The sequence below is a fragment of the Medicago truncatula genome, chromosome 8 (assembly GCF_003473485.1).
Source record: "Medicago truncatula cultivar Jemalong A17 chromosome 8, MtrunA17r5.0-ANR, whole genome shotgun sequence".
Classification (NCBI taxonomy): Eukaryota; Viridiplantae; Streptophyta; class Magnoliopsida; order Fabales; family Fabaceae; genus Medicago; species Medicago truncatula.
In genome coordinates, this window is record NC_053049.1 from 8,505,052 (window position 1) to 8,641,656 (window position 136,605).

At 32.9% G+C, this 136,605-nt stretch overlaps 13 protein-coding genes, 1 long non-coding RNA gene and 1 pseudogene across 20 annotated transcripts in view; 10 read left to right on the forward strand and 5 right to left on the reverse strand.

Annotated features, from left to right (window-relative positions):
- Positions 1–2,468, reverse strand: part of LOC11446302 (protein STRUBBELIG-RECEPTOR FAMILY 6) — a 7,212-nt gene extending 4,744 nt beyond the window's left edge. Inside the window, exons 1-6 of the mRNA XM_003627433.3 lie at positions 2,098–2,468; positions 667–790; positions 508–579; positions 369–434; positions 210–281; positions 46–117 (exon numbers count right to left, since the gene is read on the reverse strand). Of these exons, the coding sequence (XP_003627481.1) occupies positions 46–117; positions 210–281; positions 369–434; positions 508–579; positions 667–790; positions 2,098–2,191 (500 nt within the window). The 5' untranslated portion in view covers positions 2,192–2,468. The remainder of the gene's footprint in view (positions 1–45; positions 118–209; positions 282–368; positions 435–507; positions 580–666; positions 791–2,097) is intronic.
- A 19,240-nt stretch (positions 2,469–21,708) lies between these two features.
- On the reverse strand, positions 21,709–28,033 carry LOC11439858 (uncharacterized protein C630.12). The gene is made up of 13 exons (XM_003627437.4): positions 27,781–28,033; positions 27,454–27,519; positions 26,788–26,966; positions 25,831–25,966; positions 25,058–25,154; positions 24,750–24,809; positions 24,564–24,664; positions 24,343–24,383; positions 24,193–24,250; positions 23,949–24,023; positions 23,713–23,876; positions 22,835–23,101; positions 21,709–22,230 (listed from the first exon to the last, which is right to left on the reverse strand). The coding sequence occupies exons 1-13, from the start codon at positions 27,898–27,900 to the stop codon at positions 21,981–21,983; spliced, it is 1,614 nt and encodes a 537-aa protein (XP_003627485.1). The 5' UTR covers positions 27,901–28,033; the 3' UTR covers positions 21,709–21,980.
- A 7,450-nt stretch (positions 28,034–35,483) lies between these two features.
- Positions 35,484–41,071, forward strand: LOC112417500 (uncharacterized). 2 transcript variants are annotated; one of them, XM_024773494.2, is made up of 6 exons: positions 35,484–35,714; positions 36,667–37,944; positions 38,015–38,141; positions 38,493–38,774; positions 38,853–38,954; positions 40,474–41,071. In XM_024773494.2, exons 2-6 carry the CDS (start codon positions 36,689–36,691, stop codon positions 40,891–40,893), a joined length of 2,187 nt encoding a protein of 728 aa, XP_024629262.1. In that variant the 5' UTR covers positions 35,484–35,714; positions 36,667–36,688; the 3' UTR covers positions 40,894–41,071. The 2 variants fall into 2 exon arrangements, with proteins under 2 accessions (XP_024629262.1, XP_024629261.1); XM_024773493.2 differs by having other exon boundaries at positions 36,678–37,944.
- An 810-nt stretch (positions 41,072–41,881) lies between these two features.
- Positions 41,882–44,930, forward strand: LOC112417220 (uncharacterized). Of its 2 annotated transcripts, XR_005643415.1 has the most exons (3): positions 41,882–42,163; positions 42,495–42,586; positions 43,263–44,930. It is a non-coding gene; the product is annotated as an uncharacterized lncRNA (long non-coding RNA). The 2 variants fall into 2 exon arrangements; XR_005643414.1 differs by having other exon boundaries at positions 42,495–44,930.
- A 2,234-nt stretch (positions 44,931–47,164) lies between these two features.
- LOC11439381 (ethylene-responsive transcription factor ERF118) lies at positions 47,165–49,713 on the forward strand. Its single transcript, XM_003627442.3, has 3 exons — positions 47,165–47,282; positions 47,693–47,932; positions 48,055–49,713. Exon 3 carries the CDS (start codon positions 48,291–48,293, stop codon positions 49,386–49,388), a length of 1,098 nt encoding a protein of 365 aa, XP_003627490.2. The 5' UTR covers positions 47,165–47,282; positions 47,693–47,932; positions 48,055–48,290; the 3' UTR covers positions 49,389–49,713.
- A 2,683-nt stretch (positions 49,714–52,396) lies between these two features.
- Positions 52,397–55,985, reverse strand: LOC112417301 (uncharacterized). The gene is made up of 3 exons (XM_039828994.1): positions 54,344–55,985; positions 53,487–54,203; positions 52,397–52,545 (listed from the first exon to the last, which is right to left on the reverse strand). The coding sequence occupies exons 1-3, from the start codon at positions 55,983–55,985 to the stop codon at positions 52,397–52,399; spliced, it is 2,508 nt and encodes an 835-aa protein (XP_039684928.1).
- A 1,153-nt stretch (positions 55,986–57,138) lies between these two features.
- LOC120577345 (uncharacterized) lies at positions 57,139–61,259 on the forward strand. Its single transcript, XM_039828537.1, has 5 exons — positions 57,139–57,736; positions 57,843–57,856; positions 59,958–60,034; positions 60,161–60,191; positions 60,327–61,259. Exons 1-5 carry the CDS (start codon positions 57,246–57,248, stop codon positions 61,157–61,159), a joined length of 1,446 nt encoding a protein of 481 aa, XP_039684471.1. The 5' UTR covers positions 57,139–57,245; the 3' UTR covers positions 61,160–61,259.
- Positions 61,260–63,475: 2,216 nt separating this feature from the next.
- On the forward strand, positions 63,476–65,693 carry LOC25500574 (ethylene-responsive transcription factor ERF118). Its single transcript, XM_013589046.3, has 2 exons — positions 63,476–63,877; positions 64,057–65,693. Exon 2 carries the CDS (start codon positions 64,280–64,282, stop codon positions 65,369–65,371), a length of 1,092 nt encoding a protein of 363 aa, XP_013444500.1. The 5' UTR covers positions 63,476–63,877; positions 64,057–64,279; the 3' UTR covers positions 65,372–65,693.
- A 1,853-nt stretch (positions 65,694–67,546) lies between these two features.
- Positions 67,547–69,883, forward strand: LOC112417302 (uncharacterized; annotated as a pseudogene).
- Positions 69,884–75,133: 5,250 nt separating this feature from the next.
- On the reverse strand, positions 75,134–78,974 carry LOC25500575 (tyrosine-sulfated glycopeptide receptor 1). The gene has a single exon (XM_013589047.3). The coding sequence runs from the start codon at positions 78,732–78,734 to the stop codon at positions 75,468–75,470; it is 3,267 nt and encodes a 1,088-aa protein (XP_013444501.1). The 5' UTR covers positions 78,735–78,974; the 3' UTR covers positions 75,134–75,467.
- Positions 78,975–89,952: 10,978 nt separating this feature from the next.
- On the forward strand, positions 89,953–90,837 carry LOC25500576 (peptidyl-prolyl cis-trans isomerase FKBP62). The gene is made up of 4 exons (XM_013589048.3): positions 89,953–90,052; positions 90,137–90,217; positions 90,426–90,608; positions 90,704–90,837. Exons 1-4 carry the CDS (start codon positions 89,953–89,955, stop codon positions 90,835–90,837), a joined length of 498 nt encoding a protein of 165 aa, XP_013444502.3.
- Positions 90,838–91,511: 674 nt separating this feature from the next.
- LOC25500577 (transcription factor 25) lies at positions 91,512–96,551 on the forward strand. The gene is made up of 4 exons (XM_013589049.3): positions 91,512–91,826; positions 92,826–93,379; positions 94,825–95,733; positions 96,019–96,551. Exons 1-4 carry the CDS (start codon positions 91,647–91,649, stop codon positions 96,290–96,292), a joined length of 1,917 nt encoding a protein of 638 aa, XP_013444503.1. The 5' UTR covers positions 91,512–91,646; the 3' UTR covers positions 96,293–96,551.
- Positions 96,552–98,871: 2,320 nt separating this feature from the next.
- On the forward strand, positions 98,872–101,917 carry LOC25500578 (uncharacterized protein C594.04c). Its single transcript, XM_013589050.3, has 3 exons — positions 98,872–99,165; positions 99,506–99,769; positions 101,247–101,917. Exons 1-3 carry the CDS (start codon positions 98,920–98,922, stop codon positions 101,724–101,726), a joined length of 990 nt encoding a protein of 329 aa, XP_013444504.1. The 5' UTR covers positions 98,872–98,919; the 3' UTR covers positions 101,727–101,917.
- A 1,866-nt stretch (positions 101,918–103,783) lies between these two features.
- On the forward strand, positions 103,784–113,689 carry LOC25500580 (probable inactive purple acid phosphatase 29). Of its 5 annotated transcripts, none has more exons than XM_039828841.1 (5): positions 103,784–104,195; positions 104,344–104,738; positions 104,822–105,287; positions 112,912–113,021; positions 113,272–113,689. In XM_039828841.1, the coding sequence occupies exons 1-4, from the start codon at positions 103,865–103,867 to the stop codon at positions 112,986–112,988; spliced, it is 1,269 nt and encodes a 422-aa protein (XP_039684775.1). In that variant the 5' UTR covers positions 103,784–103,864; the 3' UTR covers positions 112,989–113,021; positions 113,272–113,689. The 5 variants fall into 5 exon arrangements, with proteins under 5 accessions (XP_039684775.1, XP_013444505.1, XP_013444507.2 ...); XM_013589053.3 differs by lacking the exons at positions 103,784–104,195; positions 104,344–104,738; positions 104,822–105,287 and adding exons at positions 109,864–110,504; positions 110,924–111,318; positions 111,810–112,275 and having other exon boundaries at positions 112,906–113,021; positions 113,272–113,658; XM_013589054.3 differs by lacking the exons at positions 103,784–104,195; positions 104,344–104,738; positions 104,822–105,287 and adding exons at positions 109,864–110,504; positions 110,924–111,318; positions 111,810–112,275 and having other exon boundaries at positions 113,272–113,658.
- Positions 113,690–114,228: 539 nt separating this feature from the next.
- LOC25500581 (chlorophyll a-b binding protein 7, chloroplastic) lies at positions 114,229–117,053 on the reverse strand. The gene is made up of 4 exons (XM_013589055.3): positions 116,872–117,053; positions 116,277–116,497; positions 115,185–115,699; positions 114,229–114,495 (listed from the first exon to the last, which is right to left on the reverse strand). The coding sequence occupies exons 1-4, from the start codon at positions 116,922–116,924 to the stop codon at positions 114,478–114,480; spliced, it is 807 nt and encodes a 268-aa protein (XP_013444509.1). The 5' UTR covers positions 116,925–117,053; the 3' UTR covers positions 114,229–114,477.
- Positions 117,054–136,605: the final 19,552 nt, after the last annotated feature.

A 136,605-nucleotide genomic window follows, 5' to 3' on the forward strand; every position in this document is an offset into this window, starting at 1 on the left:
TCTATACTACTTTTACATGGTTGAAGTGTTAGGAGGAAATCTCACAATGTCGTAAGGGAAGTAAGCTTCTGAAAGTTCAGATTCAGTGCTTGTTGGAACTGATTGTGACCAAAGTTCCTACATTATCAAGAATAATTTTAAAAATGAATCCAGAAGCTTGTGAAAGGTTTATACAATGAGAAGTAAAAGTCAAGAAGAAAATTACACACAGGCTTATAAGAGAAGGAGTATCAGAAAAAGAGTAAGGTATCCCTCCATTGAAATTATTATTAGCAAGATTTCTGCAATAAAGTAACAAGAATTTTAGGAATTACAATATCAGAACAAAAATAACCACCAAAGTAACAATAAATGATATAGAAACATACAAGTGCTGCAAATTTGGAGGAAACTGATACGGTAAAGTGCCAGCGAGATTGTTGTTACTTAAATCTCTGCAAAAGTTGCAAGGTCTCAGTAATAGTTATAAAGCATAGAAAACTATGATCAATGACACCATTAACTTACAGGTTGGTCACAGATGACAAGGATTGTAGCTGGAACCCCAAAGTTCCAGTTAGTTGACGACCAGGTAACTTACTGACCAAGTAAATAAAAAAAATCATCAGATATCTCAGACATCAGAAACAAAATGAAGTCATATAAAGTGACAGAGAGTGAGTTTACATTTCTGTGATTCGGTTGCCTGAGCAAGTGATGCCTGTCCAAGACTGTCCACAAGGATCATTACCATTCCAATTTAGCTGGGACGGTGAGTTCATACTTTGAAACAGAGCCATTAAAGCAGACACTGCATTAAACATTCACAAAAAGATAGTAAGGAAACCATAAACATGTATAATGGAAATGTGTATCCTAATACGTAAACTTAAGATATATTGATTACTCTCAAATTGATTAAAGTTGAAACCATTTATGATAGCATTCACAGACATACTTTTAACCGTAAGGGAACAAATTGACCATTGATATTCTCAGTCTGGATTGAAAGTCGGAAGACCTAGATGGAGTCCAGCATACAAGTGCTGTTGTTTCAATCACATTGTGTATAATAACTCTAATCCCGTACCGAAAAATATTACAGGTCAAAATGCGCTATTTAAAGGACAGAAACAAAATTGACTAAAACAATGGAATTAAGCATAAATATAGTTACCACATTGCCAAGTTACTGTTAATGATATTAAAGCTTTCAACCAAGTCATTATACAAATTAATGCAGGCATGTATGAAGAATGGCACCAGAGTTAAGAGGACAAACTTTTCGAAAATCACATATAGGAAAAGAAAAATTGAAACGATCTTGCAATGACCAAGTCTTTTAATTAACTATTTTCTGCAGAGTTAAAATCAGCCTATATACCTCAACATTTTTAGAAGCTCCCTCATTTAGCATTACCCTTTTTTTAAAGGCACTTAAAAACTTATGAAGACTTTTTCATTTGAGAAGTTGTCATAAGCTAGAAACTATTGTCCAACCTGGGCCAAAAGGTTGTTAAAATTCATCAAGTTCAATTTTTGTTGCTATGCTACAACTTCTCATAAAATTTCTAACTTTTTTTCTTTAATGTATTAGCCGTCATAATACACGAAGGATGAATTAGAACATCAGACAGAAAACACAAAAATATTGAACAAAAGTCAATATCACTCTGAGAAGAAAATTTGGCACAATGGATTTATTGCAATTAAATGTGTCTAAAGTAAAGATACACGTAGATTCAAAATCCACAGAAATTAACAAGTAAGAATTGCAATAGTTTATCAACCTACTACCAGAACACAGAACATATAGCTCAAACACAAGTGAAAACTAACCATCACATTAATCCAACAAGACAAAAACCAATAAAAACAAAACAAAAATACTAAACTTTGTCCAAATCAAACTAATCTCCAGGCAGAACTTTCCACGGAACCTGTTAATTAAATAGTTAAAACCAAAAGAAACAACACAAACAAAACGAGAACAAGACAAAAAAAGAACAGTCTTTAACAACTAACACTATCAAATCACATAATGCAAAAAAGTGCAAGTAATGATAACAAGAGAAGACACTTCGAGAGTAAGATCAATCAAAGAGAGAAGAAACTTACCATCATTTGGATCTGTGTCGCCATTGATAACAAAAGTACAGCTGCTACTGATGATGAACATCAGCATCAGCATCAGCCATGGATCCACCGACATCTTTTTCTCACTGAAACAATATTTTCAGCAAAAAAAACTTCCAACCCAGAAAGCAAAATCAATATTCAATGAACCTCTTTTTGTCAAAATTTGATTTTTAAGAATATTATATAAATGGGTTTATTCATTCCATTTGTTTATATATATGTTGCCTCCATAAGAGTAAAGCTGGCAAGCACGATTTAGCTACAAGAATCCAACGACACGTATATGTTGATTTTTTCTTTTTTCTTTTTCTAACCTTATCTCACTGTCTAAATTCTGTGTGAATTAACGTTGTTGTCATGTTCTTTCCATGTTAATTTTTTTTTTTTTGCAAAATTTGAATTTTATGTTTGGTTTGGATTTTTTTTTTTTTTCTGTAAAAAAAAAAATCATGAAGCGCTTATCGGTTTTAAGCTGAATCACTATCAAATAAACTACTTAAATGAAATTTGGTTGAATTTGTCCTTCTACCACTATAGAAATCAATCTTCTAATGAACTATATGTGCCAATTTAGGTAGCTTTCAAAACTAAAATGGTAGTTATATATTTATGTTTATTTAATTATTAATTATTGTCTGTTATATGATATTTTAATGATTTTTTTTTTACAAGTATTTTAATGATTGTTGGAAAGTAAAATTATTGATTAATTAATAATTAATGTCCTGGTTTGTTTTATGGGCAAAACTTATCTAAAGCTTTGTTTGGTATTGCTCTCTATGACTATGCTAGTCATTTCTCATGATATTAATTATTACACAAATAAATTTATTTTGAAAAATATATACAATATAATATAATATAATGGCATGTGTATGATTCATTCATACCATCAATTTAAACAAATAAATAAGTTTATTTTCCATCAAAAGAAATAAAAACGTATAAGTTTCACTGACATTTTGGTCAAAATAAAAGTTTCTTTGACATTATTATTAGGCAGGTATGGTGAGGTATATCTTTCATTCCATTTTAAATTAATTGTTCGCTGAGAAACAACCCCGTAAGTCAATAGTTTGTATTAATAAAGTTCATAAAATATTATTTGTTTTTTGATAGACTTTTTTTGTGATAAAAATTCGTATATTGTGCTTTTTATTCTTATTATTTTGTTATTAATATTCACATGTATTGTTTTAAAAAAAATATATCACATGCATGCCATGCATTTGTTAATAAGCAAAGATAATATAGGTTGATTTTTATATATAGAAAGAACATAGGTTGATTTTTTAGCCAAAAGAAATCAATCGATATCTTCATCAACGCAATGGCCAATGGGACATTTATAGGAAAATTGAAAAACAAAGCAAAGCAATGTTAATTTCATTCTTTGAGCAAAAAGCAATGTTAATTTCTTACTTCAGCGTGATACTTAATTAAGGTTTTATTATAGTAGAAAGAAACATTTTAACCAACAATATCACTTTTTTTAAACAAGGCATTTGTTCCTTTTCTTGCAATACAATGATGAGTTGATAATTAATTTGAGTATTGGAATGAATGATTATGATGGAGACCATGATGTATAATATACTTAATGATATTGATATATATGGTGGTGAGTAATGACATATGAAGGAGGTGCAAGGTTTTAATATATAGTTGAAATAAAAAGGTCAGCATTGCGCGTAATGAGCTGGGTTCATGTCATCCAATCAACATCAACATCACGGATTTGTGATTAGGAGATTAGTTTCAATTTCATAAAGATCTTTCATTTACTTTTTTTCATCCTCAAACAAGATCATTTTCCAGCGAGTATAAAGAAAAACTAAAGTCTAACTTGGAGGGTTTTAGAGGGGATAGATGACTTTGATTTCATACGGATGGGTAGAAAGAAAACATGTATGCGTGGACTTTATTGATGTTTCATCATTTGTTGGATTAGAGGTCGGACTTTTATGGTAAGACAAACAATCTTAAAAGTTGCGTCAAACAAAATAGTCAAACATTAGAAAATGTGTTCTAACAATCGACATGTTTTTATGTCATCTGCATTTGACACTTTCAACTTTCTAACATCAGAGGTTGTTGACTTTCTACATAATAAAGTTCAAAGGGTCATGCTTAACAATGTCATGTTTTCTATTTTCATAAATGTTGTGTTTACGATGATTGATTTTATCATCCAAAAAGACGTAGCAGCACAACTTGTTGCATGTATGTCTTCTATTTATGTCTAATTAATCTTTGATATGTATAATTGATAAAAGTCCAATTATTAGAAGACACAAGAAAAGTAAGTTTTTCTTTCCCTTTCAAAACTCTCCATCCAAACATACTATAAGTTGGATTTTTTAGGCCCTCTCGTATACAAAAAGGAAGAGAGAGAGAGAGAAAAACTAAAGTATTTTATTTTAGGACTGAGCATTGGACATATATGGTCGATTTTGGTTCCAATTTGGCTTGATCATATAAAATCGAACAAACCTATTTTTTGATCAATCCATATGTCCATGGGCTTAATTGTGTTTTGTTTTCTTGGTTGTTTTGGAAGACAAATTGGTTGATAGAGATAGAAGAGGGATGAAGTTACTAAATTTTTTACTTGCTTGCATTCTTGGTAAAGATTATAATTCTATTTGGTAAATAAAGTGGAGTACATGCAAGTGAAGACAAGGGCTGCAATGAGAGCTCAAAATGAATAAAAGAAAAACAACTAGTAAAGTTGAAATGATGCTGAAAATAGAGGATTCCGATTGAGTGTGTTGCTGCCATATTTTTTTTAGTCTTTGTTTTGTATTTTTTATGAATCATTTTTCTAATTGAAGATTTCTATAAAAATGAAAGAGTGTTTTCAGATTTTATGATGAGATTAATAATATGAAAATTGAAGTCACAACTAAGCCAAAATATTACTAAATTGTGAATGTTTAAAGAGTATTTGTAGGTGAAATTTGTGAAGAATGAGTTGCATAAAGTGTAACAATTCATAATTGTGGTTCAAAAAACGTGTTAAAAGAACTTCACCAGCTGTTAAAGCTGGTAAAATCAATTGAAAAATGTGTTCCATGAGTTACTCTTGTTGAGCAAGTAACCGTCCAACATTTTGAGTTAGTTCGGATTATACAACCCAAAAATGTTGCAGATACTTTTGGATAATACAATCTGAAATGCTTCTATAATGTGTTAAAAACTCGTACTTTGTAGGGTGATGAATATTTCAGATTATACAATCCAAAACTTAGACTATTATACCATGGAGTCATATTCTACTTTCGTAAATCAAAGATAGGTTGTAAACTAATAATTAATTGCGTTAATTCCAACAAAGAAAGGAGAGGGGATTCATGGATTCCCTAATCTTCGTTATACTTTTCAATCACAACAACCTAATCTCGCATTGGGCAGAATAATTAAAATCCTGCAAACCACTTCATCTCTTTTAATTAAATTATTTTCATTAAATTCCACTATTAGCAAGTTGAACGACAATCTAGACGATAACTACTTTATTACTTATCAAAATTCGTCATTAACTACTCTACTCTAGTTTTTAACATTCGATTGGTTTTCTTATTTTCTTTTTGGTTTGATATCTGTAGGGTTTGAAGGCTTGAAAGCCTTATGAAATCCCTAGTATTTACCGCTGCTTCTACTATAAATCTCTACTTTTTACATCTATTTTTTCTCTCTATTTATTCTATTATTTAAAACAACCAATAGGTTTAATTACTTTTTTCTTTTATTGTAAAATTAGGGTTTCAAAGTTTTCACATCTAATTTTATACATTTTTTTTATTGTAAAACGATAGCTTGAAGGTTTAATATAAATTTTCACTTCAATTTTAGGGGTAATAATAATTAATTTATTTTTGTATTCTTTTATATTTTTGACAATCTATTTGAAATGTATGTTTGGTATGTTTCAATACATGTCCAACAAAATAGGAATACGGCATAATCAAGAGGGTGTCAATTGTAGGAAGTAGTGTTTCAGCTAACCAACCAACACATTTAGCTAGATTTGATGCTTTTGAGCATTTTTTAAATGAGAAACTCCAATAGATCATAAAAATGAGATTGAGAGGTATTTGGATGAAGACAACATGAATGGAGACAATAAGTTTAAACTAGTTGTCTGGTGGAAGAAGAAAAAAAATGCTCGAGCTTTCTGATAGTATCAAGAATGGCTAGGGATGTGTTTGTCACTCATGTTTCAAAACTCTACTGATGTTAGAGTTTTAGACACTCTTAGAAGTTGTTTAAATCCAGAAATTGCTCAGGCATTTTAATTAGTACTCAAAATTGGTTGATGTCTTCTTTCTTTGAATTTAAAGACTTGGACATTTAAAAGGAGTTTAAAACATTTGAAATTGTTACATGTATTAATCTTATGTTGAAATTAAATTGATATAAGATTAGAAATGTTCCTTCAAAAAAGAAAGATTAGAAATGTGACAAATGTTAAAAATGTTTATACATTGATAACATATATAAAATTTAATTTCAATATATGATTAATAAATGTAACAATTTTTTTATATGTTTCAAACTCCTCTTGAATCTTTAAATTCAAAGAAAGAATATATTAACCAATTATGAGTGCTAATTAATGCCTCAGTCTTTTCTGGATATATTAACCAATTATTTATGGATTTCAACAACTACTAAAAGTGTTTAGAACTCTACCACCATTGATAAAAACACTTTCAAATGTTATTGTTCAAATATAGGAGCAAACACATCTCATCTCTCATGGTAATACTACATAGTATTAGAAATCTTAAGAAAATTTGTTTCCACTAGACAAGCAAGTTAATCTTAGCATCTACATTCATGTTGTCTTCATCCAAATACCACTCAATCTCATTTTTGTAATTTTTTTGATTTTCTTTATTTCTTTCAAATAACTCTTAAAAGAATCAAATTTATGCAAATATTGTGTCTATTGCTCAACCAAACATTACTTCCTACAGAGGTTCCCTCGAGGATCATCTATTCCTATTTTATTGCCTACGAACTTAAGGGGGTGTATTAGATCATGATTCTAAGGGATTTTAAAAGATTTTTTTTATCATAAAAAAGTTTTGTGGTATTCAATCAAGATCACTCTTTTCAATTTAAAAAAAGTGTTGTGTTATTTAATCAAGATTCTTTGTTATTTAAAAAAAGTCTTATGGTATTCAATTAAGAGAGTGTGTTATGATCATTTTTTTCAATTAAGAGATCTCTCTCTCTCTCTCTCTCTCTCTCTCTCTCTCTCTCTCTCTCTCTCTCTCTCTCTCTCTCTCTCTCTCTCTCTCTCTCTCTCTCTCTCTCTCTCTCTCTCTCTCTCCCCCCCCCCCCCTAAAAAATAAATAAACGAGTCTTTATTGAGATTTTGTGAAAGAGAGTGTGTTATGATCATTTTTTTCAATTATTTCTTAAAATTCGTAAAATCTATTGAAATCCATAAAATCATTTCAAATCCTTTAAAATTAACACGGAAAACGAATTCATTATTATTAACCTTAAAATTGAAATGAAAAAATAAATCAAACGGGGCTATTGTTTTAGAGAATACAAAATATATAAAATTAATGTGAAAATTTTGAAACCCTAATTTTACAAAATGTTTAAATAAATGGGATGAAACATATAGATTGTTTTACTAAATAGAAAAAAAAATAGATGTTAAAACAATTTATAGTATAAGCCCCACTAAATACTAGATATTTTAATAAGCCCGCAAACCCTAGAGATTTCGAACCAAAAACAAAAATAAGAAAAAGAATAAAATGTTAAGAACCAGAGTAGAGTAGCGATGAGAGCAGGAGGCGACAAGAAGAATAGAAAGGAAAAAAGTGATTGCAAGGTTTGTAGTTTCAACATACGAGAAAAAAGTGAATAGTGAAGTGTTTCAAGAAAGAGTATAAGAAGATCAACAATGGAGATTTGCGTGATAGAATATGAGTGAGAGAGAGAGTTTAAAACGTCCGGTCAATGAAGTGATGGAGATTAGAGTGTTTGATGTTATCTAGGGTTTGTGAGCAATGCAGAGTAGAATTGTCATTTCAATTTGAGAACGGGTGAGAGGGCAACATTTGTGGGGAATAATGACAACCAATCTTAGGTTAAGAGTTAGGGTATCACTATTTGTCACGAACTAAAATTCGAGGTTTATTGGAAAGTAATGAAGCCGCCAATATCATAGTTTTTGTTTTTGGTAGTGGCTGGAGTTTGAACCCCAGACCTTGCATATTTTATACATTATTCCAACCGACTGAGCTAAGCTCACGAGGACCGCCAACATCATAGTTTATCAAAATAGGGGAATTATTGGAAAACACTTTTAAAAAAAAAGATGGTCCTTGAAACTAAATTTTAGGTTCATCGGTCAATTAAACGCTCGAAAGTATTAGCATCCCACGACATCCATTAAAAAATGGTCATCTCTAATTAATTGTGCAAATTTGTTTAACATTTACAATATTTATTTTCTCCCTATTTGTTAGATGTGAATTATAATTCACTTTTTACATGAAATTGTAGTGTATTTAAATGAGAAAAAATTGTGGTGTATTTTCAAATGAAATTGCAGTGTATTTAAATAAAGACAAAAATAAGATAGAAAATTCAAAGTTATGTAGCTCTTGTATAAAAAAAGGTCTGGCTGTTGGTTGATTTTAAAGAAAATGGTTTATGTCAAGATGATTTCGATAAAAAAATAACGATGACCTGATACAAGAAAAATATATTGAGTGAGAAAAATTGATCAGCAAGAATTTGTATGATTGATGATTTTGCTTGTTTTAAGAAATTGTTGTAAAATCAAGTTTTAGAACTAAAAGTTGGATAGCTTGTGTCCTAAAAACTTAAAAATTAAGATGTCACATGAAGGAATGGTAACAAAATGCATACCCGCGGGTACCTGTCCAAACCAAACTCAAATTGACGGTTTTCTCCGCTTTAACTTGGATTGGGTATAAGTTTGGGTTTTCTCCGATTTCAAAACACGGGTATGGAACGAGTAACGGGGATATAGATACCCACCCCGAACCCATACTCAAACTCGTCCCAAATGTAGAAAATCAATTTACAACTCCTTTTATATAAACAGAAATCCAAACCCTAAATCATTTCACTCAAATAGCCAGAGTCTCGGTCTTTCAAATGACACTCACTTATCATAATTCTCTCTTTTCTCCTTCCATATCTCACATTCTCAACCTCTCTTTTCTCAATCAACATAGCCATCCATCGTCATCATCTCTTTGTTGGATAATGCATTACAACATTACGCTCGGGGGCTGAAAAATACTTTTATTTTTATTAAAAAAAAACTATCCACTGCGGGGATGAGGATGGGCCGGGAATACTCGAACCCGTCGGAGATGAGGATAAAATTCGATTTTTCATTCCCGTTGAGTATGGATAGAGTAACATGTAAATATATCATAATAGGGTATTGAGGACGAAAAAGGTAAAACTCGTCCCACCCCGCCCATTTTCATGCCTTAGTCACATGTAATTAATCTTTTTATAATGATTTTCTTTTGATTAATAATTTTAAAGACTGCCTTTAGAACAATAAGTTATCACTACTTGTGTTGTGTCCAAAAAACTCAAGTATTATGAATATATGTCACATTCAATAAACCAATTTTGAAAATAAATAAATTGATTAAAGTTTTTGTCAAAAATAAATAAATAAATAGATTAAAAAAATATTTTGATTCAAAAACAAATTCACACACCATTGGATACAGTCTTATTTCACTAAAACTCGAAAATCAAACCTTGTTGTTATAAGAAAGAACAAAATCAAATTACCTAAACCCAAATTAACCTTCCTTTAGTATTATTTTATCGCGAATGTGAGTTAGAAGAAAGAAGATGAAGTTTTTTATGGCTGGCAATGGCTTCTTCAAGGTCACAGGTGGTTGGATTAGGCGGCACCGTTGGTTTAGGGGGCAATGAGAAAAGGTATGAAAGCACCAATGATGTTACGTTCTGGGTTTCTCTTCCAACTAGGATTAAGCTAGAAGACAAACGGGGATTAAAACTGCAGAAAGATAAAGGATAATAAAAATTGAACTTTTGATTTCATAAAATGATAAAGATAGTCGGCCCCCTTTATATACTAGGGTTGGCTGATGAAGACATAATGGGCTCTAAGCCACTAATGGATATAAAGTAATTGGGCCTAGCTAAGGCCTACTAAATTATTACAATGACTCCCTAATATTTGAAAACAAAGTCCTTAGACTATACAAGTTTCTTGGTGTCCCTTTTATTCTTCAAAGGTCCAATCTTGCTATCAGTAGTTTGTAGATGATGGTAAAAAAATGGAAGTGGTGGTGTGTTTACTTACTCTTTAGTCTTTAGTACATTGCTACTGATTTCCTTATTCTCTGTGTTTTTTTTTCTTTTCATGATCTCTTCCCTCTCTCTTGTTTGATTATGAAGTTTCAAATTTATAGACTTTTTTTATCAAGCCCTATGTCCATGGACTTAATTGTATTTTGTTTTTTTGGAAGACAATTTGGTTGATAGAGATAGAAGAGGGATGAAGTTACTAAATTTTTTACTTGCTTGCATTCTTGGTGAAGATTACAACTCTATTTGGTAAATAAAGAGGAGTACATGTACATGCAAGTGAAGACTGAGGATTACTGAGAGGTAAAGACAAAAGCTTCAGTGAGAATAAATTGATTAAACATATAAATCAACAATCATAGCTGGGATATTAGCTCCTCTTTTTTTTTTAGATAGACGAAATGGTAAAGCCGTTGTAAACTCACACACATAAGTGGAGGTATCGGAGTTCGAACTCCGGTTATGACATCCGACCTAACAATTTCGGCATTTTGCCAGTTGAGCTAGGACTTCTGGATGGATATTAGCTCCTCTTAATGTTTTCCACACTTTATAATTTATCAAAAAAAACAACTTTAATATTTTTTTTTTTTTGAGAAGCTAAAATAGAATATATTACTCAAAACAATGAATATTTCCTAGCACAAGGTGTACTAGAAACTTTAATATATTTAAATTAATTTAGAGACATATTTACAAATTTCAAATTTGTTTAGGGACATATTCATATAATATGAATGACATGTCAGTGTTGACTAACAATTGACTTAGTGGAGTTTAATAAAAACACGTAACTGATAAATAAAAAATAGTCCAAGAATCTAATTACATAGTTTTTTAGTTTAGGAACCTGTTTAATTTTTTTTAATAGTTTAGGGATCTAAAGATTAATTAAACCTTAGAAAGTATATTCTACAAAAATAAGTCGTAAAACTTTTGTAAAACTTTAATATTTACTTATTTGCAAGGTTCCACAGCCAAAAGGGTTACAAATTCAGTTCATGTTTTTCTTGGAATGATGACATGTTTTGCTCGTTTTGAAGTGGTAATTTATGGTCGATGGATAGTGCATACACTGCTTGGGTGAGTGTATAGATAGATAGAGTCTGGATGGTGATCACAAGGGTGTTGAAATTTTTATAAGGAAATTGCTGTTTATCGCGAGAGAAAATCCACCGAATATTTCACGACCGTTTATTTATTTATATGCATTTCTTAAACTGCACCCATGAATCTTATGTTTTCCGCTGATAAAGAAATTTAATTGGCTTAATGCATTTTGTCATTCTCTCAGGATAAAATATCTCGGGATGAATAGCATTGCCCTTTTTATAATTGTAAAACACTTCTTGCGGTGAAATGATTAGGAATGAATTAATTCGTGATTAAGGCCAGAGAAGCAAACGTAATGATGACTAACAAGAGTTTAGAAGGGTGCTCCTTCTTTTTTTGAGCACAACCAGTTGGTTAATGCTCATGCTTTTATAGATTAAATAGAGGTTTAAATATACATTTGGATCCTACAAATATAAACATTTTCTGTTTTTAGTCTATAAAAAAATTGTCTTATTTTAGTCCTTGTAAATATTATAAAAATTGGTTCCTGCAATACATTGTAATATTAATTTTCTTCCTTTATCTCACTCATATTGAAGGAACAAAATTAAATATTCTTCCTTTTTCTTTTTTGAAATCTTAGTATTCCACAACCTCTCGTCTTGTAATATCAAAATACACATATCAACAAGAAGTCTTTGCCTAATATGGTTTAAATTCATACCAAATGGACCAACTTGCATTGACAATTAAAAAATACAATTACAAGAATTGAAAAGAATACTCTAAAGAGAGATTAAGGGTAAAATAATAGGGGTGGAAATAATACTCAATGATATTATAAAATAACTTATAAATTGAGCAATTTTTAGTGCTAAAATGACTTATGTAATATAGAATCGAGAGTGTTTTATAAGTGCGTGCTAAAATGGCAGCTCTATGAACATTGCCGTAGAGGAGGTCGGAGTTCGAATTTCAAGTTCTCCTCTTCTCAGTATTTATAGTGTGTGAGTCTAACCATTAGGTATTTAAGAAAAAAATAGAATGGAGAGTGTATATTACTTTTTTTAGGTGGACTTAAGAGTTCTTTCAAAAAAAAAAAAAAAAAAAGTTGGACTTAGAGTAAGGGCTTGTGTATGTTTGGTCTGCCTCTGAATTTTGTCTTCTACAACACTAATTTTGGTCCATGCATTAAGCTACTTTTGAGTGATAAGAGGGTTTGAGGAGGACTTCATTGGTTTTTCAACTGTGCATTGGCAATGCATATGGATATGGTTGATATTTTGTTCGATGCTCTTTAGGCTCTGTGTTGCTTAGTTTTTACCGGAAGTTAGCTCATAATAATTTATCTTTTTACTCTTTTTTTTCGATATACTATTTTACCTGTTTTTATGAAAGGTTTCATGTTTGATTTTTGTAGAAGCAATCAAATTTTTTGTGTTACATATTGGGTGTGAACTCTGAAAATTGCTGAGCTTTACTGGCTAGTGAATTATAATATTCATGAGTTAAACAATGATCAAGTGCACATCCTTTGCATTAAGGGTGGTAAAATGGATGGATTACATGGATATGGATTTGGATCATAATGGATGGATAAAAAAAATCCATTAGTCCATTAAAATCCAACAATTTTTTTTAAAAAAAAAAAAAAAACCATCCAATCTATCCATTAGGTTTTATGTCCATCCAATCCATCCATTATTAAATTTAAATGGATGGATTATCCATCCAATCGGTTTAATAAAATGTATTATTTATTTTTAATTTTTTAGTTAATTAATTGGTTTGTTAATAAATTGGTGCAGAAAGTAATGACATTCATAATTCCTTTTTTAATTAAGTCTAATGCTTATTTTTGTATAAGTTTTTGTATAAGCCCAAAACATATTTTTTTAAAAGTCCAAAGGTGAAAATAAAATAAATAAATAAAAGGTGGTGGTGCACCGGCGTTGACTACCGGACACCACCGTTGACCGGCAGTCTTCGGCGACCTACACGGCGGAGGACGGCGGTGACATTCTCGGAAATCCAGATATCTCGGCGACTCACGGCGGGGCTCCGGCGAGATCACGGTGGTGGACGGTGGCTGCCCGACGGAGCTCCGGTGGCAATAGATGTTGACATTCTGTTGACCTTTTTTTTTTTAATGGGCTGATTTTTTTTTTTAATTGAATGAGCTGATTCTTATGGGCCAAACATTTGAGGAAAGAATAAGAATATTTCTTTTTAGGCCCCTATAATTAAAAATATAGCTTGTTTTTATTTATTAACAAAATTAATTTAAATCATGTTTAAAATAATTTTATATCCAATGGATTATTATTAATATTTTAGATGATCCAATGGATTTTTAAAATAAGGTGGATGGATTGGATGTATCCATAATTTTAAATGGATGGATTAAATCCAATCCATTAACTATTTTTTTTGTTTGGTGGATGGATTGGATGGATATTATGGTGGATGGATATGGATTTGATGGATCCTTTTGCCACCCCTACTTTGCATTATAGGCTATAATTTATAGCACAATTTATCATAAATTTTTAAGGGTTAATTTGGAAATTATCATTGCATCATGGAATGAACCGATGTTTGTTTTACCTCAATATTTTCTTATTATGATTTAATATAAACTTTTCTACTTAAAAAGCATATAATAATAAGCTGATTTAAAATGATTTAAGCATTATGAGAATAGAAATTATCAGATGTTGCACGGCAAAAGTTCCTTATGCACCGTGCATAAACACTTCACAACCATCAGATCTAGTGTACACGTGTAATAATCATAAGCTTCTCAAATTACACCAAATCAAACTTCATTTGCTTCAAACATTTCTCTCACTAAAACATAAAGTTCTCCCTCTTTCTCTACAATTCAGATGAGTCTTCATCTCTTACGGCCACACATGATGATTCTGGCGCGGTGGTGGTACCACCGCGCCGGAGTTCAAAACTCCGTCCAAATAAAAAAAAAATTCACGGTTTTAGACATCTTTTTTTGTGTTGATTCCAAATATCACCTTAGATTTCTCAAAAAAAAACTCACACTAGCGTAGATCTACGAGTAAAAAAACAGAACAAAAAGAGAAAATGAAACTACCTCTTGTTCTTCACGGATCTGTTTCGCGTTTTGGTCTTCTTCTCCGATCCGGTTCAGATTTGTTGTTGTGTTGAAGTGTTGTTCCGATCCGGTTCGAATCTTGTTGTGGTAGGTTGTACGAACTCTCCCTCTACCTCTTATAAACCGATTCTGGATCTGGAAACTATTAAGTACATCTAATGGTTTTGGAGTACAGCTGCTGAAAATCATTAAGTACATCTAATGGTTTTCCACAACAAAATGGTTTTGGCATTCCGGTACGGTGATGATGACGGTGATGATGATGAACGACGGTGTTGATATTGAGATTGAATATTTCAGTGGTGATGATGATGAACGACGGTGATGATTCAGTTTGTTTCCGTGTTTGGTTCGTTTTGTTTTGTTTTGTTTGGTTTCCTTTGGGGGTGTAGAAGCAATTATGTTGGGATTTCCTTATGCACCATAACCGATCCCATGTTGCACTCCCATATCTAATATTCCATTGAGTCAAAAAAAAAGAATCTAATATCCCATCAGTTAATTTTATAAAAGGTGGGTTGTATAATAAACATATACTGTCAATGTCAATGTTAAATAAAAGAGCAATGCTATATCTCTAAAAAAATAACATTAAGAATTCTTCGAGAATAAAGAACAACCAATCACAATGCATTGTTTGCCACAATTAAAGGAGATGTGGTTAAAAAATAGAAAATGAACAAATAAATCATGCAATTGTCTTGAAAAATTCATAATGCTATTTTTTTTTTAGAGAAATAGCATTTTCCTAAATAAAATAGCTTAAATGTATTTGGAAGATACAATGACATATTAACACTTGTTTTTTTGGGTACAAGACACGTGTTTTCTTTTCCTAATATATTAATATATGTAATGTGAACTACCTTTGCATAGTTGCATTGTCTGCGCATATTTGAACAATTATTTCAAATATAAATATCATCAAATATTCTAGATCAAGTTCATATTTTTCATGCTTTGACCAAGTTCAAACCAATGCAGAATTAGGAGTGTGGATATCCTAGATGCCAGCAATGAATCAAATATATATTTTCATTGAGAAAGTTTGCCTCCTACAGAGATCTTCCTCCAGATTATATATGTTTGGAATCCAAACTTGTGGGATATCATTGGAAGCTGGAAGCCAGCCATATATAAATACCATCAATTCATGAACTTATTCAATTTAACTAGTTATCAATGAGTCCATCTAGCTAGCATATTTTGATATTCTGATTTGCATTCTCATGGCACACACATATACACTTATTACATAAGATGAGTACTCCGCATTACAAGCTAGCTTTACTTGACTACACTATTTTAAAAAGAGTAGTGTTATATATAGCGACCAACTTGACTCGAAACGAAAAAAAGAGTAGTGTTATATGTAGCGATCAACTTGACTCGCAAACACCACCATGAACTTGTACAAGACTGAGTTGTAGAAAAATTGTGAAAAAAATATTAGCATGCGTTTCATGAAACACACACTCAAATAGCCGATAAAACTAGTTCGTTATGTAATTTGTGACGGTGTGCTTGCTATATCAAGCAATTTTCTTTTAAAAATTGTACCAAAACAAACAATTCATTCGGTTGAACCTTGAATTGGCATTTACTATGGTTCGGTTATTTTGGTGATTTGATTGGACTTTCGTCGCAATTTAAAGGGTTTAAAACGATTAAATCATGACTCAAATGTTTTGTCGATTAAATGTTTTTTTCAAATTTTAAAATATTATTTGACGTATACTATAACATACTTCCTAACATTAAGGAGGATCACCGATATAAAATGCGAATTTTGCAATAGATCTCCTATAAATTATGATGTTATCTTAAAATTTAAAGTTGAACCTAACACAACCTTAAAAGCTAACCCGCGAGACGAGAGTTACCCCAAATTGAGCATTTCGGATGCAAGAAAGTTAAAAACACTAAGTAGAGATATATACCTTGCCACATTTGATAAGAACACATAGCTTCAATAAGATAAAAAGTTTAGAACAACTTGTGCACCAAAAAAGTTACACATATGAACTATGTAGCATCAATACTTTAGATTAAAAGTAAGTCTGATGTCTACTATAGATTGATGTTGGACATCAAAACAACACTGAGATATGCACATTTAATTTTTCTTTCATTTTTTAAAATTATTGTTGTTAACGTTTCAAAATCTATATCGTGTGAGTGCATATGTCAAGAACATTGCAAGAACATGGTCTATTGAAGTTACCGTTCTTACATGTGACTCTTAACATAAAAAAAAAAAACCCTATATTATATTTAAGAACTATAGTAAGAACATGTCATACCCTAAACACCACTATCTCATCTATATCATTAGTGATTAAGGTGAATCTCCAAGAGACCAATTATAAAACAACCAAGATGAAAGTAAATCCAAACACAATCCATATCCACCAACATAATCAAGATTCATCAAAGAATAGCTAGTTAAAAAAATAGGGCAATATCTTTGGCATAACAATAATTACTACTACTAGTATATGCTAGTTGCCAAGATATTAAACTCAAGATATGTCATGCATTAAGAAACTATGATAAATTAAACAGCTGGCCTCATATATGGTTTAATAATTTGGAAGTAACAAAGAAAGATGTTGTTGTTGGGAGTTAACAAAGGTAGAATCCAACAAAAACTCCAATCCACCTAAGAGTTGAGGTAAGGTTGCCGGGTTCCTGTTCCCATGGCTTTGTCTGGATTACAGCAGTGTTCCCTCTTTTCATGTTCACCTTTGCCACTTTTCTAATTAACCTTCCTCGTTTTGCCACACTTATTACATTGGTAACACAAGCAATCTATTACTTTATTGCAACAACTACTCCCACGTTCATTCCCCCTCACTCACTTCCTTCAAATTTAAACCCTCTAAAGCCTGCAAATCCCTCACTTTTCGAGCTTGCCCACGTTCACTTCCATTTTACTCCATTTTTCAGTCAACTTTTATGTATAAATGGATTTTCTAAACTTGCGTAATCGTGCGGTCGATGAATGTCGGCCGCTAGATTCAGATCAAACGATTTACATTTTTTTTAAGTTTAAGAATAGATATTATTATTACTACCTTCGTTCCTTTTCAATTGTCACATTTTGACATTTTACACAAATCAAGACAATCAATAAATGTTGCTACTTTTGATACAATAATTTTTATTTTTACTATAATAACCTTATTTATTTAACATCTCATTACATATATTTCTCTCTCCACAATAATAAATAAGGATAATATTAGTAAAATAACATTTAATGTTGCATTGAACTATGTAAAGTGACACTTAAATAAGAACAAAAAAATTCTACAAGAGAGACACTTAAAAAGGAACGGAGGGAGTAATTAAAAGGATTTTAATGACTATTTTACAACGGTTTTATATGAGATTAAACTCATTTGATAAGGTTATAAGGTCAAACTCTTATACCTTACATAATTTTCATTCAATGAGAGAGTGAAAGTTAAAATAAGAGTATTAGAGTGAGTATTGCTGGCACTACACGCTCAATCTGCTCTTTAAAATATAACTTAAAATTAAATCTGTCTGATCTTCATTCAACGGTCAAGATTGCAACTAATCAACATGTCGACTAAAGAGATTTCATTTCCCTTTGGGACTTGGGTTTGGTGTTTGCTTATTTATATCTATCTATAAATATGTATTTTAACTCCCACGTACTTCCTCAGGCTGTGTGTAGCAAGCCTTTTTTTTAGGGGTTTCCTCTTTGATAAACAACAAAAGTTCTAGCTCCAAATATACTTTAAACTACCATAGAATCAACCATGGCAGAGTTTCAAAACTTGAAGTACAAGCAAGGAGAAAAGGTTGCTACAAAGAAAAAAAGGAATGGAATTAGTAGCAAGTGTGCTTCTTTGGTTAAGGAGCAACGAGCTCGTCTCTACATCGTTCGTCGTTGTGCCACCATGCTTCTTTGTTGGTACATTCAAGGAGAAGACTAGCAACATACTCTCTAACAAACTCCTCGGATCGCACCTCCTTTTGGTCTTCCTTTATAGCTATAAATAACACGCGGAGAAGACTATAACTAGCAACACACTTTCTGACACTTTCTTTCCGACCTTTTCTCTTCGTATAACCTAAAGATCACACTTCTCAATCTCTCTTCCCAAAAGATGAAACCTTGAAGCTACTCAATATGGATAGGCTGCCAGCCCAGTTGGAATATATGGACTCTTAATTTCCATTATGTATTTTTCTTCCCTTTTTTACCCTTTGAAAAAACTCAAATGGTTTTTCATGTGGAAATTGGAGAGTTTTCTGGATTTTCTACAACATGGACAGGCATAATCACTACATATGTAGCTGGCAAGGAACTAATTAACTGATAGTTTTTTCATCTGATATATCACTACTAGAAAAAGCAAAATTAGCGAGGGAAATTAGTGACGGAAAAAATGAAATTCCTCACAAATTCTTTGGTCGCAAAATTTAGTGACGGAATTAGAGAGAGATTTTATGTTTTCCCTCACTAAATTTCCCTCACTAAATTTAGTTTTTTAAGTAGTGTATATATATATATATATATATGATGGTGGAATAATTGTAATTTTGGAATGTTAGTCCTTCACATGGACATTACTTTTCTGCATATTTTCTTGTATAACCACCTTTTTCCTTTTATAGCAAGACCCTTTTGGAATTATATCTATTCTTTTTTTCTTTTACAATTGATATTATGACTAAAAGAACTAGGATTTGGTCCCAATGCAAAGTTGAAAAATACAAAAGGGAATAAACTCATATCATATGTTGTATGTTATAGAAGACATATATTGTAAAATTAGTAATTGTTATTCATGAAGTTGCGTCTTTGTGAGAAGGATTAAATATGTTTTTTTTTTTTGAGAGAAAATATGTTTTCTTGTAAAATCGACAAATTTTGAATGTGTGATTGTGTTCCTTATAAAAAAAAATATCATTATGATCCATCTAAAATCGTTACAGTTAGTACTCATCTTTTTAATGAAAAGAATCAGTCTTAGCATTCCACTTAGCAATTAGGATACAATACACTAGTAATTGTTTTCCCAAGGGATATACACTAATAATTGGATTAAATATGTTTTATTAAGGGATTTAGCTTACCAGTAAATCTATAGAGTACCCGCACGAACTTAGGTTTTTTAGACTTAATTTATATTTGAGTGCTTAGTGACAATCAACGATTCTTTGTCGATTTTTAAAAATGAGTTATAATGGGATTGAATTGCAGCGTAGTGAGTCATATTCATTTGATTTATGTTGCGATCCTTTTAATTTATGAATTACTCAAAATTTATCCTAATTGTTAGTGGACATTAATTAAACGGTGATTAAATCCATTTCAATATCACATTTGGCACACATTGATGCACACATCATTGTACTTATATGGAGTAATTTCCTTACATCTCTCTCATGATCCTCACTCACAAGTAGTACTTATTTGCCTTATATCTTGTCTCCTCTATGCCCCTCAAGCTGTTCCCAAACAACTTGCACCCCTTTGTTGTATGGATGTCTTGTGGATGCAATGCAACCAGTAAAAGAACTCTCACAAACCGGTTTTCAAAGTGGGGTTTGGATCCTCTCAACCAACCATTTCTCTACTCTCTATCTCTCTCATCAGTTCTTCTTCTCTCACTTCCATTTTTTTTCTTCTCTATTCCATTTGATGGAGAGGAACCATTTCATTTAAAGGATGATTGACAACCATATATAAATAAATACATTTTCATGTCTTATCTCATCAAATGTGAAACTCTTAACAAAAATAATAATGAGTTGTCTAAACGTTCAATTTAGTGTGTGTTATGGTGAAAGTATGATATTAGAGGAAGAGGTTACCTCACTGCCCCTATGAATAGGTCAACTACTCAAAGTTGGAAGCCAAACTATTCATTAACAAGGCCTTGATCACGACACATTGCTGACAAGGTCTAACCCCGGTTCTACTTCAAGAACAAAAACATACTGAAATAGGAAATTTTGATTAAAAAGATTTTGAGATAAAGATATTGATTTGACAACATTATTTGGAAGGTTGATGATATGACAACACAAATGTTTTGGCTCTTTTTAGCTATTCCGAATTTCCATTATATGGTCTGGCCTTGCAAAGGTAGACATGTATATCTTGATCATATTCTCTGTCATCCCAAATTTGCAACACAAGATCTAAGAGACAGACAACCAAGTGTGAGATGAGTTAGTGGTTGCATCCATAATAATCCAGTCATGCAGGTGTCATATAAAAATTAGGTTTCAAGTCCCTATAATGCTTATTGAACATTTTCAAAATGGCCCACATGAGTCATTCACTGAGAGGTCAGTGTTAAAAATCTTTGTCATTATAAAAATAAAAATAAAAAGTCTTTTACTTTATGTGTAAGAAAATAAATAAAAAAGTCTTTTTCTACAACCAAGTCTTTCACAAGTTCAACTCCTCAAATTAACTCCTACTTTGTTTATGAAGATTTGTACATAAAACAAATTAAAAACAGATTGAAAACAATTTTGTAATTAAATATTAAAGCCAAGAAACCAAAATGGAAAACGTTTTCTCAGACCAAATAGACCATGAAATATATTTGAGATGGATTTGTCATTGTTTGGACCTTGCAATGATGGGAGCTGTATAACACATGTTTGTCCCTATAAACAAAGTTGGTCAATCAAATCTTCAATATGACAAAATTACTTATATTCATCATGGCCAAGTCTAAGATCAGCAACAACTATTCACAATCTCAAACCCTATACACCATCTATAACTATTGTCTTTTATGATTACATGGTATCTTCTAGCTTGTAGCTTGCAAAAGTCCAGTTAAACATTTTGGAAGCTTAAATTCAACGTACGCAACCATGGAAATGATAAAGGATTTTATACGAAGATAACTAGCACACAATCTATCCATATAAATTTGTTATGACAGAAGTTTTGGAAGAGAGAAAGCTGTCTACTTTCAAGAATAGAACATGCCACAAAGCTCATGCTTATTGTGGTTTTATAAGACACATTTTAGCCATGATACACAATAATACTTGTAATTTGTGAATGTAATGTATGCATCCTATGTTGATTCTTATAACATTATATTACAATAGATAACGAATATAGCAGTGATGGAGAACAAGATCCTAGTAAAAAAAATGAGACAAGGCGTTGAAAATTATATTATGTAAGCTACCAATTAAACATACAGAAGCATGAACTATCTAATTGGTTCTACTACATTTCTTCATTACAACAAAATCTTGGTAAAATCTGAATGATATAACTCACGTATGAATCTCGTCTTTACTTGTCAATCCAATCCTTGAATAGCAACATCATGTAAAGAGGAACATTGACAGCTGCAATCACGGTCAGCATTCGCAGTGTGCGTAGTAGTCTTTGGATTATAATTGTTGTTTTTGATTTGCCTGTTCTGGGAGGTATTTTTGCTAGAGGATCAAGCTCGATGGTTGAAGCCATATCCATATTCACAGAGAAAGCTGCTTCTTGACCAGTATTTTTTCTAGCAGTTGGCCGCAATACAACATTACCCCTGGCAGCGGATAAAAAAAACACAGGAAGATGCTTAAGTTTTGTCTCCAATATTTAACAGATTTGGCTGCTGTTTGGGTAAACAGTTTAATTAAGCGCTTATAAGTGCTTATGAATTAAGTTAATTTCTATAACAAAAGAAAAAATAAATGTTAATTTTTTTCATATAAGGTATAAGCTATTTCATAGGCCGTTATGGAGAGCTTATGAAAATAATCTGAAAATAGTTGATGGACATGTCACAAGTTGTTTCCATAAGCTCTCCCAAACAGCCTCACAAGTATTTATAACATGAGCACTTATCATACAAATGCTTATGTATATGCTAATTAGTATAACAAAAGATAAGAAAATGTTAAATTGTTTTCATATAAGTTATAAGCTATTATGTGAGCTTATGAAAATAAGCTGAAAATAGCTGACGGGTATGTCATAAGTTGTTTCCATATGCTAGTATATAAGTTCAAATCAGCCAATTCAGACAAGCTCATGATGTTAGTTTTAGTTTCATGACAAACTAAGAAATCACAGTTATCTAGGATTGAACTTCCAAATATGTTTTCCATGTACTGTGTAATAGCACGGATATGCAAACCAAAGTTTACCTTTCTCCCAAGCTTCGCTCATTTGAATTTACAGTGGATGCCTTCAAGGGTTTCTTTATAAGATGCATTGAGCCTTCTGCATCCCACATCATCTCATATTCATAGTTGGCATCCTCGTCTTTCTCTTTTGTTTCATTTTTAGATACGATAGAAGCTATAAGTTGTTTAAAATTGCCCACCAAATTCCAACACTGATGCCAGAAACTTGTGTTACTTGTTGGCCAAAGTAGGAGGGCAAGGAGGGTAAAAACAAATTGCACAATATACCTGGAAATTGCAGCAAAACATAAGAGCTGATTTAATGGAAATGCACTGTTGATGTAAAACAGTTTTACACAGACATCCAATGAGAACTACTGATATTTTCAAGTAGGTCCTCGTTGTAACCACAAATTAAAAATAACAGAAAAATATTGAAGTCTCAATGGACCACGTCAGTGTAAACTTACACTGACAGTGCATGTCCCATTTTCTCTTATTATTGGGAAAAACCCAAGTCCCACATCGGATAGATAAGACTCTTGAGAAGAGTATATAAAGAGGAGGCAATCCTCACCTTACAAGCCGGTTTTGTAAGGATGAGTTAGGCCCCAAATTACAACATGGTATCAAAGCTTGTCGAATTCAAGGGCCACAACATATATACTCTTCTCAAGAGTCTTATCTATCCGATGTGGGACTTGGGTTTTTCCCAATACACCCCCCTCACGCCCAGCACTCTTTGGGCTTGGTGCGTGAATAGGTTTAGGCGGCCCCACTTTATATACTCTTCTCAAGAGTCTATCTATCCGATGTGGGACTTGGGTTTTTCCCAATACTTATAGAAAAGCTCAGGAAAAAATTATATTAAAAATCATAATCAGAATTTAGAACAATACCACATATAAATGTGAAATTGCTTTGGAAGGTAACATAGATGAGTCAACAAAGGCTCTTCTGGAATGGAAGCGGAAGCATTTGGAAGAGTTGAGTTAACAACTGATAACAGCATGAAAGAAGGATACAAGTTTCCTTGTTGCCAACTTATAGTACCTAGAGTGTGCTGCACGCTACTGTCAGTTAAAATGTTCAAACACGCAACTACACTGTCCAGATGAGACAATCACATTCTTACCTCCTTTATAGGCCCGGATTTAGATTGATGAGTGATGGTGCATTGATCATGATCATGGCCGGATAAAATAAGCTTCTGCCAAAATCAGAAGTTCTAAAATTGAAAACATAAACTAAATAGCACACTATACATATAAAATATAATTTGTCTGCAACTTAATCATAGATTATTATTTTTATTCCCCCGTCAATATCAAGGTGGAACAGCAATGCACAAAAATCTAAAGAGAAGGTAGATGACTCACAGGTTTGATAGTATCTAGTAAAGACTTTGATGACTTCTCAAAAACATAATTTTGATACCTGAATGGACAAAAAAAGTCAACAAATCTCAGTATAAATGAGCCACTTATGAAAGCTCATGCAAATTCCACGCCATAAGATGAGTAACTTACGTAATACCGTTAGTCTTATCATGCCAAGCGTGATGTATCCTCTAAAAATTAAAAGAAAGAGAGAGTAATTAGTAGTTTCAAGAACAGCAACTGGCAGGTTAGAAAAAAATAAGATTTCAGACAAAACCCACGGCATAACAGTATTCTGAGGGACATTGCTCTACGAAATACAACATGCTTACTATAGATTTATTACTTCATGAAACTGTAATAAACTTTACCTGATTGATAATTGGGGAAGTACGATCAGGGCCACAGTAAGTACCATCCGGTCGATATAAAGGAATGTGTGTTAATAAGACTCTTGGACGAACTACATCATCTAGTAAAGTACAAAAAACTTGTGGATTATTACAGGACACATGATCAAACCAAAAAATGAATCAGATGTACAGGCCAGTTTATACCTACAGAGATATTCTTTACAAATTCCCAAGTTTGAGAAGCCAGATGCTTCTGTGGGTGTCCTGTAGAAAATATAGTGAATTTAGTAATTTCAACTTCTTAAAAACTCTTCAAGCAATGACTTTGACTTTTATAAATACATAACCAGCACATGATTGAAATTTATAATATTTCAGTTATACAAATTATGTTCGTTATTTAAGCGGTTAAAGTATGATTTCTTGTTTAATAAAAGAATTTTTTCTTAAAGAAAGAAACAATCCATAATGAAACGTGATAGCTCAAATCTACAAGCAAAACCCCAGTTTACCATCAAGAGTTTGTGAATCGACAGCAATAAAATCAACTTTTCCAACTGCAAATTTGTAGTTTCTAATCCCAAATGTTTCCTCGTAGCGTCTGATAACCTATGTGGATGCAATGCAATGATAAAAATGTTATGAGAAAAGAAGACACGAAAGGAAGTACACAGTTAAATAAAGGACAAACAAAAAATTCCTCGCATTCTATAAATTACAGATTGGGAATTATGCAAAATGGAACTGAATAAAACTTGAGTATATTTGATACATTTAATATGTGATGTAAACCTTGCTTTATGTGAATCACAATTAATAAGACAGGTGTCTGAAATACTGCAGTGCCAAATGTCACTTTACACGAGTTGTCAAAAATCAATCGTCGGGAAAATTTCAAAAATTTCTCAATGCATTCACAACCAACACAAGATGAAGGCCTTTTATACTTACAACCAAAATCTACCATGTCTCATTTATAATTAATCTTTAGAAAATATCAATAGTACATCAATGTCAAGGTGATTAGTCTATAAGTCTATATAAAATCCCATACACCAGCAATCTGTAGATATCAATAATGAGTCCAAATTTAAAATCGACAATAAGTTAAAATTTCTGTAATTTCCCTTCCCTGAGGTCTTGAGTATAGTTATGACTCTAATATAACTACAACTACATTCTCAGCCATGCATTTTGCATTTTATTCTATGTATTGTAAATACCACCGGAATCAACCTTTTGGAAACTTAAACATCAAAAGTAGAGCAATAACATGTTGAAATACCTTTGGCATTGCATAATGAAGACTTTCATAACCAATGTCATGGTTTCCGGGAATGTAGTAAACTGGCTTGTCTGTGTATTTTCCTTGTGCATTCAAACCAAATATACGTTTTAAGCGATTCAATGACTCCTTCCATCTGTCGATCCAAAAAATCATAAAAGAATTTCATATAAGGAAATTCGAGTGAACATGCTGTAGATACAACCAAAGGAAACAATATTTTCACTATAGATGAGCCAAACAACTATGTGTTTGAAATTTATCAGGGGCCACCCTTTACTCTTTAGCATATAAACATTTAAAAGACGTTAACAATAGAAATCTAAGCTTTATTTTACTGCTGTCAATTATTTGAGCTGACAATGTAAATTAATGATTAAATAGTTAATTTAAATGAGGGATTCAGGGAGGGGGAAAAAAGAGATTGAGATTTTACATTAAGCATCAACGAAGTTACGAAAATATTTGGTATTACAAAGAAGATATATATGTATTTATGGTTTTGTCATGCATTTGGAATGAACATAATTGTTAAGTCTTTGACCAGACAATCATGTCTATAAATTTTCAGTGCAATTCTTTGTGGTGCTCATATAATATTAGTTTCTTTATATAAATTAGTAGCTTATCTCATGACATAAGCACGTATATAAATATTAAATTTCCTTTTATGTCCATAAGCTGTTTTTACCTTATTTCACTAGGCTTCTCATAATAGCTCATGAATAAGTGCTTAACTAAGCTCCCTAGAATAGCATACATACCTAAATTGTTTACAAAATGCACTCTCAAGAAGTCACCACTTACCATCTATGTTGGTTCATAAATGAAATGTTTATACTAAATTCCAAAATCATCAGAATTGGAAACTTTCACATGGCATAATAGACAACAAGACAAAACGTCAAAACTTGCATAAAGCCAAAACATAAATAGATATTTGTTTTCATGACTTACTCTTCATCCGATAAATAAGGACCTCCGTCGAAGTAGTCGCCTAAAAACAATATGACATCGGGCTTGAAAGGCAGGATCGATGAAAAGAATGATCTTTGCATGTTTAAATCAGTGTAGAATTTCACAATCTCCAGTGCAAGAGATTTCTCTGGAAGATGGAGTGAAGTTTTATCCATGAGCTGATATGTTAAAAAAAACACATCAATATATTAGATTCACATCCACAGAAACATACGTTAATAGATTCGCATAAACAAGTATATGCAATGCAAGATTAATTTTGATGCAATGTCAATGTAAAAACATTTTACATTGTCAGCCAATCACAAATCATCATTTTTGCATGACTTAGGTATATATGATTAAAGTAAAATATTTCTAATGATTCAACATTTATGATTGATCAATTAAATTAAGAGTGAAGACTCATTTTGGTCCATCAAAATTTTCTGACCGCCCAGTTCACTCCGAGATAAAAATAAAACACAAATTAGTACATGCCATTTATATATCGGCGACAAATTAGTCCTCGATTGAAATGAGTCTTCAATCTTAAATTAAATCCTTGATATATATAATATATCAGTGGATAAATTAAATCCTTAACATTTATGGTAATATGTAATTACGCATGTATGACATAACCATAAAAGCAGAAAAGCTCACCTGTGGATCTGCAATAATAGCAACTTTTACATAATCAGTTTGGTGATTCTCACTTTTTGTTTGAACCTGCAATAATAGCAATAATAGCAGAAAACAAGGTAAGTCAGCTAAGTATTTTACTAAATTCACAATACAAACAAAACTCTTCAATTTTCCACAAAACTCCATAAACTAATTTCCAACAAAATCAAAAACATAATAGATCCAACACATCACAATGGCAGCTCAATAATATCCAAAATTTCATAACATACAAAATTAAAAATAAAATTTTGAGAGTGACCCAGAATTGAAAAAAGTGAAAAGATGAAGACTTTAAGGTTATACCATTAAATGAGGCCATGAACAAGTGAAGAGAGGTGGAAGCCAGTAAGAGAACATTTCACCATAGAGAAGGGTAAGTGCCCATATGAGACATAGTAAGAAAGTCAACTCTTGTTGCTTCATCACTGATACTCAATGAATTCAAAGCAAGGTTTGAATCTTTGAAGAGTTTAATGTTACACTCTTCCAAATTAGGAAACCTCAGTTCTCGGTCTTTTCTTTATTTCAGATTTTTTTTTTCTTTCTAAACTTTACTTTAAACTATTATTACGCAAGTTAGTTAGTTTTAATTAAGGTGAGATGTAAGTAAGATAGGGAAGGAAAGTATCAATACATTTTGAACACTCATCCAAATTATAAAATAGTTCATCGTTGATTCCCGTGAGCTTAGTTTAGTTGATAAATATATTGCATAATATAGGTAAAAATTGAAGTTCGGATCCATTGCACTTCACTTCTTCACATTTAATATGTATGAGTTTTAGTTAATAGGCTATTTGACAAAAAAGTGTTTATAATTGTGTACTATGTTAATCAAAATAGTCTTGCAATACAAACAATAATTCTTTTCATATAAAGATTGATATAATAGTAAATAAATATACTAAAAGACTCGTATGATAATATTATCATAGTATTTTAACATCAAGTATAATTTTGACTAATAAAAATGGACAATCTAATATTATTTTGGAATTTTGATATATTGAGAAATATTGTGATTATTCATTTAACAAAAGAAAATCACAATTTATTTTGGTATTTTGAATTCAGAGGCATGTTAATGTGTGTCAGGGTGTGGTTTTTTGGAAGATGCTCGACATTTATTTTTGTCTTGCAGCTTCTTTGGTTCTTTATGGTCATTGGTGAGATCTTGGATAGGCTTTGATGGTGTTGATCATTGTGACATTTCAAATCATTGTGCACATTTTGCTTTTTACACAGGTGTGTTGAAAGCGAGGAGATATTTTCTTCAGCTTATTTGGTTATTGACGATGTGGGTTATCTGGAATGAAAGAAATAACAGGATTTTTAAGCAAAAAGAAAGTTCACTAGTGCAATTATTAGATAAAGTAAAGTATCAGTCTTTGTGGTGGCTGAAAGCTAGTAAGGTTGTTTTTGTTTTTGGTGATCAGATGTGGGTGTCGAATCCATTGTCTTGTTTAGGCATTGGTTAACATTTTGTTGTAATCGTGTAAACTGCTGGTCTCGTTTTTAGTAGTTTTTTCGGTACATCTTGTGCTGAAAGGGCTATTTTTGAAGTGTTAATATAATCCATTTTTGCTTGTTAAAAAAAAAACAATTTACCAAAAGTGATAAATCTAAATAATATCGAAAATGAATAGTTTGTTTTGTATGAACATGAATTTTTTTTGGTTCCATGAAAAAAAGGAAAAAAAAAAGAAGAACCAACTCCTTAAAAAGGAAACGTCTAAAGAATCCTCTAATAAAGTATATGTGATAAACATGAAAGTGACTCATCAAATATAACAAAATGGTTTAAATTATTAGTCCAGTTTAATAAGGATATGTTTGTATATGAATTTTATTTTTTTTACACAAAAGAGGGCAAGCCCAATGTTTGTATATGAATTTATTCATTACTTATCTTATCTTTATTCATTATCCATTTGAGATAAATAAAAACAAGTAAACATTAATGGAACTTTTTAATGAAGTCTATTTAATAAAAGTGTCTCACTAACATATGATTTGTAAATATCTCTCTCATAGATTGAAGATAGATAAATAAAACAAAACTCAAACTCTTTTTCCTAAAAAGAAAAAACTTAAACTGTTTGGTGTGGAAAGAGAATAGAAATGAAATATTGCTCTTATAAATTGAAGATGAAACAGAATTCAAACTCTTTCGTGTAGAAAGAGAATAGAAATGAAATATTGTATGTTACTACTTCCTCCGTCTCAAATTATATGATATTTTAGACATTTTACACGTATTAAGAAATGTAATTAATTTTATGTGAAAAATAGATATTCTCTCTGTCCCATTTTAACTGAGTCATTGACTCATTTCACACTTATTAAGAAAACGTGTATAAGTGAAAGAGGGAGAAAAATGTGTTTGAGTGCCCTTATCAACTATTGATGCATTTTTTTCTTTATCATAAATGCAGAATATATTGAATTGGAAGTGGTGAAAGTAGTACTACCTCCGTTCCTAATTATAAGACTCTTTTGAGAATTTTTTTTTGTTCCCTTTTATAAGACTCATTTGCTATTTCCAACTACATTAATTATTTCTTTATATACATGCCCCTATTTATTATACATCTTTTTCTTCAATCAGCAATAAATGACATGTTGAAAACATAAACCAACTCTCTCATAAAGGATAAAATTGTAAAAACAATAGTAATTACAAACACATTTAATACAAATATCCACTATCTTAATTCCTGTTATTTTTTCAAAATGGCCTATAATTAGGGACGGATGTAGTATTAATTAGTGTTATAATTGAAAAAAAATAATTAATATTGTATTGAAAAGTGAAATGGGTCAATTTTTCTAGGACAATATTTTTTTTGCAAATGACTAAGTTATTATGGTACGGAGGGTTATGAGCACTGGCGGAGTCAGAAATTTTGCAAAGCCTGGGCAAAAAAGTTTCAGAATATTTATTAAACAGTTTTATAATATTATTGAAATTGTGAATTGGTGTAGTGGTTTGTTTTGTTGAAACTAACTTGAAGAACGGGGGTTCGAGTCCTACAAAACCTATTTTTTTGAATAAAAATATTTTTAATACAATAGAAAATAAAAAGAGAGGGTTACCTGGATCGAGCCCACGCGCTAAACGGGTTAAGGAACGCGCCTAACCACTAAAACACCATACATCATATGATATGTTATGGATAATATGATAGTTATATGCAAGTTAAGAACTGCAGTGGCACCCGGGACTGAGCCCAAACTAGTTGGGTGGTAAAACCGTCACTGATTATAAGTTGTTTTACAAAATTGTTCTTAATAAATAATATGAAAAAGATAAATAAAAGAGTGATAATTCATTATTCAAAAGGAACAACTATTTCCAGTATGGGTGTGTTACCTACTTTTGATGTTCTTTGAAATATTTGTTCCTTTTGGAGGGAGCTAAATAAAAATAAATTTTAATCAATAAAAACTGTGATCACACATAAGTGCATTTCAATTTAGATTTATAAATTGACCATATAGAATATCAAGAACCTACTTCAAATAAACTGGCTACAAAATTGTTAAGTGCCTCTTTATCTTTAGCCTTCTTATATCTTGCTCTTTGTTGTTGGGAGATCGAAGGGCTTGTAAGTTTTCTATGCTTCTTTGGTTATGCATCCTCCTATGTTCTCATCACAGAGATAGAAAAATTAGACAGAGGTACGCGCGAGAGAAATCAAAACGAGATTAGTATTTTTTCTTCAAGAAAAAATGACAAAACAAAACCAAAACTATAATTTTAGGCAAGTAATATTACAGTTGAAGAGGGCAAAAAATCCAAGACTTTAGAGCATCCGAAGAAGAAGCATCGTACTTAGCAAGTCAATCTGCACACTCGTTGCCTTAACAGAGGGTATGATGAAAATTAATAATTCAATCTCGATGTTACAGTTGGACAATCTGACTAATCAAAGGAGCATGAAGATGATGAGGTTCGACATCCGACATGATTAGATCAAAAGCCACCATAGAATCTGATTCAAGAATAATGTTCCCTTGACCCGCATCATACGCAATACGAAGGCCGTGAAAAATGACATACAATATATTTTTTTTCTCTGGGAGGTCGAGCCTCCAAATCCATTGACATGTTTCCTGTGGAGTCTGACATGCAAAAGAAAGAGAGATTGAAGTCAACCACTTTTAACAGTGCAAATACCTGGTGGAGAATGAGTTCAAATTTTGATGTTGTGGGAAGACTCATAAATGAAGATACTTTGAATTTGAAGTTGAATATTGAGAGGGATCTCAGTTGTGAGATAGAGAAATTTCAATGGCTGGGATGGTAATGTCTTTTAGTCTCAAATTAGTTTCACTAACATGGATACAAGGAACATGATTACTAAGATAATTATCCTCCAACCATTTGTCACACCAAAGAGAAACCTCTCATCTTCCAATTATAGTCATCAAATAAGATTTTAAAACTTCAACGGTCTTGGTAATAGTCTTCCAAATACAAGAGAAACTTTGATAATCTGACGCTTCTAAAATAGAGATACCATAAAGGTACTTGGAAGAAAATAGATTGACCCAAAGCATATCCAAATTATGGAGCAATTTCTAAACATGTTATCAAACAGAAAGAATAACGAGTCTTTAGTAAAATATTATAAACTTGAACATTATGTGAAATAGTTTACCAACAAATCCTAAAAGCTAATGAAAAATGTTATCAAGTCATTGAGAGAGTATTAGTAACCAAACAATCTAACTTTGCCTTAAAAAAAATCTAACTGAACTTATGATTTTTAAACTATCTACTATAAGCTTAATGCACAGTTTCAGCAAAAAATTGAGTAGAATTTTCTACGATTTTTCCTACAGATTTACATTTTCCAAAAAAATCGTAGATATACTGTCAACACCACAATTTCTCCTACAAATTTCCAACTTGTAGAAAAAATTTCTCTTAAAAAAAAACTTGCTGAGAAATATTTATTGGATTGTGTTAACCGAGACACTCGTTAAGATATCTAAAAAAGGAAAAATAAATTAAAAATGATAATTTTTTGACTTTTGAAGCATTGATTACACAATTTTCAATGCAAAAATTATTACTCTTTCTGTTTCAAAATATAAACAAATTTTACTTTTTAGGTTCATTCAATTAATGATGTATGTGGTCTATAATATGAACCACATACATCATTAATTGAATGAACCTAAAAAGTCAATTTTGTTTATATTTTGATACGGAGGGAGTATATTTACTACCTTAACCAATGTCCGAAGGCATTGGTTAATATTTCTCATATTTATTTATAGCAGAATTTGTAAGAAATCAAAGTTAACTCATTTGTCCTTTTAGATAGACAAAATTTAGCAATGACGCTACATTACAAGTCAACAAAAATCTTAGATTAAAAAAAACCTTTTATTTTTTGAATAACGAAGATTAATTGTTAGTTGTTAGATTAATAATACATACTCTTTTTTTAGTTTGAATCTATCTCCAAGTATTTTTTTAAACCTTATCTCAAACCAGTAGAAAAATACTTAGAGATATCTACCAAAAAAAAGAAAAACACTTAGAGACATTTAATGTCCGCATTTCCACTAATAACAATATACAAACGAAATATATTTTTTTAGCGGACTTTTTTATATTTGTCCTTTCACCATATATCAAACTCTTAAAATTAAGAGTAAATGATCACTTTGATCATTGACTCTTCACCTCGCTCTCACAAAGGTCTTTGACTCATGATTAAATACAAAGTAGTTTATGAATGTGCACTTTCGTTATCAGTTTAGTCCCTGACGTTAAAAACTTATGTCAACCAATGAGGTGGCGTGCATGAGGTGTCACATGGACTAAAATGAAAGGAAAAAATTATCATTTTGATCCCTGAACTAAAAATCAATATCCACAAATTGAATCTCAAATCTCTAATTCCCTCTTTGTTCAAAATCAATATTTTTTTTTTTTGTTGTTGTTGTTCAACAGTAGAGATTTAAGGATTAAATTCAGGATTTGAGATTCAATTTGGGATATTGAATTTTTATTCAAGGATCAAATGACTATTTTATATTTTTACTTTATTCCCTATGCCACCTCATGCACACCACCTCATCATTAACATAAGTTATACAATAATGCACTGTTCTACCAACTAATTGTACTATGCTCACTGGACCGAAGTTTATAATTTATAATTGTAGTTAAAAGATAAATAATTGTATCCAGAAGTCCTAGCTCAACTGGCAAAAGACCGAAATTGTTAGGCCGGATGCAATGACTGGGGTTCGAACCCCGGTACCTCCACTTGTGTGTCAGTTTATTTTGCCATTTCGTCTATCTACAAAAAAAAAAAAAAAGATAAATAATTGTCAATACTGGTAGAAAAATGTTGGCTTATTTGATCCAATGGTCCCCTAATTAATTTCACGTTTTCATTTTGGTCCTACAATTAATAAAACGTACGTTTTGGTCCCTCACTTTTGTCTCTGTTTGCCAAATAAATCCCTTCTGTCAAATAATTAAAACTTCCGTTAATAAAAGTCCACGTGACAAAAAAAACCCAGAAAATAGGTTTCTCCCCTTGTGTTCTTAATCATCTTCATGGGATTCATAAAAAAAACCCAGAAAAAAAATCATCAAACAAAACACTTCCTACCCTTTCCAATACGATCTTCATCTTCCTTCATCGATCTGTTTTGTTAAATCCTTCAATCCTTCGTTGATGAACAGTAACACAAGATGGTCTTCATCTCTCTCGATGAACAATGCGATCTGGGTGCGGGGTTCATCTCTCTCTCTCTCTCGAACAGTACGATCTGGGCGTGGTTTGCTCGTCCTTTTCCAAATCGTGGATTTTGATTGTATTGGGTTGTTTCTTTTTGTTCAAATCATGAGTTCTTAGCTTCTATTCAAACTAATGGGTACAAAGAAAGACATACATATGTCCTGCTCCTTCCTGCAATTTTGGGATGAAGGTTATTATTTTGTTGTTATCACCATCATCGTGATTATGCTTTTATGGTGGTAAGTAAAATGGGGAAGTTGAAAATTGAAATTGAAATTAGGGAAGAAAGGAAGAAAAGGATTTTTGGGTGATTCGGAACAGAAGAAGATTCAACTGGTTGTTGTTGTTGTTGAGTAGTAATTTGGTGCTATTAGTCATTTTGAGATTGATTTCTCTATGCATCGGCAAAGATGACAATGGGAAGGGAAGGGGAATTTGGTGTTTGAATTTCTATGATTTGCTTTGTAACTTTAAATGATTTATAGCTAGGGTAGCTGCACAACCACCACGCCACTCTCAATTTCATACATACAGATTTAGCTTCATTCACGCCACTCTCAATTTCATACATACATATTTAGTTTCATTCTTCTTCTTCCTCACAACCCACATGTGATTCTATTGTATTAATCTGTATAGAATTGATGATGATGATGATGTTGTTGTTGTTTAATTGATTTGTTGATGTTGTTCTAAGAATTGGTTCTGGTTTTTTTTTGTTGGATTTTTTTATGAATGTTGTTGAACATTATATCAATTTTGGTGATTAAATTATGTGTTGTTGGTGGTGGAAGTTTAGTGATTAGATGATGGTGATTATGATCATGTTGTTGTTGACAGTTGTTGATTCTATTTTTTTGGTTTTTTTCATGAATGTTGATGAATGTGAGTTGAAGATGATGAAGATTATTAAGGTAGAAGATGAAGAAAGAAATAAAAGAATTAGTTGTTGTTGGTACATCGTAAGTTACAATAGACACGTATAATCCAATGGTCATTCTTTTTAAGAAACAGATCAAACAGTTTAAATTAAAAAGTTTAATAAGGTATATGGTGGACCATTTTTAAAGTTGGTCCACCATAGACATTTGGGGTTAAACTTAACAGACTAGGGATTTATTTGGTAAACGGAGAAAAAAATGAAGGACCAAAACGTACGTTTTATTAATTGTATGACCAAAATGAAAATGTGAAATTAGTTAGGAGACCAATAGATCAAATAAGCCAAAAATGTTTTTTCGGGGCGCACATATCATGAGTTTCATTTTTGATCTCTCTCAAATCAAAAACCCTCTCTCTTTCTGTTTCCCTAGTTAAACCAAACCCTAATTATCTCTCTCTCACATTCGAGATCTTATTCTCCACTTCCTCTTTCAATTCCTCGTTCTCGTTGCATTCCTACTCAAGGTCTCGATTTCTCCAGTTCAAATAATTCTTCTCAGAATCGCATTTCCAATCGTTGATAAGGTCAGCTTAACCTCGTTATCGCTTTTTGGTCTTTTTTACGTTCAGATTTTTTCGTCTTTTTTTTTTTCCTTCGGATTTTTTCGTCTTTTTTTCCTACGACTTTGCTCGTCTTTTTTTTTTCCTACGGATTTTTCGTCTTAGATTTTTAGGCTTAACTAATGTAGGAACTAATTTTTCTCCAATATGTAAATGTCACGGACTTATTTAAGTTTATTTTTTGTCAAGACTGAATTATCCCGCCAGAAAATTGTGAGAGACGGAATTTGGTTTTACTCTCTTGGTTTATTAGTTATGTATGTTTAAACGTATGCATGTATGCTCCAATCATATTATTTGGTGGAGGAACATAGGGGTTTGGAGTGAGAGTGATTAGGAAGTTTGAATTCCCCTTGGCTCTCACTAACCAAATAGCAACTAGAGTTTACCATTCAGAGAAGGTGTATGCTCTATAGGTTAGTGAACCTTAGTTTCCTATTTGAAATTCAATATGATGATTAATCAAGTATGGTTGATTAAAATATTCATTATATTGATTCTGGAATCTTGAATTTTCTGTGTAGGATAGGTTGAGAATAAACTTTTTTATGTTTGGTTAATAGGCAGGGGGTTAAAACTCATATCTTACATTTTATGAAATTTCGGTTTGCTGCATTTCTTTTTGTTCTGAGAATGCAAAACTTGACTGTGTTAGCTGTGATGTCACCATGTTCATGTCTTGCACTTGGAAACTACTGTGAAATATTGCTGAAGTTTTGCCAAATTAAAGACCTGTGATATTTGATGACTAACTTTTGACCAAGTTAAAAACTGTCTTGTATGGGATGGGCCATACCATGTATAATTAAGTGAGATTTGTATTGTTTTAGTCATGTTTTATTGTTGAAAGTTATTGACATGATATTTGTATACACTGCCTATTCACAATATGCATGAAAAACTAATTGTGATATAGTCTTTTTGCAGCTGAGAGGAAAATGGACGTGCCAGAACATCGTACATGGATGTATAATAGGCGCATTACTGGTCGAAAGGGATTTACAGCTGAATTTTTGCAAGGCCTCAAAGAGTTTCTTGATTTTGCTTGTCAACAACCACAATATTTGGAGGACGGTGTAATAAGCTGTCCATGTATGCTGTGTAAAAATGAAAGGTTTCTAACTCCGAAAGGAGTAAATGTTCATATTCGTCAAAAAGGGTTTACACCTGGATATTGGTATTGGACATCCCATGGAGAGGAAGCCCCACAAATTAATCTCGAGGTCGATTTGCACTCAGATGCAATGCCTTATAGTAGTCAACAAGACACGGGGTTTGGTGATGCTGGTCTTGATGACCAAAATTTTGTACAAGATGAAGAGGTGCCTACAAATGTGGAGACAACCGAATTTTGTGATATGTTGAATTCAACTCAACAAACTCTGCGGCCAGGTGATAAAAATACATCAAAGATGTCTGCTGCTATTGCAATGTTGAGTTTAAAATCTAAACACAACATGTCACAAGATTGTTTCAATGACGTGATAAAGTTTATGAGGGAGTCAAATCACACTGAGAATGTAACTCCTTCAAATTCTAGGGGTACAAAGAGAACTATGCAGCCAACTAAAATTTCAAGAAAAAAGAAATGTGCACAAACCCACGCACCATTGATAATTCCATCTGACACTGTTCAGACTCATGCTAACCAAGCCACTCAACCTCCACCTCGAACTAAACCTCGAACTAAATTTAATCGACCTCGGCCCCCTAAAGCTCTAACTCGACTTCAACTTCGAAATCAATCTCAACAATCCCAACCTCAACTTTTCCTGCAACCCCAACCCACCCAACCACAACGTCGCCTGCAACCCCAGCCCACTCAACCTCAAGCACCGCCTCAACTCCGTCGGAAACCCCAACCCACTCAAGGCCGATCACAGCGTCAACTTGACCTGCAACCCCAACCCACTCAACCTCAACTACAACCTCAACTCCGCATGCGACCCCAACCAACTCAACCTCGACCACAACCTCAAATCCGCTTGCAACCCCAACCCACTCAACACACGTCACCTCCACCTCCACCTCCACCTCAATCTCGAATTCAACCTATCATGTCTCAAACCATTCCTACCCAAGACCTTGAATGGCAAGACTTTGCAATGATCAACGAAACTCCATCTTCTACTACTAGCCATAGTAGTGAAGAAAGTAGTGGTAACAGGATTCCTATACTTCCAGAAGCTGATGGGTAAGTCCTTTTAATGTCTTAACATGAGTTGTATTATGTTTTTATAATTAATTTTTATCTTTTTACACAGGTTTGATCAACACAGGTTGGCAGTGAAGGCAATTGCCTTAATCATACGTAATAACTTGGAGGAGGGGAAACCATCATGGAAGCAGTTATCTAAAAAGCAACGAGATTCGTGGTTTGATATATTTAAAGTAATCAAATTCCAAGCTTTGATTAAATTGTTTGAAGTTACTCTTCACGCTTTCAAAACTTCTCTTTTCGCAAGTGTCGTTGACCGAGCGGCACTTAACTGCTATTCGCCTCTCCACCGGTAGTTAAGCGTCGTTCTACACTTTTTAGCTCGGTTCAACACTTTTTAAATTGGTTTAACCGATTTAAAAAGTCTCCCGAGTGGCAGTTAACTGCTGCTGGGGTTTTTTTGGTCTTTTCAGGTTGGCTGGGAGAAAAAATGGAAGCCTAAAGAGTAACATTGAAATTGTTTTGGTATTGTTTGAAAAATGTGTCTAATGTAGTGATTTTTTTATCTGGCAAAATCAATGTAGTCAAAGTTTACATGGCCACCTCAACATAACGACTTGGTGCGACGTAACTTTGAGAAAAGGGGTTCAGCTAAAATGATTCAGTTAATGCAAGAAGTTCGAAAAAATTTAGATCAAAAACCAATTTGGATGGAAGAGTGTGTGTGGGCACAATTGAAGGCACATTGGGAGTCCTTAAAATACAAAAGAATATCTGAAATAAATAAAAGAAATTGTGAGTCTATGGCTGGAGCATCTCTTCACACTGGTGGATCAATTCCTCATCGTTTGCATTGGAAGCGAATGGTACTTTTTGTTTACTTATATGTTTTTTATTTAGTTTTCAAGTTTAATAACATTAACAACTACTTTTATCAATTGCAGAAGGAGGCAAAAGGGACAGATCCATCATTGGATGAGTTTTATTTTCGTACTCACCGAAAAAAGGATCAAAGTTGGGTGGGTCCTCTTGCAGAGTCTGCTTATGTAAGTCTCATCTGTTTTCTAACATAAACATATTTGATTTTTTCTGTGTAATAGCTCTTGATTCTGGTACGTGGTTATGGGTTCTATATATCTACTTTGATTTTCTCTGTACTTGGTGTTGATTTTTGCTGTCTGGCTGGCTGGAAATTAATTAGTGCCATTGTTATGTATCTCAGAAAGGAATTAATTTTCATTTACGCTTTTCTGGTTTATCACATGTTTCTCTAATAGAAAGCCAAAAAAAATATTCATATTACATACAACAAGAAAACTCTGTGACCCATCATTCTTGTGAACTTTGCTGTCCTTTCCTCTCTTTGCCATATTCCAACACGTCCCTTTATTAGGTTCGAAAGGAGACTGAAATATCCAAGCCATGATTCCGCACCAGTTTTAAGCATCTGTAATTGGAATCAGAGGAATATGAAACTTAACAAAATAAACGCTGATATAGGATATCTAACTCTAATACAGTAATACTCACTCATCCCATTCCCATCTGTATCAAAATGTTGTCCTCTTTTTTACAGCCTAATGGTTTGGCTGTGAGGATATTTTATATGGAATCCCGGGTTCAAACCCGGGTCTCCACACTTTCCCCTCTCCATGTGTGTGCTTATTCGAGTATTTGTTGGCCACTAGGCCAATGGCAGTAGCACAAAAGATAATAAACTGTATTGAAATGCTCAACCTTAGGTCTTTATCCCACACAAATATATACTCATACGGTGCCATGACTTCTGGATGCAGTAAATGTGCACTGGGTTTGGTATACAATAGTAACAAAAAGTGTAAAGTTGTCATCTAAAACTATTTAAGTTGGAGAGCAGAGGATGTTTTTACCACTTGGTTTGTTTGTTAACACAGCATGAAACATATTTACTACTCAAACTCGTCTCATTCAGTGATTCATCTGTCATAATAAAAAAGGATCGTGAAGTTATTCAAAACTGTGCTTGTGACATATATTAGTTTAAAGAATAAAAACACACAAGAATATGCATAGAGGGGAGCGAGGACCATTTTCAAAGCTGCATGAGTAATTTGTTGCTCAATGACATGGTCTCATTGCTCTGTTGCTCAGTGACACGATCTGTAGTCAACGTGGGTGGTTGAGTATATTTTCTAATACTATGAGGCATGTGTAATATTAGTTATATTGATATCGTTCTTGTTAGTTATACTTCTGCAGTTTGCCATCTTCATCAAATAAATGATCTTCTGTTATATGCATAATTATTTGATTTAATTTCCTTTACAAATGTTAGTGGTTAGTTAGTGTGTTATGTTAGTGGAGAGAGTTGAATTCATGACCTCTTTATCACTTCAATGCTTATGTCCTCCAACCAAACCAACTTGTCCATTAGTGCCGTGATTTTAGCACTCCACTTTTTTTGCCATTCTCCTATCAGAAATTTGTCTCATTGCCCACCTTTCTTCGCATCTTTAATTAATTCATTCTATCTTTTCTTTTCTAATAGTTATTTAGTTTTTTCTGATGTATTCAAATGTGATGCAGGATAAATTTGAAAAAAGAAAATCGGAATTATCTTCAAAGTTCGTTTCGGGAGAGAACGGAGGTGATAATCAACTATCCACAAAAATGCCATCTGACTTGGATATATGGGTAGATTCAGTTGGAAAGAAAAAAGGAAGGGTTTTTGGTCTTGGATCTGTAAACAAAACATTCTTTACAATTGATAAACTTAATTCTGAAGATGTCAATGCTTTAAGAAGTCAGATTCACGCACTTAACGAGTCACTGCAAAAACAGGAACAAGAGAAATTAGAAATGAAACAAGAGTTGACCGAGACTAGAAAACAAGTAGCAGCTTTAATGCAACACTTGGGATTTGCTGCCTCTTCTTCTCGTCCACCTCAAGACAGCAATGAATTTGACAGCGGTGATGATGATACAGATGGTGATCATATGGAGTAGTATTGCATTTCATTTATAGGACTTGAGTTGGTATATTTTTTTCCTACATAAAAAGTACTTGCAAATTTACCTGTGAATTCGTTTCAAAATGGGTTGTTGTTAATTTCTTGTGAATTCGTTTCAAATTTACTTGTGAAATTACATGCAATTGTTTTGCAGATGTTAATTTATTGCTCAATTTTTCTAAAAAATTCTGAAAATATCCTAAATATACCAGTTTAAGTGATCCAAGATAAGTGATAACGTGTATACACAATTAGGAATGTGATTAAAATTATTGTTAGAGTTGTAAAATATTGATGTTTGATTGGTAACTGAAGTTGCTAGATGATTAGTGTAGTTAGTTAGCTGACTAAGTTAGTTATGTTAATTAGCAACACTGTTTTGCATCAAGCTTAGCTCTCTTCATTTCACTTTTATGACTCACTAACATAATTGATGTATTATTACGTATAAGCTCGTGACTAAAGAAAAATTGATACATTAACATTGCATTTTTAAATCTTTAAGATTGTGTGATGTGGAGTAGAGAGAAATCAAATCAATATATATGTTTCCATTAATTTTGATGGATAATTATTAAAAAGATATTTTGATTGTGTGACTCAATTCATTGATTTTCTTTAATTTAATAGACTAATTTGTATTTTATAAATTTAAAGGACTAAATTGCTCAATCTTTACAATTTTGAGGGTCAAAATATTATTTACAAATTACTTCATATTTGTCCTAAGAATTTACTATCAGCTAGTTTAGCCGCTTTCTTTTTGTTAAACCATTTGCTCAAAGTTACTAAACGTTATAATCTCTTAAAACAATGATTATTACTAACCAACTCTATTAATTATTTAAATTATCTGTTATAATGAGAATCTTTTAACCTGTCAAAAATATTTTTCCCGATCCAGTATATTTCTTTTGGTGGTGTTCTCTACAATTTTTGCTATAAGTTTATCCAACTATATATTTAGTAAATTTATTGTCAATATTGCAAATTTTAACTACAAATCCCAACTTAACGAAAAAGCTTTTTGCAAATTGCAATATATTTTGAGACGAGTTTTCTACGATTTTTGCTACAGATTTATCTATCCATTACATTAGTAAACTATTGACGATATCGCTTTGTTTTCCTACAAATTCCAAGTTACAGAAAAATTTGCAGGAAATCAACAACTCTATCTCTCTCATCTCTGCGATCGATTCTCACTCCTATCTCTCTCTCTCTATCCTTTTGAATTTCTGAACATTCTTTTCAGAAAATCTAAGGTATCGCTGCCTCGTTCTTCTTCATTATTGTTTTTGCTTCCATGATAGTGTGTTTTGTTTGTTCTTCTGTGTTTAAAACCTGTTTCAAAATGTTCAATTAAATGCTTATAGCATAAGCACTTATCATATAAGTGCTTATGTACAGACTATAAGCTGTTTTCATAAGCTATCCCGGAGAGCTTGTAGAAATAAGCCGAAAATAGCTTCTAGACATGTCATAATGTTTTTTTATATAGCTAAGCAATCTGCAGTACTGGGCAGAATTGGTTTTGTAGTTTGGATCAATGAATTTGAATGCTAACAATTTTATCTCCCTATGTTGTGTTTATAGGTTATACAACTCCTCCGACCTGTTTTATCTCCCTATTTTATCTCACTCTTTGCTCTTTTGTTCTCAACCTGTTTAGTGTTACTCCCCACAAGGTATACACGTTTAAATTCTTATTAATCAGTGTTAAATGCACTGTTATATGTTGTTCAATTTGTTTATGGTTTATTATATGTGTATGTTTAAATCTATGCTCTATAGGTTGGTTGTGTGTGTCAATTATATTGGTTTGAGGGAGGAATTTAGTTACATAGGTTGGAGTGATAAGGTAATTCTAACATAGGTTGGATGAAAATGTTCAGCCCAACAATCTCGACATTGCCAGCTGTGCTAGGCCTTGCGGACTCATGTTTGAAACTCAATATGATTAAGTATAATTGGTTAAAACAGTAATCACCATATTGAATCTTGGACAATTTGAGAAGAAACTTTTTCTTAGGTACATGTTAAATCTCATATCTTAGATTTGATGAAATTTTGGTTTACTACAGTTATTTTGTTTTGAGGGTGCATACTTGATTGGTTTAGATGTGATGCCACGATATTCATGTCGTTCAGTTGGAGACTATTGTGAAATGTTACTGAAATTTTTCCAAATTAAAGACATGAGTTTTGATGACTAACTATTAGAAAGTGACTTCTTGAATGGATGGGCCATCCCATGTATAATTGAGATACGTATTGTTTGAATCATGTTTTATATTTGAATTCTACACACTGCGCACACACACAATGCGTGAAAAACTAGTTATATAGTAACTATATTTGCAGCTTAGCCAAAAATGGAAATGCCAGCTCAACGTACATGGATGTATTATAATCTTATTGGTGGTCAAAGGCGATATACAGTTGAATTTTTGCAAAGCCTTGAAGAGTTTCTTGATTTTGCTTGTCAACAACCACAGTATTTGAATGAAGGTGTGATAAGGTGTCCATGTAAGCTATGTAAAAATGAGAGGCACCTAACTCCTAATGAAGTAAATGCTCATATTCGTCAAAAGGGTTTACACCCGGATATTGGTATTGGACATCTCATGGAGAGGAAGCCCCTCCGATTAATCTGGATGCTGATATGCACTCAAGACTCAATGCGTTGCAGTACTCAACAAGACATGAGGTTTGATGATGGAATGTTGAGTTTAAAATCTAAACACAACATGTCACAAAACTGTTTCAATGACCTGATGTTTTGATATTGTTTAAAAACGTGTCTAATGAAATATTCAAGCCATGATTCGACACCAGTTTTAAGTATCTGCTATATGAATCAGAGATAGAGGCATATGAACATTCCTTAACAAAATCAAAACTAATCGATATCTAATACTAATTAATTTGCACATCTCATCTGTATTAAAATGCCCAACCCCAGGTCTTCATCCCACATGAATATAGTCATATGGTGCCACAGTGTCTGGATGCAGAAACCGTCGAGGCATACTAACTGCGCACTGTGTTTTGTAAATAATATAAACAAAAAAATAATATGAGAAGTTGTCATTCAAAACTTATTAGCTTGCAGAGGATGTTTTTACCACTCGGTTTGTTGTGAACAGTCACATGAAAGTTTTTTTTGACAACTCAAACTGGTCCCATTCAGTGATTCAGCCATCATAAAAAAATGGATGGTGAAGTTCTTCGAAAACTGTACAAGTGACATAGATATTAGAAATTTTGTTTCAGATACAGGTCCCAAACTCTCAATGCCCTCCATTCTGTTTTCTGGTTCACTGTATATATATTTAGTGTGCGCGCGCGCTCTTGATGTTTGTGCCCTTGCCCTTTCATTGCATCTTTGATTAATTCTCTCTAACTTTATCTTTTCTAGCAGTTATTTTTTATTTATTTTATGATGTATTCAAATGTGATGCAGGATAAATTTGAACAAAAAAAATTGGAATTATTTTCGAAGTTTGTTTCGCGAGAGAATGGAGGCAATAATCAACGATCTATAGAAATGCCGTCTGACTTGGATATATGGGTAGATTCAGTTGGAAAGAAAAAAGCAAGGTTTTTTGGTCTCGGATCTGCAAACAAAACAATGGTTACATCCGTTAAAGTTCCGGTTAATTCAGAAGATGTCAATACTTTAAGAAGTCAGATTCACACACTTAACAAGTCACTGCAAAAACAAGAACAAGAGAAAAAGGGAAATGAAACAAGAATTGGCCTAGACTAGAAAACAAGTAGTTGCTTTAATGCAACACTTAGGATTTACCGGCTCTTCTTCTCATCTAAATTCATTACATCAACATAGCAATGAAATTGATAATGGTGATGATGATAGTGATGGTGACCACATGGAGTAGGATTGTATCTGATTTATAGGACTTGAAGAAGTAGTATATTTTGTTTAGTACAAAAAAGTTTGAACATATTGTGTTATGTTTTATGCATTTCTTGGATTTTTAATGGGGAAATTTAAGATACTTCCAAATATACTTGTGAAATTTTCTTATGATTTTATATGCAAAATTGCTGTGAATTTAAAAATTTTGTTTTTTACGAAATTACATGCAATTTGTTTGCAGGCGAGTGATTTATTGCCCAGATTTTCAAAGAAAATTTCCTCAATAAGAGTATATAATTGTGTTGTGTAGAAATTTCTCTATTTCTTACAAAAAGGATTCACATTAAATTTCCTTTAAATTTTGAGGAAATAGTCAACTCTAACAAATTTTTTGTAGGATCATTGCAGTTTCCAACTGATACTATATAAGTTACTCGTCAAAATGATAGCGTATAGTTTAAGATGGAACAATGATACTATAAGCTATCATTTTGATTTGAAAAAAAAATAAAAATACTACAGGTGTATATTTCTAAAAATAAAATCATAAATATTATCTCAACACCACAATATGTGATTTTGGGTAAAAAAAGTTTAGAGTGAGTGGATAACACTCCGATCCAATACATTAGAGATTAGAAGTTTAAACAACATTTACAACAATATTTGCATTTATGTAGTAGTATATATATTAAAGTCAATAAAAAAATAAATCCGCTAATTTTTGTCAACAAAGTAGTTTAATTGTTAGAATTTTCTGTTTTAAGGTAAATAAGTGTAAAACTCAGAGTTCAAACTGTATTATACTCGCTAACGGTCAACAACAATTTTTGTTGGTGAAATTTTGTGAATCATTTTTTTTTAATGGATTTTTTTTTTTGGGCAAATAGTTATTTTCGTTTGAATGTGTAACAAGTGGTCACATATCATAATCTTTGTTGTCAAAATTCCGACTTAAATCCATGATTTTGCGTCTTTGTTCACCTTTAATGACTCAAATTCATAACAGAATCCTAAAATAGGGAAAATCTTAGTACAATCGCATCAAAATCGTAAAATTCATACAAAATCACATGAGTTTTGAAGGATTTTGTTCATTTTTTTTAATAATTTATGTATAAATATTTTGTGGACTTTAAATCGGTAATTTATAACTAATTACAATGTATAACATATATTTAACATTATTTATGTTTTGGTAAAATTCATCGATTTTGATTGTAATTTTACGATTTCTTATATCAATTCTACAAAAGTAGTTGAGTAAAATCATCATGCGACTTTACGATTTTTTATTTTACCCTTTCGACTTAGCAAAATCCCGATTTTTAGAAACTTGGTCAAAATAGTCCTTGATTGTGTTTTCCATAATCAAAATAGTTCTTGAAATTAAATATACCTCAATGTTGACAATAACTTTTTATAGGGACTCATATAACAAAAAACAAGTATTTATAAAAATTGATTTTTTTTTTGAATTTTTTTTATAAAAATTGATATGACATCAAATAAAAATATTAATGGACGGAAACGACGATATTAACAGCAAATGAATATATTTATCAAAAACTATTTTGACTAACATAGAACACAATCAAGAATTATTTTAAAATTTTGACATATTAAAAGACTATTATGATAATTTGTTACGCATTCAATGACGAAAATATTATTTAGCCATTTTATTATGTGAATCATGATTGCTAAATAAAATTTTTCATCACATTAAAAAATGTTAATTAATAAATAAATAAAAATATTAAAATTAAGCAAAATATTTCATTTTTTGATTTCTCTCTCTTCTTAAATCATAAACTTCATTTTCTCTCTCTCTCATCTCTCCACCTCTTTGCATGTCTACTCAGCATCTGTATTTCTCCATTTCAACCCATTCTTCTCAGAATCCAGCTAGCTCGCTGCCTTCTTAATCTTCTGCATTGGTTATTAGCAGGTATCTTTTCCTATTTAACATTATAATATTATTATTTTTACCAATTTTTGGGAAAATTTTCAATACTAGAATATTTTTATTTTTATTTTTTGACAAAATTTTTGGGAGATTTCCAATACTAGAATATTTTTATTTTTGGTAGAAATTCAATAAAAAGAATATTAGCATTTGAATATCAATTTCCAATACATAATTAAAAATTTGGAAGTTGTTACTAATACATGATAAATACAATGAATAATCAAATAGTGTGAATGACAGTAATAGTAATATTTTATATGATTTACCTACTCAAAGAAAATCCCTTAAATTTTGGTATTTGACCAACCAATAAAAAATCATTAAAAATATGGAAAATTCAAAGAGAGTACCTAGTCTTATGCATATTTAATAAAGTGTGAGGAGAGAGAAGGGGCCAGTCAGAGTGTGAGAAAAACACTGCAAACATACAGTGAGAGATAGTGACAGGTTAGTGAGTGAGAGAAAGAGAAAAACAGAGGCAAAGACACAATAGCCTCCTCCTTCTCAGTGGAAAAAACCAAATCAAAGGGTAAAATTCTTCTCTCTCTGTGTTAATTTCCCAAGAAAAAAACTCATTTTTCATTAAAATAATAATTTATTGCTATTTAATTTGGTCTTTGTAACGTTTTTTTATTTCTTGGTCTGTGTCTGTGTCTGTGGTTGATGTTTGTATTGAGATTTGCGTCTGTCTTTGTGTTGTGTCATATTAAGGTCGGTTATTTCTATGTTGTTGTTGTTTTTAATTTATTGATTTTGTTTCACTCTATGTCACCAACACAAAATTCCAGATCAATAAAATAATAACACACTCATGTGATTTTATTTGGCTGTTTTTGAATATAAAATCTTGACCGTAGATTTGTGATCCTTTATCTATCTATATTAGTGTGTGTCACTCACTGTTTTGATACTCTTTTTCTTCTTCTTGTTGGTTTGAAGGTTGAAGTGTTTGTTGTTGGAGGAATTTGCTCTAAAAAAGAAGAGGAACAGTAGATTTATGTCTTCTCAGTTTATTCTGGAATCAGTTATTGGGGCTCTGTTGAAGAACCTCTGGATTTTCTCTGTTTCTTATCTTCTGCTCACTCTTTCTGTGTTCTGTTCTTCTCTCTATATGCTCTTTGTCAATAAGAGCAAATTTTTTGTGATTCCATCTGTTTCAATGCGATTGAGGCCTAAAAGGTTTGTTTTTTATGTCTTTTAATATTTATATATATTTTATTATTATTTTGATGATTATTGTTTCATAGATGGATTCTGGGTTTAAGGGTTTAATAACATTTTTTGTTTCTGTGATTTTTCAGGACTTGTTACCGAGTTGTGTGTTTTGGAGGCTTTCATATACAGAAATTTTCTAATCTTTTTTTGTTCTTAAGAGTGGATCTCACTTGAGAGAAAGAGAGATATTTTGTCACCAATTTTGTCTTTCATTCATTTTCTTTAATCATTTCATTTCCATTTTCTAAAAATTTTTGTGGGGATTCTGAAAGGGTTTTTTGAAGGGTTTTACCCAAACAATTTTTTATTGTTTTGATTCAACATGTCGGGTTCTAGAAAATCTAGAGCTAGACAAAGGCCTAACCCTTTGAAAGAATCCAAATTGATGACAAGGAAATTGCAGCTTGTTTTTGATGATCCTGATGCCACTGATGTATCTGAAGACGAGTCACAACAATCACGAACAACAACTAAAAGAAGCTTCTTCGAGGTCACTCTCCCTCCTCGTGCACCCGCAGCATTATCTTTGACTTCTCAGAACAGCTTCTATGTGAAGCCAAAGACTGTAACAAGGAGAAAGACATGTCTTTCAGTACAACCTCAGACCAACAAGAAGGTTGTTCAAACATCAACTTCTCCAACCACAGGGAGACGATCTTGTGCCAAATACCGCGGTGTTCGTATGAGGCCATGGGGCAAATGGGCTGCTGAGATTCGTGATCCTTTCAGAAATGTTAGAATCTGGTTGGGAACTTACAACAGTGCTGAAGAAGCTTCTCAAGCTTATGAATCCAAAAGGCTTCATTTTGAGCTTAAATTTCAGGCAATGGAGGCAATCAAAAAGGGCTCCGCTTCTGCAGCAGCCCCTCGACTTGCTGCATTGAACAAAAACTCTTATGCAGATGTTGATGCTGCTAATGCTTCTGTGTCGGAGAAATTCTCAACTACTGAAGACTCTGACAGTTTGTTCTCACACACATCGCCTTCTTCCGTGCTTGAGTTAGATACCTTAGCATCCAGTTTGATTGAGAAGTTTGATGTTCCATCAAACACTGAAGTTGTTGCTGTCTATGAACCGAGTGACATGGTGGTTTGTCAACTTGAAGAGCTAGATATTCCGGATATGAGTGTTTTAAACTTGCCTGAGCCAACTGCTGCTGAGATTCCAATTGGGACTGATCCCAATCTTTGTTCTGGATTTGATTTTGATCGGTTTAACATTGACGATTTTGGACCGGATTTTGATGAATTTGGTGATTTCGATGACTTAGGTGACTTCAAGGATATTCAAATACATGGTTTTGATGACAATGAACCTAGCGAGCTTCCTGATTTTGATTTTGGCGATATTGGTGTTGATGATGATGAATTTGCTGGTTGGATTGAGGAACCCCTCCAACACAACATACCTTGTGTCTAAGTTTTGTAGTCTCTTAGGAGTGAGACTAGGAAGTAGTAGTGCTATGATGTTATAGATGATTTTATTAATGCTTATGTAGTTTTGCGAGACAATATGAGGATATTCAATATCCGTTTTTGGTTGAGAGTGATTCTATTGAGTTTATTATTTTATATTTTGTTTATCGAGGAGTTGTAATATTTAGTTGAATGTCACACAGATCTTTTGGTTTTCTTGTGCTGTTAGAGCCGTCCGAAGGGTTCTTCAACTTTACTATATTGCTCCGAGTATTGTAATTTGAAAGTTCTATTACCGTGTATGAATGAACCTTCAAATATTTTGGATACATTATGTTTTCTTTTCTATTGTTTGATATCTATAAGGTTGTCTATGTAGTTTTACATTATTAGCATTTGTCCATATGATGCCGATGCACTAAGCAAATGGCATCTTATTCTTTCTCAAATGGTTGATTAAAACACTAATCATTGACTCATTATATTGATTCTGGAATCTTGAATTATCTGTGTTGGATAGGTTGAAAATAAACTATTTTATGACTTGATTAATGGGTAGGGGTTATGTAATTTTGGTTTGCTGCATTTCATTTTGGTCGGATCATACTGCTGAAATTTTGTTAAATTTGATATTTGATGACTGACTATTGATGAAGCTTTTGTAGAAAAAAACAAACAAACTAATAACTTAGATTTGTACTGTTTTAGACATGTTTTATTGTAGAAAATTATTAATATGCTATATGTACACTCTGGCTCTGCCTATTCACAATAGGCATTACTAATAACCATGTAGTCTGTTTGCACCTGAGTGGAAATTGGAAATACCGGAACATTGGACATGGATGTATAACCGGTGCATTGCTGGTCGAACGGGATATACAAATGAATTTTTGACAGGCCTCAGATTTTGCTTGTCAACAACCACGATATTTCTTGGTTTTTACTTCTTTCCTCTCTCTTGCTCGCCGAACTTCTATCCCGAATAACGGTTCTGTTTAAATTTATCAGGACTTATTATATCTAGTTTTGCCTTTCACATTTGTCCTCACTGCCCTTGGAATAGCTATGGATGTTAACTTGAGCAATGCATCTCTAGTTTTCATCTCTGTGACATTTTTTTTATCAATCTCTGTCACATTTGCTACAATAGTTTGGGGCATCTTCATTTATTTAATTACTTTTTCTTGTATTGTTACATCAGAATCGGATTCTACATTTTCAAGCTAACTAACTATCCTCCACTCCTTATTTACCTTTCCTTTTATTTTGCAGTGTCAATCTACAGCTCCAATTGTTCCTGTCTTGTTTGATTTTGCTTTCAGGTGAGTATCCGGCTCATGCGTAGAGGTATGCGCACTGGCCAAGCGTTGTTCCCCCTGGGAATATCAAACATTCTAAAGGAGCTGCATCGCTAGGATAATGTACGAGAGTAATTAATGCATTAAGGAAGAAAAAATTATGTTTTCAAGTCTTGCATATCAGAAGATAATAGATGTTAAAACCTAATGTATATTAAATAGTACTCCCTCCGGTCCTATTTATAAGAGAAAGTTTGGTCAACAAAAGTTGATGTATTTTGACTAAATTTTTAACTAGATACATCAACTTTTATTGACTCAAGTTTCTCTTATAAATAAGACCGGAGGAAGTATGTATCAAATTATATCTTCTGATTGCTCCCAGCCCAACGAAATTGTATTGAGAAGTCAAGTAATGTGGGACAATGCAATGGTTTCTACAAACTTCTTGAGGATATAATGCAGCAAGACTGCCTTGTTTCGGTCTCTATATTTGAATTGGCCACTTCCTTGAGGCAATCATGACTATGTAGAAGCTATATGAGGTCTAAGGGCAAAAAGACATTCTTAAACAAAAAAACATTCTACTTCAATCAAATGCACCAAAGACTTGAATAAACATCAGGATGCTGAAATTACTATATAAGAAATTAGATGATTTACAATACAAGAATTGATGGTCTTTTGTTTGTAAGCTATATCTTTATATAACACGGCCTACAATAGTCAGACCCTGCGTCACCCTTTAATTTTATTCCATGAAATTGCTGCTAGAATGACTTATAGTTGGTGAAGAGTGCATTATTTTAATCAATACTTCTGAATTCTATAATTGTTGGTCATATCTTTTTTATGCTGCTTTCTGGTTTTCATTCTTGAATAATCATAAGTTCAATTCTGCCGTTTAATTATAAATATTTGTTGGAATTGTAAGGTTGGAGGTACAAAGTCTTCAACCATCAGAATTAGTTCAGTCATCTCCGTTGACATATTAGTAACGAGTATTCATATCATTGTTCATGTTACGGTCTTACCGATGGTAATTTATCATTTCAGTCTACCTTGATTTCTACTTAGGAATTCATAATATCTAAGCTGGATAATCCGGTTATTTATTACGAGTTGTTTACATCTTAGCTTGTTGTTTCGAATATAAAATAACAATCAAAGTATTTTCTCTCTAGGTGGGATTGCCTGCATAGATCAAACGACTCCATATCTTATAGGGAAGTTAATCAATTAAACAGTTATCAGAATTTAGGATGGGCAATAATAAATTTGAGTGAGCGGATTTAATAAATTTGCTGTTTCAAAAAAATAAAAGACGGGTGATAAGCTCTTCATGTCCTCGCTGGGATGCCTCTATCAATTATATTGATTGGTTTTTCTGTAAATGTTTGATAAATATTTTGAACATTAAAAGATTCTTTTGGTTATTCTTTTCCCATGGCTCTCTTGAACGTTAAAAATGCATTTTGCAAGCTATAGACATTTATACCGCAATTAGAATTCAAAACTTTTGTCTTCTATATTTTGGTGTACTTCAGATTCAGAAGAGAATGACGAAAACTCAACAACAGAAAATAGAGGATATATTGTGTATACGCAGATGAATCGAGCCTCAGACCTTACAAGACTGTTCAGCGCCTGAGCTCCTCAGAGAGAGAATATCCTCTCAGTCACAGCCATAATAACAAACAACTCAATGATCCTACCACGCATTTCCCTTTCCTCCTTTATTCCCTGTACTAATTATCAGGTATCTATCATTGCCACCTCCTTCAGTACAGTCTTTTCTGAAAGCTGAAACGAGGAAACTGACTGTGCTTAATGTCTCAGCACCTCCGCATGTCCTTTCCACTGCATCAAAAACTGTTTAACCAGATCTCTAGCTATAGAAACATCCATTCCTACGAGTATTTTTTTGGTTCTATAACTGTGTCAGCCTCCACTTTGGTTTGCTGTATTTCTCTGTTCTGAGGGTGCATACTTGATTGTTTTAGATGTGATGTCTCATATTTATGTGGTGCACTTGGAGACTAATGTGAAATACTACTGAAATTTTCCCAAATTAAAGACTTGTGATATTTGATGGCTAACTATTGACCAAATTAAAAATTGTCTTGTTGAACAGGATGGGTCATATCATGTATAATTAAGTGAGTTTTGTATTGTTTTAGTCATGTTTTATTGTTGAAAGTTGAATTTTTTTTTTCCTGCCCTTGTTTTTGTCGAAAAATCCAAAAATACCCCCTTTTTGAAAAAAATTGCAAAAATGCCATACTTTTTCAGTTTTTCTGGTACCTTGCTACCCCCACTTGCGGGGTACCTTTAATTTTTTTTTTAAAAATATTAAGTACCCCGCAAGTCAAACTTGCGTCCTATTTTTTGTATTTTTTTTTTTAAATTTTTATTACCTCGCAACCCCCACTTGCGGGGTATTTTTTGATTTTTTTTTTTAATTCCCGCAAGTCAAAATGACTTGTTTTTTTTTAAATTTTTTTTTAAAATACCACTCTAAACAAAAAAATTAATAAGGACAAAAAAAAATAATAAACAAAAAAAATACCACAATATTTACATGTATTATTTCATCTACTATAAATACTTCGTTTAATTTTTCAATTTATCATACCATTTGAACTTATATTAATAATGTAAATCTAGGCGTTGACAAAAAAGTAATTATAATAATAATCATAATATTTACAAAATTAAAAACATACGAAATACAATAAATATGAAATAAAGACTAGAGTTCTACTGATGTCTAATATTAATGCAATCTTTGCGGGAATGACCAGGCATCCTACAAACGCCGCATCTTCTCTCAGTTTCCACATCGTCCATTTCGGTCCTAATGCGAGTAATTGGTGGACGACCTTTCTTTGCCCTACGCATAGACTTGTCGGGAACCACCTTCAGTCCTTCATAATTAGGCCAATATGACTGGTGGTGAACCACGTCAAAGTGGATGTTGTATACGGCGTATACACACTCATTCGTGAATTTGTTATCGACAAAAGTCTTGTAGTCATGACAAAAGCTAGAACATGCGGCAATGACATGTGAGCATGGTAGGTGTAACGCTCTGAATCGTCCACAATCACACCATTTATTTTGCAGGTCTACCTTGTATTCTCCCTTTGGTAATCCTTCTCTATGGTCGATGGTTTCACGGACGAAAAAGGTATACCGATCCCGATCAAACTGAGTGACATGATGACTGTTGGATTTAATCACCTCATTCCTCAGATATTTCATGCTGTTTTCTGAGAATGGCTCACCAGAATTAACCCTTGCCGCTGCCTCATGTCCTCTTTTAGCAAACAAGGCCGCCAACCTGTAATATGATGCTTTCACAATAGCTGTGATCGGGAGTCCTCGAATACCCTTATACACGTTGTTTTGTGACTCTACCAAGTTACTTGTCATATGGCCCCATCGTCGACCATCGTCATGTGATTGAGTCCACTTTTGTTTGGGAATATTGTCGACCCATGCTAAAGCCTTTCGGTCTGCAACAGCAATTTCAGAATGGTAATATTCGAATGTAGGGATGTTCATGGCGTAACTTGCATTGTTTGGGAAAAAGTTAGATGTGTCTTTTTAAACAAATAATATGTCGAATTTACGTGGAAAGAGATATGTTTTTTACCCATGCCTTCAACTTTCTTCTTAAGTTCCCCATCCTTGAATGATCTCATAAAGTTTTGTGCAATGTGTCGGACACAATACACATGGCTTGTCGGAGCACCGTGCCATCCATTCTGTGGATCATCATACGCGCTCTTTATCGACACATGTCTATCGGAAATGAGGCATATGTTCTCCTGTGGGGTGACATGCTGCCTTAGATTCTTCAAAAAGAAACTCCAAGCCTCCTTGGTCTCGCCTTCCACGATTGCAAAAGCAATGGGAAATATCTTGTTGTTCCCATCTTGCGCAACAGCTAACAACAATGTTCCTTTGTATTTGCCATACAACCAAGTTGCGTCAATTTGGACAATGGGTTTACAGAATTCGAAACCTAAGATGCACGGACGAAAGACCCAAAAGAGACGCTTGAAGACGATCTCATTTACCACTTCTGTTGATGAGACTGTTTGAAAATCAATTATTGTTCTTGGCAAATCTTTTTCCATGACCATCAACCATTGTGGTAGTTCTTGATAAGACTCCTCCCAATTACCATAAATTGATTCAATCGCCTTATTCCTTGCTCTCCATGCCTTTCTGTATGAAACTGTGTAATTAAACTTCTCTCGGATGTGTGCAATTATAACCTTCACTGTAATTGAAGTATCCATATGTAGAAGTGACTTAACACTTTCACATATCACATTGTAACTAAGTTTGTGATGATCTTGCGTCATTTCTGTTGAGACACATGTATGATCATTCATATTGCCGATCTCCCATTTATCAGTTTTTTTCCTCCACGAGGCCCGCAATTTGAAACCACATTTTGTATCTTTACATTTGATGACATACCTTTCAGAATCTGATTTTTTCACAATATAATCCGTTGATTTCTTCATGTGATAAAATTTAATTGCAAGAATGCAATCATTTTTGTTATGGAATTGCATCCCCGACGCAATACCTTGATCGACCGAAAGAGCCATTGAATGATAAAGTTCAGTTGAGTGGTCATCATTGACGTTGCGCATGGACCTTGGTGGATTGTAAGAAGCTCGGATTGGTAAAATTGGTAGTTGTGGCAGATCGTCGTCTTCATCTTCGTCCTCGTCTTCTTCGTTCTCATCACCGTTTTGTGCAGCAAGGAGCTCTTCATCATCTTCATCATCTTGAACTTCATCATTTTCTTGGTCTTGGAATTGGGAGGTGAATATATCGATTTCAGCGTTTAAAGTTTCGAGTTGTGTTGAACGGGATGGTGTTTGAGAGGAATAAGGTTGAGTTATTCTTTGTGACGGTTCATACACATTTTGTGACCACTGTGACTGAAAAGGTTGCGATGAGGATGCACCATAAATGGATGACGTGTTGTAATGTGGTTCGGACGATGAAGGGTTGTTGTGTTGTGTACTATATTGTTGTTGTGGTAGACTTTGGTGTTGACTAGAACTTGATGGGTAATTTAACTCAACATTAGATGTTGGATTCTTCATCTCAAACATAACATAAAGCTCTATATAGGACAAAGAACTGTGACTTTTATGTACGTTAAACATAAACTCGACATCGTCGTTATCAGTTATTCTTAACGCCTGGTAGTGAATTGTGGTAGTTCCAACAAACATGGGATTCCGACATATAATTTCAGACACAACCATGTTATCTCCGAGACATAACTTTTCCACTATTCTTTTTTTGAGATGCAAGTAAGTACTAGCCATGCTCACTTTAAAACCTTTGGTATACTGACTTTGGAAAAAAATGCCGGATTCATTTTGTTTAACTTCTCCATTGTAGTACACAAAAATGTTTATATTTGGTGCCATTGAATGGTTTGATGTTAAGAAATGAGGAAGAGTATGAAGTAGAGTGGTGTGATACAATTATAACAGGTTCACCACTTTTATAATAATGAAATGGTGTCAAAATAAAATGGAATGCTTCCTCACGTGCCAGCTTAGATTGGAGTACCACGCAGCTCCCACTTGCGGGGTAGGTGGCTCACGCGCCAGTTGTAGTGCAACTCCCACTTGCGGGGTAGCTGGCACACGCGCCAGCTGAGAGGGCACCTCGCAACTCCCACTTGCGGGGTAGGGTGTGCACGCGCCAGTTTATGCGCCCTTCAGAGATAGCTGGTCGGTCATTTCAATTTATTGGCCCTCACACGTGATTTAGCATGGTTTGGTCATTTCAGTCAAAAATTTTATGCAGAAAATAATGCATTTTTTGCATGCATTGGTCATTTCATGAGGCAATAGATGCAATACTGTTGAACAGCATGCTTCTGCTTTTACATGCAATTGTCATTTCTACATTTATTTGAACACTATTGGCATGCATGCATTGCAGTAGTAACACATGATTTCTTCACTTCAATTAAAATACCACACTACTATTTCAATTTCTTTACACATAGTTTAACATTATAAATACCGCAACCTTATTCTTACTGTCCTCCCATATTCTTTTTATATCAATCCTTTTCTTCCTTACTCGCTCACTCACTCACTCACGTAACAAATTTTTTTCTTCCTTACTCACTCAAGTAACAAATGGCATACTTGTCGTTGGAAAATGATCATAGATCTACCGAAGAACACATCAGAAAATGGGTATATATGAATATTAATTTGTTAATTTTACTTACATTATTTAAATTACTTATTATATCTTATCTTTTTATTTTTTGTTAGGATGCAGAGGGTGTACCTCTTGTCACTCGTACACGACAACACATAGTACCAAGTCCGTTTATTCAAGATTATCTACGTCAGGCTAGATTTTTTGAGGTTTCTCAAATAGGGTGTTACAAAATTGATAGGCACATTGTAACCACTCTTGTAGAAAGATGGCGGTCCGAAACCCATACTTTTCACTTTCGAACGGGTGAGTGTACTATCACTTTGGAAGACGTCTATATGTTACTCGGCTTACCTTTTGGAGGTTCAATTGTTACGGCTCCTCCAACTCTTCCGTGGAATCTTTGTGCTCATTTGTTGGGAATAACTCCTCCAGCACACAAAACTGATGGTTTTACTCTCTCCTTGTCGTGGTTAAAGGATAATCTAGTCGATAATAACTTCAATGAACAATCTCCTCCGGAGGTAAAAATACAACACACTAGGAGGTACCTACTATACCTCTTTGGAGGGTTCTTGTTTCCAAATACAACTGGATTATTTGTGCACACCTCTTGGTTGTCTTTGTTAATGGATTTTAATGAAACAAGAAGATATAGTTGGGGATCGGCAGTTTTGGCTTACCTTTATCGTGGCTTGTGTGAGGCCTCACATCCAAATATAAAAGCACTAAATGGATGTCATTTCTTGTTACAAGTTTGGGGATATTTTCGGTTGAGTCATATCGCTCCGAGAAATGATAACCCACTCCAGTGGCCGCTAGGATTAAAGTAAGCGTGACCAATTTTTTTTTATTAACCCACTCACATATTCTCGCTTCTTATTAATATTATTATTTGATAAATTAGCTACTAATTTCTTTATATCATTTGTTAGATGGACAGGTGTAGGTTCTGTAACGCCCTAGTCGTTATTTATTTATTTTTAGAGTTATTTAGAGTCTTTTATGCATTTTATGTAATTATGTGTGACTTATTTGATGTGTTATTTTATTTATATGATTTAATTTAATATAAATCGAATAAAATGAATAATAGAGTTATTTAGGAGGTTAGGGATTAATTAGAAATTAATAGAATTTAGGGGAGGTTTAATGTAATAAGAGGAGTTACACTTTAGGAAAGAAAAGGAAAAGAAAAAGGGAGAAAACTGTTTTAACGTGAAAACAAGTGGGAGAAGAAAAAGCTAGGCAAAGGAGAAGACCAAGAGAGAAGAACTTAGAAATTGGTTTGCTGCACTTTATCTTTGCAATTCTAAGGTAAGGGTGGGATCATCTTTCAATAACGATAATATATGATTTCTGAAAATTAAGCAATTTAACTGTTTTTATGGTAAAAATTGGGAAATTAGGGTTAATGGCAATTTTGAAGAAAATGTGTAAGATTTAGGTTTATAAAGTTGTATTTGATAATTAATATGATTTCCTACTCTGTATTGTTGATGTTGATCATAATTGGATGAAGGTAGAATATAATGGATGAAGTTTTGAAAGTTCTGAATGAATGTTTGATTTGAATGAATTGTTGTTGTTGGTGTTGAATTGCTGTTCTTTTGATAGCTGGTTGTACATAGGACTTGTAAACATTTCAGGAAAACGTTTTGGGTGAATTGGGGATTAAAATTGGGTTTTTGGGGTGAGGAGAAGTCTGAAAATCGTAGCTTTTACCCTGCCCAGACGATTGGTCGCTTAAGCGAAGCATCCGTCGCTTAAGCGAACATTCATGTGAACTACCCAGATTGTGATTTTACCCGTTCGCTTAAGCGAACAGTGAGCGAACTGGTAAGCGAAAATTAAGTTTGATTCTATCCAAAGTTCGCCCAAGCGAACCGTGAGCGACCCGTAAGCGAACTGAACCCAGACCTACTGTAAGTTGGTCGCTTAAGCGAGCTAGCCGTCGCTTAAGCGAACTGAGTGTTAGTTAGCCTTTTTCTGAATCTTGCTTCACACACTAAGGGATCCTTTTGAGTATTTCTAGATGTTCCTTACAGCTTGTATAACCTTTGTATAGACTTAAAGTCCTACTTAAAATCATGATGATAATTAGTTGGTTAATTTTATGAATTTGAATGTTGGAATGCTTGAATCAATTAGATGAACATGTTGCATTGAAAAGGTGCTGAGTCGTATGAGTACATATGCATTTGTTGTTGAGTTGTAGGCAGATATACACAAGTGGAGTCAGTTGCATAAGCATAAAAACGATGAGAACTTCGGTTCTGGAACGCTTTGTCGTTCAAAACGATGGAACACGATGTTGTTCAAAACGATGTTAACGATGAGGACTCATGTCCTGATAAAGAATGCTTTAACCATTCTATAACGATGAGAGCTTCGGCCCTGATATGGTACCACATGCATAATTGCATTTGTTGAGGAGTCTTAGAAGAGTTGTCATGTCTTGCATGAGTCTTAGAAGTGAAGTCGAGTAGTCGCATGAGTCATTGTTACTGTTATATTATGATTGTTGAATGATGAAGTTGATAATAAATGTTGTATTATGATTGTTGAACGATTATGATGATAGAGTGTTAGATTCATTATGTTATTATATATTATTATTATTGTTGGAGAATCTCACCCCTTCTGCTTGAAAATGTTGCCCTTCCTATGGGTAACTTGCAGGTGATCCTGAGTAGTAGGTGGTGGCTCACAAAGTTTAGGGCTCTGATACGTGGGATGGGGTTTTATTATTTGAATTCTTTCCTATGTATCAACTTTGAATTATAACTGATGTAGTTATTTGGTGATCGACTATTATGTTGAAATGGCCTTTACGCCAATAATAATTATTGTAGAATGAATGACGATGAAAATAATCCGCTGCGAGTTAATGACAATTTTATGAACGACGTTTGATTAAATAGATTTTTATATATCCTCTATTTAACAATTTTTTTTTAAATGAAGAAATGTAGCATGCCTGTTATGATTACTCTGATTATTGTCGTATTATTACTATTTAAGTAATTTTGGGAAACGGGGTGTTACAGGTTCAAGATACTACGAGAATCCAAGCCATGACACTATATCTTACAGAAAAAAGTTTGATGACATACTACCACATGATGTAATATTTTAATTGATTTTTTAATTATGAGTTCATATATATATATATATATATATATATATATATATATATATATATATATATCAAAATTGTTAGCCTTACAATACAACTTCTCTCTTGTGCCAGTTTAAATGGAGACCTTACAAGAAGGTTCCATACAACCAGCCTGAAGACTATTGGGAATGGACAACAACAACTGACCTTATCTGTTTTGACAAAGTTGAATGGCATCCAACTGATAGGGTGAAGCTTCAATTTGGTTTGCCACAAGAAATACCCGGGGCCCCAAGAGACATGCGACAATTCCATACGGTGGACAAACGGTTCAAGACGTGGTACCAATCAAATGGTTTTCGCTTTCCGATAGAGAGCCAACATTGGGACAACCGACGGAGTTATACTTTACCTCGCATGCAGCCAAGATCACTCACCCCAAGTCATGCATATATTGAGTGGTTGACAACCACATGCAACCCACGTCTAAGGATTTCAGTTGAGACAAAACCATCAGATTCAGATCCAGACGAACAAGAAGAGCCGGAGCCGGAACATGAACCTGAAATTCACAACAACCAAACACCAATTCATGATGATTTTTGGGATCAAGACATTTTTTCTCAACTACAAGATCATCAATCCCAACCACATACAACACAAAACATTCATGGTTCTGTAATGTATGAATTTCTCGACACCCCCCAACAAAATATCATCCAACCACCACCATATACCTCCCCGAGAAATGCATATGAGCCCCAATATCAGTCAACTTACCAACAAAATTCAATGCCAAATTATGGTTACAATGACCCAAATCAAGCTACCACATCCAACAACAACTACTTCTCCTATAATGACCCAAACCAAGCTGGACCGTCCAACACCAATTACCCCCCTACAACAGCCCACAATACCCAATGTACACCAACCAAAACTACAACCATCCACCAACACCAACAAACCTATTATCTCACTTCTCTCCGGCTTCGTTCAACGACAATGAACAATTTCTGGATATTGGATGGCAAACAAGGGAACACGATGTGTCGTTGTCATTGGGTTATGGTAGTCAAATACAATCAACTACAGATAACAATGACGAAGACCAACATGACCCTCAAGTAAATCGCGGAAGAAATCGTCGAAGACGAGGGTGTGGGACAGCCGGGCATTTATAATAATTGTAGATATTATGATATTTAATTTATTTATTATTTTTTTTGTCCTTCTTTTTTATTTATTATTTTTTTTTGTATTTTAAAAAAAATTTATAAAAAAAAACAAGTCATTTTGACTTGCGGGAATTAAAAAAAAATCAAAAAATACCGCGCAAGTGGGGGTTGCGAGGTAATAAAAATTTAAAAAAAAAATACAAAAAATAGGACGCAAGTTTGACTTGCGGGGTACTTAATATTTTTAAAATTTTTTTTAAGGTACCCCGCAAGTGGGGGTAGCAAGGTACCAGAAAAACTGAAAAAGTAGGGTATTTTTGCAATTTTTTTCAAAAGGGAGGCATTTTTGGATTTTTCGACACAAACAAGGGTAGAAAAAAAAAAAATTCTTGAAAGTTATTGACATATATTTGTACACACTGCCTATTCACAATAATATGAATGGATAGATTCTCTTGCAAAGTCTGTTTATGTAAGTCCCATCGGTTTTCTTACATAAACATGTATTTTTTTTTTTTTATAAAGCTCTTGATTCTGGTACATGGTTATGGGTCTATATATCTATTTTGTTTTTCTCTTTACTTGGTGTTGAATTTTGCTGTTTGTCTGGTTGGAAATTAATTAGTTCAGCTGTAATGTATCTCTGAAAGGAATTAATTTTCATTTTGATGGCAGATAAATCCATTTCAATTTGGATTTCAAGTTGACCATATGAAATATCAACCCTTCATGACTAGGATTTACTTCAAATAAATTGGCTACAAAATTGTTAAGAACCTCTTTATCTTTAGCCTTCTTAGATCTTGCTTTGTCATTGGGGGATCCAAGGGCTTATAAGTTTTCTATGTTTGTTGGTTATGCCTCATTTTGTTAGAAAAATTAGGAAAAAAGATTTAGTGGACACGTGAGAGGAAGAAAAATGAGATTAACATGAACAAATAATATAGTTTAGTAACTTTAGTTTCTGCTAAAAAGTACGAGCAAATATTATAAACTAATGAGAACTTTTATAAAGTTGGTGAGAGAATTATGGTAAACAAGGCATCCAACTTCAATTATTTGAATGAACTTATGAATTTTAATTTATCTACTGCAATTTTAGTCTAACGCACATATTTTAGCAAAATATTTTGATTAGAGTTTCTACAATTTTTTTCTTCAAGATTTATATTCCAATAATAATCGTAAAATATTTTGTCAACACCACAATTTCTCCTACAAACTTAATTTTGTACGATATGTCTTACCATTTAACATTTTTTTTGTTTGAGGAAGTCTTACCATTTAACATAAACTTCAACTTGTAAAAAAAAATTTATGATGAAATTTATATCAAACTAATTTCAACTAGTTTTTTTAGTGGTGGGATTCGAACCCTGGACCTTACGTATATTATATATTGTCCATAACAACTGAGCTAAACTCACAAGGATATTTCAACTAATTTTTGATACAACAAGTTTATTTACAAAAATATTTACATTCATGTCATTTAGATTTAAATCAATAATATTTATTTTTTATAAAGTAATTTAGTCGTTAAAAATTAACGTTTTAAAATAAATTAATATAAAATAGATGTTCAATCTTCGATTCTTTAACGTCTTTACTTATGTTTGTGCTACCATCAATAAGAAATTTGGTTAGTAACTCATATGTTCGGTGAAGACGAAAGGAGCAACAATGATGGATGAAGTTAGTGCAATGGCGACGAGGTCTTCACGATGGAACAGAGGATGCTTCTAGGCACGTTAACACTCGAACGCTCAAGTCAGTGTAGGAAATAAAGTTGAATGTGAAAAAAGTGCAGAAAATTAATCGTACCATGAGGATGACGCGAAATCATCCTTATATAGAGCACTGAGGCGCTAACTGCTTCCGAAAATTGCGGCGTCTCATCAGGAGGCTGTTAGAGGCCACATTTATGGCGGGAGATGTGCGAGGGCGTGCTTCAGTAAGCCGGTGCACTGTTGTTAGCATATTCCTTTAGACAATGCGTTTGGTCTGATTGACGTTTAGTCCACGTGTCATCGTATGATTGGCTTTATGGTTGGTCCAGATCCCGTAACATCTTGTGAATATATTATATTTTTTTTTTATGTGAATCATTGTTAAATGAAATTTCTCATGAAATTAATTAATTAATTTTATTTTTTTTAAAGAGAGAAGCTAGGACTTAAACACTATGAAAGTATGAAGTAAGAAAAAGACACACCTCACCAGCCACCACACTGTTGCAGCATGTCTTAAAACTGTTAATAAATAAATGAAAATATTAAAATTTAATTAAGCAAAATATAACCAAAAACCCTATCCCTCTGTTTGCCTAGTAAGACGAAACCCCTATTCCATTTTAATTCCATCCCCAAAAAAAACCCTAATTTTCTCTCACTCACATTCGATCTTGTTCAATTTATCATCTGTGACGCAAATAATCGAAGCTTGATTTCGATTCGGCGTTTCCTGATTCGGAATTTGCTCTTAAAAACAAGAGGAATAGTAGATTTATGTCTTCTCAGTCTATACTTGAATCACTGATTGAGGCTCTGTTGAAGAACCTCTGGATTTTCTCTATTTCTTCTCTTCTGCTTACTTTTTCTGTGTTCTATTCCGTTCTCTATATGCTCTTTGTCATCAAGAGCAAATTTTCAATGCGATTGAGGCCAAAAAGGTTCGTTTTTTTATTTATTTATTTTTTCATTTATTAATTTCTTCAATATCACTTGTTATTACTTATTATTATGTCTTTTAATATTTATGTTTTTTTATTTATTATTATTTTGATGATTATTGTTTCATGGTTGGATTCTGGGTTTAATGATGTTTTTGTTTTTTTTTGTGATTTTTCAGGACTTGTTACCGAGTTGTGTGTTTTGGAGGATTTCTTATGCAAAAAGTTTGTAATCTCTTTTTGTTCTTAAGAGTGGATCTAACTTGAGAGAGTGAGAGATTTTGTCACCATTTTTGCCTTTAATTCATTTTCTTTAATTTCATTTCCATTTTCTAAAAATTTTGTGGGGATTCTGAAGGGGCTTTTGAAGGGTTTTTCTCAAACTATTTTTCATTATCCATCATGTCTGGTTCTAGAAAATCTAGAGCCAGACAAAGGCCTAACCCTTTGAAACAATCCAAATTGATCACAAGGAAATTGCAGCTTGTTTACGATGATCCCGACGCAACTGATTTATCTGAAGATGAGTCACAACAACCACGAACCACGACAAAAAGAAGTTTCGTTGAGGTCCCTCTCCCTCTTCATGTACCTGCATCAGTGTCTTTGGCTTCTCAGAACAGCTTCTCTCTGAAGCAAAAGACTGTAACAAGGAGAAATACATGTCTTTCAGCACAACCTCGAACCAATAAGAAGGTTGTTCCAACAACAACTTCTCCAACAACCGGGAGACGACGATCTTGTGCCATATACCCTGGTGTTCGTATGAGGAAATGGGGCAAATGGGCCGCTGAAATCCGCGATCCTTTCAAGAATGCTAGAATCTGGTTGGGAACTTTCAATAGTGCTGAAGAAGCTTCTCAAGCTTATGAATCCAAAAAGCTTCAATTTGAACTTAAATCTCATGCAATGGAGGTAGAAACATACATAAAAAAGGGTTCCGCTTCTGCTGCCCCACCAGTTGCTGCATTGAACAAAAACTATTCAGCAGATGCTCATGCTGCTAATGCTTCTGTGTCAGAGAAATTCTCAACTGCCGAAGACTCTGAGAATTTGTTCTCACACACATCACCTTCTTCCGTGCTTGAGTTGGATACCTTAACATCCAATTCAATTGAGACTGAAGCTGCTGCTGTCACTGCTGTCAATGAAGCAAGTGAAATGGTCTCTTGTCAACTTGAAGAGCTAGAAATTCCAGATATGAGCGTTTTAAACTTGCCTGAGCCAATTACTGCTGAGAATCCAACTGGAACTGATCCCAATTTTGGTTTTGGATTTGATTTTGATCGGTTTAACATCGACGATTTTGGACCGGATTTTGATGAATTTGGTGACTACGGTGACTTAGTTGACTTCATGGATATTCAAATACATGGTTTTGATGACAATGAACCAAGTGAGCTTCCTGATTTTGATTTTGGTGATATCGGTGATGATGATGAATTTGCTGGTTGGATTGAGGAATCCCTTCAACACAATATAGCTTGTGTGTAAGTTTTGTAGTCTCTTAGGAGTGAGACTATGAAGTAGTAGTACTACGATATTCTAGATTATGTTAATGCTTATGCAGTTTTGCGAGATAATAGGAGGAGATGCAATTTCAAATTTTGGTTGAGAGTTAGTCTAATATCATTTTAAGTTTATATTTTGTTTACTGAGTTGTAATATTTAGTTGAATGTCATAGAGAATCCTTTGGTTTTCTTGTGCTATTAGAGCCGTCCGAAGGGTTTTTGAACTTTCCTATATTGCTTGGAGTATTGTAATTTGAAAGTTATATTGCTGCATATGGATGAACCGTCTAATATTTTGGATGCATCGTTTTTTTTTTCTTCCTTCTTTCTATTGTTTGATGTCTACGAGGTTACATAGTTTTACATTATTCACATTCGTCCATATGATGCTGATGCACTAAGTAAATGGCATCTTATTCTTTCTCAAGTATGGTTGATTAAAATACTAATCATTGATTCATTATATTGATTCTGGAATCTTGAATTATCTGTGTTGGATAGGTTGAGAATAAACTTTTTCAAGATTTGATTAATCGGTAGGGGTAAAATCTGATATCTTAAATATTATGATAAATTTTTTATTTGCTGCATTTCTTTTTTGTTCTGAGAGTGCATACTTGATTGAGTTTTTGAAAGGCCTCAAAGAGTTTCTTGAATTTGCTTGTCAACAACCACAATATTTGAATGACTGTGAAATAGGTTGTCCATGTAAGCTGTGTAAATATGAAAGCTTTCTAAATTTTCATATTCGTCAAAAAGGGTTTACACCCGGATATTAGTATTGGAAGAAGTCCCTCGCATTAATCTCGATACCGATATGGACATAGACGCAATGCCTTACAGTTTCAACAAGACACAGGGTTTGCAAATGTGGAAGCAACCAAATTTTGTATATTTAAAAGACTAAATTGCTCAATCTTTACAATTACGAGGATGAAAAAAATTATTTACTTCATTTTAAGTGCATTAGTAAACTTTTGATATTATCACAAATTTTCCTACAAATTTAAGTAGCGTGTGGGACAATGTTCTACTAGCATTTAACTACAAAATTCCAACTTACTCAAAAATTTGCAGGAAATCAAGAACCCTATCTCTCTCTGCAATTGATTCTCACTGCTATCTCTCGCTATTCTTTTGAATCCAAGGTATCGTTCTTCTTCAATATTGCTTTTGCTTCTATGTGACTGTGTTTGAAACCGTTTCTGTAACATCTTCAGCTATGATTGTTGTTTTGACATTGCATATTAATGTTCCGGTTTTAAGCTTGTATGAAAATATTTAACCGCTTATAGCATAAGCACTTACCATATAAGTGCTTATGTATAAACTATAAGCTATTTGCATAAGTTATCCTGGAGAGCTTGTAGAAATGAGCGGAAAATAGCTTTGGACATGTCATAAGTTGTTTACGGTAGCTCTTTCAATCAGTCTCAGAAGTATAAACTCAAATAATTCAATCCATGAAGACTCTAATTAATTATCTTTTGTAGCTGAATGCAATGTTTTATACACTATGATCAAAGTAATCATTTACGCTCCTTATACTCGTGATGAGTGAGAGATATCTTGAGATTTTTTGTCTTCAAAGTGGCTTTAACATCTGTTTGTTTAATGCAGTAATAGTATGCTTTATTCTCTGCATTAGGAATTTTCCAGTTAACCAAATGCACGCAATATCAGTGATAATTTACTGTTAATTGTGTTGCCAAACTTTTAAGGGCCATGTTTAATTATAATGTTTTATCTAGCTAAGCAATCTGTGGTATAGGGTAGCGAATGGAACAAATTAACTAGTCAGAATTTGTTAAGTAGTTTGTGTTGGTACTAAAAAATGTATTTCCCTATGTTGCGTTTATAGGTTCGACGAATACTCCAACCTTTCTGCCTCTATTTTCGGCACTCTTTTCTCTTCTTTCACAAATCTTTTAGTGTTAGTCCCACGAGGTATGGACCTCAACCCAACAAACCTCTTACACGAGTTCAACTCCAAACTCAGTCTCAACTCTCTCAACCTCAACTCCACCTGCAACCCCAACCCACTGAACCTCGGCCACAACCTAAACTCCGCCTGCATCCCGAACCCACTCCGCATCCACCTCCGCCTCGATCTAGACTTCAACCTCTCCCCAAGTCCTTCATTGGAAAGAATTTCCAATGGTCAACGAAACACCATCTTCTACTACTAACCATGTTCGTGAAGAGAGTAATGGGAACAAAATCCCTTTACGACCAGAAGGTGATGGGTGAGTCCTTCTAACGTGATGACATATATGAGTTATTCCTATGTTTTTGTAATTATTTTTTATTGTTTTACACAGGTTTGATCAACACAGGTTGGTAGGAAAGGCAATTGCTTCAATCTTACGTACTAACTTGGAGGAGGGAACCATCATGGAAGCAGTTATCAAAAAAGCAACGAGATTTGTGGTTTAATATATTTAAAGTACTCAAGTTTCAAGCTTTGATTAAATTGTTTTGGTATTGTTTGAAAAATGTGTCTAATGTAGTAATTTTCTTATCTGGCAAAATCAATGTAGTCAAAGTTTACATGGCCACCTCAACATAACGACTTGGTGCGACATAACTTTGAGAAAAGGGGTTCAGCTAAAATGATTCCGTTAATCCAAGAAGCTCGTAAAAAATTTAGATCAAAAACCAATTTGGATGGAAGAGTGTGTCTGGGCACAATTGAAGGCACATTGGGAATCCTTAAAATACAAAACAAAGTCTGAAATAAATAAAAGAAACTTTGAGTCTATGGCTGGTGCAACTCTTCACACTGGCAAATCAATTCCTCGTCGTTTGCATTGGAAGCGAATGGTATCATTAATTTACTATATTATGTTTTGTATTTAATGTTCAGAATGAATAACGTTAAAAAGTACTTTTATCATTTACAGGAGGCAAAAGGGACAGATCCATCACCGGCAGAGTCTTATTTCCATACTCATCGAAAAAAGGATCAATGTTGGGTTGGTCCTTGTTCATAGTCTGCTTATGTAAGTCCCATCTGTTTTTTAACATAGACTAATTTGGTTTTTTCTCTAATAATAACACTGGTATCAGGACCTATCGGGTCCATCGTTGGGCTTCCTGCATCGTCCACGATTCAGGCCCATTGGGCCGGGCTGAAGCGTGAGGGGGTGTGTTAGCGGCCAACACTCGGTGACATTTAGTCTCACGTCGGATAAATAGGATTCTTGAGAAGAGTTTATATAGAGGAGGCACTCCTCACTGTACAAGCCGGTTTTTAAGGATGAGTTAGACCCCGATTTTCATGACAATGCATATGAGTTTTGTATTTCTGTTTTGCTGGAATTAAATATATGTTTTGTCCAGTTTTATTTTGTTATCTGTTGTTACATTACTGTTATTTAAGAATGGTTTCACTTTGCACTCTTTTGCTGTTTTGATTTTCTCTTTACCTGGAATTGACTTTTACCTGGCTGGTTGGAAATTAATCATTTTTCATTCAGCCTCTCTGGTTTCTCATGTGCTTCTCTAATAGAAACCAAACAAATAAACATTGAGCTCACACACACAAGAAAATTGTGTCCCGTCATTCTTACTTGTGAACTTTGCTATCATTTCTTTTCTTTGCCATATTCCAACACAACCCTTTATTAGTTTCCAAGCCATGACTCCGCGCTGGTTTTAACTATCTGCAATTGGAGTCAGAGAGGCATACGATCGATCTTATATGAGATAAATATTTGATTCAATGTTATTTTCTTAGAACAACAAATGTTAGTGGTTAGTGGAGTTGAATCAGGATCTCTGTCATTTCAATGCTTATGTCCTCCACCACCCAAACCAATTCATCTGTTAGTGCTGTGATTTTAGCAGTAAATTTTTTTGTCATTCTCCTATCAGAAATGTTGATTCGGATACAAGTTCAATGCCTGTCATTCTGTTTACTGGTTCATATATATATTTATGCTTTCTGTCCTTTCACTGCATCTTTAATTAATTTGGTTCTAACTTCTAACTTTCTCCTTTCTAATAGTTATTTCGTTTTTTCTGATGTGTTCAAATGTGATGCAGGATAAATTTGAAAAAAGAAAATTGGAATTATCTTCCAAGTTTGTTTCGGAAGAGAATGGAGGTGATAACTGATAATCAACGATATGATCCACATAAATACGATCTGGCTTACATATATGAATAGATTTGGTTGTAAAGGTTTTTGGTCTCGGATCTGTAAACAAAACATTGGTTACATCTGTTAAACTTCCCATTAATTCAGCAGATGTCAGTGCTTTAAGAAGTCAGATACATGCACTTAACAAATCACTGCAAAAACAGGAACAAGAGAAAAAAGAAATAAAATTGAGAATGATGATAGTGATAGTGATGGTGATCATATGGAGTAGGACTGTATCTGATTTATAGGACTTGAAGTAGTAGTATATTTGTTTAGTACAAAAAAGTTTGAACATAAATTATGAAACTGCAGGGTAGTGAGTGTGATTCAGTAGAACGACTACATAATTTAAGGCAACTAACATATCTCAATGTATTGAATATCTAACATTTTTATGAAACTGTGTCATAGACAAGCAAATAAACTCAATTATGAAAAACAATCAAATAAACTCAATTAACTTCAAAATTAAATTTAAATAAACTCAATTTTATAAAATCGAATTTGTAAGAACCCAACACCAAAAAGCCACACTATCCAAACAGCCCGGTATATATTAAATATGAACTCATAATTAACTATATTAAAGCATCAAGTAAAATTAAGTTGTATGCACTGATTACTGATTGAAAAAAAAATTATATTCCCTGATAATATAAACTAGTTTTTTTTTTTCATAGAAAGAAATTTAGATGAGTTGGTCTTGAGGGCTCGTGAGACTTGAGACTTATAGCAAACGCTGACAAAGACATTTATATATTCCACACCAACGAGTTGCTCATAAAAAAAAGTTGTATGCACGATAATGTAAAAAATTTTTTTATAGAAAAAAAATTAGATGAGTTGGGTCCCGATGACTCACTAGGATAAGGACATATCTCTAGACTCAAAATATTATCAGAGACACTTACAAATCACCCACTAACAAAATCCTTACATAAAAAAGGGAGTTGAACTCATCTTTTGCGGAATATGAGTCACCTATCAAATAAAACAACTTTAGCAAAATAGTTTCATACTATAAACAAACAAATCAGACTATTTAGATATTTGTGCGGTCATAGTAAGTTGTCATAAAATAATATTGTATACTTTAATAAACTAATATTTACTCATGTCCAATGGTGTTGAATTGCTATGTTGAAAGTAACTTTCAACAAGTGGAAGTGCTCCAATGGTGTGTTGAATGATGATGTGGAGGAGAGAGATGTTGAATGGGAGAATGGTGGGCCAATCTGAAGATGATGTAGCGCAAAACAAGTGGTTTGTAGGGAGAGTGCACTACATGCGCCTGACAGGCCGACTGGTCTTTCTCCAGACGCAGATAAGAGCTGCCATGTGGCACTTGTTGATTGGCTTGCTGGATTAATCTCATCTTAATTATTTAAACTCAATTATTTCATGACAAATGATTTTTTTTTTTTTTTTTTTTTTTACAAAATTCATGATTTTTTTTGTCTATAAATAGATATTTGGTTCATTTGATTTGGACACAAAAAAAAACGAAATTTTCCACTATCTTAATATTATTATCTTTCTATTAGTATGTTGCCTTGCATTTTAAATTATTTGTGTGACGCGTGCTTAGTTTATTGTATTGCATTTTAAGTAAAGAAAATAAAAATAAATTATTTAAATAAATTTTGTTTCTACAAAAAACAAAAAAAGAAATCGTTAAGTGTTTTTTAATTTAATTATAATCGATAATTGTAATTTTATGCAATTATAAAAACAAAAATATAAAATTAAATAAGAATAAGAAATAAAAAGGACTAATACCTTAAATTCGTCCTTGAATTTTGAAAAATCGGTCAATTTCGTCCCTGAAATTTTGCGAAATATCAAATTAGTCCCTGAATTTATAAAATGTCAATCAAATCAGTCCCTCCGTTAAGTTGGTCTGTTAACGGAGGTGACGTGTAACGTTAACCTCTGACAAAGCTTACCACGTCAGATGCAACGCAAGCAGGGACCAAACTGATTGATTTACACAAAATTTCCAAGGACCAAATTGATGGATTTTCAGAAAATTGGCAACGGCTATTTCTCTTCTTTGTGAGTAACGGCTCTTTCTCCTCTTCCTCGTTAAGGGCTATTTCTTCCCCAAATATATAAATTTGGAACCCTAATGCTATAATTCCTTACATAGAGTTCAAAATCTCCAAAATTTCTTCCATGAATTGATGTCAAATTTCTTCCCCAATTCAAAAAACTTAGAACCCTAATTTTTTTGATTAAATTCGAAATTCATAAATCAAGTGGTCTGCATTGTAGATTCGGTGTTCAGAATTGATGGGTGGTGCGCGAATGGGCAAAAACAACTACAACAACCGGTATTCATCTTCAAGCTCTATGTACAATGATGATGTGAGAGAGCTTCAGCGTTGGTGTCCTAGAATTTGTGTTGTAAGAACAACAAACACTGTCAATAACCCAGGAAGGCCTTTCTATGCTTGCCCTCTGCATAAGGTTTGTTTAACAATGGTTATTTGATGTATGAATGTTTTGTTTAAATTATATTGATTTTGCCTTTTGCCTTGCATATCCATCATTTCGATCCTCAAATTAGTGAAAATACCATCAAATAGGTCCTTGAATTTTCACAACAGATATCACTGTGATCCTTGGTGCATACATTTGCTGAACAAAGTAAAAAGTAAAAGACAGACACTTTGATTATAAAAAGACACACATTTGCATACCATCATAAGTCATCTATTTGATGTTCATAAGTCACTACATAGCCCAAAAAATAACATTACATAGTCATCAAGTCATCAAATCATTTGATGTTCTTAAGTGATTACATATCCAAAAAAGCATAAACTAAACAAGTCCAAAAAACATTAATTAAACTAGTCCAAAAGCATAATTTAAACAAGTATCAATGCTTTGGAAATCCTGGAGTTGGGATAAACTCCATGTATTGGCGTTGAGTAGAAGCGGATTTTGGATTTGAAACTCTAATAACTCCCGGAGCAATTGGATTTTGTGGAGCAGGACCCCTCAGTGGTGTTTGTTTATGCATGTCATTTGAAATCACTGGTCCTCTCATGCCATATCTCCTTTTACTCATTCTCTGCAGATAAAATCAATCATATCAGCCCTTAAATTATAACAAAATCCATCAAATTAGTCCTCAAATTATGCCAGTAAGTCTCAAATCGATCCATATTTTAGAGGGGTATAATTGGAAACACAGGAAAAATTATACTGAAAAGTTAAGTCTCGAATTTTTACCATTTCCATCAATTTAGTCCTTGTACACGTGGCTGCCTTGTCGACACGTGTACAAGACAACACAGCATGCAAGGGACACGTCATCACCACTAACGGAGCTTTTGGACGGAGGGACCATTTTGATGGACGTCTGTAAAATTCAGGGACTAAATAGATATTTCGCAAAATTCAGGGACGAATTTGGCCGATTTTTTAAAATTCAAGAACGAATTTGAGGTATTAGTCAAGTAAAAAGTGGTGGGGGTAAAGTGTTGAATGAAAAACCATTGGAGAGGGTAAAAGTTGAATGAGTGTTGAATAAAAGAGAGAAAATGATATGGAGTGTTGGGAATTGAAAAAGTGAATGTTGAATGGTGTTGAATTAAAAAACCATTGTGCATACAAGAATAGAAAATGAGACATTAGTCCCAAATAAGGAAATTTCTTTCATCAATAAGACTCAAACTCAATACCCTAAAATTGACAACACTCGTAGCATTATTTTGAAGTTATAGCATGACATGATACCAAATCTGAATGTTATCTATCCGTACTTATCCAGGGAAGCTTACTAGCAATTTCTAGTGAAATTTGAAATCATCAAATTCTAGCATGATATGATTGCATGCACTTTGAGAAGCATAATGTTATATCTTTCCATTTGATTTTGTGTCTAGTGAAAGTTGGTTAATCATGCATAGCCTAGCATTATGTTTTTTGATGCCCCACCACTGAAAATTTAACCTCACATTTAAATGGACAGGAATGATTTTCTTCTTTGTAACCAATGCAACCAAAAAGATGGATACTGAGTCAATATAGTAGTCATTAGCAATTTACATTTGTGCTATGTCACATCTCCAATAAGCTTCCAACATCTCTCTCAACTATTTCCATATTATGATACCTTGACACATGCACACACACCAACTTCGGATACGAAACTGTCACTTACACGTAGATTAGGAGAGAAATGGAAGTGATTGAATGTAACCATGTGCATTTGTACCGTAAAATACACTGTCAATCTAAATTGCCAGTGCTGAATAGTTTTCTATATGCTATCTTTATAAAGAAAAGAAGCTGAAAACAATTTATTGTATATCAGAAGTAATTTTTGTGAGTTCTTTCAAACAATTGAATGTGTTTGAAAGTGTTAATTTAACTTATTTCAACTTATATAATAGTATAAACATGTAAGTTTTTGGAAGAGTTTACGAAAATAGCTTATGACATGTGGATAATGTGTTTATCCAAACACACCTAGACACATTCAGCAAGCCTAAATAAAATATAAATAAGTTCTCTAAAAAGTCTTTTACATATCACATCATTCTAAAAATTAGATTTCCAAAAGAAGAAAAAAAAAAAAAACAAATCAAAATGTTGATTTTGCTTGCGTGCAATTCTGATTTTGTTTTTTGGCCTTACATTTTTTCTTGATGTATAATAATACTTCAAATTAACAAAATACATGCTAAATGCTAATAAACAACTGTCAACATTCTGATCTGGAAAGCATGTTAGCTTCACAGTGCAAATTCTAAAATGTCAATTATTGTTGAATCACACATCACCAAACCATGAAGTTCACAGTATCAAAAGATGAATGTACCGTGTGTTTCCTCTTCGTGTTGAAAAAAGTTTGGTCGCTTAACACGACTTATTCTAATTTTAGATGATAGACAGAAGGAAAATCTCTTCAGCATCGTATTGAAGACGTGTCTGGTCTCCGACACATCGATGTTCAATATCAACACATGCAATTGTATTCAATTAATTCATTTTTCAAACTATTATCATTGCCTACATGTTAGGGTCAATATCGTGTCTGTGTCAAAGGTTCATAGAAGGTAATAGACATTAATGGTTTCGGTCTACTGTCACATGATTCCACTAAGGTGCGTGAACAAAACCAAGACCACTAAAATACACTGCATATCTTGATACAAACAGAAGGAACATGAAGGCAAAGGAACATAGACTGTTATTTGTTTTATCATGACTAGTTGTTCTGTGATTGAAGCTGTTCCATGTGTATTCATAGAAAATTTCCTTAAATAGCAAAATTAAACCATTTGGACCGATGTATGTTAGTTCTCCTCAAGCAGAGTTATGTATTCATGTCAGTAGACACCGAGAGAACTTCGCCTCTAATACGGGTTCATTTAGCTCGACTCGGATTAGTCGGAGTTCAATATAATTTCTGGATACCGAGTGTCTAGACTAAAAAAAAAAAAATTGAAATGCGAAATTGGCTTCCATTTTATTAGATGTCCAGTTCCAGTATGTACTCTCACCAGTTTCATTAATCTACCATGAATTAAACTCAGAAAGTTGTAGAACCGCCACAGTAAGATTGAGAAGTAAAACAAGAATTGATCTAACAGAGGCCTGCATTGCCTAAGATGATGTATTCTTAATCAGATAGTGTTATTACAAGCTATTGAAATGTGAAGGAATAGCTTCTGCACAAGCAATAACACTAGTTCCTATATACAGAGTTCTGCAACTAAAAATGGACGATATTGATCACATAATACAATTCACAAAATCTTTATGCCAATAATATTCTCACAAGTTGAGTCAACATATATGATTGGTAAAAAATGACAATCTGTATTTATAGAAAAGCAAAAAAAAAAGTAAAATTTGCACAAGTATACAATATCTACTGTCACAATTTCGTTGAATTACAAATGTTCCTCTTCTCTAGTCTTTATTTCTGGGAACATTCTTTAGCCATTCAACAACTTCTCTGATGGTTGGTCTCTTGAAAGGATTCATATTAACACACATGCATGCTATATCAAGTACTTGCAGCATCTCTCCTTCAAATCCCTTCCCTCGTAGATTTGAGTCGAATACTTGTTCTTGTTTTCCTTCGTTTTTCATCTGTTGAACCCAACTGACCAACTCCCTTGAAATTTTAGGCTTGCATACATCCATAGGTCTCCTTCCGGTGAGAAGCTCAAGCATTACAACACCAAAGCTGTACACATCTCCTCTAAGAGTAGCCACCCATGCTTGCCCATACTCCGGAGGAATGTAACCCAATGTACCTACAAGTTCCGTTGTAACATGAGTCTGATACGGAAGAATCAACCGCGACAACCCGAAATCAGCAACACGCGCTTCAAACTTATCATTGAGTAGTATATTGCTTGACTTTATATCACGGTGCACGATGTGTGGATCACATATCATATGCAAATAGGCCAAACCACAACCTGCTCCTTGTGCGATCTTCAAACGAGTCGGCCAATCGAGTTGAGATGCACCGTCAGACTTTTCGTGCAGCCAGTAATCGAGACTTCCATTCTCCATGTAATTATATATGAGTAGCCGATAACCGTCGTGCACGCAGTAACCTTGCAATGATACCAGATTCTCATGTTGTGCTGTTGACAAAGCCTCTACTTCTGCTTTAAATTCCCTTTCCATAAGGCCTAAATCTCCTGAAAGTTTCTTGATGGCTAGCTTAGTTCCATTTTGAAATGATGCTTTATAAACCAAACCAAAACCGCCACAACCTATTATATTCGCCTGACTGAAATGTTCAGTGGCTTTTATGATCTCTAATATGGAAAGATCCTTGGTTTCATTATTTTTGTTTGGAAACAATACCACTAGGCTAGCCTCCTTATCAACCTCAGGATGAACGCCGCTGTTTGAGTATGGCGAAATTGATTCCAGTTCAATCTTATCAGAATCTCCTCTGGGGTTAACCCTTCTCTTGGAGAGTATCCACAGTGTCAATAATGTTATCAGGGTAGCTATGCCGAAAGAGACAGCAATAATAAGTATTACTATTATTTTTTTGCTGGGTTTGCTACTAACTGAAGTACTAGTATTATTTTGTTGAGAAGAACAAGGGTGCTGAATAGGCAAACCGCACAATTGCGAGTTTCCTTCAAAGCTGGTGTTGGAAAAAGTATTAAACTGACCACCAGTTGGTATCTGTCCTTGAAGATTATTGTGTGCTACACTGAAAAAGGACAAGAAATGTAATCTAGTGAGTGAAACAGGAATTTCACCGGATAGGTTGTTTCCCGAGAGGTCTAGTTTCTCCAAGTTAACCAAGTTTGAAATTTGATCGGGTATATTGCCAGAGAAGTTGTTTTTCTTCAGGTCCAGCTGAAGAAGAGCTTTCAGTTGGCCAATCTCAATCGGGATGCTGCCACTGAGGTGATTGGTTCCAAGGTAAATTGCTGGTGGAAGGCTTGAAAGTTGATTGTATTGCAACAAAGAAACATTGTTGGCATTAGCAAAGACAGGTAACTCCAAGTAAGTTCTTTCTACTTTATCATTTGCTTGTTGTGATGCTAGTGCCGGGAGTTTTGTGAGCTCGATCGGAAACAGACCTGTAAGTAGGTTAACTGACAGGTCTATGTAGAAAAGCTGAGGAAGTGTACCTAACCAGGAAGGAATTGAACCACTGAATTGATTAAAAGACAGGTCTATGGCCTCAAGCTTCTTTAAATTTTCAAGCCAACTTGGTATCTGACCGGTGAAATTACAACCACCTAACCCTAAAACTTGGATACTTTGGAATCCGTTAGGGTCTATGATGTTCACACCATGTGGTATCATTTCATTGTAAAAATTCTTGGAGAGCATAAGGGTACTGAGCTTCTTAAGGCCAGTGAGTATTCTAAGAGCACCAGTGATATTCTTCAACCTGTTATTAGAAATCGATAGAAACGAAAGAGACTCGAGTCCAAGTATCTCAGATGAAACCTGTCCCTCAAGTTGATTAGTTGCAAGCCTTAATGCTGCAAGTGACTTACAATCATAAAGGGTCGGCGGTAAAACACCGCTAAACCTATTGTTACCAAGATCAAGGGTAGCAAGTCTTACAAATCCCGAGAAATTGAACGCAGATAGATTTCCTTCCAAATTATTCACCCTCAAATTCAACACAACAAGATTGTTACAATTCATCAAAGATGGTGGAATTGTACCAGTTAAATTATTGACATGAAGAAGTAACTTTTCCAACTTGGAAAGTCTACCAATATCCCTAGGAATAGGACCTATCAAATGATTGGAATAAAGCTCCAAAACAGTGAGATTGACAAGTTTGACAACTCCATCACCAATTGATCCATTAATCTTATTAAGTGGCAATGATATTTCAATGAGTGAAACAGCATCATAAATATCATTTGGTATATCCCCTGATAGAACATTGAAACCAGCCCTAAATCTCTCAAGCTTAGAACATGCTCCTAAACCATTCTCAATAGTACCACCAAAATCATTGGAAGAAAAATCCAAGAATCTTATAGCAGAATTGTTCAATTGATTAACACAAAAGATTGAAATTGGAATTGGACCTGTGAAACTGTTGTTACTTACATTGAAAGAAATCAAATTCCCTCCTTCTTCAAGATACTGAATCAGAGAAACTGGTAATGTTCCATTGAATGAATTACTAGACAAATCCAATTCCTGAATAACACTACTATTTCCAGTTCCAGTTCCATTGCTAGGTTTAACAAAAGTTGGTAATTCAGAAGAGAAGTGATTATAACTCAAATCAAGGACTAAAAGATGATTAAGAAGATCAAAAAAGTGATTTTGAAGATTACCATAAAATCTATTATGTGAAAGATTAAGATGAGAAAGAGATTCAAGGGAAGTTAAAAGAGAAAATGAAATGAAACCAGTGAGTCCTCTAGAAGGTAAGAAAAGATGTGTAACATGGTGATTATTTTGATCACAAGTTATACCTTCCCAACTGCAACAATCAATGGAAGAAGACCAGTTAAGAGGTGGTAGGTGAGGTGAAAAAGATGAGAAATTTGAAGAGAAAGATAAGAGAGAATCTTTGTCAAGTTGGTTACAAGAAGAAGAGACATGGACAATGAATAAGGTTAGAAAAAAGGTAGTTTTTTTGAAAGAGGACATTAGTTTGGAGAAAAATAAGTAGTTTTTGGAAGAAGGGTTGGAGGGTTGGTTTGATGTTGATCTCATGTTAGTTAGTTAGTTAGTTTGATGGTAAAGTTTGAGAGTTTGGTTTGAATTTGAAGGTTGGAGTGTTGAAGATGGAGGAAGAGGAAGAAGATGAAGGGAACATAAGGGTGAGATGAACCAATGAGGGAATAGATTTTTGGGGGTGGCATGGGGTGAGACCATGACCATCCATTGACCATGAGAAATGAAGGTGGGAGAGAGAGAGAAAGAGAGAGAAGTGGGGGTGACGTTTTCATTTGTTTATTATTGAATTCAATTCAATATATAAAAATTTAGATCAATGTCTACAATGATGTTGCTAGAATTGGTCATTACCTTCAATAAAAAATAAAAAAGTAGATGTTTTTGGTATACACACAAGTCTGAGTAAGGTTATTACCCTCAATAAAAAATATAAAAAAAAGTAGATGTTGAGTAACATCTTTGTATTCTTTTGGTGTAATTATCCTCTACGCGCAACTTTGAAGATTAATCTCTTGAGTATTATGAGACTCAAATGGACGATAAACTTTCTTTAAGAATTTTAACACGGATGCATGTCCAAGGTTAGATTTAAACACATGACTTTGGTTAAATTAGAAGAGACTTTTGTTATCTCATCCAAGTGTTTTTGGGTGCAGTATCTTCATACTTGAGATCACATATATATTTACTGCTTTAATATTTTGAGGTAAATGTGATGTTTAATCTGGTTTATTTTTTATTTTTAAGGAATGTTTAATCTGCTTATATTGTTGTTTAAAATTTAAATGATGATCGTTTGATTTTTTTCTCATTGGATTAGCCATAATCGGTCTAAATATTTAAGTTTATGTAGATATCATAAGAAGTTCATTGATCAGCTAAAATTTTTAATTACTGTGAGTTAGTGGAAAAAAGGATAGTTATGGAGGATTAGGGAGGCATGTCGTGTGTTTGTATGTGTTGCAGTAGAGGATCTAAATCTGGTATTGATCCCTCTATACTCAAAGAATGGTCACTTTTTTAAGAATTTATGATAAAGTTTAGAGTAAATTGTGAAATTAGTCCCCCAAATCTCTCTTCTACTTTGTCCAAATTCAAAAAAAAAAAAAATTGAAAAAGAAATTCGTCAAATTATTCTCTAAATTATATGAATATGAAATGTATTTTGAAGTGTCTCTTGTTGGTATACAACAAGACTTATTCGATAAATTTTATAATTTTTTTTTTGTGGTGATCGATGGTCGAACCTCAAACCTTATATATATTATACATTGTTCATATCAAGTATCAACCGAGTTAAGCTCACGAGGACCAGATTTTATATATATAGTTTAGTAATTTGAATAATTACTTATATATTTAGATTAAAACTCAAGTAACATTTAATGGCCGTTTAAAAAAATATACTATATCAGAAGGTTAGACTATATGTGCAATTGAATTATTTAAATGGGGTGAAGTTGACAAGTGGAGACAAAAACAATTCATTATTAAAAGTAGCAATGGATGGTTCCTTCCTTTTGGCATTAAAAATAATTTAGTGAAATGGATATATGAGCGTTTACTTTTGGGCGGCCAGTAGTGGAAGAGTGGAATTTCTCAACGATGATGATGAACAATACATGTCATGATTGATTGACAAGTATTTTCCATTAACATTATATACTATATAGTCTATAACATTTAAATGTGTGGTGTTAGATGGACCAATATTGGAGACAAAATAAAAAAAGATAATGGTGCTTTGCTCTTCTTCATGTCTCTCCTCTTTCTCTTCTATGGTGCCACCAAACTGAATCAACTATTGTTTGCTACTCCACTGGTTTATTAATCAATCATTTTTCTTTGAGAACCACTATATGAGTTTATTAATTAATTGTATGTTTACACTGTAAATAAAGTCTTATGCAAATATTTAATTATATTGTTATGCAATGTTATGATCTCAAAAGATAACTTAAAAGATTAGATTTGTCTAAACTTTATAGAACAAATTTAATTATTTTTATTGCCATCAATTCAACATAGAAGGTTAGATGAGCGTTTTAATATTTTAGATGAAGATGTGATATCCAAACTAATTTGTTTGATTGATTTTTATCTAATGTGTTGATCTATCCAAATGTTTTAAGATTATTTCAACGACAAGTATCAAAGTTTTTGGTTCGGTTTGGTGAAGATGTGGAGTAATTTCTAGTGTTGGATCATGGATGTGGAGATCTTATATTTGAAAAACAAATGTTTGATGTATAAATGTGAGTTAGAATTATCACATTGGATAAAAAAGTAAAACATCGTATAAGTAAGAAAAATTCATATGAATCAAACACCTAATGCATTAAAGTAGAAATATAAGTGATAGAAACTCAAACCCAAGACCTCTAAATTTAAGACATACTTCCTCCATCCTATAATAACTGAGTTATTTGTAAAAAAATATTGTCCCAAAAAATTGACCAATTTCACTTTCCAATACTATATTAATTACTTTTATCCAATTATAACTTTAATTAATACTATTTTTACCACTTCCAATTCAATATATTATATTTTACATTTATGATAAAGAATAATGCACCAATACTTAACAAAAACACTTAAAACCTTTTTTTTTTTTTTTTTCTATTTCACTTATACACATTTTTTTTTTACAACCATAAACTTATTATTTTATTCATCCCAAGGTTTGTAATACAAGATGGAATCAAATCGAAGAAATGGTGACGAGGATGTAATATTGACACCCTTGCTAAGCTATGAGCGACAACATTCGCTTGTCTCCTAACAAAACTTATCTTGAAGTTTGTGAATTGTTGTAAAAGTGACCTACAATCAGCTATGATATTGCCAAATTTGGCTTGGTTATTATTCTTATCACATATGCTATCAACCACTAGCTTACAATCTAGTTCGATGTGCACATCTGATAATCCCAACTGTCCAAGCCATAAAATAGCATCACGTAAACCCAGCGCTTCAGCTTCTTGAGGAGAGGATTTCCTTCGTACCAATTTGTAGCAGCCTTTATAATATGGCCATGATGATCTCTAATACAAATACATGTACCAAAACTCTTCTGCTCATTGAAAATTTCCACATCGACGTTGCATTTCAGAACACCTTGTGCTGGTGGCTGCCACTGTATTGTTTGTTGATGTTGTGTCTGATGTGGTGCTGCAGTGGTCTGTCTTGCAATCTGCCATTGGAATAGCGCCTCACGTGATAACTGAATTGCGATCGAAACTGGCTTCAGATCACCGTCTCATACTTTGTCATTACGGCGACACCATATGCACCAAAGGATCATTGCCATGTCTTTTCACTTATCAGCTGTTAACCTGCATAATAATGAGAAAAAACAGTCTGCAAAACTCGCGGCATCAGCAACTGTCTCAGCAATTAAATCCCATAGGCCTGTTGTTCTCCAAATAGTTTTCACTTCTTCACACCCCATGAAAACATGCCAATCGTTCTCGTAATTTGTTTCACAAAAAGGACAACAATCCGTACATGGAACACCTTTATCTTGCATCCGCATACGCGTAGGAAAAACACCCCTTACAGCTCTCCAAAGGAAAACTTTTACCCTTTGCGGAATCTTCAAACTCCACATTTTTAACCATTCCCCCAGAATTCGGTATTCCACATTATCCACAAGTGTTTTCATTGCATATCTATATGCCGACCTTACCGTATAAATTTCATGACGATTAAACTTCCAAATGAGCCTATCTTTCCCATCCCGGTTTAGTAATGCTAAATTAGATATCGCTTTTCTGAAATGAGTAAAAAACTCAATTATAATGGGATGGAGGGAGTATCTTTTTACCATTAAACCAAACTTTAAAGTAAAAAAAAAAGTATTTCCATAGGAAACACTTCTTTTTTGGTAGGTATTTATGTATGCTTTTTTAGAAAACTTTGTAAAAAATTAAGGTCACAACTTTGTAATGAAAATAGAAACATTCTCTCAAAGCAAATTGAAGTGTATGCGGTATACATGGAGTAAACGATTATTTTGCAATTTGGACTTGATTATTAATATATAGCAAAGATTAATTACACATGAATAAAAGTTAAGCGGACAATAAGCTGCATTGTTAGGCCTTTTTGAAAGGCAAAATCAATCGTCGTAAACACAACATTATGAATTAGAGACATGACATTGTTGTGCCATTTGAGCTCTATGTCGAAAGTCAACAACCTCTGGTGTTAGAAAGCCAAAAATGTTAAAAACAAATGGTATAAAAGCACGTTGATTGTCAAAATACGCTTTTTCATGTTTGACCATTTTACTTGACGCAACTTTTAGGGCTGTCTGTTCTATCGTAAAAGTCACGATCTCTAATCCCACAAGTGGTGAAACCCCAGTCAAGTTCACACATTTTCCTCTTACCCATTCGTACACCATAACATCTGGTGTCGATCTTTTATCTAATGGGTCAATCAAAAAATTTACATATGTCTCCTTCTTTACTGACATACAAGGGATTGGAAGATCGACGAAGAATCAACAAGAGTTCATGTATTTTATTCCAACTTCTATTAGTGTAATCCACAACAATTTAGGTTAGACAATTTGATATTTGATAAGTGTTGGGTCCTAAATTGTTAGACATTTACAATTTTAAGGCCTAAAATTCTGATCTACTCCATAATCCATTTCATTTATTTCAACTCAATTTAATTGATCTTTTTTTACACAATTCATTTTTTTTTTTTTGGAAAATAAGAGGGTCCAAAACCAAAACCCAAGATAGAAAAAACTAAAAAGCAATATTTATATCTGTTCAACCATTTGCTTCACGGAAAGAAAATGATAAACCTATTTTGTTTCCTCTAAATAGGTTGGAGATCTTATACTCTTGTACTTGTATACATACAGTTATGTTCTTTGTTTGTAACATGTAAGTAAATCTGTCGCAATCAGACACTGGTTTTTTGTGTGAGTTTGAAACACACACGAGATTAATGACAATAATTTTAACTTTATGAAACAAATTGTATAAGCCGTGTGAGATCTAGACTCCACCACCACCACCGGTGAAGTTGTACATGATACGTTTCTATATATTTCACAAATGTCATTATGAGTTAACTTTGTAATAGTGTAAAGATTATTTAAAGTACATAATTTATGTGTGAAAGTTTTTGTATATAGTCAAAAGCTTATATTTTAACAGACTAAAATAATCTCTCAGAAAAAAAAAATTAACTAAAATAAATTATTTTAGTAGCTTTTTCGTTTTTTTGGTAGCTTCTCATTTATAATTATATTATCGATGAAAAATATATATTGATTTTGCTGATAATTAATCCTTGTTGGAGATTTTGACGAGTCACTTTTGATGGAATATTCCCTCCAATTATATACTTTTTTCATCCACTTAAGTTCGAACATGAGACATTGTTTAAATAATCCAAGTTATTGTAGCTTCTAATCAAACAATAGTTTTGAGATAAATACCAATTGTTTCAAAATAATCAAACATTAATTTTCACTATAAAAATCGTCAACTTTGAGTGTTGACACCCTCCACAGAGATTCTTAAAACTATGGGAGACATGATTGTAAACCATTGAGAGTTCTTATAAGACTATTACCACGTATCATGTAAAATTTTCAAAAATATCCTCGAATTTTTGGATTATAAAATCCTAAGTGAGTTTAGATTTTATAATCTTAAATATGCTTATGTATAATGAACAATTAGAATTTCTCCCATTTTAGCAGTTTTGAATTTTGCTTTTAAAAACAATCAAAAAAACAAAGTAAAAAAATGATAAAAACATGTCAAATAAAATCATAAAAATATTAAAATATCACTAAAATTTCTAAAATTCTAAGGGAGTCATAATCCTTGATTTTTCCTGATTTTATGGCCAATGCCAAGTTTCGGAGCAATCCGATCAAGTAGCTCAAAAATTGGATTTTTGACTAAGAACAACTAACAATGACCTAAAATGATTATCCATAAGAGTTAGAAAGATTAATATTATCCTTAAAATGATTATCCATGTTACGAACAAATTCAAATTTGTGCTGATACAGTTCGGGTTATATAATCCTAATCCCAACTGAGTTCAGATTATATAATCTTAACTGTTTTTCCCCTTGAAATAGGGTGTTTAGGGTGATGTTCGGATTCTATAATCCGAAAAATCAAATAACGCGCTATATTTTTTGAGGTTTTCGTATTATAAAATTTAAATTGGTGAAAAATTCATTTTTTTCACCTCATAACAAAGGAAAAACTTTATTCGGATTCTAAAATCCGAAAATCATCAAAACATTTTTGGAAAAAAATAGGACGCGAGAAATGAACAAGGTGGAAAAAATAATATTCTTCTTATAAATATGATGCAGAGTGTCCTAATTAAAAGTTGAAAGGGATGTCATAGTGCAAATCATCCACCATAACATTAGATGAGTAAAGTACAATAGACCTTTGTTTTTTAAGTTATCTCGTTCTAGATTAAAATTTGATTGCGTGCATAGAAATGTCAAAGTAATACCATAAAAAGAAATCGAACAAAATAATGCATTTGATATAGATTTGGTCTCTAACCTTTAGGTCTAAAATATACTATACTATATTTTTATGCACCGTTTAGAAAAACTTGTTGAGTCATTTTCCAATACATAAAACAATTTTGGATTGTTTTTTTCAATGTTGAGGACGAACACAAAACTCTCGCTGACATTCTTTTTATTTCATTTCTTAACAAAACAATTACGACTTTTAAATAAAAGTATGCATGAAGCACTGGAATATCCAACGCATATTACGCAAATTGTCAAATTATTTATTTGTATTGATAAAATGTATAAGGTTTGAAACGAATTTTAATATACTTAACAATACAGCTGTTGACTTCCTACATTACACTAGAGAGAGGGGGGAGAGAGCAATTTGTAAATAAAAAACAAAATTGAATAATCACATATTTCTTAACCAATTGCTTTTATCTAATTCAAGATATTAAAGATCTCTTGTCAACAAGGAATTTCTCCATTCACTATTGCCTCAGAGAAGAGAATCAATGTGCAGATCTTTTAGCCAAACTCGGTGCCACATTGAATGAAGAATTTTCTACTTATGATATTTCGCCAAGCGACCTTATCCCGCTGATCAAGAACGACGCTATGTACATTTTGTTTCCTAGAGCTTAGGGTTTTCTTTTTCCTGTTGTCTTTTTCTTTTTTTCCTTTTATTAGCTTTGTAACAAAAACAAAAAAAAACCAATTGGTTTTATATAAATTTAGAGAATAATGGTGACATAGTTTTCCACATTCAAAATAATATTTCAGTATATTTTCATATAAGTCCATTTTATAATTATATTAAAAAAATTAATTGTCAAACTCTAGTCTCTCATTAAATGTTAGTAATTTTTTTTTTATCAAATAGTATAATGACTAAATTTACATATTTTTAAATGTGAAGAAGTGAAGAAATTTCGGTTCGAAACCGATCCCTGTCAATATTGTTTCTGGTTGATATAGTTGAGCTACATACCGGGCGTATAAAATTAATTTATGGAAAATGTTAACAATGTCTGACCCATTTTTTCATAAATTTTTAAAAGAAATAAGTTTATCAAAACTATTTTCTTATTTTTGAAGTCTTCCTCAAGATTAGGTAAATTATATTCAATGGCCAGTCCAAAACTAAGTTCCATTGGGTGCACGTTTGATTAGACTTGCTCAAACTCATATTACAGAATTCAAAGTTTTTTGTTCCTTTCTTTTCTTGCATACAATTAAACAAAAACCATTTGAAGTATATATAATCGTGTGGTTGGCGGTCAATGAACGATATATTCACACACATATGGTTAGTTGGTAAAATTCTGTCACTATGTGATTGTTGAAATCAAGTTGAGAACTGCATATTTTTTTAACAACAAGAACTGAATGTGCATGTCGTTTATTATACGGCAAGTTTGTATCCTAACTAAACATATTTTACATATTAGCAACAAAAAAAATTACATATTAATTAGATATTTTCTATAATCACATCCACATTCAACAATATTTATCCAAGACCAGTTCAATCCTGGCCCCTATACTATAGGTCATTGTAGGTGTATCTACTAATAATTTATAGTTAACAATAAGTAATATAACAATATAAGAATTACATGAATATTTTTCAATTTAAATAATTTAAAAAATATTGCATTGATGAGCAAAACGTGTACTATGGCTTTTTAGTCCCCCCCTATTTTATTTAAATTAAAGTTTTAGCCCATGCATAAACTATATTTTCAGTCCACTATTTCATAATTTTAGGATTCTACACTCAATTTTTTATATTTCATTGTTGATGTGGTATGCTTGATTAAGTAAAAAGAAAGAAAGAAAAGAGGCTGTATGGTTATTCGTTAAAGGGGAAAATTTCATCTTTATTTCCCTCTCCTCTTGCAACATTTGGGGTGACCATTCTTCCTTATTTTTATTTTTAGAGATTGCATGTAAACTGTTTCACAAATATTCTTGATAGTTGTTACTTGTTAGTACCTAAATGAAAATACATGAAGATAATGTGGGTTAGTTTTCATTGTTCAGCTTCATTGTGTTCAAAATGTCTTCTTTAAGGTGTGTTCGGTGTTGAAAGATAACATATATCATTATAAGTGTTGTTACATTTAATTATACAATTTTTTCAAATTATTATTATTGATGTGTTCGTGTTTGCTATATTGTGTTCGGTGTTAATGTCTTGTTTGTATCAGTGATTTACAATATGAGTTTTGCATAGTAAAAGTTATGAGCATTCTGTATGATCAGGGAATTGTGTATGAAATGTTATCGTGATTGTATGAATTAAGCCCTCAAATGAGATGCTAAAGTTGCATGCTCTATGAGAAATGTTTTTGTTTGCAATTTTATACACCACTTCCTAAGCAATTAATTCAAAGTAAAAGCACATATTTGATGTCTAATGTGTTACGAATATAGTACTTCTATCTTTTGACTCGTTATAGGCACCAAAGGGAGGCACATAGTTTTTTAGCATTACATATGTAAAAAAAAAAAAAACACAATTAAATAGATTTTTGAAATAAATAATTTTTTTAGTTAACATATGTTAAAATTAAAAATTTGAATTAGACAATAATTTTCCCTAAAAGGCATACGATAAATTTATTAAAAAAATAAAATGATATAGTTTGTGGATATAATCAAAGTAATATATTATATAAGGGGCTGCTAACTTACACTCACCTAAAAACACTAAGGTGCAAGTTAGTAAACTACACCCACATAAAATTATTAAGGTGCAAATTAGCATCCTACACCCACTTGATTATTTACACTCATTTTTATAAGTATTATTAAGGTGCAAGTTAGAAACCTTCACTAATTTACACTCACTTTCATTATTCCAAATATTGTTTCCTTAAAAGTTTGTCTTTATTACATGTTTTGTACCTTAAGCATGTCATTGTCTTTTTTATTTATTTTTTTAAAGATCTCTTTTAAGTTAGTTACAAAATTGCCCTTCTATTTAAAATTAATTAGAATTAGAATATAAACAAAATGGTGTTTTATGAAAACAATCAATTAAAAATTACTTAAATCACATTGAAATATAAAAAAATTCACAATAATAATAACATATACCTTATACTATTTAAATAATCGATTAAAAAATTATTTAAATCTCATTGAAATATCAAAATCCACAAAAATATAAACAATATTGATTTTAATTAAAATACGAGTCATGTTAATTAGTGTCTCCGGAACACTAGTTAAGAAAAACAAAAGTAAAAAATTTACATTGAAAAAAGTATCTTTACACTTTTAAAAGTTTGACTAGAAGAGTTTTAAGAATTTTTTACTATATTAGTCTATTTAACTAGTGCTCCAAAGACACTAGTTAACATTGAAAATTGCTAACAAATGCTCCTCAAACACTTTTTAAACGCTTTAAATAGTAATCTTTTATGAAAAAAATTATATTCAATGCATTCAAAATTAAACTATTTGACCTTTTTAAATAATAATAATATTTTAAATAACTATTTGACCTTTCTTTCCCAAAATCATTCTTTTCTATTTCGTTTCCTAAGCGAAGTCATCAAAATGCCGCCGGCTGTTCCCGTTCTCGACGTCGGCAAAGACAAGGAATTCGGTAAGCTTGTTTTCATTTTTTTTTTTTTGCTGTATTATTTTTATGTGTAGTCTCTGCAGCATCGACATTTTTTATCGAATGTGTGTCCGACACCAACAAATATAATTGCTGTTGTCTACGTGTCCGGTGTTCATGTCTGTTTCAGTGTTTCATAGTGTGTAGTTCATTTTATTGCGACTTTTCTTGATGGTACTACTACTAAGTTTAATTTCCATGTTATACAGTTACAATTGAATGAATGCTTATTATATCAATGTTTGCGCTAATGTACTGTGAATGTATGTAGTTCATTTTTTTTTTTTTTTTTTTTTTTAAGAAGTGAATGTAATGTAGTTCATTGTTTTCATATAAATTGTCATCAAATAAACCAATGTAAGCTGCACATATGCTCTTTCAAATAATTTGAGAAAATGAATTATTTAAACGTAATCACTTATATAGTTGTCGGACACCGGATACACCAACGATTAGAGGTGTTGGTGCTACATGCATTTATTGAATTGTTAATTTGATTAGTTTCTCCAATGCAGATGCTACCATTACAAATGGGAACTTTGAGTATTTTTTTTTAATTGGAATTATGAATTACTAGTACGATTTCTTAATTGTGAATGTGCAATCTTTGTTTGACAAACATAAGCTACCTTGGCTTTGCAGCGAGAGTTGTCACGCCTGAGTTAGTTCACGGTGAATCTAGTTCTTTGGGTTAAAAGTGTTCGTGTCTCTAACATATTTGTTTTTTGGGTTAAAAGTGTTTTAACCCTTAGGTCATTTTCGGTTTTACTCTTGTAAAACATTTTTTTTTTTTATTTCGTCCTTGTAATTTGATGATTTTTGGTTTTGGAACTACATGAATTTTGACCGTACAAAATTGAAGATATGAGAGGAGGTAAACCAAAATTTGCTCAAAAATTAATGGAGGTAAACCGAAATTTGCTCAAATTACAAGGGGATAAACCTAAATTTTCTCAAATTACAGGGAGCGAAATTTTCCATGAAGATCCAAAACCAAAAAATTTCAAATTACAAGGATGAAATTAAAAAAAAAAAAAAATTTACAGAGGGTAAAACTGAAAATGACAGTCTTGGTAATCCGGATGTTAACCATGAACTCCTCTCGTGCTATTGCAGTTAAGTACGAAGCACGTCTTGATGATGGAACGCTTGTAAAAAAATCTGATGGGGTGGAGTTCACAGTGAAGGATGGTAAGTGCATACAAATTTTAATGTTGTCTCGTTTAACTTCCTTTTCCAGAGAGTCTTCATTAATGTTTACCCGCCATGTGATAGGTCATTTTTGTCTTGCATTGTCAAAGGCTGTTAAAACCATGAAGAAGGGAGAGAAAGCGATTTTGACTGTGAAGCCCCAACGTAAGTTGTCTACAAATCACTTTGGGCCAGATTTTGTTTGCTTGTTACTATTTTATCATATTGTTCTGAAAAATTGTATTTTAAAACAAGTTTGATTTGATTTTTCAGTTTTAATTATAAGAAAAGAAGTTTTGTATAACAGTTTTACAAAATAAGAAATAATACATCATTACTGGATTCCACTAGTTATCTTCATATTGTGTTATAGATGGATTTCGTTACATGGGAAAGCCAGCTCACGGCAATGAAGGTTCAGTTCCACCTAATGCAACGTCGTTGCAGATTACTCTTGAGTTGGTTTCTTGGAAGACTGTTTCTGGAGTAATCTTTGATAAGAAGGTCGTCAAGGAAGGAGAAGGATATAAGTGTAATGAGGGAGCTGTTGTGAAATGTAAATCATCATTGATTCTAATGACTGCTCATTTTTTCATTTTGTTTGTTTTAATGGGTTTTGATATGATATTTCCTCATTTTGCATTTTCGTAGTGAAACTAATTGGTAAGCTGCAAGATGGCACTGTATTTTTTAAGAAGGGCTACAATGATGGTGAATCAGAGCTGTTTGAATTTAAAACAGACGACGGTAATTTGAATTTTTCCAATGTTTCACCCTCACATTAATTTGTTTGTATAATAGAGTTTAAAATTATATGTTAATGAAATTGTGAATAAAAAATAGTGAAAAATATGTATTGAAATTTTGATTATATTAAAATAGATCCGCCATACTATTTTTTTCGAAGTGTGTTAGATTATTACTATTTTGTTAGATTATTAGAAATAAATAAAAAATATTGAGGGAGTAAATGGTAGATTTTAACTTAAGAGGGGAGGGAAATGTCATTCAAGCTTCTCTTAGGGGAGGGGAGTGAAATGTATTCTAAAATGTTTTGAATAAGAGGGGAGGAGAGTGTATATTTTAACATAAGAGAGAAGAAAAGTGTAATTCAAGCATCTTTGAAGGGAGGAGAGTGTAATTTACTCTTTATAATATAAGAAGCATAGACGTTGGTATTGTACCATAACATAATATTTCCATGACATCGTCCTTGGTACCGTAACGTAACATAATATGTTAAATATAGCGAGACAGATTAACATTTATAAGTAATAGATTAAAAACACCCTTCTACATCTACGACAAACGGTGTAAAGACACATTAAAAACACCCTTCTACATCTACGACATTTTGAATTTCATAATCCAAGGTGCGAAAAGAAATTCATATTGGGCCGCATTGAGTGGTCAGCCCATTTCATACTGTCCATATGGGGGAGATGAACGCAGTCTTCTTCTTCATTCGAGTTTCTTCTTCGTTCTTTTCTCTTCTGCGATTCAATTTCTAATAACCTCTCTCTCTCTCTCTCTCTCTCTCTCTCTCTCTCTCTCTCATAACTCTGAAAATTATTCAGCTGAAACTCACAAAACGATGTCGGGTCGATTGGTGAAAAAGATTCTCAACGAGCAACATCAACTTTCTCAACAACAATTCATCAAAGAAGAAGAAGAAGAAGATGATGATAATGAACAAGAAGAAGGTTCCACTGCACCTTCCACAATCAACCCTTTCGATCTTCTCAACGACAATGGTTCTGAACCCGAAAACCAGGTTCTAAAATATTATTTTTTATTTATTGAAGCTATTTAATTAATTTATGTAACATTATTTAACCCTTTTGAATTTCGCAACTGGGTTTTGTTTTTTATAAGCTAAATGTGAATTGGGTTAGCTAAAAATTCTAACTTGCCATTGTATTTGGAACTAGGTTAGAAACAAATAATTCATTAGTGTGTGTTATGGTGTTTAGAAAATATCGTTATCATAAAGTATTATAGAGAATGATATGGGTTTTGTTTGGATAAACATTTTAAGTATAAGTGTTTATCATATAAGTGCTTATTTATAAGCTATTTCTATAACAAAATAAAATTGAGTTAAAATGTTTTTATATAAGCTATGTTATTTTCATTAGCTATATTGGAGAGCTTGTAGAAATAAGTTAAAAACAACTTATGAATATTTTATAAGTTGTTTTTCGCTTTTTATTAGCTCTCTCAAGCAGTCTCACAAGTGCTTATGCCAGTAGGTAAGCTTAAATAAGCAAATCCAAGCTGTCCCATGGCGTTATGGTGTTATATTGAATAAGCTTAACAATTGGGCCACATTGTTATATAAAGAATGATATAGGTTTTGTTTGGATAAGCAATTTAATGCGCTTAAAGAATAAACGCCTATCATATAAGTTCTTGTTTACAAGGTATTTCTATAACAGAAGATAAAATAGTTAAGCTGTTTTTATAAAAGCTATAAGTTGTTTCATTAGCTATACCGTAGAGCTTATAAATAGAAGTTGAAAACAACTTATGATCATGTCATAAGTTGTTTTCATAAGTTCTCTCAAACGGTCTCACAAAGTAGGCAAGTTTTAATTAAGTCAATCCAAACAATCCTGTGGTGTTACGGTGTTGTATTAATTTTACTAGAAACCTTTCTTTGGTGTTTTTAGCTTAAAGATAGATTATTGGGTTCTTGCTCATCCGAAAGAAGATAGGTACCTCTAATTGTATATGCTTATTGCTCATCTGGATTTGGTTGTATTGATTGCAGGGAGATGAGTCTGCGGATGAAACGTCGGTGAGAGATAATGATAAGGAGAGGACATCCTCATTGAAAAATTCTGCTCAGGTATCAACATCAAATCCAAAATCAAAGAAAAAGAAGAATAAGAAGAAGAAAAGCAAGGACAATGCTGTTTCCGGTAAAAAGGGAGATGAAAAAGAATTAGACTTGATTTTAGAAGATTTGGCTCTGAATGCGAACTCTTCAAGTGGGCAACATGTTTCAACAGAAGGAAAAGCGGTGAATGCTAAGGACAAAAGTAGAGCTGTTAAGGAGGATGCTGTCTCCATATTACAAGTGGATCCTAAACATTTGAGTGCCGAAAATGAGCTGATAAGAATATTTGGATCTAAGGTTGTGAAATCATTTGAGAATCAGAATAACAATCAACCAAGCAGTTCTAGGCAGATGCGAGGGGTGAGGCGAGTACGCCATAATCTTAAGAAGACCGTTCTTGTCACTCCGGCAAACACTTGGCTCCCATGTGATGATTCTTTGTCCATGGAATTTCTTGAAATGAAGAACGGATATTACTACTTTAGGTATGTAGTTTGTTATCATTCTTATTGTGTTGATTTATAATATTTTGTGCTTTGGCTTTTGGGACAATTCCCCTCTCTGTATGCATGTCTGGTTGTATATGCTAAAGGCTAAGGACTTTTAGTATCCAATCTTCAAATGTGTGATGTGTTCTTCTACTATCGAATCATACACATGCGGATGCCGTAGAAATAAGCACATACAAAAGATATTATGTCCATTGATGGGAAGAATCAAACATAGAACAGGGCATAAAGATAAAACCTTACGAAGAACTTTGAACAAACAAAAGGTTCCAATTTTAAGACCTTGGAATAGAAAAAAATAACATAATGGCTAATATTGAGTCATGAAGAGTTGATAGATTAAAAGGTGGACGTTTAAACTAGAGAAACAACATGGGAAAATTACTTTCTTTGGGCCAAATATTGATATATTTTATGCACACAATCTATATATATATATGGGAGCCTAGTATGGACCTTATATACAAGAGTCCATGGGTGAACCCATATTTTTATTTTATTTTCCTGACACAAGTCTTATATCTGGACAATAATGTTGAATAGCGAGGTAGAGTAGAACAACACCACCTATTAGCGTCCTTTGTATCAATCACCAGTCACCACTATCTTCATCCTTTTGCATCAGTAGCTCATTCACCCTAAAAGTTCAGTGAATATGTGTTTACAACCACAATGATTCACTGCATCTTAGATAGAAAGAGAGAAAACTCATCTTGCTGTCTCAAGGATAGAGATGCACTGATGTCAACGGAAAAAAAAGACACGTCAAAAAGAGTGAAAATGAAAAATAAATTAACCTCCAGTTGCCGGTAAAAACAATGGGTGCACTGTGGACAATTGAATATAAGGTTCATATTAGGGTCTCCTTATATACATTGCAGTTCTACTAAATAACTTTTTGTAAAATAGTTAGATAATCCAAATGTTGAATTATGCAATATTATCTTCATGATAATTGTGAGTTTTAGATAATTTAGTCATCCATAGATGTGATATATACTAGTGGATATCTAATTACATTTTAAATAACATATTTTGCATAAAAATAATGTATTGTGAGGAAATATCAATTAGTTTATGGTCAGTATGATTTTTTTAGTAAACTTGATCTACTTCATAAAAATCTTCAATCCAACGATTGGATTGCATGAAGGGCATATGCACAGTTGAGTCCATTGGTTTTGACTTTTGGGTTTATGGTTAACAAGAGTGGGATTGGGAGACATAGGGTTTTCTATCTATCTGGTTGATGATTATGTGCTTTATTTGTGTTGGAAATTGAATATATATTTTGTGTAATGATTCCCTATTTTAATCTGTGATTGAAGATTTTTCAGATGTTGGAATCATAAATTATAAAAATAGTTGCATCCTTTTGAATCCCTTTTAACTACTGTTCAACCCTTTTTTTTACTTTGTAGATATGTGCACTCACCATCCTACTCCCAGTATCAGAAATCGTTTGAAGCTGCCAAAGCAATTAATGACATAAATGGTGTAGCGAGCATATTACAGCACCGTCCTTATCACATAGATTCCCTTCTAACAATGGCAGAATATTTCAAGGTAGTGGGTGAACAACAGATGTCTGGAGATACTATTGCGAGGTGTCTATATGCGCTTGAATGTGCATGGCATCCCACATTCACACCACTGCAGGGTAATTGCCAATTGAAGTACAAACACGACACAAACAAACCTATATTCACAGCTCTTTTCACTCACATGAAAAACTTGGATCGACGAGGCTGTCACAGATCTGCTTTAGAGGTCTGTAAATTGTTGCTTTCACTAGATTCGGATGATCCCATGGGGGCTATTTTCTGCATTGACTACTTTTCTCTAAGGTCTGAGGAGTATGCATGGCTGGAAAAGTTTTCTGAAGCTTATAAAAGTGATAGCTCTATATGGTTGCTTCCAAATTTTTCTTTTTCCCTTGCCATTTGTCGGTTTTACCTTGAGCGCGCAGCCTCCGAAGATGCTTGTGTTGATTCTAAAAAGTCTTCTTCATCTGATCTTATGACACAAGCATTGATGCTTCATCCTTCAGTTATAAAGAAGCTAGTGACAAAAGTACCACTGAAAGATCGTGCATGGACAGATATTCTCAAGCATGCCTTTTTCCGATCAGATCAAACAGGAATTCCATCTCAAGATCACTTGATTAATATATATGTCGAGAGAAATTATCTTATATGGAGGCTTCCTGATCTGCAAAAACTGCTGATTGGTGCTGCAAAACAAGTCATGGAAACTCTAGAAAGTAACAAAAGTGAAGTTAACGATTGGTCTTGTGTCAGAAAAGAAGCATTTTCCTCTGAGAAAAATGAGTAAGTGAATTATTTTGTCTTTAGCTAAAAAAAATTCCCGTTTACTTTTATGGCATTCTTTTGTAGAAGTGGAACTTCTTCTGATCCCAAAGAAACATCAAATATTTAAGTACGTTGTTTCACAAACCATCTTTAACGACATTTATAGATGCATCTGTATTTATGATCTTCAAAACTTGGTGCAAATTATTTCAATTTGGAACACGCATTTTGTGTTGACCAATCGAAGTTATGAATGAGTACATGTGGCAATGGCAATTCATTTTACAATCTTTTGCTTGTCAGGTATGGACATTTGTTGGTGTCCGATTTCTCTGATTCAGTAACGGCAATCCCACAAGAAAATCTTCAACAGTTTATGGGCATTCCAAGGGCAGGGGAGGCTATGCTGGACGAAAACCAATTTGCTAACCAGCAAGGCAATGGCCATGCTCCTCGTGGTGTTGCAAATAGAAACGCATTAGCTGTCTTATTTGAGTCAATGCTACCGTGGGTTACTTACGAGGAAGGTGGACCTGATGTTAACCAACCTGGTGACGGCGAGCAAGACAATCAGTGATACTGGATATAACACAACCTTCCTGCTCTAGAAGCCTTTTTTTCCGGAGTGTGTTGAACTCCATGATGAGATGTCTTTCATGTATAGAGCGACATTTAGGGAGCTTGATATCTTCTGCAATCATGTTGATCCTTGTGAACCATCTAGGTTCAATATAATTGCCATATACTATGGTGTCAGATTTTTGGGATATTAATATCAGATGTTATACCTTTTTCCATTATGAATTTCTACTTTTATTTAATTCTGATCCTTTTCAGCACTGTTAGTCATTTACTGTCACATTAAGAATTTAGTTATGGTAACAACTCCCTGAGAGGTCAAATAATCTTATTTATGATACAATACAATAGTGCAATTGGATGATTATGTAAAAATGAAAGCATTAGATCAAAGGTAAACACTTTCATAATCCCATTGTGGTTTGATCAGTGTAGGAATAGTACTGTGTCAACACCTCATTCTTTGTGTACATATGGCATGACTCACTATTTCTCTAAAATGTTGAGCCATTGACAGCATTAGTGGATAATCTGAGTAGGCTACTATTATAAAACCGTGTCGATGGTCAAGACCGTAATTGCTGCGACTGCTGACTGCAGAACCCATTTTTGATGTTATGTGTTTATGATGAAATTATACTCCAACAAAACCCCAGAAGCCAAATTCTGAGATTCAAGAGGCGTGTATAACCTAATGTTCACATAGAGCATGTTCATAAATGCAGTACACAGGTTTTTTCATGTGTCGACTTAAAGTTTTGATGTATAAGTTTAGAGCAATTGTACAATCACACCGTGATTCCTATGCAATCCAAACACATACTTAGCTTATTATCCTTGTTGCAATGTTAGAGGATTTTTCTGACATCAATGTGATCATGTCTCAAAAGAACGTAAACTACTCTCTGTAAGCAAATCTTAACATATTGGTCACGTGGTTTCATGATATTTTAAAAGCGAATTGACATAGGTGTATGTGAAACTATGGCTGCATTTGTGTATGATTTGTAAACTGCAATAGTTACAAGAATAACATTACAATGTACAATATTCCAATAGGCTAACAATATATAAAGACCTTGTATTTTTTGGTTTAAGAACTTGCACTAAAGTATACAATATTCCAACTAATACCATACCTAAAACTATTTATCAACGGCAAGCTTTATACAAAGTAATAACTGCAGAAAGGCTACTCATTTAACATACTGGCCTAGGCCTTCTTGTGTGTGTAGCATGCTTTGTACATAGTGTCCCTCCAACTCAAGCGTGGCATTGAAACCTTTTCTTTTCTTTTCCTTCTTTCTGCAAATATTGAGGGGATTTATAGAATGTTGCCCTTTAAAGATTATGGAAGCAGGGTGAGAAGTGGGGGGGACCAAGATTATATGATAAAGTTGTCATGTGAGAGGATTCAATACATGATTAGGGGCACAATTGTATAAGCTGCAAACATCATCACAACAATGCTAAGCATTATTCCTTCAAAAAAAAAAAAAAAACAATGCTAAGCATTATTGGATAGTCTTGCTGAAATTCTTATAAATATATATTGTGTGAGATAACTTGGCTGTGGGGACATAAAAGATCGCCTAATCATATTGTGTGAGATAATGAATTATTTAGCTGATTATATCACCAGGTGAGCGTGGCTTTATGTGGGAAGCCACAAGCAGAAAGCGCATTGTGTCAATTAATTAATCATTTAGGGTGCCTTTTTCTCTTTTTTGTGTTCCGAAGCGGTAAACATCACTTGAAACTCACACACATACTGTAAAGTTTTGAATTCGAATCCTTATAAAAATATTTAATCTAACTAACAATATTGATATTGTCAGTTGAACTATGTCTTATGTGTTTTTCTCCTTTATTAATAAAGGATAGTTTATATACAGTTGAGTTGAATAAATTAATTACTAGCAAATAAATGATCATATAACATAATTGTAGGGCTAAGATAAAGCATGGGTGGTTTCGCTAAACTAGCAACCAAATTAATTTTCCTCCTAATAAACTCAATCTTGTAATAAGAAAATGATTAATAATTTGTACTAAAAGAGGAAGAAAAAAAATGATTGAATTCCCATACATTGCTTGAAATATCAAACGCTCTGTATACGCCTTCTTAATTCACAAGTAAACTTTTTTGAAGAAGTTCATAAGTAAACTAAAGAATTTTAAAAAAAATGGTGTATAGTTATTACAATAATTGTTGTCTATCATCACTAAAATTCGGATTATCAAAATCTTTCGTAAGAACTAGAGGGTTAAAAAAAATGACGTTTATTAGATTTTTTTTCTTTTCAAGATTAGATTGCAAATTCTATCACATAATCATGTGGAAAAAAAAAATAGCACCTCAGAGAGTTTATAAAATGTGGAAAGAATATCTTAATAATTACTATGCAGTCAATAGCACCTCCGAGAGTTTGTAAAATTCCTGGGAATCAACAATTATAACTTGAAACAAACACACTCTTAATAATTTAGTCAATAGTTTGACTTCTCACTACCAAAAAACAGTTTGATTTCTGATTGGTCCAGGCAAAAGATATTCAAAATCAAGTCCAACTATAAAATTGGAACTCAACTGGTCACAAAAACACACACACAAACCAAGACACAATGGTTTGTAATCAAAATTTGAAGAATGCTATCATAGCAATATTAGTTCCTCTTCCATCAATCATCTTCTATCTCACATTCCTCAACAACTATCACTCATCAATTTCCATCCCAAACAACCCTTCTTTTTTCTCAACTCTATGGACATGGTGCTATCACCACCCTCTTCTCTTTGCCAATGCTCTCTTCTTCTTCAATGTCAATATCATCTTCTGGCTCATTGGTCAAATCCAATCTAGTCACTGGGTACATACAAATCCAATCTTTCATCATATTAATTGCATTCGTCCCACTGACAGAGACACCTGACACAACTATGACACCGACACATTAACACTGATCATTACTTGAGAGAATCACATAATTGAATGTAATTACATCGGTGGCAGACTTGTCGGACATCAGACAAACACATATTAATTTGATATTTGATTAGAAGTGTCGTGCTGCTGCAGAGTACTAATGTGATTGAAAAATTTAAAATTTTGCTAATTTAAACGACCCAGTTGATTAAATGATTCAATTTTTAAATTTTGCTTTCTGAGTATGTATAAAGTTGACATTTTTATTGTTAGTGATGATGCAGTTGATTGATCCATATTGGACAGTGATTCCTGTGATGCTTGTTCATTACTATGCAACACACCCTTTGGCTCAATATGATTTGTGGAGGTCTAAGATTGTGATTTTGTTGACTTGGGTTTGGAGTATTAGACTCACTCATAATTACTTTAGACGTGAAAAATGGCAATGGGGTGCTAGAGAAGATTGGCGTTTCACTCAGATGAGTCAACAATATGGAAAACTTTGGTGGTGGGTTTCATTTTTTGCTGTTTACGTCTCTCAGCAGGTTGGTTTTTGGTTTACTTTAGCAACTTGAACATGTTTGATGAATTGTCTGTTTGGTTTAATTTTTGGATAAATAATCAATTTGGTCCCTGAAATTGTAGAACTGTATCAACATAATCTCATACATTAATAGTAATCCAAAGTGATCCTTGAAATTGCAAAATGCTAATCAAATCCGTTCCTTTGTTGGTAGTGATATGGACTAAAGTGACATTAAGTTGGTAATGTCGGAGATGCAAGTGAAAATAAGTGAATAATGTCTGGGATGCATTTGATATCAGATCAGATTATGAAAGAGGGACATATTTGATTGAAAATTTTACAATTTTAGGTCTTATTTTGAATTATATATAATTTGGAGGACTAAGTTCCTGCTTAGTGGGATTTGACATGTTCCGGTGTCCAACACCAACAGATTTGGTTACAGTTATTAATTATTTCTATTTTTTGGTGTTAAGGGGTGACCTTTAATAATGTGCTAATTATCTGTCTGCACATGACAAATTTTTTCGACGTAATACTTCCTCTGATATAAAATATAAGCAATAGTTAGTCAAAAAAAATTGATATATTTGGTTCAAAATTTGGTCCAAATACATCAATTTTCTTTGACTCAATTTTGCTTATATTTTGTAACAGATGGAGTGTTTGTGTTACAGTAAAAACAATTATACAATTAATAGATCCAGTCATATCTATAAAAAAATAAAACAGACTCTGTCAAATGCACTAAATTCACTTCTTGGCTCACTGAAAAGTAATGGCGATAAAAACATTTCATAGGATTTTGTGTGTAATCGACATTGTTATAACATTGTTAATCGTTCCCACATCTTTCACTGGAAGTTGTTTTAGAACAATTAATAACTAGTTTGTGTGTGCGCTCGCATGTGTGTGTGCACTTGCGTGCGTGCGTGCGTGCTCACGTGCGTTCCTGACTAATAATAAAAATAGACAACCAAGTTCAAATTTCACACACGTCACTCAAAATGGACGGCATGCCGATGCCTATGTGTTAGCGGTGTTTTTTATGTCTCTATCTGTATCAATGTTTTGTTGATTGTGTCTTCTGAATTTGAAATGCTACTTTTTTCTAACAATAAAATGGACATAGTTCTGTGAAGAATTGATTTCTGTAGGAGAGTTGTCTGAGACGTAGTTTAGACAATCTTGATAAAATTAATATCATTGTGCTATGGAAACTCACATTGAATTCGAAGATATGCTCACAAGAGTTGCTTTTTTCCATCTCTTAATCTTCTATATTTCCTTCTGTCAAAAAAAAGAAATCTATATTTCCTTTGTGTTAGGTCTGTTATTTTTCAGCAGCAGAATCATGTAAGCTTTTTGTTATTGTGAGTTGTTAGTCAGGAGAGTGAATTTGAATTGCAATGGAAATCAACACGGAATATTTTTCTGTTTTTTTTAAATCTTGTGATTTGTGCATTGAAAATGTTTTTTCTTTTGTTTTGTTGCAGATATTTTTGATTGGATTGTCCCTTCCTTTATATGTTGTGCACTTTGTCAACAAGCCTTTGAGTATCTTGGACTTGGTGGCTATTGTTGTTTGTTTAAGTGGCATTGTTATAGCATACTTTGCTGATACACAACTCCATGACTTTATGAGTAGAAACAACCAGCTGAAAGGCCTTGGTAAACCTGTAATCCCTGTACTTGACACTGGCCTATGGTATTACAGCCGGCGTCCGAATTACTTTGGTGAGACGCTGTGGTGGTGGGGACTGGTTGTGTTTGCATGGAACCTTGGACATGGATGGACCTTTATTGGAGCTTTGGTTAATACCTTTTGTTTGGCTTATGTGGCTAGGCTTGTGGAGGACAGAATGTTGAAACAAGAGAGTAGAGCAGAAGCTTTTAAGCTTTATCAGAAGACAACTTCAGCGTGGATACCTTGGTTCAAGTCATTTCCTTCGGATGTTAAAAATAAGAATGCTTGATGTTTTTCTTAATGCAATGTTTTTTTTTTTATTGTAGTAAAATTTTCATGTTTGTATCCTGCAGTGTTGTATTGTTTTCCTTGTTTATTTGATAGAATCATGATTTGTATGTGTTCTAGTATGTAACAGCGATACTTTAGACTGTGTACATGCGTTTGATTGTTCGACACATCCGACAAGACATTAACACATGTGGCAACATACAATTACTTTTATTTTCTTAAAATATTATATTTATTTACGTGTTTGTGTCGTGCCTGATGTTTGTGTATGTGTCAGTGTCTAGACATGTTGGTTGCATGATATATTTGTATACATTTTATCTATTCTATTCTATTCTATATATCTTTGAATTCTAAACTTAACTCATTCAAATGCTAGGATTGTGACCATGTTGTACTTCTAAGAAACTTTCTCCCACTATGAACAACTTGGCATCCTCTTTTATTCTATCATTAAAGAATTGATTAATTCTCAATTTTATACCTGTATATTTTATGCTTTTTTTTTTTTTGAAGAAAGTATATTTTATGCTAATTGATTTTTTTTTAACAAAGTCAAAATGGTATTATATAACCACAATATCAATTCTAAAAGTACAAGGCGTGCCTAAGAGACCACTAAAAAATGTACAAAGTGTAGTATTGTCGAAACATAAAACAAGAAGCAGTTAGCCAATGCCCAAACAAACTAAAGGGCTCGACCACCACCTCTGCGTATCAAAAACAAATTTGATTTTTTTTAGCTTTCAACCAACCTAAAGACAACAATTTAACCTTATCCAACAATTAGGGATGGGAGTTACAGCTCAAAATAAGCTCAATCCAAAGGGGTCTTAACATATCTGCAAAAATTATTCAAAAAATATATTTCAATGTTCTTAACATTTCTTATAATTCTTTGTCAAAAAAAAAAACATTTCTTATAATTCATTAAGCATAATTAAACCAATTTTAATTTAATAGGAACTAAATTTGCGTGCCGAAATTTTTTATAGGAAACAAAATATGTCACTTTTTTTTTATGATGGCTAATAACAAAAATGAGTATATTTATAAGAACTAAAAACTTATTTAACCCTATAAATAATAACATGCAAGTTATTTATGGGTCCTCTAAAAATTTTCTTCAACTTTTATTCCTTTAAAAGTTTTTTATCTTCACTTTTGGTCCTCCTTTAAGGTAAAACTATGTTGAATTCATATTTTTGATTAAAATTTTGCAAATTATAAGAACCTCTCTCAGTCCTCGTGAGCTTAGCTCAGTTTGTATGGACAATGCATAGTACATGCAAGGTTCAAGATTCAACCTCGGCCACCACCAAAAAAAAAAAAATAACCTCTCCCAAAAAACATTAGATTTTTTTTAATAAAACATGAATTTTTATTTTTTTTGGTGGTAAAAAAATTCAAATTTAATTTATACTTTGTCAAAAAAAATTAATTTATTTTGGGAATAATTTTTACAATAATCTACTCATTTCTGCACAATTTCATTAAAAATACAAAAATTAACTTTAAAACAGCGATAAAAAATAGTGATTGAAAATTTTGTATGGACTAAAAGTTGAAGAATAATTTTAGAAAAATTAAAATGAAAAATTGATATATTTAGAGGGACCAAAAGTATATTTAAACCTTTATTTTTTTTAAAGTGATTTTTCTTTTTAAAAAAATATAAACGGGACGACTTTTGACTCTAAGTCAATCCCTTCAAAGAACATACAAACCAAATTCACGACTTGTATGTATGCAGCGTGTCTTCAGTCTTCAGTCAAGTCTGGTTGGCGCACGCGTTACAGACTTACAGTACATTAATTTTTCCACTCATGGTTCTTGAACTTTATCATCATTAACCGAAACAATGACAGACAAGTCCCTAAGATATGTTCCTTGGAAGAAGTAGGAAAGTGAAAGGGAAAGTGATGAGGAAAATATGAAGAAAAAGTGGTTGATTATTTTAATATTACGTCGTTAGAATTTTTTGTGCAGTAAAAATTTAAAGATTTTCATTTTCTTATATATATATATATATATATATATATATATATATATATATAAGATAAACAGACCCTCAAACTCCAACTCAACAAGTTTAGATTTTAATTAGTATTAGCCACTTGAATTATCAAAACAGTGATGAATTTGAGTAAAAAATTTAATTTTGACACCAAGAGAGAAATGAGTTTGAATTTTATGATTTTGGTGATTATGGTATCATGGTTTTGGTCAATTCCTACTACTACATGTGCCTTGGCTGCAAAACAAGAAGAGAATCATAAACTGAGGTTTGATAAAAATGGTGAATTCAAGATATTACAAGTGGCAGATATGCACTATGCAAATGGAAAGAATACACTTTGCTTAAATGTCCTTCCTTCACAAAATGCTTCTTGTACTGACCTCAATACTACTGCTTTCATTCATAGGATGATCCTTGCTGAGAAGCCTAATCTTATTGTCTTCACTGGTATTCTTTAATATACTTGTTTAGTTTTTGGTTTCTAGTTATCTTTTATTCATAATTGTTTCTCCTTTTACCTTTTGTTTAATATAGTTTTTGGATTTTTGTTCATATGAGATAACCAATTTTGCAAATTTATTTTTTGGTATGACAGGAGATAACATCTATGGTCATGATTCCTCGGATTCGGCTAAATCGATGGACGCTGCATTTGCTCCTGCAATTGAATCAAACATTCCTTGGGTGGCTGTTTTAGGGAACCATGACCAAGAAGGATCACTCTCTAGGGAAGGTGTGATGAAATATATTGTTGGATTGAAAAACTCTTTATCTAAAGTCAATCCTCCAGAAGTACACATCATTGATGGTTTTGGGAACAATAACTTGGAGATCGGTGGTGTTCAAGGTACTGTCTTTGAAAATAAATCAGTTCTCAATCTATACTTTCTTGACAGTGGAGATTATTCCAAAGTTCCGACGATTCCTGGTTATGATTGGATCAAGCCCTCACAGCAACTTTGGTTTGAGCGAACGTCTGCTAATCTTCGGGTACTATCACATTAGCTTATACCAAATTATCTAGTTTCTCTTTATTGTTTAGTATCTGACTTCACTCTTTATTTATTCTGCAGAATGCATATATAAAAGGACCGGCGCCACAAAAAGAAGCTGCTCCTGGTCTTGCATACTTTCACATCCCCTTACCGGAATATGCAAGTCTTGATTCATCAAACATGACAGGTGTGAAAATGGAAACATATAGCGGTGATGGCATTAGTTCTGCGTCGGTGAACTCTGGTTTCTTCACAACCTTGGTCGGAGCAGGAGACGTGAAGGCCGTTTTCGTTGGCCACGATCACCTGAATGACTTCTGCGGCAAGCTAATGGATATACAACTTTGTTATGCTGGAGGGTTCGGATACCATGCTTATGGAAAGGCTGGATGGTCTCGGAGGGCAAGAGTGGTGGTAGCTAGCTTGGAGAAGACAGATAAAGGAAGCTGGGGAGCTGTCAAATCAATTAAATCATGGAAGCGCCTCGATGATCAGCATCTTACTGGAATTGATGGTGAGGTCCTATGGAGCAAGAGCACTCCCGGTAAGATATCATGTAATACTGCTTGGAGTATACTCTTTTTCATGTTCTTATAAAATTATGATTCTTTTAATCTTATGCTGTCCTTGGACTAATGGTCTAGTTTGGTTTTCATTACAGGAAGTAGTGGAAAAAAACAAATTGGTGGAAATTAAGAGTTTGAAAGAAATGCAGTGCAAGAGAAATATTGGTGTGTATTCACATTACATGATTACTTATACAGATTTTTATTCATAAAAATTGGAAACTCTAAATATACATATCATGTAATTTGAAACTGCAATAGAAGGCTGAAGATTACAAAGAAGAAATGAAGTTCATTAACTACTTAGGAGTATTGCATTAATTTGAAGTTTATATGTATCGCCTTAGAACCAAAAAGAATTTGAACAACTAAATCAGAATTGTTTTTTTGGCCTCAAGGGAGTAATCAAGTTAAATTAATTCAAGGGGAACTCTAATAATATTGATAGAAACATAAGACTGCAAAAGGATTCATCTAATTTTTTTTGGGTAAATCAAGATGTTTTTCACACATATTTCTGAAGACTAATTTCTTGAAGTAATTGAGATTCATTTTAATTGAAATATTTTAAAACACATTGTTTTAGACACAGTCACGTAATTAACAATTCATGTTGGTATGCGGTATAGGTTTGCGGTACGCGACATGAGACGAATTCTTATCATCTTAGCGATGTGTCTAAAACATATTTAAAGAATCCAACTATTTGTCATTTGTGTCATGCCATGCTTAACGGATTATTATCATTTTAGTTATCCTAAAATTCACCCTTATATATCTATTGTTAAACGTATAAGGGTGAATTTAAATATTATTGTCCTTAAAGTTATGAGATGAATATCTTTTTGGACGTTATTCCCTTGGTAGCAGCAATAGATAAAATCAGCTCAAACAATTCTAAAATAATAATAATGATATTTTATATAATCAAAGTTATATATAAAACTAAGTTAGAAGAAGAACAAACTATAGGATTACTCTCAACTAGTCACAAACACTCACTCTCACACAGTGGCGGATCTTGATATCATTTTTTGGAGGTGCCAAATATTTGTCGAATATATATTAAAACGTTTCAAACAATATACAATATTGTAAACTGGTGTGAAGGTGCAAATGTTTGATTGTAACATAAAGGATGCCGGTTCAATTCCTACTGGGAGATATTTTTAGTATAAAATATGAAGAATTCGGTAAAAAAAATATAGAAAAAGGGTGCCAAGGGATCAAACAACACAGGACCATTTACATAACCGCTGGAACAACAACACATTACTGTTAATATCATGCTCACACACAACATTAGATCAAAACCAAGACATAATGGTTTGTAATCAAGATTTGAAGAATACCGTCATTGCAAATAAATGATCATATAACATAATAGTAGGGCTAAGATAAAGTATGGATGGTTTTGCTAAACTAGCAACCAAATTAATTTTCCTCCTAATGAACTCAATCTTGTAATACGAAAATGTTAATAATTTGTACCAAAAGAGGAAGAAAAGAAAATGATTGATAATTCCTTTACATTGCCTAAAAATACCAAACACTCCATTTATGTTCATAAGTAAACGTAACAAAAGGATTAAATAAATAGTGTATAATTATTACGATAATTGTTGTATCATGGTCAAAATGAAAGAAATGGAGAAACTTCTTTGTGCTTATCTCTCCAAATGGAATAAATGGAGGGAAGAAGGTATATCATGCGCAATTACATCGATTATTTCATTTGTTCAAGATAACTGACATATATTTTCGACAAATGTTTTTTCATATTGTTGACTAAATGATTAAAAAATTCAAACATCTATAACTTATGTCACATTACGTTTATATAACAAGACTTGAATCCCCAATAAAAGAAATAAGATTCAAGTCATGAAAAATATGGTTAAAAGTCAAAAGAGAAGACCGTACCAACTTGTCTAGCCAAATCCTTCAACAGAGTTTCAATAAAGTTGATAAATAATTTGCCCTAAAAAATATCCTTTCAAACAATTTACAAATCCTAAGAGCATCTACAATGGTGAGGTCTTCACCATTTAAGACCTAGTACCTAATAGGTACTCCCATTGTGGGAAAATTTTTTTGGGGGTCTTCTAAAACATGAGGTCTAACTTAAGACCCCATCTTTAAGTGGTCCTCACACACTTTTTTATTAAAATAATATAATAGTGGTGGAATTTAAATGATTAAAAGTTAGTGGTGAGACCCATTTAGACTTTTTGTTAGAAGATCTCCATTGAGTGATCGAGTACCTATTAAATACTGTTATTATAAAATAATAAAAAAGTGATGTGTAGAAGTAAGACCCACTTAAACCCTTCAATTTGAGGATCTCCATTGTGGATGTTCTAAGACACTATTTTTTTTCCCACATGATTGTGTGATAGAACTTGCAAATCTAATTGTTGTCTTGGACATGAATGGACCTTTATTGGAGCTTTGGTAAATACCTTGTGTTTGGCTTATGTGACTAGGCTTGTGGAGGAGAGAATGTTGAAACAAGATATACTTTTACATAGTTGCATATTGATATCCAGTGAATGGCTAAATCCCCAACCTTGATATATTGGCATGAATGCTGATCAACATAATATCTTACACCCAAGTTAAGGAAATATATATTTCTTGGTCACCTAATCTTATTTATTGGCTAGTGAATAACCTGCAAATACCTATACTATCTATATTATTGTGGTCTGGCTTACTATTCATTCACAACGGACCAATGATTAGTATCACGGACAGAATAGGAATGGTAATTTATAAGACAGGTGGCAGATGGAAGCTAGTAAATAATAAAGGGTTGTCAAATATTAACAATGGGTACAACGTAACATGATACAGCTTTATTATATTATTGAACACAAATAATATTTTATCTCAAGAGGAAGAATTATATTATGAAATAGAGAAATGATATTTGAACATCCATTTGGTGATAATTTTTGGGACAATTTTCTCTCTCATACTCATATCATTTTTACTTTATCTCTCTATTGTTTTGGTTTCCATGCAAATACTTATTTTTTCTTTGTAAAATATGATTATCACATAAGTTATCAACCAAATAACCAAATTGGTTGTTCAACGGTGACTTTTCAATCCAATAACTATTTGTAAAACATCCTCACACGTAAGTGTATAGTTTTTAAATGCAATTAATTTTGTCTTACATTAATTACATATTTGTATTTTTTTTTATAAATTTGTTCGACATGGACTTTGAAATCATTCCTCTATCCTAATGCTAAATATTTCTTCTTTTTTTGAAGAAAACTTTTATATAATTCAAATGACTTGTTAATGAATCCCAACCTTACGGGGGATTTTACTATGGAGATTGATTGTTTTATAATAGTTATACTTAAATCCAAGTGACAAAAACTAGAGATGCATACTTGTGATGATAGGTGAATATTTTACTAAGATGATCAAACCAACTTCTCACTTTTGTTTATTATGGTACGTATCCATCAATATAAGTCATTTAAGTAAAAAATTATCTCACTTTATATGTTATTTTACGGTATGATAGCTCGTGAGAGGAATAGACACTTGTTGCATGATTATCATCACACAGTTCTAATTGCATTTTCAAACTTGCTTGAGTGTGCCTTTTGGGCATATCCACAGTAGCATGTTAACAAGAGTTAGAGGCGGGGCCGGACCTTGTGGTGTGCAAGGAGCTCAATGGAACTGAGCCTCCTCAAAGTATGAGCTTTAAAAAAAAAATTATAACTCAGTAGTACTACCCCACTAAAAAAAAATTATTTTCTTTCTCTCTGATACCACGCGTTTCATCACTATCACTCCATCATACTTTCATTTTCTTCTTCCCTGATTTGATTTCCTTTTCCTCTTATGTTGTCTTGTTTTAGGCCTATTCGAATTAGGTCATCTTGCTTTTGGTGTTAGGTGTGTGTTTTTTTGGGAGGGTGGTTTGAGTTTGAGGTTTCTTATGTATACGGTAGTGATTTTCACATTTGCGTGTATGCATATATACGATACCTTGTATTTATCTTTTAAAAAATTTAAATAGAACATTGTTCTTTTAAAAAAATTACGTTTTTATTTTATTAAGGATCTCTTTTGACTTACAGGATCGAACTTTCAGATTCGTAAGAACGGCCCTGGTTAGAGGCATAAGGCTCGAAATTTATTTAGAGTTTTATTACAATATATATAGTCCAAAAAAGTCATATATTGTTAAAGATGAAAATGAATATGCAAAGCATATTTCTTCAAAAAAAAAAAAATATGCAAAGCATATAAAAAAGATTCTTTTGATACCAAAATAAAAAAAATAAAAAAAAAAACACTTAAAATAGGAATTGGATTAGATGATGTTGATTTGGATGCAATCATGATCAATCTCTATCTTTAAATCGTTCGATCAAGATCAAATGATAAAAATCTTAAATTCAATGTTAAAATTTGAACAATCCGATCTTAATCGAAACAACATTAAACTAGCCAACTAATTGTCTTCATGAAGTTGTGACTGAAACTCAATCTCTTAAAAAACCATACAATCCAAATTCATGTCTTATATGCAGTGTTATCAGTCAAGTCCAGTTGTCACATGCATTACAGTACATTGAATTTTGCACCAATTAATCTGAACCTTATCATCAACTAAGACAAAGACATGTCCAAGATAAAAAGATTTCTTCCTTGTTCCTTGTTTTACAAAGCAATCATGTTTTGTCCTTTTTCTCTCCTCAATAAATAAAATCACTTTACTTTGCTTCTTTCACCACTATCATCATCATCCATATACATAGCCCACAAACCCCATTTCAACAAGTTTAGATTTTGATTAGTGTTAGCCGCTTGAATTACCAAAACAGTGATGAATTTGAGTAAAAAAATTGACTTTGACACCAAAAGAAAAATGGGTCTGAATTTCATGATTTTGGTGGTTATGGTTTCATGGTTTTGGTCAATTCCTACGACATGTGCCTTGACTGCAAAACAACAAAAGAGTCGTCAGAAGCTGAGGTTTGATCAAAATGGTGAATTCAAGATATTGCAGGTGGCAGATATGCACTATGCAAATGGAAAGACCACACTGTGTTTGGATGTACTTCCTTCTCAGAAGGCTTCTTGTACTGACCTCAATACTACTGCTTTCATTCATAGGATGATCCTTGCTGAGAAGCCTAATCTTATTGTCTTCACTGGTATTGTTCTTTCTTTTACCTCTTGCTTTTTATGTAATCTGAATATTGTTGTAACAATGAAACCCTAATTAATTGGCAGAACTGCGTAAACAAAGACCGTGTCTTATTGTCTTGCGATTTTAGTGTCTTTTATTTTTCTATTACTAGTTGGTGTTCTAACACATTGATTCATTCATTTTTATTGTGTTTCTTATATGTGTGGAAAAACCTATAACAATCATTTAGAATTGGAGGGAGTAGCATGATGTTCTACTAGTTACTTGTAAATGGATGGAAATGAAATGAATTGGAGTCGGCACTATAATGTTTTTGATATTTTTCATTTATTTAATCATCTTTGGTACATCTAAGCAAATTGCAGTTACAAGTTTTTTTTATTGTTGATAACCAATTTTACAAATTTATTTCTGGTATGACAGGAGATAATATCTATGGCTATGATTCCTCGGATTCGGCTAAATCGATGAACGCTGCATTTGCTCCTGCAATTGAATCAAACATTCCTTGGGTGGCTGTTTTAGGGAACCATGACCAAGAAGGATCACTCTCTAGGGAAGGTGTGATGAAATATATTGTTGGATTGAAAAACTCTTTATCTAAAGTCAATCCTCCAGAAGTACACATCATTGATGGTTTTGGGAACAATAACTTGGAGATCGGTGGTGTTCAAGGTACTGTCTTTGAAAATAAATCAGTTCTCAATCTATACTTTCTTGATAGTGGAGATTATTCCAAAGTTCCGACGATTCCTGGTTATGATTGGATCAAGCCCTCACAGCAACTTTGGTTCGAGCGAACGTCTGCGAAGCTTCGGGTACTGTCTCATCTGTTAATTATCTTATCTAGCTATATTTTACTTACAATACATGAGTCCAAAGACTAGCTTAAACCAAATATTTAGTTTTTCTTTATTGTTTAGTATCTGCTTACCATTGGAATTTTCTTTAGATCCTTAGGGTCTGTTTGAAACAACTTAAGTAAGCGCTTATCATATAAGTGCTATGTATAAGTTATTTAGCAAAAGATAAAAAAGTCAAATTATTCATATAATTATAAGCTATAAGCTGTTTTCATACGCTATCTTGGAGAGCTTATGAAAATAAGCTGCAAATAGCTTATGGACATGTTATAAGTTGCAGCTACAAACTCTCTTAAACAATCTCACAAATAAGTTCTTGTGTCAGCATATAATCTCAAATAAGTCAATTCAAACAGACCCTAATTTAATTCAAACAGACCCTATATTTTTCCATTGTTATATATTAAAATTAATGTTGAGCACTTGACTCTTTATTTGATCTGCAGAAAGCATACATAAAAGGACCAGCGCCTCAGAAAGAAGCTGCTCCTGGTCTTGCATACTTTCACATCCCCTTGCCGGAATATACAAGTTTTGATTCATCAAACATGACAGGTGTGAAAATGGAAACGGATGGCGGTGATGGCATTAGTTCTGCTTCAGTGAACTCTGGTTTCTTCACAACCTTGGTTGGAGCAGGAGACGTGAAGGCCGTTTTCGTTGGCCACGATCACCTGAATGACTTCTGCGGCAAGCTAATGGATATACAACTTTGTTATGCTGGAGGGTTCGGATACCATGCTTATGGAAAGGCTGGATGGTCTCGGAGGGCAAGAGTGGTGGTAGCTAGCTTGGAGAAGACAGATAAAGGAAGCTGGGGAGCTGTCAAATCAATTAAATCATGGAAGCGCCTCGATGATCAGCATCTTACTGGAATTGATGGTGAGGTCCTATGGAGCAAGAGCACTTCCGGTAAGATATGATGTAATGCTTGGTGTATACTCTTTTGCATGTATTAAATTATTCTACATATTGAAAGGGATGAAATCTATCTATTTTTATAATTTATCTATAGGAAATTCCTTTTGGACATAAACAAAATCCTTTTGCAACTATGCAATGACTATGTAAAATAGTTTTACACATGCATCCAATCAAATATAATAGCGGTGTCATATGTGATAATATTATTTCCTAAAAGACCAAAACAAATATCCACATTGTGAGAAACGATTTGATCATGCGTAAAACTTGTTTACATTGTTGGTGCATAGTAATTAACTTCTAAACAAAATATGACATGAAAATAATAGTTAGGGGAAGAAATAATTTACGCAGTGAACTGTAAACTATATTTGGGGTATATATTTGCTGACCAATATCACAAATAAAAATCATAAGGATTTAAACTCAAGACAAGAGAACAAGTAGATACAGAAGAATGTTGCTCAACTCGACGCTTTCAAGGAAATTAGAAGAGAAACATTAAAAGTATTATCTGAGTTTAAAAGTGTGTTACCGCAGTTGAGTAAACCATAATTGGAATACGATGAATGTAGAGATACTGAGGTTTCTTTAGATTCTGAAATGCTTTATTTGAAGGCTCAGATGGTGTTAAAACGGGAAGCGAAGAGCTGAATCATCAATTTGCAAGTTCAAAATCACAAATGTGGTCTGTAAAATGAAGTTCATGAATTGCAAGGGAAGGTTCTTTCAAGGTAGGATAAGAACGAACAATCACTATATGATTGTAATTTCTTTTGAGAAAATCTTCCATGGAAGTTTTATATTCTAAAGAAACTTGCACATATACACAAACAATGGATCTAATCTCCATTTTGGTTTGTATTATTTATTGAAGGCATTAGTGACATTTATGTTACATGATTGTTTTTTTTGTGTTATGACATGATCTTTTTAATCTTATGTTGTCCCTGGATTAATGGTCTAATTTGGTTTTCATTACAGGAAGCAGTGGCAAAAAAGAAATTGGTGGAAATTAAGAATTTGAAAGGGATGCAGGCAAGTGTTGGTGTATCCATATGATTACTTATTTTGGAATTTGTAATGAGTTTCTATACAAATTTTTATTCATGGAAATTGGAAACTCTGATATACATATCATATGTAATTTGAAACTGCAATGGAAGGCTGAAAATTACAAAGAAGGAATGAAGTTCGTTACTGAGGTGTGAGATTATATGCATATGAAATTGCATACTTCATACCCTACTTATAAGATGATTTCATTAATTTGAAGTTTATATGTATTGCCTTGGAACCAAAAAGAATTCATATTGCATGAATATTTTGCTATGTGATGATTATGAACTCAAAGCCTTTTTGCCTGCACAATTTCTGAATACAAGTGCACATTTATTATTTATAGCTGATTTTAACTACTAAATCAGAAAGTAGTTTTTGGCCTTATACAGAAATCAAGGGAGTATTCAAGTTAAATTAATTCAAGGGGAAATCTAATAACAATGAAAAAAACACAAGACTGCAAAAGGATTCTTGTTATTTTTTGTTGGTAAGTCTAGATTTTTCCACACATAGTTGTGTAGACTAATTTCACAAAGTAATTGAGATTCATTCTAAGAATTGATATGTTTTAACACACATTCTTTTAGACTCATCACATCGCTAAAAGATTGAACTCGCGACCACATATTTAAGGAACTCGACTATTTAACAGATTCTTGTCGTGTTAGTTATCCTAAAAATTCACCCTTATATATCTATTGCTAAACGTAGGAGCCAGATTCATCTATGTTATGTTACCTTATGTTTATTGTCACATATTTATCTGTGTCCTTAAAGTTATGAGATGAACATCTTTTTGAATGAAGATTTAGCAGGTTATAATACAATCTATTATTCCCTATATTAGTTTCCCATTAGATGTTATTTCAGTCCTTTATATCATCCATGCAAAAACGTAACTAGTTACTTCCTGGATTTACATTCAAAACATCTAAACTTAAAGAGGTATTTATACATTGAACCATCAACCTGTGCATCACATAGAAGTAGTAGGTAGCCATTTTACAACCTTTCACCAACATAAACACTCCTCCCTAAAAAAACATGTAAGCCTTACTACTTAGTAAAACAGGTTCACCATTGTTTCTTCAAGGCTTACAACCTCATAGTTGTCCTTCCTAGCTCTTCTCACTTGGGAGTGAAAGCCTGTAGTAGCAATAATATATAAAATCAGCTCAAACAATTCTAAAATAATAATAATATTTTATATATTCACAGTTATAAAACTAAGTTAGAAGAAGAACAAACTACGGATTTCTTTTCTTTGTAGTAAAGTGTAGAGTTCAGCTGAAAGATAATGAAAGTCTGATGATGAAGGACTGTTTTAGTGTGGAATCAAACTCGAGTATTACTCAAACGATTTTATCTTAACTAAAACGCATCAACCACCTGGTTTCAGTTAGGACTGTTTAAAAACAAAAAGGAAACAAAAACTGAACCAAACCGTTGAAAAAGACCTTGAAAAATCAAACTGTGACTTACAGTTTACAAACAGAACCAGTTCGGTTTAGCTTGACTCAGTTCATGAACTATCTGTCACAATTCGGTTTTTTACGGAGAGTTTATGTTTGGTTCAAGTTAATAATAGTAATTTAGTACAGTTCGGTTCACAAAGAATCCAGTATTGAAAAAGTACAGTTTGGTTTTCTATCGAGGTAGTTCAGGTTCGGTTCAGAACCACATAACTGGTGAACCAAACCATTATAGTAGTTTGGTTCAGGACGAACAATTAGTGGTTTAGCTCAGTTTTACCAAACTGTTGGAATGGTTCAGTTCGGTTTTCTTCCTAAATCAAACTATTAGAATATAAAATAGGAGGTGTTGATGAAACTTACAGCGAAAATAGTAGCATGACCAGGATCAGCAAGGTGAGCAAAAAGGTTATCAATAGGACCAGTGCCGGTGTAAATGTGCTGGAACCAAGCTCCCATCACAGCCAACATAGCCAATCTCCCATTCTTAATTTCCTTTGTTCTCAACTCCTTAAGCTTCTGAGGAGAACCACTTCCCCAACCAAGTGGATCAAACCAAAGTCCACCCGGGTATCCTACATCAGTTCCTGTGAGCTTGTTGTTTGGAAAGATAGGGTCAGTGTTGACACAACCTGGATTGAGGATGTCAGCCCACCTTCTACCCTCGGCCCAACCGATGAAAATGAGCTCAACTATGAAGAGTGTGGTGGTGTCTGTGAAATACTCTTGCTCTCCAGCAGTGTACCATGAAGGTGTGTTCAAGATACCAATCTTTGTTAGGAATTCTGGGATGAAAATTCCTGCTGCTCCCAACATTGCCCATCTGCAGTGCACAAGCTCGGCTTGAACATTCCATTTCAGACTCTCTGGATCAGAGGCTGTTGAATCACAACCAAAACTTTGATTAATATTATGGTCGTTTGTATTCCCAGCAAGGATAATAAGACCACCGTTGTCTCTAAATACATGACCATGTTGACGAAATCAAGAAAAATTAAGAAAGTTCGTAGTAATATTAAACTTATTAATAGTTGTTTGTTATTGATTTACAAGTTTACTCTTTAGAAGAGAAAATTGGTTTATGTTTCCATCTTACTATTTTGAAAATAATCTTATAAAAAGGAGCAATGAAAAAACTCAAGAGGATTTTATATTTAGGGATGAAGTTAGTAATGTGTACTACTTGATCAAATATTCGAACTTGGATTTTCTACGGTAGTAAAAGGCCAAAGTTGACACAGTGTTGCGCAACATGAACCATCTAATCCAAATCAGACAACTTACATTCTGAGGTTAAATTTTGAATCCCGTTTTCTCGTCTCAGAATAAAACTCGTCTAATCAAGATCGGACAAGTCAGACTATGTAAGTGGAACAACTGCATGGTAGATTTTATTTTACTATTGCTTTCAATCCGATTCAGTGACAAAAAAATTTGTGTAATAATTAAACTTACAAAGTCCAAGAGGATCAAAACCAAAATCTCCTGGGAGACTGCCATCTAGCCATGGAGGAGGGGTGCTTCCTGGGAACCACAAAGGTCTATCAGGCTCAGCTGCTGCACACACTGTTGTGGTAGATCTCACTCTAACTGGTGCTGCAATGTTGCTGTTCACCTTCAGTTTCCTTCCAAGAAAAGCTTTTGAGGTTCCCATGGGTGATCCATTCTTCTGAGAACTGCATGCAATTTCAAATATACATATATATTTTTCATACTTTGTTTAGTATACTTTACTACTAGCTTGAATTTCAATGAATGATTAATGCACGAAATGTTTCATATAATGTTCACATTATTGCTACATATGTCACTGCAAAAAACTGTGATGATGTGATATAGTGACCAATTTAACGATCCACTTAGACGCGTTTTTTAAATGGATCTCTAAGTCGATCACAAAGTCATTTAATAATTGACTTAGAGATCCATTTAAAAAATCAGTAGCTAAACCTATCACTAGAGTCAGACACTGAAATATTTCGATCACTAAATTTTTAGTTAGTGTGTAATAACATGTGCATGCAAGTAATTAGTGTTTGTAGAGACTTGCCTTGGAGAGATGGCAACAGCTGCAATGGCAGAAGAAGCACAAGCAGAAGCCATGATACTGTTCTTGCCCTCAAGGGATAAAAGTGAGTAAGTTTTGTGAGTTTTGGTTATGAGAATGATTGGTTGGTGAATATGAAAGAAAATATGCTAATTTTGTTAATGTATGCAATGTTTCTTATCCTTAAGGATAGGTGTGTGAATTTGATACTAGATAATGTGTTGCCATGTGGCATGAAGAATCTAATTGGATAGGTTTGCATGAAAAATCAGAATCTTGTGGTTTACATTTGTCAGAACAAGTATATGTGGCTTACATTGGCACTCTCATTGGTACCACAAAAGGTGAGATTCTTGTGTTAGGTAAAAATGGAAGGAACCAAGTGGTGGGAAATCATAGCTGGATGTAAATTCTCTCTAACATCCCTAACCAATGGGGTTTGGATAGTGTGATTTGAGATAACGATTAAAGAAGTTGAAAGTTTGAGTTTAAATCAAAGCGAAGAAGAAGAAATATTAATCTAAAAACTAATTATTAAAAGGCTAAATTGTATTTTTGGTCCCCTAACTATTTAGGTAGTATCGTTTTGGTCCCTTAATTAAAATTCAATTTATTTTGGTCCCTTAACTTTCATTTGTTACATATTTTGGTTATTTCCGTTAGTTTTAATTCAAAAACGTTAGGTTTTCTTCATTTTCTTCTGGAATTTTTCTAGGATTCTTGTTGTTGAAGGTTGATGGAGATGATATGAAGATGAAAAAGAGGAGAAAAAGATGAAGAAAACATAACGTTTTTGAATTAAAACTAACGGAAAGTACCAAAATGTGTAACGGAGAGAAGTTAAGGGAGCAAAATAAATCAAATTTTAATTAAAGGACCAAAACAATATTACCTAAATAGTTAAGGGACCAAAAATGCAATTTAACCTTATTAAAATTAACCGTGTTAAATGAAAACAAACCTAAATAACACCAATTATCAACAAATTAGCAATTTGAGTATTTTAGTCTACTCTATTTTGTTTTTTGAGAGGTTAGTCTACTCTCTTTGTTTGTTTAATTTTTTTAACGATAGTGTAGTAGCTTATTCAACAATTTTTAAAAAGAGTGAACCATCAATTTAGTCTCTGAATTTTTACGAGTCGGTCAAATTCGTTCCTCAATTATGCGAAATATCATTTAATTCTTGAATTTATCAGACGTCCATCAAAAGGGTCCCTCCGTCCAAGTGCTCCGTTAGCCATGCTGACATGTCGCCCTGCATGCAATGTTGTCTTGTACACGTGGCAAGAAGGAAGCCACATGTTCAAGGACTAATTTGATTGAATTGGAAAAAGTTCACTTTTCACTTTTCAATTTATTTTTTTCCTTGCTTTTTCCATTTTGCCCCTGCATTACATATTTCTCCTTCACATTTCAGTCAGAAACATCAAAAACATCATTGACTCTTCTCCTTCCCGCTAAAACTTTCTCCATTCTCACCCCTCCAAAATCATCATCATCTCCGCAATTCTGACATTTTTGAAGTTCCTGTGTTCGACTGTGATCAAAGGTAACGCCTTTCATTTTGTTTATCAAGATTCAGTGTTCGTTTTGACCCTGTTTTTATCCGTTTTTTGGTTTTAAGTTTTGATCATTTTGTTTATTTTGTTTCTGTGATCGTTGATGCTTGCATTGTTCTTTGTTTGTGTTTGTTGCGTTTTTGAGACAGTTGGTTTGATTATTCGTTTTTAGGGTTTTGGGTTAAGTTGTAAAAATTTAAAAATTTGATTTTTTTTTTCTTTCTGGTTGGTTACTAAAATTGATTAACATTTAACTTTGTAATGAAGGAAATTACACGTTTGTATTTTGTTGTTGTTTTGTTTGTGATTAAAACCAAGCTAGCCGAAATCTGTAGGATGGAAGATCATATCACACTAATACTGCATCATGGTGGTGATTTAGTGCGAAATGAGAATCGGAGGCTGCAATACGAATATATGCAGTTTCAGACTTATGACTTATTACCTATGACTTTTGCCTATGTAATATTTCAGTTTCAATTTATGTGTTCTGTAATTTCAAGGATCAATTTGATATATGATTAAAATATTCAAGGACTTATTTTAGGGTTTTTAATATGACGTAGGGATGTATTTGAAGGTTACATTTTTTAATCATCTTCAACCTCTTTTCATAACCATTAAACTTGCAGCTTGAAGATGAAGCTCGACTCTTAACAGTTTTTCCCATATTTCCATCCCCCATCATTTCAGATTCAATTTCAATAGTTTTGCTTCAAGAAATTTTGTGGATTTTGGCTTTCAGATTCAATACGAAAAAATTAGGGTTTCAAGTTTTTTGAATTGGGGAAGAACTAGAACTGGACCACTTATTATTGGGGAAGACAGAGCCGTTGGGGAAGAAAAGAGCTGTTTGGGAAGAAACCAAAAAAAATTCTGCAAATCAATCAATTTAGTCCTTCGAAATTTTTGTTATTATCGACCAAATTAGTCCCTACCTACGTGGTGTATGACATGTGAGAGGTTAATGACCACATCAGCCCCGTTAACGCCCCATTTGAACAGAAGGATTAAATTGATTGACAATTAACAAATTCTGGGATTAAATTGATATTTCGCATAGTTGAGACGAATTTGACCGACCCGTAAATATTCAGGGATGAAGTTAATAATTCACTCTTTTAAAAAAGTTATCCAAATAAATGTTGAAGGATTTTTTTTAGAGGAATAAGTGTTGAAGAATGTAACCCCGTGAATTTGGGTGGAATCTTTTGCAAGGTAAATCAAACTCCATGAGTGATCTAGTTTTATATATAAAATTAGGGGTTATAAAATTATTTCATCTTAATATTAGTTAATTAGTTGATTGATTAAAAACTTTCTAGATTTGGTTTATTAGATTTTAGATTAATCATGTCCAAATAAGTAGTGGTGTTCAAATTCAAATCGATCCAAATTAAAATCGTAAACCGATTTTAAAAAATCGAAAACTGCACAAAATCGAATATTATTGGATGTGTTTGGATGATATTTTGTGAAAACCGCTCGGATTGGATCATATTTTAGATTAATTTTTCAAAACCGACTCAAACCGAACCGAACTGCATACAAATATTTTAATACATATTTTCATTTTTATAAGTATAATATATTATAGAGTTTTTCTACTTGCACCCTAGTTAATCATGGTTGCACCCTAAAATGACAAGATTATCCTTTCATAAAATTTGATTTTCAAAAAGTCTATTCCTTCTTTTTTGGTTACACCCCAAAACCCTTATTCCAAAACCATAATTCTCCAATCGATCGATTGTGTTCTGCGAAGATTTTCAAAACCATACTTTCTCACGTCCATTCATGATTTCAAAGAAAATTCGAAGCAAATCAGGTTAGCAAGTGTTGTTCTTCAATCGATTGTGTTTTTCTTGTTATGGGTTCTCAGTTCTGATTTTGTGTTTTCCTTGTTCTGCGATTCACAGTTCTGCGATTTTGTAAACTCAGTTTAAGTAGGTTCATGTAAACTCAATTTAAGTAGGTTCATGTAAACTCAGTTTAAGTAGGTTCATGTTAACTCAATTTAAGTAGGTTCATGTAAACTCAGTTTAAGTAGGTTCATGTAAACTTAGTTTACATGAACCTACTTAAACTGAATTTAAGTTAACCTTGCCAATGTAAATTAAAACCGTAATCGTACAGTGCATCATTGCAGTTGAAGGAAAAAAATTAAAACTAGCAAATAGAAGAAGAAATTCACTTACTTATATCCAATTGAGTATAGATGAAAAATATTTTGATTCACTCTTTAATTTTCATGGAGATTGATATTGAACATCAAATTGTTTGATCGATCGCTTTGTGGGGTGAAAGAGGGTGAAACTCACTGACAATGAATAAAATTAGGGTTTTAAGAAAATTTATATAAAAGGGCAATTTTGGTATTATAATTTTTTTTTAAGAAAATTTGGGTGTAATCAGAAAAATATGGGGTGTAAATAGAAAAACTCTATATTATATTAAGTTATTATTTTTGTTCTTTTTAATTATTTTTATACTACATATGAGTTTAATTAATTTAATCAATTTTGTTTCTATTTCGTATTTTTGAAAGATAATCAATCATTATTATTCCTGTTGAGGCAAAATCCCTAATTAATTTTAAAGATAATAAACTTTAATGATTAAGGATTAAATGGACTTTGATTCATTCCTTGGTATTTAACTTGTGCTCTTGAGTGTTTTCACTAAGACAGGAACAAGGTTTGAATCATACCAAGATGCATAAAATCAAAGGACATTGAATCCATTAACTAACTCTAAAGTTCAAAAAGTTAGTTCAGAATGTTGATCAGAAAGTTGATCAGAACGTTCTGATGAGAGTTCAGAAGCAACCTTGTTCAGAAGCAACTCAGTTCAGAAGGTTGTTCAGAAGCAACCCAGTTCAGAAGGTTGTTCAGAAGCAACTCAGATTTATCAAGAACATGAAGAGCATGCAAGTACACTTGACATGAATAAAAGGTCCAGAAAAGTACATCTGCATGGATCTATCAACAAATAAAGGCATGGACAAGGATCTATGTCAAAAGGATCTTTAATGTTCATCCAAGACTATGAACATTAAAGTACTAGGAATATTCCAAAGAGAATATTGTCCTAGATGATGCATTCACTGCACTTCAGTTGTATCTTACTATTAGGTTTGATTACATTAAAAGTTAAGTCTTATAAATCAACCTAAAGTAAGAACAAATGGAACATTCTGAGATCAGAATGTTCACTTCTGCACATGCTTCCAGCCATGAACAGTGTAGTTGGTGGAAAGATGGAAAAGCTAGCAAAAAGAGATCTTGCATCAGAGATAACGTGTACTCTGAGATGAATCAAGCAAATCTCCTTGAAGCATGGGCCTGAAGATTGAAGATCCACTATCCTCTCTCTCTTTTGCACCAAATCCAAGACAGATTTGATTCAACTTTATCCTACTTTTTCAAGCAACTTTTGATGCATATGGAGAAGTAACTTTTGAAGGATAACACTTGAACAAATCTCATGTCACGTATGGAATGGATCCAGAAACTCATCTGACATTCACCCTTGATGAACCCAGATGAAGAACATCATGAATATCAAACATTCTGATGATCAGAATGTTCAAGCTCAGCTCATGCTTACTTTATGAACAGTATAGTAGGTGAAAAGCAAAAAGCAAAAGCAAAACAAATCTGTCATCTTCAACAAGAGATAGACACGTCTGAGAGTTGGCACTGAACAAGGACAACACAATCTCTCAAAGCATGGGTATGAAGATGCAGAATCCCACAAAATCCTCCTGCACCGGTTCCAAGACAAAATCTGGGAAAGGAACATTCTGATGTATGAAGAAAAGTCCATACATTGGTTATTGTCCAGAAATTCATATGGAAAGCATATGCAACAATGTGGGATATTTGAAAAGTAAAATCCCTCTGAAGAAGAAAATGCAAAAATGGCATTCGGAGATGAGTTTGAAGAAGAAGTCAACACATGAGCAAAAGACAATAGATAAAGTAAAGAGGTAAGAAATCTGATCCTTATCTTTTATATAAAGTGCTTACTATTATCTCATATGACTCATGCATTTTATCTTAAAAGTATGAACTTTTAAAATAATAACTTTTCTTGTATAAAGAAAGAAAATGTGAAACTGCTAATCTTGAATGATATATCTTGAAACCATTCAAAAATTGTAGAACTCTCATTTTAAAATATTTGAGAAACATAAGATTCTCAATGAGCAAAAATTGTAAGATTTAGCAAAGTCTGAATTTTTGAAATAAAATGTTATTTTGAAAAGCGAAGTAATATTTTGAAAAAGGACATAACCAACTTTATAAAGTCTGTTAAGACCTTTCAAAAAGGATGGTTTAGGATTCATAACCTATCACAAACAAAATTGTCATGAAAATATGTTATACCAAACAAAAGTGATAAGGTAAATAAAAATGATCATTTTGAAAAAGGATTCAACATTTTGAACCTGTATATTGTTTTATGAAAAGAAACTTGAGAAAAATCCTCATTTCAAAAAGACATTTTATCCTAAATTAGATTGGTCTCAAAAGGTTGAGATTGGTAAAACATAATGTTCTTATTACAACAAAGCTGATTATCTTAAATCAGAATGTGGTCATAAGAAATAATCTCTCAAGAAGAGAAACACTAACCTTCAAGGACCCAAAGTAATATGGGTACCAAAAGCTTTGCCAATCTGTGATGCAGAAATATTTGCTTCCAAGATGATATGTGGAGAAAATGTTCAATCACTAGAAGATGAGCAAATGGAATTTGCAACTAGTTTTAGTCTCAACATAGAAGATCTAAACTCAGACTTCAACACTGATGTGTCTCAAGATGCTCAGAAAAAAAACAGCTCAGATTGTGCAAGAAACATCTGAAACTGAAGATCTGAATGTTCATATGTCTGCAGATCAGAATGTTCAGGAAAATGCTCTTGATGCTGAAGCTACTCAATCCTAAAAGTTGAAAGCTTCAAAGTTCATTCCTTTGTGTTCAAGCAAGACAGAAATAACTTTGGAAGTGGTTGAGAATGTCATTAATGTTGATCATGTATCATATATCATGTTCTCAACAAAATTTTCTTTCAAATCTCAACTACATGATTCTGCAACATATGATTGAAGAACAAGAAGACTTCTCATATTTTATATGAATTCGCTTTCACACTCACACTCAAGCATTTTAATATGCCTCTGAAAAAATGAAGTGTATGAGAAGGAGTATCAAATCTTTAAACTAAAGAATTTGACAACTATGAGGTTCTCCAACAATGGATCAAGACATCCCTGGAGAAACCTTCCAAAAAGCTTCTGACATTGCTAACAAAGTTGTTCAGAAAGCTGATGAAGTTCAGAATGTTGAAGAACTTCAAAAGGAAGTTGATGTTGCTGAGAATGAAAGTCAGCAAGTTGAAGCAATACCTCAAATATTGAGATTGCAGCCAATAAGGTTCAGGAAGCTGATGCAACTACTGAAACATGAATTCAGAAAAGTTGATGCAGCTACTAAAAGATGGAACTCAAAAAGTTGATGAAGTTCCTACATAACAACTTCAGAAGGTTAATGAAATTGAAAAAGCTTTTAAAAAAAATACCTCAGAAAGCTAACAAGCTGAAAGCTTTTATTGGAGAAGGATCCTTTAAATCTTCTACTGCTGAAACAATTTCAAAATCTGAAGTGATGTTACAAACATCATGAGTAAACTCCAGTTTGATGAACAAGAAATTGTTTTAGAATCTGATATGGGAAATGACCCTCTGTCATTAAAAGATCATGATATGTATGATGTTGCTAAAGTTCTAGCCACACATATGCTTAGTGGAAACACTACCACAAAGGAATCTGATGAAGCTGAGCTAGCTTGAAATCAAGATGGTTTTTGAACTGAATGTGGAGGAATTCAGCCCAGACTTCAATGCAAGTGTCTTTGAGGATTCTCAGATGAAAATGATGGAACAATTCCTTCAAATCAAGTTCAGAATGTTCAAGCAAACATTCTTCATGAACAAAGCATTCCATATGTTGATCATATGTCTGCAAATCCTGGAACTTCTGAATATGTTAAAAGAAACTTATATCAGAAAGCTGAAAAGACTAAGAAGAAGAGAAAGCTACTGATGATTAAATTGCTTCAGAAGGTTTTTCTTATTGATGCTTGGACTTCTCCATCCAGACGAGAAAGTATTTCAAAGAAAGAGAAACATGCTCTCTTCATTGAATCTCAAAAGTGAGGGATATCATCGCATAAGGTACACATTTATTTGCACTATAATAAATATGATATATGATTGAATGCATCAAATTCTGTCATGTCTAATATGTGCATATATCAAATGTTTGAACTTAAATGCAAATAAGTGTTTCATACTTTGTTCATACTCCTTTCATGATGGTATTATACTCATTTACAACTGCACACATCATAATTAATGACTGAAATCATTGCATGATGTCTTATGCTTTAACAAGATATATTAAGGGTGCATTGAAAATGAATTAATGTTCTTATAATTGAACAATGTGTTGTTTCTGTTATGTATAAATTCATGCATAATATTCTCTCATTATTTGCCCCAAAATTATTTCTTAACTATCATGTTAAATGTTAAATGTGTTACATCATTTTGTAATACTTATCTCTTCACATTTGAAATAAATGACTCTTAAGCATTTCTATCCGAGTTATTGACATGAGATGGAAACTAATTCATCATTGTTGTTAAATGATTCATAGGAAGATTTATGTTTGATCATAAATGTTAAATCATGATTGTTCATTGATATGATACATAAAACTGTCTTAATTTGTCAAACTTCAGAATAATCTGAAACGTGAAGATTTCACTTAACTTTGATATGGTTTAAGAAAATATCATTCATCAAACATGATTTTAAATGAATCTTATGTTTGAATTTATCATTAGAAGAATTTTTATATACTTGATCTTCATTATGATGTTGTATGTGATCTTGTTATAATCTTCAAAAATTGCTCTAAGGTCTGCATATTTTGTTCTTACACTTATATTGGCCCTGCTTTGAGCATAAAATTTGTTTTAAGCATTGTTGAATAATTATCTTACTTTAATTACAAAAATTGAAGACAAAGATAGAGTTGTAAACATCAATGGCATGTAAATATGTGCTAGATGTCAAACATGTGCAAAAGAATCATATTTAACTGCAGTTAAAAGGATTTGTAGATATCTAGTAGGTACTACTGATCTTGGCCTTTGGTATAGAAAAGGTTCTAGCTTTGATCTTGTAGCTTATTGGATGCTGATTATGCTGGAGACAAAATTGAGAGGAAGAGTACAAGTGGCTCCTGTCAATTCTTGGAACAAGCATTGATTGGATGGTCTTGCAGAAAGCAAAACACCATTGCACTCTCCACAACTGAAGCTGAGTATGTATCTGCAGCAAGCTGTTGCTCTCAGATTTTGTGGATCAGAAATCAGTTGGAAGATTATTCACTAAGGTACACAAATATTCCTATTATGTGTGATAATTATAGTGCTATAAATCTTTCTAAAAATCATGTACAACATTCTAGGTCTAAACATATTGAAATTAAACATCATTTCATAAGAGATCATGTTTAGAAAAAGGATATTGTATTAAGCTTTGTTGATACTGAAAATCAACTAGCTGATATTTTTACAAAACCCCTTGTTGAGGATATATTCAATTTTCTTAAAGAAAAATTGCAAATCATGAAAAATCCCAATAAAGATTGATCACTAATCACTAAGGGCCTTGAACTTACCCCCTTGATGTTATCTGATTCATTTCAGTTAAATCAATCTTAATATGAACAATTCATCAGAATGTTCATGAGATCAGAATGTTCATCAGAATGTTCATCCGTTCAGTTTGTTCATACAGGTCAGAATGTTCTTATTTATCAGAATGTTCAGGATCTGGATTCTGGGTCAGAAATCTCAAACGAGAGATTTTGTGTTGACTTTAACCAAAAATCTCACTATAATCTGAAGCATTTAATGTTTGGTTATAAGAAGATAGGTTTAAGGTTTAACCACCATGTAAAACCTTAACCATCCATTCACTTTTCCTCAAACGGCTAGTTTCTCTCTCCTGACCACTACTTTTCAGTTTCATCTTTTCCAATGCCAAAACTGTCAAGTCACTTCCTCTTTCTTCCCTCAACTGAACACGTTTTGGTTCCTATAATAACCAACAACTATTCAGATTATTTCCATCACACCTCTTTTTTTCAAACCAATTTTTTCTCAAAACAAAAGTTCATACTCTGTTCTTGCGAAAAATTGCACGAACCAAAACTTCTTCACGCGTTCGTTCTCAATCACCACCAACCGCTGCTGATGATCAACCCTCTGATCATTCTCCACTCAATGAAACCCCTCTTCATACAATTCTACAAGATGTAATCATCCCTGAGATGCATGGAGACTCTGATAAAGAAACCATTTCTGAAAAGAGAAATGTTTTTGAGAAAGTTGAAGAAGAATCCTTTGGAAAAGGAAATGGAGTTGCAGAAGAAGGAAGCAAATTGCAAAAGATGCTTTGCCTCTACCTGAAGAGAAAACCTCCTCTGAAGATGAACAAGAAGTGGAAACAGAGGAAGAGGAATATGTTCCTAGGAAAAGAGGAAAAGGCAATGACATTGTCATACTTGCTTCTACTTTAAAGATTCAAAGTATTGAAAAGATGGCTAACAGACCCATCAGCAGAGCTAAGTACTTTGACTTTGAAAGTCTTAAGACAAAAGGATGGAATATGAAGAAGTTCACAGATCCTCAAGACTGGTCAAGTTTTGTTTCCACTCAATGTCAGACTTTTCCAGACTTGGTGAAGGAATTATATGCCAACATGACTGTAAAGGAACAAAATGAAGAAAAGTTCTTGAAATCCACAGTCAAAGGAGTGAGAATCCAAGTTTCTCAGAACCTTCTCTCAAATATTCTAAACATCCCGAATGAAGAAAGTTGCTGGGTTGCCATATGGGATGCACTTGTCACCCATATTTGAAGCTGCTGGAATTTCTCTAGACAAAGAAAAAGGTCAGGATATCTTTATGAGATTCACAGCCAAAACCATTAGTCAATTTCACATCACAACTTCAAACATGCCTATTCCTCAAAAGACTGGATCAGTTAAGAGACTTGCTGATCAGAAAGTTCAGGAAGTGAGGAAGAAGCAGAAAGCTGACAAGCCTGCCAATAAGGAAATTGGTTCAAGTTCTCAGAAGGTTGAGAAAGGAAAGACTCCTCAGTTGTTGAAGTCTTTGCTCATGTTGTTGAACATGCAAGAGAGCTAGTTGAACCAAGCCAAGAACAGTTTGAAGCTATGCTGGCTAAGAAAGCTGTTGAGAAGGTTGGAGAATCTGATGGTGATCATCAGAATGTTGAAGACTCTTTGAATCAAGGTGTTGAAGCACCCTCTGAAGATATTAGAGTTGAAGAAAATATTGAGCTACAAGCTCAGAATGTTGATACAGATACTAGAGAAACTGCAGAAATTCTAGTATCCAACACCTTTGGAAGTGAAAATCAACCAATGGATGTTGAAGAAGAAGTTGTGTTGGAACAAGAAAATGTTGAAGCTCATCCTGACTTTGATCTCAACATTGAAGACACTACAAATGATCTCTATGATGAGCTCTTTCAAGATGCTCAGGGAGAAAACATTCAGCAGGATGATCAGAATGTTCAAAAGAACACTGATCAGAATGTTCTGGAGGATGTGGCTCAGAATGTTCCTACTGCACCTGTTGAGTAGCTGTCAGCAGATCCTAATCCTTTGGGTTCAGGATCTTTGCCTTCTGAGAAAGTTCAGCTTCTTGCTCAAACTGGTCAGAATGTTCAGAGAGATCAGAATGTTCCATCTGCTCAGAACATGGAACAAGCTCAGTTTGTAAACTTGTCAACATCAACAATGGGGTCTACTGTTGGAATAAGCAAGTATCTGGTGTCTTCCCTGCCAACACCAAGTACCATTCCTTCATTCACACCACCTCCACCTCAAATCAAAACAACTCAGAATCTCCCAAATATGTCTTCCTTGTTTGATTCTTTAAACACTTTTGTCACAGCAAACAAAGGAAAAGCTGATGTTTTTGGTAATACTGCACCTGCCAAGCCTTCTAAGGCTGAGAAAATGGCTGCAAGGGCTCTAAGAGTTGCCACTAAAACTCACAAAATTGTGTGTGCACTTGCTAACTGGACAAGGGATGTTCAGGCTCCTGGTTTAGCAGTGGACAAGCCTGTCTTTGTTGATCCAATAGTTTTTGAATCTGAACCGTCCTCAGATTCTAGGGATTCTACTCCGTGAATTTTTTCTGGTCCTACTCCCTAACCTTTTTGCAGATGACTAAAGGGGGAGAAGCTTTAGGATTTTATGTCTTTAAGTTCTCTAAGTTTAGGCCCTAAGTAGGCTAGTGATCAATAGTTATTGAAGTCTTATAAAACTTCATTTTTGCTTGATCAAACTTAGTTTATATGCTTTTTTGTTTTTGAACCATGTTCATCATAAAAATTGTATTTCATGAATGAATTTTGATGTTGGTTCAAATTTGCATATTTTTATTTATGCTATGGATTATAAAAATGAGGGGGAGCTTTTTAAAACTTCTAAAAACTCATAATGGATTATAAAAATGAGGGGAGCATTAAAATAAAATTTTCAAGCTCTAAAATTCTTCATTTATAATCAAAATCCATAATCCTAAATCATAAGTTTATCATCTTCAAAAAGGGGGAGATTGTTGAGGCAAAATCCCTAATTAATTTTAAAGATAATAAACTTTAATGATTAAGGATTTAATGGACTTTGATTCATTCCTTGGTATTTAACTTGTGCTCTTGAGTGTTTTCACTAAGACAGGAACAAGGTTTGAATCATACCAAGATGCATAAAATCAAAGGACATTGAATCCATTAACTAACTCTAAAGTTCAAAAAGTTAGTTCAGAATGTTGATCAGAAAGTTGATCAGAACGTTCTGATGAGAGTTCAGAAGCAACCTTGTTCAGAAGCAACTCAGTTCAGAAGGTTGTTCAGAAGCAACCCAGTTCAGAAGGTTGTTCAGAAGCAACTCAGATTTATCAAGAACATGAAGAGCATGCAAGTACACTTGACATGAATAAAAGGTCCAGAAAAGTACATCTGCATGGATCTATCAACAAATAAAGGCATGGACAAGGATCTATGTCAAAAGGATCTTTAATGTTCATCCAAGACTATGAACATTAAACTACTAGGAATATTCCAAAGAGAATATTGTCCTAGATGATGCATTCACTGCACTTCAGTTGTATCTTACTATTAGGTTTGATTACATTAAAAGTTAAGTCTTATAAATCAACCTAAAGTAAGAACAAATGGAACATTCTGAGATCAGAATGTTCACTTCTGCACATGCTTCCAGCCATGAACAGTGTAGTTGATGGAAAGATGGAAAAGCTAGCAAAAAGAGATCTTGCATCAGAGATAACGTGTACTCTGAGATGAATCAAGCAAATCTCCTTGAAGCATGGGCCTGAAGATTGCAGATCCACTATCCTCTCTCTCTTTTGCACCAAATCCAAGACAGATTTGATTCAACTTTATCCTACTTTTTCAAGCAACTTTTGATGCATATGGAGAAGTAACTTTTGAAGGATAACACTTGAACAAATCTCATGTCACGTATGGAATGGATCCAGAAACTCATCTGACATTCACCCTTGATGAACCCAGATGAAGAACATCATGAATATCAAACATTCTGATGATCAGAATGTTCAAGCTCAGCTCATGCTTACTTTATGAACAGTATAGTAGGTGAAAAGCAAAAAGCAAAAGCAAAACAAATCTGTCATCTTCAACAAGAGATAGACACGTCTGAGAGTTGGCACTGAACAAGGACAACACAATCTCTCAAAGCATGGGTATGAAGATGCAGAATCCCACAAAATCCTCCTGCACCGGTTCCAAGACAAAATCTGGGAAAGGAACATTCTGATGTATGAAGAAAAGTCCATACATTGGTTATTGTCCAGAAATTCATATGGAAAGCATATGCATAGCCCAGAACTTCATGTGTTCATTCATACATGATGAACCCGGATGAAGAACATGATGAACCCAGATGAAGATCATCATGAACACAACAACATTCTGATGTTCATCAGAGATCAGAATGTTTGCCCAGAATTTCAAGTTAAAGCTTGTGGGACCCAGGACACATGGCATAACACCATTGGACATCCTACAACGGCTATATGAGCCCAAAGACTCTATAAATAGAGATCAAGGCATTAGCAAAACTTGCACCATTGCAAAGCATACAAGAAAACAACTCTGATTTTGTTTGAAGCTCTTGCAAATTGAAATTGATCAATCTCTAAGGCTTTTGTTTCCTTAGTGCAAATCAATACTCTTAGTTATCTCGTGCAAAGATAACTTTCTTCCTCCTCCTCTGTTTGATTCTCAAACATTCAAACTCCACAACAAATTGCAAAGCATACAAGAAAACAACTTGATTGTTTGAAGCTTTTGCAAACTGAAATTGATCAATCTCTAAGTCTTTCATCAACTTAGTGCAAATCAATACTCTTGTTATCTGTAGGATAACCTCTTCTTCTTCTTCCACTGTTTGTTTTACAAACACCCAACTTCCATACAAATTGTAACAAAGTCTCATCTAGCTTTTAGAGGTCCTAAAGTGTTAGGTTGAGCAAAGGTTGTAAAAGTCTAAGTGGTTAACTTAGCAAGAAGGTGCAAGCCTGCTGAGGCTTAGAGAATACAGGATTGTAATTGTTCAGGTGAACAAGGATTGTAAGGTGCAGGATTTGAGAGGTTATCTCAAGCATCATAGTGGAAACTCTCACAAGATTGTGAGGAGTGGACTAACCCACATTGGGTGAACCACTATAAATTCTCTGTGTGTTGATTCTCTCTTCCCTATACTCTTTACTTACTGCATACACAACACACACAAACACATTTACTTTATTAAACTGTTTTTGCAATCAGACATCAGAACGTTCTGAAGTCTGTTTTAACTTAACCATTCCAAGTTTCAACTTGAGAATCAATTTTAAGTTACAGGTTTAATTTTTAAAGGGTCACAATTCAAACCCCCCCTTCCTTGTGACTATTTTATCTACTTCAATTCCATACTATTAAATTTTATAAATCATATGCTATATTTTGTATCGAACCTATTATTTTATCATATTTTTATAAAATGATTATTAATAAAAAAAAAGTTACAATTTGTAATTTGAATATTCAAAAACCAATCCAAACTAAACCTCATTAATTTGGATCAGATCAGATCATTTGTTTTTAAATTAATTATCCAAAACCGGAGCAAACCGCATATGAATTTATCTTTGAATTGGATGAGTGTTTGTTTCAAAACCGATCCGAACCGGACCACGAACACCCCTACAAATATGCATGTATATTATAAATTTTATTTATATAAGATGAGTAGTGCTAACTTGTGCTCTTAGGACACATGTTAAGAAATTCAAAATTAAAAATATTCTTTAAACTTTTGTGTATTCAATTCATTAAAAAATTAAATATTAAATCAAATGCACACATTCCAATCAACTATTTCTACCATTGATTTATTAACTTGTGTCTTAAGAATATAAGTTAAAATTTCTCATATGATAAAAGGAAGATGAAGTTCAGTGTTGTATTTTTTTTTTCTTTAAATTTTGTTTGAGTTAGGAGGAAATTAAAAGGGCGATTTGAAAGAGGAATCCCTAAGCTTGTTTGAGACAATCTTGAAGAAGATGAGAAATATTTTATTATGAGAAATATTTGTTTGGAGAATATTACTCCTTCCGGTCCTTTTTATTAGAAATAAAAGTGAGATTTTTTTTGTCCTTTTTATAAGAAGATTGATCAAGTTTCAAGTATGTTTGAAGTTAAATTTCATTTGTGCCCTTATTGATTATGAGAGAGAATATTAAAAGTAAGTAAGTTGATGGAATAAAGAGTAATTAATTTAAGGGTATTCATAAATTTTTTTTAAATGTAGAAGTGTATTAAATGAAGATGACTATTTTCAATGTATTTTTTTGGTGTTGATGTTTTATGTCTTTTGTTTCTTTTATAAAGGATCGGAGGTAGTATAAAGAGATAAATAATTAAGAAATAATTTTATGAAATCAATGTATGTCTTTACACTTTGTGAGGTTCAATTTTCAAAATATATACCGACAAATTTTTTTTTGATCAAAGCAAACTTAATTCATATATTTACTTAAAATAGAGTCAATACAAGGAAGACAAATCTCAAAGATACGGTGACTAGTCCAAGAACAGGCCGCCCTAGTAAGAGTGTGAGCAACCATGTTTGTTTGTCGCCTAACAAACTTTACCTCAAAGTTGGGATGTAAAACTAAAATAGACTTAATAAGAGAACTAATGCATGAAACTCGGATCTACCACATGTTGGGGAAGAGATACAATCCACAAGCGTATTTGAATCTAATTAAAAAACTACTCTATGTCAACCTTTGTCAATGGGTACAAACTCCAAAGATTCAATGCTAACCAATTATGTTGATTCGTATGTGCATGAATCAAACCTGACAACTATTAAAAAAAATTAAAGATTAATGAGTTAGATACTCATAGCATATATGATAACATAACACATTATTGCATTGTTTGATCTATTAGTTTTCTTAAAGAAATCACACTATGTTAGAGTTATTTTTTAAAAAATATATATATAAAAGAATTGTATTCATTGATTATTTTTAATCATTTGTTGGAGCATATTTACTTATTTTATCAGTATAAAAAATTTGTAGTATTTGAAAAAAATACAATAAATCAATATAAATTTTCTCCTTAAAACCAAACCGTTACACTTCTATTGATTGTAGTTGCTCCGAATGTCTTTGAATATGAGAAGCCAAGATTGTCTCTATACATATACAAGGTCGTGAAAATTTTCCCCAATAGGATCCACTAGAATAGCATGCTGCAGAGCCCAAGCTTCCCATTCGAGAACCGTCAAATTCGCAACTTTCCATGCTGACTGAGCATGAACAAACCGCCCTCAAAATTCCGGAAACAACACCATATGGAATAAGCACCTACATTCTGGTGTACTGCCGTGTCGACGTTACATTTCAGCCATCCATATACCGACAATTCTTTAAACTAATAAAATAGTGAGTATTAGAGAGAGCGTTCAAAAGAGAATGTTGCTAGCATATTACCTTTTCTCTTAAAATTTTTTCTTTTTTTTTTAGTTTTCTATGTTGGAAGATTTTTATCTAATGAAGAATAAAAAAAAATATGTATAGATGAAAGAGTGCTCTCCCATGCTATTTCTTTCCTTCCTCGTCTTATCCTTAGACCATTTATAGCATCTTATCTTATAAGTCTTATTGTTGTTAGTACTGGGTTGATTGTGTGTTGAGATCGGATCATGGGAAGAAACTAGACCACACGTCAACTGGTCAAGGGTCTACGATCTTACAACTTTTTAGTTGTCCAAATAACTCTGCTGTATCATTTATAATAAAAGTAATGTTATTTGAACATCCATTTGTTTAACAATCAAATGGACAGCCATATTTTTACAAAAAAAAAAATATATTGATACAAAAATCAAAGTAATAGAGAGATAAAGTAAAAATATAATGCGAGTATGAGAGAGAAAGTTATTACAAAAGTTATTATAAAATGGATGTTTAAATATCATTTCTCTTATAATAAAGCTACGCGTCACCTATATTGCATGAAGAACTCTTTGGAGGTACCCAAATAAATATAGGTGTCTTTATGTACATGTGTAGTTGCTAATTTATCCTGAAATTTCAATAAAATATATAACAATTTATTCTCCAAATCTTTTGAGTGGGCTTAAAAATTAAGAAATTTTGGATGAAGGATTTATGAGGGGAAGGCAACTGAAAGTTTACTTTTTCTTTTTAAATTACGGACATTATAAAATGATTTTTAGAAAATTGAATTAACAATATGAAAAAAATGATCATATAATACTTCAAAAATACTTAATTTATTTTAAAAATACATTTTACATTATTTGTAATTTAAAAAATAAAATTAAGTCATCCCCTACCTTCCCCTTCTAAATCCTCAATCCAAACACACCCTAAATTTTACTCAGGTGTGTATGTAAGCATGGGCAAGACCAGCATCTATGTGCATTTGAAGCATTGATTATAGTGAAGTTTTTTTTTTTTAAAGGTATAGTGAAGGTTATTCCCATGGAAAAATAACGTTGAGATGGTTAAAATATATGCTTCTTTTACTGCAATTATTAAATGTTATTATTATTTTTTTATATAAAAATAAGAAAAATGCAAACTTTTCGAACATTTTCTTTTACTAGAATAGTATTCCCTCCGTTTCTTTTTAATTGTCACTTTTAGAAAAAAAATTTGTATCTATTTAACTGTCACTTTCAAAGTTCAATGCAACATTAAATGTTGTTTTACCAATATTACCCTTAGATAAGGAAAATGCTTTATGGCACGATGGCCATATAAGCACGAAGCACACAACTATTTCAGACCATTGGATAACCTTTTTTTCCTTTTATTTATTATTTTCTCTTTCCCACATTTATCTTGCCAACGACCTGATTGTCGTGTCGTCGAAATTCGTGGGCTTTTAGAGGTGTGCTACATAGCACTACTCCTTAGATAATTATTGCCGAGAGAGAAACATAAAAAATGAAATAGTAAATAAATAAGGTCATTATAGTAAAAGTAAAAACAATTGTATCAAAAATAATAACATTTATTGATTATTTTGGTTTGTGTAAAATATCAAAAAATGACAATTAAAAAGGAACGGAAGTAGTAATAAGTTAATGATCTAGGAACTTTTGGAAATTGAGTATTCAATGTATTGAAAATTAAACTGTTTGACTTTTTAATTGGAAATCTTTAAAGAGCACCCTCGGAGCATATATTATAATGGAAACCCTCATTTATTGGTAATTCAATGGATATCACGTATACACATCACTCCTTTATACTTCCTCCGTCCTAAATTATAAACAATGCGTTTGATTTGCTAAAAAATGAAGGACAGGACAAAACAACTATAGTTGTCCAGTGTTTGATTTGTAAAACTGTTTCAGGTACATGACAAACTGGAGGCAAGGGACAGGACAAAAACTCATATTTTTGTCCCTCACCAAACCACAACACAACTTTTTGTCCCACGTACAAGTTGTCTAAAATACCAAAATAGCATTTTGTCCCTCAAAAATCATATAAAACAAAAAATTACTCAATGCCATAAAAATTTTGTCCTGTGCTGTTTTGCCTTGTGTTGTACTGTTCTATCTTGTACTGTTTTGTCCAGTACTTGCTGTTTTGCAAACCAAACACACCCTAAAAATCCATTTTCTTTGTCCCAAATTATAAGCAAAAAAGACCAACTTTTATCATATTTTTTAGTGTTTTTAAAAAAATTATCTTTTCCAAAGGAAAATTAAATGCAAAGTACATTCAATTTGCTCTCTTTTTCATTTTCTCTATAATCAACTACCAATGAAAATTGTTTTTACATCTTCTTATAAAACTTATTTCAAATATAACACAAAAAACTATGTTACAAACTATTACAGTATGTTTTAGTTTTCTTAATAAGTGTATTTTTTATTATTTTTTTGCTTATAGTATGAGACGGATGGAGTACCTTTTTAATAGTAGTACCTAATAAGCACTCAATCTCTCCAACCCAGCATCTCACATAAATTTTTTAAATTTGACCCACTAATCAATTATCAAAAACTTTATATCACTACATTTTCATTTTTTAATATTAAAAAAGTTTGGGTCCCATTTAAGATTGAGGGTCTTAAGTGAGACCTCGAGTCTTATAAGACCTCAAATTTTTTAATCTCCAACGGGGATACTAATAGGTATCGGGTCTTAAATATTTAAGATTCTCTCATTGGAGATGGTCTTAGGGCACCCGTTAGCAAGATCCTAAAAGTAATTAACAAATTGTCTCATAATATTTCATTTGTAAAAGTTAATTTCTTATAGCCCCGCCTACCACTTAATTGATATTGAATAAAGTGTACTCGGGATAGGTGTTAGTCAGAGTGAAGTCAGTCTTTGAGAATCGTTAAATGAAGATCAGATGGTTGAGATCATAAGACAACTATTTTTTTTTCTGTAGTAAAAAATTCTCAAGATC

What these genes read in the sequence shown, in the direction of transcription:
- LOC120577345 (XM_039828537.1), top strand. Translation starts at nt 57,246, where the DNA reads ATGTTACTCGGCTTACCTTTTGGAGGTTCAATTGTTACGGCTCCTCCA. An exon ending in ATGACATACTACCACATGAT is followed by an intron (nt 60,035 to 60,160) that starts GTAATATTTTAA and finishes CTCTTGTGCCAG; the next exon opens with TTTAAATGGAGACCTTACAA. An exon ending in ACCTTACAAGAAGGTTCCAT is followed by an intron (nt 60,192 to 60,326) that starts ACAACCAGCCTG and finishes GGGCCCCAAGAG; the next exon opens with ACATGCGACAATTCCATACG.
- LOC112417500 (XM_024773494.2), top strand. Translation starts at nt 36,689, where the DNA reads ATGGACGTGCCAGAACATCGTACATGGATGTATAATAGGCGCATTACT. An exon ending in ATACTTCCAGAAGCTGATGG is followed by an intron (nt 37,945 to 38,014) that starts GTAAGTCCTTTT and finishes CTTTTTACACAG; the next exon opens with GTTTGATCAACACAGGTTGG. An exon ending in CGTGGTTTGATATATTTAAA is followed by an intron (nt 38,142 to 38,492) that starts GTAATCAAATTC and finishes AAATCAATGTAG; the next exon opens with TCAAAGTTTACATGGCCACC.
- LOC25500581 (XM_013589055.3), bottom strand. Translation starts at nt 116,924, where the DNA reads ATGGCTTCTGCTTGTGCTTCTTCTGCCATTGCAGCTGTTGCCATCTCT. An exon ending in GCTGTTGCCATCTCTCCAAG is followed by an intron (nt 116,498 to 116,871) that starts GCAAGTCTCTAC and finishes AATTGCATGCAG; the next exon opens with TTCTCAGAAGAATGGATCAC. An exon ending in TTTTGATCCTCTTGGACTTT is followed by an intron (nt 115,700 to 116,276) that starts GTAAGTTTAATT and finishes GTGATTCAACAG; the next exon opens with CCTCTGATCCAGAGAGTCTG.
- LOC25500574 (XM_013589046.3), top strand. Translation starts at nt 64,280, where the DNA reads ATGTCTGGTTCTAGAAAATCTAGAGCCAGACAAAGGCCTAACCCTTTG.
- LOC25500578 (XM_013589050.3), top strand. Translation starts at nt 98,920, where the DNA reads ATGGTTTGTAATCAAAATTTGAAGAATGCTATCATAGCAATATTAGTT. An exon ending in AAATCCAATCTAGTCACTGG is followed by an intron (nt 99,166 to 99,505) that starts GTACATACAAAT and finishes GTGATGATGCAG; the next exon opens with TTGATTGATCCATATTGGAC. An exon ending in CTGTTTACGTCTCTCAGCAG is followed by an intron (nt 99,770 to 101,246) that starts GTTGGTTTTTGG and finishes GTTTTGTTGCAG; the next exon opens with ATATTTTTGATTGGATTGTC.
- LOC25500580 (XM_013589053.3), top strand. Translation starts at nt 110,174, where the DNA reads ATGAATTTGAGTAAAAAAATTGACTTTGACACCAAAAGAAAAATGGGT. An exon ending in TAATCTTATTGTCTTCACTG is followed by an intron (nt 110,505 to 110,923) that starts GTATTGTTCTTT and finishes CTGGTATGACAG; the next exon opens with GAGATAATATCTATGGCTAT. An exon ending in GAACGTCTGCGAAGCTTCGG is followed by an intron (nt 111,319 to 111,809) that starts GTACTGTCTCAT and finishes TTTGATCTGCAG; the next exon opens with AAAGCATACATAAAAGGACC.
- LOC112417301 (XM_039828994.1), bottom strand. Translation starts at nt 55,985, where the DNA reads ATGGTTGTGTCTGAAATTATATGTCGGAATCCCATGTTTGTTGGAACT. An exon ending in GAAGAAAGTTGAAGGCATGG is followed by an intron (nt 54,204 to 54,343) that starts GTAAAAAACATA and finishes TTGCTGTTGCAG; the next exon opens with ACCGAAAGGCTTTAGCATGG. An exon ending in CGGCGTTTGTAGGATGCCTG is followed by an intron (nt 52,546 to 53,486) that starts GTCATTCCCGCA and finishes TTTTTGATGCAG; the next exon opens with TGGAAAGGACATGCGGAGGT.
- LOC25500577 (XM_013589049.3), top strand. Translation starts at nt 91,647, where the DNA reads ATGTCGGGTCGATTGGTGAAAAAGATTCTCAACGAGCAACATCAACTT. An exon ending in AACGGATATTACTACTTTAG is followed by an intron (nt 93,380 to 94,824) that starts GTATGTAGTTTG and finishes TTTACTTTGTAG; the next exon opens with ATATGTGCACTCACCATCCT. An exon ending in TTTTCCTCTGAGAAAAATGA is followed by an intron (nt 95,734 to 96,018) that starts GTAAGTGAATTA and finishes TTTGCTTGTCAG; the next exon opens with GTATGGACATTTGTTGGTGT.
- LOC11439858 (XM_003627437.4), bottom strand. Translation starts at nt 27,900, where the DNA reads ATGAAGCAACAAGAGTTGACTTTCTTACTATGTCTCATATGGGCACTT. An exon ending in CTATTATTGCAGATCCACAG is followed by an intron (nt 26,967 to 27,453) that starts GTGAGCTTTTCT and finishes TTAACATATCAG; the next exon opens with CTCATGGATAAAACTTCACT. An exon ending in CAATTTCACATTTATATGTG is followed by an intron (nt 23,102 to 23,712) that starts GTATTGTTCTAA and finishes TGCAATTTCCAG; the next exon opens with GTATATTGTGCAATTTGTTT.
- LOC25500575 (XM_013589047.3), bottom strand. Translation starts at nt 78,734, where the DNA reads ATGAGATCAACATCAAACCAACCCTCCAACCCTTCTTCCAAAAACTAC.
- LOC11439381 (XM_003627442.3), top strand. Translation starts at nt 48,291, where the DNA reads ATGTCGGGTTCTAGAAAATCTAGAGCTAGACAAAGGCCTAACCCTTTG.
- LOC25500576 (XM_013589048.3), top strand. Translation starts at nt 89,953, where the DNA reads ATGAACTCCTCTCGTGCTATTGCAGTTAAGTACGAAGCACGTCTTGAT. An exon ending in GGAGTTCACAGTGAAGGATG is followed by an intron (nt 90,053 to 90,136) that starts GTAAGTGCATAC and finishes GCCATGTGATAG; the next exon opens with GTCATTTTTGTCTTGCATTG. An exon ending in TTTGACTGTGAAGCCCCAAC is followed by an intron (nt 90,218 to 90,425) that starts GTAAGTTGTCTA and finishes ATTGTGTTATAG; the next exon opens with ATGGATTTCGTTACATGGGA.